Genomic DNA, 144,179 nt, shown 5'->3' with positions numbered 1-144,179 from the left:
GAGACAGTGGGAAAAACTCTGATTTTTTTCCCATGAGCCATAACAAATTGCAATATAGAGTATATTAAGTTAGTGAGGGACTTACTTAAACATATACTGAATGCATTCCATCCCTCACAGACCTTAGCCCCTTGTAACTAAGGAATCTAAATTTAACAGTGGGGTTAGCTGCAGGCCTAGCTACAAAAAGTAACACTTTCTTTTCACATACAATTCCATGTTCCTAGATGAAGAACTGAAGATACAATTCCTGTCCAGAATCTTTATGAACCGTGTAGAAATTAAAAAAAAACCAGCCTCTTAGCACTATATATCAAACTGTCCAGCACTATATATCAAACTACAAAATTTGCTTATTGTAGAAAAGCTAGTAGGAATCATCAGATTTGATTTTGGTTGAAAACGAAATGAAATACTTTATTTGAATGCTCCCCTCATCAGTCTTACATGCCTATAACCATGGAGGCAGAGTCTATGATGGAAAGATGCAAATTTTGCTACTGATTTCATTCAGCATGGCATGATGTCTCTTGCATTATATCTCTCATATGGTAAATTGAAGTAAAAGTTACTTCTTTTGCCTGATGAACAAAGAAAATAGAACAAACCATAAATACAAGAAAAAAGCATGAAGTTATAAAAAACTGTAGCAAAGATCTGGCACAGTCCCAGATCATCCTAAGAATGGAACTAATTGTGTACAAAGCCAACACACATAAAGCAAATGATTCCTAGAATGGCAGAAACTCACTAATCAAAAGATTTGCATAATAATCATCCATCTGTATGATGCACCATATGGCAAACAAGACTGTAATTTCACTAAATATGTTTTTCAGGGGAAACAGGTTGCTTGGGTTTTCAACTAAGTAAAAAAAAAACCCCAACCTAGTCATAAATGGCTGATACACCCAAGTCAGGGAAAACTTTTGATGTAAATATGAGGAAGGCATGGAAAGTATCATGCTGCAAAATCACACACTCTGAAAAATATATTTCATGTGTGTAACAGAATATGTAAAAAAAAACAGTTTCAAGAAGAAAAGCAGTGAGCTACTGGCAATAAATTACATGTTCTAATCTTCATAAGATTTGTTAACATACATAATTTCAAGTTACTAATGTATGAAAAACTGAATTCCAGCTGAGCTTTCCAGAGCTACACCTGTACAAATAAAATGAACACTTCAACATTACTTTCTCATACACATTTGAAATAAAAGAAAATATAACCACGATTACACATGCAAGAGATAAGAGTCAGAACTCCTGTATTTGTTTATGTAAATTCTGAGGATATTAATATTGACAGCTTCTTCAGGAAGGGAATCAAAGTGCAGCATATCTATATGAACCATGTACCAGTCCTTCTATATTTAAATAGCTGTGCTTCACCAGAAACATGAGTTCACTGATTTTATAGTAAACAACAATTTCAGCAAAGCAGTACTTTCAATAAGGATTTTAGGAATGCTGGGGAACTGCACACTTCCTCTTTTTAAACACTGATGAGACAGGTTTTTAGGAAAAAGCATTTAAATAGAGTATTCTAGGCATTATAGTATATAAATCCACTGCTTGTCTTTTACAAATTCAGGTGCTTAGAGAAATGTCCAATCAAGGAAGAAACAGAATGCAGCAATAGCTGAATGGGCCTATTTTGTGGATATATTTTTATAAATGTGGTATGGTGAGTGTGGTGAGGAGCATCTTGCCTTTGAACAGGAGGACAGGCAAATCTACTTTTGTAGGCATATATTCTTAGCTGTTCAGAGCTTCCGAGAGACCACTCACTAAGAAGATACAAGAATAGTTGGGATTAATTTTTAAGGAAACAAACCTGTTAATTCTCAAGATCTATGGGAGTAAGTAAATAAAATTAAATAGAAGAACAGGAAGAGAGTTGCATAAGCTAGACCAAATAATTGCAACTACATAGTAGAAATATGTAGGATTCTTTTATGAATGTAGACTTACATAATGAAATATCTAAGTGGAACTTGCACCAAAAAGAAGTACCTTATGGAACATAATTTTCATTTCTGCTAAAAGGAAGTTCAAAAGGAAGTCCAAAAAAACACCTAAGAACCTAAGAGATTCTGTTGAGAACATGCTCATTTTGCCTCCACTAATCATGATTTCCAGCATGAAAGACCCTCATGTCAGCTGACCTCAAAAGCACTAGAAACTGTCATAGAAATAAAAAGAAATTGGAAAGATCTTCCCAAGTTTATCTAAAGGAATGTTACTGAGAACGCAAGTGATCAAATTATAATTCCATTCCATGTCTTTGGAGGAAATCCTGTCCCACAAATACAATAGGAGTTAATAATAGTGATGGAATTAGCCATGCACATTTCTTCACATGTAACAGCTTTTATGTGTTCCTATTAAAATAGAATCAGTTCCAAAAGCAAAAAATTCTCAAACTGCTGGGTATAATAACACAATTTTGATCAAAGAAACTTTTAAAATGCAACAAAGTACGGAATTCTGCCTTTTTTCCCTACTCTTCATACTAGTAAGTACTTTGAACAACTGTGTATTTGGAGGAACTGGGCTCTGTTCAAAGAGATTTATAATTGGACAGAGGACTCCACCTTCAATTTACCAGATCTTATCTATGATCTTTAAAGTTCTTAAAACCATTAAACCAATTATTACCCAGTTACAGTGTTAATCTAGTTTCTTACAGGTTAATGCCTCTGCCAAAAACCTACCACCTACAACAGCTCCATGTGCAGTCTCAGCAAAGGAACTAGTGGGTAAAAGCTAGGAAAACCCAGGAATCAAGTGATAAAATCAGCACAAAATGGAATGATTTTCTTACTGTTACGATGGGCTCCTCCAGCCAAGGCTTGAAGCAGAAAAAATGGGCCGTGTAAAACAGAACACAGTGGAACTATACCTACAGTAAATAATTCAGTTAAAGAAAAAATGATTTCATCTAATTTAGGTATGATCTCTCTGTATGGCCATATATGTATGGTATCTCTGTATGTTTATGCAAAATCTTGAATATCTAAGAGACAGAAATGCTCTGGTTTGGATAATTTGCGATTATGGAATTACTTTTGAATATTTGATTTGATCACAAAGAAACAAAAGCTGTGAATTATTTTGCCTTGATTTGTATGACACAAGTTGACCATGGGCCAGCAGTGCCCTTGTAGCCAGAAGTGCCAATGATATCCTGAGGTGCATCAGGAAGAGTGTGGCCAGCAGGTGAAGGGAGGTGATCCTCCCCTTCCATTTGGCCCTTGATAGGTCTCATCTGCAGTGCTGGCATCCAGTTCTGGGCTCCTAAGTACAAGAAAGAAAAGGAGCTACTGGAGAGGGTCCAGCAGGGGTCACAAAGATGATGAGGGGTCTGAAGCATCTCTCCTGTGAGGAGAGACTGCAGGAGCTGGGCTGGTTTAGTCTGGAGAAGACAGAGCCCACTCTAATTAATCTCATTAATGCATGTCAATATCTCAAAGGCAGGTGCCAAGAGGATGGTGCCAGACTATTTTCAGTGGTGCCCAGCGACAGGACAAGCCATAAACTAAAACACGAGAAGTTCCACCTCAAGACAGGGAAAAACTTGCTTCCATTGAGGGTGGCAGAGCACTGGAACAGGCTGCCCAAGGAGGCTGTGGAGTCTCCTTCTCTGCAGACATTCAAAGCCCACCTGGATAAGTTCTGGCTCTAGGTGACAGTGCCTTAGATTAGATCTCCAGAGGTCCCTTCCAACCCTAATAATTTTGTGATTCCTATGATAAAATATTACTCAATTTAAACTATTATCCAGTAAGCTTTTATATGTTACTAGTGTCTAAGTAAAAGTATACTTCGAGTATGGTTTTGAAACACCTTCTTGTGACCTTTAATAATACTATGCTTTTAATTTTCAAAACTGGAGCACAGAATTTCAAGTTATCAGGATCTGCAGAGTCCATAAAAGTTCTACAGTTTTAACCACTTAAAGAATTCAATTGTAATGCTTCCGGGGAACCTTAACATCCACGGTACTTATTTCACAGAAAAAAAAAAAAAAGCATAAATACAAGATATTAATGGGCTTATGTGGACAAGAAATTTCACATATTAAACTTAAGATCCTCAGCCATACCCAGTACATGTAAAAGAAACTGCTTCAGGCTCCGTTTTTTTCTTAGGTATCTTGCAGAACTCCTGCTACTGATTATGTGTCTTTATGAAAGAGAAGATGTGGGTAAGATAATTAATATTGTCAAGTAATCATGAAAAAATACACACATAGGGCAGGTAGGGGCTTCTAGTTAAAGAAAGTTTTTTACTGACAGAGTCTTCTGAACTTCTTACATGGTTGCACATATCTATCATGTTCATTTTAATGAGCTCTACAAAAAGGTTACAGTTTTGACCTCCAGAGCTCAAAGATCAAGTTATCACAGTTTTACTTCTTGTTAAAAAAATCTGGAATCTATTTATATCATGGGCATTATATGACCACTTGTTTTAATGAAAATTGGGAAAATTCTGAAATATGAGTCAAAGTAACATGTTGCCTATAGCTTCAGTGTCCATAATTGATTCATCTTTAAATAATTACCATATCACCTATAACCCTGCCAACACGTGTTTTAAGACTCAGGACTCTCTGGAGAGAACTGTGTTTTATTACTAATTGCTGTAGAGAGAAGATGGAAGGAGAAGGCAGCTGGCTTTAGCTCTACTTCTTCTTCAATGTTAGCATAAAAAACCAGGTAATTATTTCCTTTTCTGCTGGTCTCCATTGTTTCTAGGTTTTTTCAGTGCCCACTTTTACGTAACTGTGTAGCAAGACTAACTGCAGGTTAGTACCAGGTCTCCAATTGCAAAACTGCAAACTTTGCCTAATTTTAGCAGCAATGGTACAGTAATTTCAGTTTGTGCTTTACTTTGCTTTCTGAGCAGAGTTAATGAAGGTGAGGCACACACAGAACCTGAGATAAAATACAGACTCCCATGTAGTTATTTCAAAAAGATGGCAGGAGCCATGCAGTAGCTCTAAATTTGTTTCCTTTCGCTATAGGACATAGACCCATGCACACTGAGTAACAGAACTATGATACTGAATGTCTTTGAAAATGGATGTTGTAATGGTTGGTTAAAGGGGGAAAAAATAGTTGTCCAAGGAAAAGAGAATGACTTTGGGGCCCCTATGTCTGTCTATACTCATAAACTCTGTGTTCAGTTTATGTTTCACCTACAGAGTTTGTGTGTTTTCTTCTGTATGTCTCATTTCTGCGACTCAGTTTTTGATCTGTGAAATAAGAATTAAACCCCATACTTACCTCACTTCTCATTTCCCTCAGCTCTGGTATAACTCCATTTGAGAATGTAACAACATAAAGAACCTGGATATACTGTCTGATAGTTCATAATGCCTCTAAATGGTAGCTGTAAAAAGCATGGTCTTTTCTGTAACTTTTAAAAAACACTAATGGCACTTTGTAATGGCCCAGAAAGCTCAGGTTTGAGCCAAAGAAGAATAAGGGGCACTTCAGAAACTTGTTAACCAAACAGCATTATTAAAACTGTAATTAAATGTCATTCCTTTTATCCAAGCTACATGAGATGGGAACTCTCAATGGCACTTATGCTTCATTGTTGGTATGGGACATTGAATTTAAAGCAGATGATTGGTTTTGACCCAGATCTAGAAATTATATATTTGCATCTCACTGGACTGTCTCACTGGCATCATTTACAGTGCTGCTGCTAGGAGAGGTCTGGCTATATCATATATCTACATCATCCTGTGAGCCTGCAACAAGGGCCTGAGGAGTATCCTGAAGATATTCTCTGAGAATGGTGAGACATGCCTATGGATGTGCTTAATAGCTGGGTACACCATTCCACACACTCATACAGGCTGTCTGAGGGTTATCACTGAGATTAATGTGTTAATCTGACCAATGCAAATGTTTCTAAAAGCAGTAAGAACATAATTACTTGCCTTCTGCTCCTGGAACAGCTGGCCACATGAGGAAAGGCTGAGATAACTGGGTTTGCTCAGCCTTGAGAAAAGAAGGCTTAGAGGAGACCTTATTACCATGTTCCAGTATATAGAGGATGGCTGCAAACAAGATGGAGACTCCCTTTTTACAAGGAGTCACATAGAAAAGATGACGGGTGATGGGTACAAATTACTCCTAAGGAGATTCCAACTGGTCCCAAAAGGAAATTCTTGCACAATGAGGAAAATCAGCCCTTGGAATAATCTTCCCAAGGAAGTGGTGGATTTCCCAGTGATGGACACTTAAAAGATCCAGACAGGGTGTTGGAAGATGTTACCTAGACCGTGCTTTTGCCAATAAAGTTTGGACCAGATGATCCTTGAGGTCCCTTGCAGCCTGGTATACCATGTACATGGTAGAATTTTTTAGGATAATACTGTACTGAAATCACCCTCTGGGAGTAATGTAAAATTGGGTTCACATTCAAAACCCAACACTTCACTGGCTACTTTCCTATTCAACAGCAGAAAAATTAGTCATCACATGGGTCCAGGAGTGGACCCTGAAGCATCACAGTTATACTTCTTCTCTCTTTGGTCAGGATTTTTATTAGCTGCAACTACCACAAGATTGATTATTCCCTCTAAGCAAAGCACATGGCTATGTCTGCTTTAACAAACAGATTTTTAAAGAATCTCTTTCTTCTCAGGTTAGAACTTTGTTTCTACAACAAGTAGTTTGTTACTTTTGAAAAGATTTTTACTATTAAAATACATATATATATTACCAAGCAAGTAAAATGAAAGAGAATATGAAGATTTGGAAGGGCTTTAAGTCTAAATTCCTCTTATCAACTCTATAGAACTAATAGTTTACAGAATTTTTACCTTAAATCTAAGCCAAAGGTTTGTATACTTTATTGTGTACCTGTGAAAATGGAATCTTGCCTGTGTTTCTTAATGCCCAGTTTGGAGCAGTATTTGTTAACCAATTGGTTCTTGTGCATATGCTGAAATACCAGTGCAGCTGTTAAAATCCATGGATCTCAGTCAAGAGTGCATCACTGACTTGTCTACACACAGGCCTACAATTGGAATATATATTTGTACAAGATTTAAAGAAAGATTGAAGAGTCAAGATCAAAAGCCAAATCCAAACTAGACAGTCATTATGGTAGAATAGTTTTCTGCTTGCTATTTTCTCTTGGCAACAATAGGAGTGTGAGATGGCCAAGGTTTGGTACCTCGGCCCAAGTAACTAGATACCCATTTACAACTGATGAATTCTGGCACAAATTCAGATAAAGACTGAATTTATACACAAGACTGATAAAGAAAGGCTTGGCTTTCTGACCTCAGTAAAAGCTGTCATGTCTGAAAACCTTCAGTTATTCCAACTGCACCAAGTTTTCTATAAAAAATATTATTTACAACCCTGCCTCATCTATGTCAGTGCTGACATTTGGCCATTCTCTTACTGTATTCAGGAAAGCTGAAAGCTAGCTCCCAACTCAAAGACCTTTTATGATCCTTAAATACAGAGAAATTTTGTTTCAACGTTCATAGCACAACATTCCTATACCTTCCAAAACTGCAAACAAGAGTGAAGAGAAAAAACAAAGCAAAAGAAAACACTTTTTTCATCTAAAGAACACTTAAAACACGACAGATGTTTTACCATGAGATCACCACATTTTACTTCTATGAAATGAAAGAATGACACGCTCTCTTATACAAAGAGCTTTGTGATGTGCTGATGAGAAGTACTATATACTAATAAGGTATTTAAGAATTTTCTACTGATCACACTCTCCAGAACTGTATCTTATTCTACCTTTGATTATAAAATACTCTATCTTCAACTAATGTCTAAAGAGAAGAAAAAAGGCTAATATTCTCTAGATTTTTTATAAAAAATTCTTAACCATATTTGAACACAGTTAAGTGCACAACTGTACTATAAGATATTTTGTCTAAGCATTAGAAAATAAGGCTTTAGAAGAAAAAACATGGACACACTCTTTGGAGAAGCAATTCAAAGATAGCCAAATTGGATTCTTGCTAAAAAAGAATGGTATTATTTCAAATGCTCACTTTCTAAGTAACTGAAGTAATTAAAACTCTGTGATAATTCTATGTTGCCAAATAAACTTTTATTGTATTTTCCATTTATTATTTTGTGGGAGTGTTTTACATTTTTTTATACTCAATTCACATTTTCATATTTAGTTTTCCTTAGAGTAAGCTATATTATAGTGAGGCATTATTACAGAGGAAGTTGCTGCATATTTTTTTCCTAGCTAATGTTACAGGGAAAAAATCTGTCTACAAAGAATAAAAAAAGTTTCAATATTTCTCTCCACATTCTTTAAATCTGTTTTTTTCTCCATCTTTGCTTTTCTCATCTTTTTTGTATTTCTGGTTATTATCCATAACACGCCATGCACATGCCTTTTTCCTTTAATTACTTTTAGTACTCACTTGTTCATCCACACTTTTACTGCCTGTTGCTAAGCAACATGCATAACATTAGGATATATTCATTTATCTTTGAACACATTCTACTTCCTATTTGTGTCATTCTTTTCCAATATTTTATCCCATTCCATCCTGCTGTTATTTCCACATTTTTTCACACCTTGTTCAGAGTAACTTGCCTAAGAATACCCACAGAATTTTAAAAATAATTCCTAAATAGCCAATATAGTTTTAATACTCAGTGTTGATGGTATTTCTTTGATTTTTATCTCAATTTGATTAAAAAAGAAAGATTATATACAAAATATTCTGTATGAAGAAAGGTATCTGTTAACTTGGACACAAAGTCAAGACTACAAAAAAAGAGAAAAACCTTCAAAAATAGACCTGCAGAAAGGGTAGAAGACACCATAAGCTAGTACTCAAGATGGATCTTGTTTCATAAATATAACAGGGACTTGGAGGTAGAGAGGAGAGTAAATCTGATGTAGTTAAGACACAGGAGCAAATGTAGGAGTTAAAATGCAGGATGTTTTGGATGAACCAATTGCTTCATTCATTAGGAAACAGAAGACTTTGGTACTGTATGTTTCTTGTAAGATACACAGAATAGCAAACAGGTTAACTTCAGTAAGCTTTCTCTGGAAGACTGTTAAGACTTCCTATAGAGACATCACAGGTGTCTACTTTCAAGCATTCATATTAACACTAAAAATTGAAAAGAACTTGGCCTAAACTATTACAGAATATGAAAGAAATTCAATCACCTGCCATCCTTCAGTCTCCTGTAACTTTCTTTCAGAGTCATGGAATATTTTAATAAATTCTCTTCAAAAAGCCACTCAGGGTTATAGCAGGGTAGAAAGGGGTTAATAAGGTCCTAAGGAATTAGCCTTGCCAATAACAGATGCTGTCAGCATCAATCCAATTTTCTCTTCTAGAAAAAAAAATACTTAGAGGAGCAGAAACAAGTTGTTTAATGAGTAGAGAAATAATGAATCTAGCCTTCCACAGACTTGCTTCAGCTAGCTACCTCAATAACCTGATTCCTCAGTGACTTCTCACTTTACAATATTTCTGGTTCTCTTTATGCTTCTCACCCTTTTCTTTTTCCTTGTTTGGCTCAGTAAGAGACACTACATGCCATAGTTGATTGAAGCTTTAGGTATGTTTAAAAATTATACATATGCAAGAAATGAGTAAATACAGGCTTAACAGATAATTTGCTTCCATTTCTCAGACTGAACTTCTGCCTCAGCTGGAAAACAATGTATGCTGCTGAATTATAGAAACTTAGGAAGGTTTAGCTTCTATTTGTCTCTAGTTTGGTTGAAACTGGACAACGTGTTAAAAATAATTAAGGCAGGATAGGCAGAAAGTGTGAACACCTTAGAATCACTTCCCTAGAAAACCAGAATTGTATACAGTGAAAGAAAAAATAGAGTTAGTATTGATCAAAAACCACCACATAGAATGAAAAGCCGAGGTGTTTCCCTACTCCAGAGTAGGCAGCATGTTGTAATTCACTCCAGCTACCTGCTCTTAAGTCTTTCTTCTACATGTCAGCACATACACAGTCCCTTCACAAGGCTTTTAACTTTGCCCTTAACTTGGCACTGAATTATACAATAAAGATTGACCTCTTAAATCAATACCATATTCAAGCACTGACAAAAGTACTCTGTACCCCTCTGTGAAAGTATGCCAAACGGCACCATCCACAGGCAATGCACAAGATCTTTAATAAATTGCAGTTATATGATATGTCAATCTTGAATCACTCTTTTGGCACAAAGAAGAAAGCTTTATTCTTTGGCATGGAACTTCATCTCAAATGAGTTTTTCTATTTATTCAAAAAATTTTGTTCCCCTTCACACATGTCTTCCTGGGACTAAGAAACATTAAAACATTAAAAGGCCTTAGGAGGAAGGGAGTAAAAAATTCCATCGGTGCAACAATTTCTCCTAAGATTTTCTCTAATACATGATAACATTCATATGTGAACATGGTTTAGCAGCACCAGCCTCAGCAAACAAGCCAGCCAAGTCAAAGGTCCCACATCCCTCTGGTCACCAAAGGTAAATCACCGCTGGATGTGGCTGGACATCTTCTATCATGCTGGATTTTCCTGAATTTTCAGAAGTTTAAACCTACTTAATCTAAATGAACCTAAAAACTATCAAGAATGCTTCATGATTCCCTGTTAAAGCTGTAATCATAGATAATATTTTCTGTAACATCTAAAAGGCCTTATACTATTGTCCTGGTTTTGGCAGAGATAATTTTTTTCCTAGTATCTGGTACAGGGCTGTGTTTTGGATTCAGTATGAGAATTCTGTTGATATCACACTGATGTTTCAGTTGTTGCTGTGCAGCGCTTGCCCTAAGTCATGGACTTTTCAGTTTCCTGTGCTCTGACATTGAGCAGGTGCACAAGAAGCTGGAAGAGAGCATGGCCAGGACAGGGGTCCTGAACTGGCTAAAGAGATATTCCATACCATAGAGCATCATGCCCTGTACATAAACTGGGGGGATCGGCTGGAAGGGACCAATCGTTGGTGGAGAACGGGCTTGGTGTCACTCAGTGGGTGGTGAGCAGTGGTATGGAGCATCACTTGTTCCTCTCTGGTGTTATGTCTCTCTTTCTCCTTTCTATTATTATTATAATTATTTTAATTTGTTTCAATAATCAAACTGTTCTTATCTCAACCTGATTCACATCCCAGCTGGGGGTGGAGTGGCCAAGCGGCTGTGAGGTACTTAGTTTCCAGCTGGGATTAAACCATGACAGTTATCAAGTCACAAGACTATGAAGGAGATCACATGAGACTAGGAGGCTGTATATGGTATCTCATTACATTGAAAGTTCATGAAGATTTGAAAATGAAATATATGTATTGTATATGTATATATGTATTCACTAAATAAGCAATAAATGTATCTATGTGCCTCTGTAGGCTTCATTATGCACTCAGTTCAGCAAGATAACATCATTTCAATTCATGCCAGTGAAAAAATCCTAATCAAGTTTCATAAAAACCTTTAGATAAAGTTTTAGGGCATTGTCACCATATTCATTGACATTAATTACTGAGTTCTGGACTTAAATTAGCATTTGTCGTTACCAAAAACTAAATTAACAAAAGAATAGGAAGAAGTGATTTTCAGCTTCTGTATAGGTATTCCACTCCTAAAAGTGAAAGTATAAAGCAAGATAAAATACAAAAATGTCCACTATTACAAGCCATTACTATGAAGAGCAGTTAACATGTAAGAACGGCGTTTTCCAAACCCATTAAAGTCTAACTATGGACACTACTCAGGGGAAATCAATGATCTTTGAGCACTGATAATATTAGTCACTTGACTTCAGAAACTAGTCACTAAAATCCATACCCCCACGAGTTAACTGTAGGCATATATGATGTGAAGTATGACTATTGTTTACTCTCTTCTAAATGACGGACATAAGCAAAAGCAAAAGGAAATTCACTATGAGAAAGGGCTGATGGTGAAAATACTGCAGTCCCAAACAGGATTTTAAACACAAGAAACAGAGGAATGAGTCTGTAAAACAGTATGACTGTGCTATGTACGTATTTGAAACAAGCATAACACACATTTACTAAGATAAATCTTTCGAAAAAAGCACGCTAAGGTGAGGGCCAGAGAAGAAGTGAGTTAATTACAGTCTTGCTATTGAAATGCATCTTTGACTCCTTACGGACCATTTTACTAGATGACTCCAGACATGACTCCATTTGAAGTGTTTATGAAGCACAGTTTGTAGGCATGAAAATGTTTGTCTGAAGAATGTAATAACCTTCCAACATAAGAAGCCAGGAGGAAAAGAACAAAGAGTAGATGTTCCCTTTCTTTCAAATAAAACATAACATGCCCTTTAAAATTACACTAAAATGCTACTATTTTTTTCAGAATTATTATTTTTCACTATAAAATTAATATTAAAAAATCTATTAGGTCCTTAAATGGGAATAACACTCATGATCGAAAATTCTAGTCACAGTGTACTACATATATTTATGCTTAAGCAGAAGACAATGACACTATGTAATTACATTCCCTAACTTAGGTAAAGAATTAATATTGCATTTGGCATTGTAGTGCATATACCATATTGATGTTACTCAGGGGAGAAAAACCCAGCAGATAAAAACCAATAGAAAGAAGAAGAGATTTGCTGCCAAGTTTGTGATTTAGATGTGTAAGACAAACAGCTTAGTATTTATTAGATTAAGCAAGACACACAGTTAGTTGCAGTAGACAAGACAAATCAAAGCTATCTGACAAGAAAACAAGGGCTGTTAATTTGCTCATTTCCTAGAATTATTTGATTCCAAAAGAGATTAACAGTACTAGGAGTTTATAATCAGGGGAAAAAGACACACACATAAACACAGTAGACAGACTGACTAAGACTATACTAAAAATAAAAAATAAAAATCCTTAATACAAGGTAGTTACAAAAAAATCATTATTTTGCTTTGGTAAATGTACTTACTAGTTAAATTACAGAGATCATTGATTGCTTTCTCAACAGCAAAACTGCATTCTGAGCATGGGAATTGGATTGCTTTCAGCAAGACTCATAAATAGCTTGGAGAATAAGACTTCAAATCATGAAGAACTTGAAGTAATTTCTTTACCTGTTTCTGCAGGCCATTTGGCAATATGAAATGTTGGGTTGTCTTGATAGTAAGAGCTGAATTTGTCTCCGTACGCATTTTTGAGTGTAAGAAATATGACCTCTGCATGTGTCTGAGCAACCCCAGGATTGTTCTCTACTGCTTGAACAGTGCACACTTATTCTAATGCCTTTTACTTACATAATTCTGACAAGGCTTTCAACAGGCAGTCAATCAAATAATCGACTGAAACATGACAAGTAAAACCTTGGTTTTCTTGAAATTGGTTTAAATTTCCCAAACCAATTACTCTGTAATTCTTATAACCAAATTCTGTAAAGAAAACACTTCAACTGGTATAAGAGACTCCACAATGGATAAAACCCATAACCCTATCTATCAAGGAAGTCTTGGTGAATTCTAGGTAGCAGCAAGTTGGAACTGGAGAAGGAAAAAAAGAGGGGGATCTCTGCATCTAAGCTAACCAACAGTTTGGATATCAGCAATGTGCCTTAAAGGTCTAAGGCTATTAGTACTGGATAATTATCTTATGGGAAAACATCCTGAAAGAGAAAAAAACCAGATCCAAATTGTTGAATGAATTTGTCAACATTCAGAGTTTGTTAAACACAGGTATAGAATGCAGGAATACACCTACAATACTCATACAGTATATACACAGCATATGCCATATCAAGATTAGAAAGATTATGTCAGGCCTAGTAGTCCTGACAGAGGACCTACAGCATTGGTGGTACATCAGATTTTTACAAAAGGCTCATTTTGTCTTGTTAATATGTATCTGGATCCAAATGTAAGTAATGAGACCACATCAGGTTATTCCCATGCCATATCATGTGACAATAGAATTGGAAATGTCAACCTTCAACAGCATTGGCAGGGTCTGAAAATAAATAAAAATAATTGATTTAGAAGGGTCTATGCAGAGAATACCATTTCAGCTGTTGTTCAATTCTAGGATACAGAACCTGAACGGGGACAGTTCCTGATTGAAATGGAATTTTGAAAAACTAGGGAAAAAGAATGTTTTTCAACAGCAACATAGCAATAACAACAGGGTATCTGATGAGTAAGTGATTTCCTCCCCTATTACCCACCTATCACAGTGGGCATCATCAGATGTTCCAAATAAAGAATAATTATGGAGCACTTTACTCTCTAACAAGTTTTTTCCCTATTCCTAGTTAATAGCCAAAATGGACAAATAAATAAATATGGTAAAAAACAGTTGTGAATTCATAGGGAGGGGGTGGGATGGGATGAAGAATTAAAAGATTTTAAGATATTAGAAACAAAAGACCAATAGGGTGAGAAATTGCCATGAAAGATCTTTTTTGCAAAGGAATAGAGAATTTAGTGTGAATCTGTATCTTTCCTACAATGACTGCAGTGTACAAACACACTGAAGAAATCTGAAGACACAATTTCTGGCCCCATCTGAGAGAAGGAAATCTAGAGTGGGGCTATTCTCAACAAAGAAGATTTTTTTTCTCACATTAAGCCAGAATTTTCCCCAACACAATGTGTACACATTGCCTCTTGTCATGGTGCATCATGGTGTACTGACTCCTCTTCTGTAGTATCATCAATGTACCAAAACACAAGATGCAGTATTTGCTCAAGAGTAAATGTAATCTCGTTTTTTCTAGGAATCCATAATTAAAAGGGAACCTTCTCTGGACAATAAGTTTATTTTAAGAGAATTTGCATAAGGTATAAGAGATTTGGAACAAAAAATCAGTGGATACATTTTTAAAATTCAGATGTTGTCCTAAACTTTCAGAATTTATGGCATTATGCTTTTCAAACTTCTGAGGGAAATATTACAAGAAAAGAATATAAAGTTATAGATCATACCAAACAATTCTGGGAATAGTTCAACTAACAATTCCTGATTTCTTGTATATTTGTATGTTATGACTCACTAACTTTAGAGTCTGATGAAATCTTTGTCGGAAGCTTCTCCACAGTCGGTCTTCCGTGCTTCCGTGCAGACTCTGTGCTGCCTTACTTATTAACTCATATGACATCCCTTTCCTCTGTTGAGGCACTTGCAGCATCTCTCTCTCCTTTGTTCACCTACTTTAATAAAACTTGCAGAAGTCAAATTATTTCTTTGATCTCAGATCTCATTGAAACCAGCCTGTAAGCTCCACAGGTATCAGGAAGTGGACACCTAATATTCTATAATCCTTGTAAGAAGACACTTAAAAATCCCACAAGATTCTTTTCTCACAAGATTTCTCACAAGAAATTCTTGTAAAGTTGAAACAGTAATGTTTTAATAAACTTTGTTCAATTCACAAATATGCGGATTACCAAGAGAACATACATCATTTAAATGCATTAATAACATCCTTAATTTAAACAAAATACTAAAGAAGGGACACTGCAGCTGTGCTATAAAGAGTACATGTTGCCACTTAAATTTATTAAATTAAATAATAACATAGTTTGTCTTGTTAAAAAAAGTGCTGTCATCAGGTATTTTTTAAACTACGTCTTAGTTTAAGTTTTGTTAGGATGTAGTGTTACAATATCCCCTTTTAATTGTGTTGTATTTCTGATGCTGATTCGTTTTCTCAAAATGCAGCACAGACTGCAAGAGAAGAGAAAAAATCTAAATCCAAAGAAAATTGCTTAACTATTTGACATGACAGTTCTTTTATCATGCCACAGACTGGCTCATTTTTATTTTTGTCATGTTTTTTTCCTACTATAAAGGGACCCTAGACTTTGCAAAGAAGTTACTTCTATTTCTATTATTCATACTATTTATACTATATTATTCAACTGTATTCTATGTGGGTTTTTGCCTCATTCATTAATAACACAGGTAGACCTTGGGCTGCTCAGACCCTTGAGTCGGACGACCATGAGTGTGGGAACAGTGACTTTCCATCTGCGGACACGAAAATTGTAAGGGATGAGCTGTACCAGCTCAATGTTCACCAGTACATGGGGCCTGATCCCAGAGTTCTAAAGGAACGAGCAGATGTTATGGCAGGATCCCACTCTGTCATCTGCTAAGGGTCTTGGTAGTCTGGGGAGATTCCTGCTGACTGAATGCTAACCAGCGTTATGCCAATCTATAAAAAGGCTGTGAGGAAAGATGCAGGAAACTGCAGTTAGTCTAACCTCAGTTCCTGGAAAAATTATTGAGATCATTATACTGGGTGATACTGAAAAGTATGTAAAGAATACCGCAAACATCAGGCACAGTCAGTGCAAGTCCACAGAGAGACAGTCTTGTTCAAACAATTTGATGTGCCTCTACGATATGGTCACCCACCTAGTGGATGAAGGGGAGGTAGTAAATGTAGTTTTTCCTAGATTTTATTATGGCCTTTTACACTGTCCCTCACAGCTTCCTTCCAGGCGAGTTGTCCAGCTATGGGATGAAAAGTTTCATGGTGTACTGGGTGAAGAAGCAGCTGAAGGGCTGAGCTTGAAGGGTTGTAGTGGATGGGGCTGCATCTGGCTGGTGCCTGGTGACCAGTGGTGTGCCCCAGGTTCAATTCTAGGACCAGGTCTGCTCAACATATTCATCAATGATCTGAATGCAGGAGTTGAATGTACCATTAGCAGGTTTACTGATTATACCAAACTGGGAGGTACTGTTGACTCTCTTGAGGAACAGAAGACAGTGCAGAGGGATCTAGATAGATTGGGACTTTTGACAATGACTAATGGGTGGAAATTTGACACATCAAAATGCCGAATTCTGCACTAGGACAGAGTAGAGCCAGGCACTAGTACAGCCTGGGAGAGGAGTGGCAGGAGATCTGCCCCACAGAGAGGGATCTGGGGGTGCTGGCTGGCAGCAGCTCAGTGTGAGTCAGCTGTGTGCCCAGGCAGCCAGGAGGGTGAACTCGGTCCTGGGGTGCATCAAACCCAGCACAAGCAGCCGGTCAGTAGAGATGGTTATCACACTGTACTCAGCTGTGGTGTGGCCTCACCTCAAGAACTAGGTGCAGCTCTGGGCCTCACAATTTAGAATGATGTGAAGATTCTTGAATGTGTCCAGAGGAGGACAAAAAAGCTGGAAGGAATGTCCTGTAAGGAGCAGCTAAAGACTTTGGGCTTGTCTGATTTGGAGAAAAGGAGGCTAAGGGATGACCTCATTGCTCTCTGAGGAGGGGAAATGGAGAGGGAGGTGCTGACCTCTTCTCCTTGTGATGCAGTGACAGGACATTTGAATGGTTCAAAGCTCCATCAGGGGACAGTTAGACTGGGCATTCTTTACCAAGAGGGTGGTCAAACCCTGCAATGGGCTTCCTAGAGAGGTGATCAATGCATTAAGCATGTCAGTGTCTAAGAAACATTTGGCCAAAGCTCTTAACAACAATGCTTTAAGTTTTGGCCAGCCCTGAACTGGTCAGGCAGTCTGACATAAGAAAACTGTCGGTCCCTTTCAACTGAATTACTCTATCCTATTCTATTGATTACAGCAAAACAAATCCAAACACATCGGATTTTTAGTCTATCAGCATACATCACAAATAGAAAGAAGATGCTGTTTATTTTGAAAATAAATCTTCTGTTCTTAATTCTGGAGAAAAATCTGCTTTTAACAAAATGTATGCTCTGAAAGAGCTTAAGTAATAATTTTCCCTTCAGGGTAAAGGTTCAGCTTTGGATGAAAATGAACATGAATTTTTGTCATCTAATGGCATCTAATGGTTTATTTGAAATAAATTTGGTTGGGTCAGTCTTTTTTTCCAGTTTCTATCATCCCATGCAATTAAAAAATCATCAACATCTGTGTGGGTAGTCCCCTAAAGACATCACCTAACTGAACAAATACAAGCTATTGCTAAAAGAACTGATTCACCTTTGAGGCCTGTTGGCAGGTGTATTGTTATTACCACAGATGTTAACCATAATAAAAAAACCCCTCATCTTTGATGTCTATTTTATAGCTGCCACATCCTAATAGTTTTATTATATGTCACAGTTTTATCCCATCTGAAAGAAAATAGGTTGAAAGAAGTATCCTGAGGATATGACCAGCTAAGCACTTACCATGGCATTAGCATATTTTAGTAAGTTTTATTACCATGAATGTATTATGGCAACTGACCACATGCATATCCCTACTTGCAGCAATACAAAATTTAAGGGATTCATGTTAAATATGAATGGTCTCTGCTAAAACAATTTACTCTGAACCTCAAGGACCAATGAAAGAAGGTCAGTGTGAAAGGCAGGAGTGATAACTAAGAGGTAGGAACCAGTGACTCATTTAAATTTGCTAACATAATTTTAAATACTTGTTTGGACCTACCCTCAAAAACAGAAAAAGCACAAATTTTTAATTTAAATATGAACTTAAATTACTAACTCAAAATATTGAAATATTTATTTCATGTAGTAATTTTGCCCAAATTATAAAATGTATGTTGAACTATTTAGAAGGAATAAATGTGCGTGGCACATTGTATAACACTTGCCTGCTACATTTTGCTTTCAAACCTAAGAAAAACCATACCTGTGCTTATGCAAAATCATCTTCAGAAAAAGCGACAAGCAAAAAAGTTCAGATTTTTAAATTAATTTTCTGTATGGTTGGGATAACAGATAGACTTGAGTTATAGCCACTAAAAATTCTATTTTAAATTTTTGTTAGGATGATTTGGTGTCAGATTTATCTATAGTAAAAGATCCATGCTTTCACTGGGTGTGACATAGGTTTATAAAAGCTTGCTGCTCCATAGGAACAGTATGCCCAGTTCCTGCAGGATTTAAGCTAGTGATGTTTTTTACAAGAAAAATGTTAGAACTAATGAATAATTTGAATTTGCACTAATGTACAGGCCTGGCTGGGATGGACTGAATTTTCTTCATAGTTGTATAAGTGGTTCTGTCTTTTGGATCTGTGACTAGAACAGCATTGATAACATACATGTGTTTTGGATACTGCTGAGCAGTTGCTAGCACACCCTCCAGGTTTTCATTTTTCCCACTCTGACCCCCTAGTGAGTAGGCTGGAGGTGGGTATGGATACGGCTGGGACAGCTTACTCAAACTGACCAAAGGGATGTTCCCTACCATATGAAATTCATTGCTCAGGCTGTAAAGTCACTTATAGTATCATTATTGTTGCAATAAAAAAAAAGGCTGAAAGAGTTGGGGCCATTCAGCCCAGAAAAGGCTCCAGGGAGAACATTTTGCAGCCCTGCAATATATAAAGGGGCCTTACAAGAAAGACAGATATTTTCACCAAGGCCTGTAGTGACAGGATAGGGGCGATAGTTTTAAAATAAGAGAGGGTAGATTTAGATCTGCTGCAAGGAAGAATTTTTACAGTGAGGGTTGTGAGGCACTGGAACAGGTTGCTCAGAGAAGTTGTGGATGTCCCACACCTGGAAATGCTGAAGGCTCTGATCAGCCTGGTCTAGTAGAAGGTGTCCCTGCCTATGGCAGGGGAGTTGGACTAGATGATCCTTAAAGGTTCCTTCCATCCTAAACGATTCTATGATTCTTTGACATCGTACTTAGCACTAAAAGTCTGGGGAACGGACAAGGAAGGAAGGGAAGTTTGTGGTTAAGGAGTTTATCTTCCCAAGTGACTATTAGCTGTGCTGCTTTCCAGGAAGCAGCTAACATCTGTCTGCTGATGAGAAGGAGTGAATAAATTCTGTATTCCGCTTTGCTTGCAAGCGCAGCTTTGCTTCACTTGTTAAAGTGTCCTCATCACAACCCACGAGTTTTCCTGCTCTGGCTCTTCTGATTCTCTCCCCCGCCCCATTGTGGGGGCAGTCAGTGAGTCACTGGCTGGGGTCAACCCACCACAAACAGCAAAGTATGCTGTTAAGTAACTGGATGACAGAATTGGCAACAGAGATAGAGATAGGAAAAGCAAAACAAAACTCATTAGTACTACTACTACCACCCAAAAGACATACCTATCTTTAGGCGTTAGCTCATAATGTTTTCTGGCAAAGTATCAACCCACTTACGCAGAACCTGGGACACATGCACCCTTAATCAATGTGTTGGTTCCCTGTGCAATGAATTACGAAACAGGTACTGCCTTGAAAAAGAACTTGTGTTAGGGTACAGCCTCTCAATATAAAAAACCTTCAACTTGACTCTTGTTCCCCATAACACCCTTAGTATTTTTTTAGATAAAGTATGAGGATCTCCTTTTTCTTCCCCAATTCCTCCCTCACAAGGGTGAGACAGAGTGGGTACTTTATGACAGCTGCTGGATTTTTGTCCACTTCACAAATACCAGCTAAGGACAGATAGGAAAGTCTGATTAATTTTCCTTTCTGTCTTCCTTGGGTGGGATACTGGTTAGAGAAAATCGTTCTTAACTCTAGTCCCTGACAGGAAATGGTAAATAAAGATGCTGAAACGGGCCCCTTACATTCTGATGTGCAATCTGGTTTGCATCTTCTTTTACCAATGTTAGGGCAATGGTATATTATTTGTGGGCATGGGACAAGCTTTTAACCCATGACTGAAAAAAAAAATAAACACTCTGACATGCACAGGTAGACAAAAAATGGATCTTTTCTATTAGATATGGTCCTCAAGAGATAAGAAAAAAGACTAGTATAGGTGATGAAGTGTGATAATATGAAAGGCTGCAAGACAGTTGCTTAAGAAACAAGAGCAACAAAGGGATAAACTACTGCAGGCATCACCAGAGCTGGAATGACATTGTACTGTGTACTACGTTTCCATAGCAACTAGCCATAGGAAGATGAATGTCTCATATTCACTGTGCTCTGCAGTACACGTCCATAAATCAAACTTGCATAAAAGAGCATAAGATTTCTTCCATGGGGTGGCTCTAAAAAACAGGTTATTTTCTCATTACTAGATAATTACATGAAAGAAATATGAGACAATTAGGTCATTTTTCGTATGGAAAGTACCAATACATACAAAAATACTAATATACCTCTACTGTGTGATACTATCAATCTAAAGGCACAGTAGCATAAAAAGCAGATCATGAGTGCCTCCTTTTCTTCCTTAAGATCTGAGTTATGCTTGCTAGCTTTAAAAACTGTATGAGACTTTTCTGTCCACTTTTGGTTTTTAAGACATTTTTCATCGTTTATAGATTCATCCACATACACGTGGTTGGTTTTCTGCTTACTTCTGTCACTACTTCCATTATCATGCTCTGAGGCTTTAGCATAAAAATAAACTATTTTTCTGAGCAAGTGTTACAGCTAGGACAAATATTTTTTCAGCATCTGTAACTAATAATATTGTGTAATTCAAATATGTCATTCATATTCATAACAAAAAAGGAGAACAGTTTTTTTAAATAGTTTTTTAAGAATCTGAATCCCATTTTAAAAGACAACATGTTCACTTACAGACGGCCATTTATCACAAATTATTATTGCAAAGGACTTGACACACTTCATATACATGCAGCTACATGAAGATCAGCAGCACTAGTATAAAGCAATTCTTCTGTGTGCTACCCATTACAGAGAACCTCACCATGAAAGAACATATCATCACACCATTTACCTTAGCAGGCACTTCTGCTACTCCTGTGTCAAGAATGTTGAGTTTTTATGGTACAATGGCATTCTAATTAGATGCACACCAGGTGCATAATAAACCCTTGATCATTTTGTTCAATATGACTGCAATATTAGATCAGAAACGATAAATATTACTCTACTGTTAAGGCAAGATTACAGTCAATTAATACAATCAAACATAAACTGAAAACTTGCCCACATTCTCCGAACTTTAGCAATAGCTGTGTGCAGTACAATACTGACATTTGTAATGAAACAACCCCTGAGGAGAAAGAACATCTACATTAAATATTATTTTATCAGTATGAGATTATATTAGTGTACTAGTTTGAAAACAAACCAGTGGGAGGCACCAAGTCAGAATAACAATTTAATGGAAATTAAAGAAAAAGGGAAAAAAAAAGTAAAAGAAAACACTGTCAAACTGACAGAGTCAAGGTACAACCTGACACCCTGTTAGGCACGGTGGTGGTAGCAGTCTGGTAGAAAGGTGGCTGCAGTCCTCTGAAGCAGTGATCCTGTAGTAAAACAGCCTGCTCTTCCTCAGGAAGTCCAATGGTGGCTGTGTAGCTCCTGTCCTCTGGAAATCCAGTGGGAAGCCGTTCCCTCTGGTGGTCAGAGTCCCAGATTATATCCACGATGGGATGCTTGGTTCCTCCCTCTGGGTGGAGCATCTCACAATGGGGTAATGAGTCATGAGGCCAAGTGTTGATTAGGCTCATTAACAGAAGATAGTCCGGAGGGAGTTATCTCTGAGTCAGGCGGCAGGACAATGATGGGCAATTAACAGAAAGATAGTCTGGGGGGAGGAGGCAAGGAAACACTGCCCCACCTGATTTCAACAGCTGATGGGGATGGTAATAGAATACACTGCAACCCAGGACATTATCCACCCCTTATTCTATTACCATCTACATTATCCCAAATCAATACCTTCTTAAACTCTAAAACACACACACATATATATATATATATATATACACAATGAAACCCTACACACAGTTCTCACCTAAGATTAGGTCTCCTTGTGGTACACAACGGGTTTCCCCATCTTTCTGCATTACCCACCAAGTGCAACCAGGTCCTTGAGCAAATACAATCCCACGGATGGGTTTGTCTTTGCCTGAGGTGGGATTAATCCAAACAGTCTTTCCTAAAATACCTCTCAGGTGTACCACAGGGACTCTATCTCCATCCACTGTGTGCAGGGGTTCAGACTCGGCGGGACCAGCTCGATTGATGGACCCTCGGGTATTGACTATCCAGGTGGCCTTTGCTAAGTTCACTTCCCAATTTTTGAAGGTCCCCCCACCAAGTGCCTTTAGGGTAGTTTTAAGTAGTCCGTTGCAGCGTTTAACTTTTCCAGCAGCTGGTGCATGATAAGGAATATGATATATCCATTCAATACCGTGTTCTCTGGCCCAGGTGTTGATGAGGCTGTTCTTAAAATGAGTCCCGTTGTCTGACTCGATCCTGTCAGGGGTGCCATGTCTCCACAGGACTTGCTTTTCCAGGCCCAGGATGGTGTTCCGGGCTGTAGCATGAGGCACAAGGTAGGTCTCCAGCCATCCAGTGGTTGCTTCAACCATGGTCAACACGTAGTGCTTGCCTTGGCGGGTTTGGGGAAGGGTGATGTAGTCAACTTGCCAGGCTTCACCATACCTGTACTTTGACCATCGTCCACCATACCACAGAGGCTTCACCCGCTTGGCCTGTTTGATTGCAGCACAGGTCTCACAACTGTGGATGACCTGGGAGATGCTGTCCATGGTAAGGTCCACCCCTTGGTCACGGGCCCATCGGTATGTTGCATCTCTCCCCTGATGACCAGAGGCATCATGGGCCCAACGAGCTAGGAATAATTCTCCCTTGTGCTGCCAGTCCAGATCCACCTGTGATACTTTCACCTTGGCAGCTCGGTCCACCTGCTCGTTGTTGCGATGTTCTTCATTAGCCCGACTCTTGGGTACGTGCGCATCCACGTGTCGAACCTTCACGGTCAGCTTCTCTACTCGGGCGGCGATGTCCTGCCAAATCTCAGCAGCCCAGATGGGCTTCCCTCTGCGCTGCCAGTTGGCTTTTCTCCAGCGAGCCAGCCATCCCCACAGAGCGTTAGCTACCATCCACGAGTCGGTGTAGAGATAGAGCCTCGGCCACTTCTCTCGTTCAGCAATATCCAAAGCCAGCTGGACGGCTTTAAGCTCTGCAACCTGACTCGATCCACCTTGTCCCTCGGTAGCTTGTGCAACTCGTCGTGTGGGGCTCCATACTGCAGCTTTCCACTTCCGGTTAGCGCCTACAATTCGGCAGGAACCATCAGTGAAGAGGGCATAACGTCTTTCAGTCTCCGGTAGCTCGTTATATGGTGGGGCTTCCTCAGCACGAGTCACTTGCTCTTCCTCTTCTTCAGAAGATAATCCAAAAGTCTCACCTTCAGGCCAGTTTGTTATAATTTCCAGAATCCCAGGGCGATTTGGGTTTCCAATACGGGCACGCTGTGTGATGAGAGCAATCCATTTGCTCCATGTGGTGTCGGTGGCGTGATGCGTGGAAGGAACCTTTCCCTTGAACATCCAACCCAGCACCGGTAGTCGGGGTGCCAGAAGCAACTGTGCTTCAGTGCCAATTACCTCTGAGGCAGCTTGGACTCCTTCATAGGCTGCCAAGATTTCCTTCTCTGTGGGAGTGTAGTTGGCTTCAGACCCTCTGTAGCTTCGGCTCCAGAATCCCAGTGGTCGGCCACGAGTCTCACCAGGCACCTTCTGCCAGAGGCTCCAGGACAGACCATTGTTCCCGGCTGCAGAGTAGAGCACATTCTTCACCTCTGGTCCTGTCCTGACTGGGCCAAGGGCTACCGCATGAGCGATTTCCTGTTTGATCTGGGCAAAGGCTTGCTGCTGTTCGGGGCCCCAGTGGAAATCATTCTTCTTGCGGGTAACCAGGTAGAGAGGGCTCACGATCTGGCTGTACTCGGGAATGTGCATCCTCCAGAAACCTATGGCGCCTAGGAAAGCTTGTGTTTCCTTCTTGCTGGTCGGTGGAGACATCGCAGTGATCTTATTGATGACCTCGGTGGGAATCTGACGTCGTCCATCTTGCCACTTTACTCCCAGGAACTGGATCTCTTGGGCAGGTCCCTTGACTTTGCTCCTTTTGATGGCAAAGCCAGCTTCCAGGAGAATCTGGATGATTTTCTCTCCTTTCTCAAACACTTCCTTTGCTGTGTTTCCCCACACGATGATGTCATCGATGTATTGCAGATGTTCTGGAGCCTCACCCTTTTCTAATGCAGTCTGGATCAGTCCGTGGCAAATGGTGGGACTGTGCTTCCACCCCTGGGGCAGTCGGTTCCAGGTGTATTGCACACCCTTCCAGGTAAAAGCAAACTGGGGCCTGCATTCTGCTGCCAAAGGAATGGAGAAGAAGGCATTGGCAATGTCAATAGTGGCGTACCACTTCGCTGCTTTGGACTCCAGCTCGTACTGAAGTTCCAACATGTCCGGCACAGCGGCGCTCAATGGTGGCGTGACCTCATTCAGGCCACGGTAGTCCACCGTCAGCCTCCATTCTCCACTGGACTTACGCACTGGCCATATAGGGCTGTTGAAAGGTGAATGGGCCTTGCTGACCACCCCTTGGCTCTCCAGTTTGCGAATCATCTCATGGATGGGAACCACAGAGTCTCTGTCGGTGCGGTATTGCCGGCGGTGCACTGTTGCTGTGGCGATTGGCACCTGTTGTTCTGCAACTCTTAGCAGTCCCACGGCAGAGGGGTCATCTGAGAGGCCAGGCAACGTACTCAGTCGTCTGATATCTTCTGTCTCCACAGCAGCTATCCCAAAAGCCCAACGATGTCCTTTTGGGTCCTTGAAATATCCATTTCTGAGATAGTCTATGCCGAGAATGCATGGGGCCTCCGGGGCAGTCACGATGGGGTGTTTCTGCCACTCGTTCCCAGTTAAACTCACTTCAGCTTCCAGTACAGTCAGCTGCTGGGATCCTCCTGTCACCCCAGAAATAGAAATGGGTTCTGCTCCCACATACCTTGATGGCATCAGAGTACATTGAGCACTGGTGTCAACCAAAGCCGTGTATCTTTGTGGGTCAGATGTGCCAGGCCATCGGACCCACACAGTCCAAAAGACCCGATTCTCCCTTTCCTCTACCTGGCTAGAGGCAGGGCCCCTCTATTCCTGGTCATGTTGCGTGTTGCTCCCTTCCGGTGAATATGTTCCTGAGGTCCCTTCAAGAGGATCGGTCATATTATCATTCCGGTACCGTCTGGAGTTCTGTATGCGAGAGACCGGAGCAATATTGACTCTAGATGCGCTTCTTGTGGTAGTTGTCCCTCTTTTTAGTTCACGTACCCGAGCTGCTAAGGAGGAGGTGGGTTTTCCATCCCACTTACTCATGTGTTCTCCATGTTCCTGAAGGAAAAACCAGAGGTTACCTCGTGGGGTGTATCCTCTCTCCCTGGTTGGGGGTCGCCGGCTCCTAATGGCAGAGACTCTTGTTGGTTCTGGTGAGATCTGGTAAATCTCTTCCTTAAGTTCCTTTTTCAATTTCTGATGGCCTTCTTCAATCAAGCTTCGGACTTGCTCAGCCAAAAGACTTGTTTCCACGGATGAGACATGGGTGCGAAACGGGGCTGTGACGGTGTCCTCGTAAATCCTCAGTTTGTTCACCAAGACGCCCACCCTGTCCTCGCCTTCCCTCCATTGCAGCGTTGCCAGGTAACGGGAGTATATCTCTGGTCCAAGGCGTGCGAACCTCAACCACATCTGTGACGTGCACTGGACACCATCTGGGCTCTTAGGAAATCTCTCATCTTCTGAGAAAATGATCTCCAGCACAGCCAATTCCCTCAGGCACCAGATACCTTGTTCCATTGTGCTCCATTTTCCTTGGTGCACCTGGAGGTCTTCTTTACAAAGGTACCTGTCCCTTACACTTGTAAGCAGTCGCCGCCAGAGGCTGAGGGTTTCTTGGGTTCTCCCGATCCCCTGGTCAATGACCACATCCCGGGACAGAGATCCCAGTTGCCTGGCCTCACTTCCGTCCAGAATGGTGTCATTGGCTGCAGCGTCCCAGATGCGGAGCAGCCAGGTCAGGATAGACTCGTTCGTCTGGTGGGTGAATTCCCTCCGCAGGTCTCGCAGCTCACCCAGGGATAGCGACCGAGTGATGATCTCTGGTTCTGCCTCTTCTGCTGGGTGCGAAGGTCCTGCTGCATCCTCGTCAGTCACTATGCAGACTGATTTGCTTTTTGATTTCTTCTTCTGCACGGGGGCAACTGCAATCGGTTTAGGCTGTTCTGGTTCAGTGATGGTTTGCATGGGGATGCTGACAGTGCTTTTGGTTCCTTTCTCCTCTGAGTCAGTCTGCGTAGACATGGACGCTGTTGTTTTACATTTGGTTCCTTTCTCCTCTGTGACAGTCTGTGTAGAGATGGACACTGTTGCTTTTTGTTTGGTTCCTTTCTCCTCTGTGTTAGTCTGCGTAGAGATGGATGCGGTTGCTTTGCTCTTGGTTCCTTTCTCCTCTGTGACGGTCTGCGTAGAAATGGATGCGGTTGCTTTGCTTTTGGCTCCTTTCTCCTCTGTGACGGTCTGCGTAGAAATGGATGCGGTTGCTTTGCTTTTGGTTCCTTTCTCCTCTGTGACGGTCTGCGTAGAAATGGATGCGGTTGCTTTGCTTTTGGCTCCTTTCTGTGTGACAGTCTGTGTAGACATGGTATTTGCTGCTTTGCTCCTTTTTACCTCCTCCTCAAGCAGACGTTGCACCACACTAAGTAGTGTTTTGTTTCTAAGCATGGTGTACACAATGCAGGCCATAGAGAAAAAAGAGAAGAGAACTGACAAGAAGATTATACCATCCTTAACATCCAGAGGGAACTCAATTTTTTCAAAAACTGCTGTGCCTGGCCTGAAAGGCTGGAAGAAACCACTCTCTACTCCTCCCACCAGGGGCTGGCTGTGATTGTTGAAGAGGTCCCAGACATAGGAGCCCAGACTAGGACAGCCAAACAAAATTGAGTATATATTCCGAATGGTATTCATTGCCTCACAGGTTATTATGCTATAGACATAATAAACCAATAAAGCAATTCTCATACCATTCCCTGGTTTTAACAGGAGTAATACAACAGGCAGGTAGTTCCCCATGTGAGGAAAAATATAGAGAGCAAGATACAGTACCCATGCAGACCAGCTGAGCACCATGGTGAATAGATTTCTGTTTATACAAAATTGTAATTCTGACTTTTTCTCAGAGCAAGCCCCACATTGGGCGCCAAATTATGTACTAGTTTGAAAACAAACCAGTGGGAGGCACCAAGTCAGAATAACAATTTAATGGAAATTAAAGAAAAAGGGAAAAAAAAAGTAAAAGAAAACACTGTCAAACTGACAGAGTCAAGGTACAACCTGACACCCTGTTAGGCACGGTGGTGGTAGCAGTCTGGTAGAAAGGTGGCTGCAGTCCTCTGAAGCAGTGATCCTGTAGTAAAACAGTCTGCTCTTCCTCAGGAAGTCCAATGGTGGCTGTGTAGCTCCTGTCCTCTGGAAATCCAGTGGGAAGCCGGTGTCTCTGGTGTTCAGCCTCAGCTTATATCCACGATGGGATGCTTGGTTCCTCCCTCTGGGTGGAGCATTTCACAATGGGGTAACGAGTCATGAGGCAAAGTGTTGATTAGGCTCATTAACAGAAGATAGTCCGGAGGGAGTTATCTCTGAGTCAGGCGGCAGGACAATGATGGGCAATTAACAGAAAGATAGTCTGGGGGGAGGAGGCAAGGAAAACACTGCCCCACCTGGTTTCAACGGCTCCTGAGGATGGTAATAGAATACACTGCAACCCAGGACAGTTAGATATGGTTCTCAAGAGATTTCAGTAATTTCAGCACAGCCACTGCTAATAACCGGCCACAAACTCTGTAGTGAGTTTGCAAGGACTGAGGCTTATCAGGCTTTGTCTGAATTTGTTTGACCTGCCCTGGAGATTTTACGTGCTTTAACTGTTCTTTCAAGTACCAGGTGGCTATTTGTTCTCCTTAACTTTATACAGGATAAACACAGCTTTACACAGACAGTAGTAACAGGAATTTCTTCTGTGTAGAATGATACATTTATGTAGAGAAATACAGGCCTGGCATGACAGCAGATGTAAAGACATGGCATGGAGTAGAAAAGGCATGGGATGTTAAGATACAGGGCACAGGGTAACACTGAAGGACCAAGACTAAAAACTTACTTATGATCAGTTAAAGATATAAAGACACAGGAGCTGGACAAAAGTATTTTTATAGGTGACAGAGCAAGGAACAAATACCTGAAATATGTGCCATATCCAGTTATTAGGATGCAATGTGGGCTTGCAGACCTAAGAAGAAAGAAGGTGTAAACTGGGTGGGCAAATATATTTAAATGACCCAAAGTAGATGCTAGAGAGAGAAGAAAGCATTAATATTACACTCCTTCTGGTGAAGAAGTTGGGATAACGGTAATTCACTCCACCATGCCTGTCCTGAACCTATCAGCCTCAGGACTGAGAGGGACAGAGGAAGATTGAGAGTAACTACACAGAAAGGGGTACATTATTAGGAGATGCGTAACATAATTAGCTGCATTGAGACATTTTGCTGCATAGTGGTTTTTTCTTTCTTTTTTTTTCAATTATTAAATCTGTACTAAAAATAATTCTCTTATTAAATTAATAATATTTTAGTATATAGTAAAGATAAATATTGGCTTTTAAGTATCACGTGGGTCTCCTTTGTAGCCATATAAAGATTTTGAGCATAACAGCTGTTTACAGGTAGGTTAAAAGAAAAATCTAGAATAATCCATTATTCCTTCTTGCTATATTATCTTGCTCATTTTAAAGTTATTTTTATATTAATAATGCATATATATGAATGATAAATAAAAGAATTCCATTTTCAAGCCTCAAGTTCTTTAAAATTAGTTCAACATGTATGGATGCCCTTTATTAGGAGCATTTTGCATAACTAAAAATCAAGTCTACTTTCTCTGAAAACTAAATGACTCTGGTGGGGCCCTTCATTCTTCATTCCTTCCTTGTGTTCTCCACAGCTTGAATACACTTGTTTTCAATTTTACATCTCAAAATATGTTGAGAATTACACTCCATAGCAGAAAATTCCCTGCTCCGTGTGGTAAGAAGAGAAGAGAAGTACTATGAATGTGCCTTGAACTTTCTTCCTACTTCCCTTCCGTTCCTGCCTTTGTGACACTAGACACAGACTTTGCTTATTCTGCAACATTTTACTTAAAGTATAAGAAAATAATGCATGCAATAATGCATTCCAAATTAAAGGAACCAGTAGCTGACAAGGTTTGAAGACAGCATTTCCACCAAAGAGAAAATTTTATAAATAAACATAGAAATCCCTTTTCATTTAACAATATCAGAGACCTCTGAAATATACAAATTAAGCTTTTCCACCCTTGTCTCAATATTTACATATCTTTTACTTTAGACTTGGAATGCTTTTTTCAGTGGAATTCCCCAGTCTTCATCACTGACTGTACTATGGGGAACATCACAGTGCTCACAGTATACAAACTGCACTTCTTCCAGATGAAATTAAACCGAAGGACATGCTCCCGGCATGCACACAAAGGACTCCAACTTCTAGGGATCATTCAGTCTGTTGGCCAGACTAGAATTAGACCAAGTAACCCCCTCAAAACAAATATTGGGTCCCCATCATAAACTTCTTGCTCTACAGACCTGATCCCTGTGTGCTGTATTGATTGTTAATACACACATAATTTTAGAACTCACATTTAATTAGTCTTCACATTTAAAAATTCTAAAGATCTTATATGTATTGTACATTATTTTACCTAACATAAAAGAAGTATTTTAAAATTAAGTTCAGTCCCAAAATTTAATTTTGATCTCTGTGGTAAAAACAGGGAAGAACAAGAAACACATATACAAATATGAAAAATAAATATGCTTTGTTTCTTACAGAAATCTATCGTAATACAGATTCTGTGCCACAAATACACGAAGCTTCTGACAAATATCTATGTCCAAAATATTTCTTATGGCTTTCTTTTCATACAGTCTTAATCCAATTGTACAGATCAACTTAGGATAAAACTCTTAGCTCTGTTTCCCTAAAAAAGCTCAACATCCATACTTCTGAGCCAATCTCACCTTGCAAGAAATCTCACCACTACTACCTTGTAATATGCACTACCGTTTAACTAAATTTTTTCAAGACAGCTCTTGAATATGGATTTCCTGATTAGAGGAGGAAAATGTGAAAGCAAATAGTTTTAATCTTCTTAAGAAACAGTACAGGCAAAAAATTAGTTTCTGTACCTGTTAATATGTATTATTTAGTTATTATTTTTATAAATCCTATTTACAGAATTTATATTAATTATTACATTATTTACACATTAATTTGTGTATAATCTTTATTAATAAAGGCACTGAAACTGTAATGGTGCTGAAGCTTTTATCTTCAGCTGCATGATAAAATCTAATAATTTCAATTAACTGAAACAACAAAAAGACTGCTATCCAGGAATATGGATCAATTTGTTAATCTTACCTGATGGCTTCAAACACGATTTTTTCAGATAACTTAGGAGAAACAGAATTGAAAGCTCTCTTGCAGTCTTCAAAAGTCAAAAATCCTTTCTCTCTTAGATCAAGATTAGGCAAGAGAAAAATAATATAAATTATGGTATTTTTAAAAACTACTTAATACAATGTTTGCATGTAAGCCAATCAATTCCCCGTTCTGAAATGATGATACACTCTAAGTTACTGCTTTTGCAAAATGTTTTAGAAAGGGTACAATAGAAAGATGAACAGTCTAAAAAAAGATTTTATACTGACTATTCCTTTTTGCCACTGTGAACACTGTTCAAAAGTAATGCACCTACAACATCTACGACTCTCTCATTTTTCATTTTAAAAGTAGGTATTTTGAAAAACTGAACAAACAAATTGAAAATTTCAAATTTGCAAAGCTTTGAAAATATACACTATAAGATATGCAAAATTACTTTTCAAATCTACCCTTTTCATTGACAACTTAGGTACTTTGAACATGGTGTTTCAAATTTTTTTTTCATGAATGTTACAATCCACTTATTCAAATTATTAGCTCAGTTTAATCCTGCTGAATGCATTATATCAGAGGAGTACCAGCTGATCAATCACTTATGTTATGAATTCACTTCCAGATTCATCTGGAAAATAAAGCATCTCAAACAGGGCTACTGTAGATTGTGTGCAGCAGACAGCAAGACAAACAAAAGCACAGTGCTTGAAACAGTTAAGCCCTTTGAAATAACTCACTAAAAATAACACCTCAAAAGCTACTTTTAGTTCATGGCAAAAAGCTGAATGCATGCTTATCAGATCATCCCAACATCTGATCTGCCATATGTTTCACTTTCCCTCTTTTCAAGGACCATAGACCTGTCTGAGATGAGGAAGAAAAAGGCAGAGGATCTGAAAGTCCATCAGCCCAGAAGTTCCTGACAAAGTTTTCCTTTTTTCAGTTTGGTAATGGGACATCCTCTGCTGTTTAACATGAATGAGAAACAATCTCCACACCTATTTCCCAACAAGAATGAGAAAAAAAAACCCTTTTTGCTTTGGTTTCCTTTCCTTGGTCTGTCATGAGAAGTAAAAAAGATCTATAGCCACAACCAAGGAAATTGGTAAAAGCTGTGGCATAAATGAGTGGAGAAATATGAGTCATAGAGACATGATGAGAGGCAGTAACAGCAAATAGGTGGGGTGAATGGCCAGAGATTTCCTTTAACAGCTGGAGGAGCTCCTCCTACTGCAGACAGAGCTACAGTCTAGAACGCCGCAGTCCACTGACCCTGACTTTATTTATAATAACATCATCACTGTCTTTATTAGTCTAGTATGGCTTTATTTGACTTTGCTGCATCCAGGATACCTCATCTTTTTATTTCCTTCAGGTGTTCTGTTTTGCTTAATTGTTTCAGAATTTAAGATTCCAAATATTAAGAAGAAAAAATCCTTACATTGCGTATCAAGAGCTGTAAATATTTACTTGTTCCATTACTGTTTAACTGTGCAACCTTCTTTGCACTCATGAGATTTAAAAACTTTTCAAATAATGGACCTAGAAAAATGTAAAATATAAATAAATCTCCCTGGAAAAAAAAGCCAGTTTCATTTTTCTCCTTAAAAATATGTATGACTAAGGTCTACTAATTATGAATAGTTCTAATTATATAAATAAAAAGAAAACTGAAATATTAATCTTCAAAGTTAGAGCATAATCATGAAAACATTTCAATATGGTTTAATTTTTCTCACAGATTTTCTATACTTGGGCATAATGCTTCTGTTTACCTCTATTTTTTTCTTGTTACCTGCCATCTTACGTTTCTTTACACTGGAGAGAAACCTGGACTTTTCTAAGCCAATAGCATTTGCATGCCATGGATAAAGATCCATACTGCATAAACAATCTATCTGGCATCATTCCCAGAAGCAAAGTCTGAAATAATGTATAACCTCAGCTGTAGATTCCTGTGAAACTCACAATAAAATTGAGTGTAAAACTGAATTGGTTATTCCTTCTGTACGCTATACGAAAGTCTTTACTTGTACATTTATTGTACCTCTCTAATAAAGAGAAAATGGAAGAAATTAAAATGTAAATCTTGTTTGTCAGTTCTTAATTGACCATTTTTTCTAAAATCAAAGTAAAACATAAAAATTAAGAAACAAAAATCTGACCCCCAAAAGTTGAGGCCTCTTCATAAAACATGCAAAATTCCTGATACAAAAATTCTGCAGATGCATGTTTTTTTGGAAAAGGGATCCCACTTCAGCTCAATATTTAAACACAGATGAATACTCCTTTTCCATAATTTCTGATATATGACTTATTTTCATTTTAAACAAATTAGCTTTCTTGAGAAGGCAAGATGACTGTATCTTACAGGAATCTTTCCTCCATCTAATAAAATAACAAATGCTCTGCACTTCTTTTTCTTTTGATTCATTCATACCCTCTTCTTTCTGCAGTGGTTCAAAAGCACAACTCCTTCAGCTCCACCTGCTGTCTCAATTAAAATCTGTGTACAAGTGTACAGATTTCCAGTGCCTATTTGCTTATTCTTCTTGGAAAATCATATATTAAGAACTATTACCCTCTCAGTTTCCAGGATTACACAGTCTTGCTGCTTTCAACTGCTAGGTTCTGTGCATGCACCATTTCTGTAATAACAGAGGTTGCCCAAACATGCTGAACTTGCCTGCATGAGCAGCTTTCCATTCAATTGGATAACTGTGGAAGCGAAATGATAAAAAGCAGTATAAGCTTTCCATCCATTTATTCCTTCTCTTTCAGAGTAACATAAGAGCCCAGAAAATTATAGTACACAATTTTCCTTTTATAGAATGACTCCTATAATAGAGTCCCACCTATTCATTGATCTTGAGAGCTGCCGACTCATGTGCTACTAGAACAGGCTGTAAAGCTATGTCAACACACAAAAAGGACATCTTAAAAATTATAAAAGCCATTAGGCATTAACAAATCCATCATCTATCTTTGTATCTTAGTTCACTATTTTTGGTTCAGATATTCATGTGGTTTTTCTCTTGGAAAAAAAAAACCAAACCAAACAATCTTTATATTGTATCTCTTGCCAAAATTAAAGATTTACAAGTAAGGGTGTGGCTTAACAAGCATGTGTTCTAGCATCAACACTAGAATAAACAGAATCAGCTTCCAAAACGCCTTCCAAATATATTGATACAAATACCTGTGGAGCCATGTAGCAAAAAGGAAGAGGGAATTTATCGATAAAAGCAACCTCAGCTTTTTGCAACTTCATTTTTTGTAAGAATAATTTATCCAATAAGACTTGCCACATGACCCCACAAACAGAAGTTTAGGTGTAGTTGGTAAGGTCAAGGACAACAAAACCCAAGCAGAACTATAGAAATGAGAAGGTTATTTACTGAATTATGGTGTAAGACTCCAGTATTTTCCCAAGTTAATAGTGTATCATTACCACAAAACTCATAGAAATTTTCATCGCTTACCAACTTGAACACTAAAAATTACTAAATACTTTTCTCTGTCATTAATCAGTATAATGTTGCTATTAAGAAATACCACTTTGAGTGGCAAGAATAAGTTCAAGCTAAATGTAACACAGAAGCACTGAAAGTATTACAAAACGAAATGAAATCTCTTTAATAGCCATGATCAGCTCATTTACAGAATCAAAGCATCATTTAGGTTGGAAAAGACTCCTAAGATCATTTAGTCCAACCGTTAACCCAGCACTGCCATGTTCACCACTAAACCATGGCCCTAAGTACCACATCTACCTGTACGTTAAATACCTCCAGGATCATCATCACCTCCCTAGGCAGCCTGTGCCAATGCTTGATAGACCTTCCGGTGAAGGAATTTTTCCTAATATCCCATCTAAACCTCCTCTGGTGCAACTTGAGGCCATTTCCTCTTGGACTCTTGCTTGTTGTTGGGAGAAGAGACTGACTCTCACCTGGCTACAACCTCCTTTCAGGTGGTTGTAGAGAGTGATAAGGTCTTTCCTGAGCTTCCTCTTCTCCAGGCTAAACAACCCCAGTTCCCTCAGATGTTCCTCATATGACTGACTCTCCAGACCCTTCACCAGCTTCGTGATTTGTACATACTATACAACAGTAGCATCTTCGGTATTTAAGTAAGAAAATATTTTATTCTAATTGAAATAAACCCATCTTTTTTATCCAAAAATAGATGTATATATGTAGTCCTAACAGAGTCCTAATCAATATCCAAATCTCAAAATCAGTATGTTTAAACAAATATGCTTAACTTTATACAAATTTGAGTTCTTTATACACAAAGGAACTGTAATATTCAAATCTAACTTCTGGAGCATCAGCACCCACATCTGTTATTTCCTCTAAACAGTGAAAGAAATTTCTGTTCTAATATTCCAATTGGAAACCATATTTACTGAAGACTAGCTGGATCAAAATTAATTTGGTAAATCTGCCTAAAATAAAAACTTCAATAAAAAGAGAATAAAAAAATGAGGAGGAAATGCAAAAAATATTTGCATCATTTATACTTCTACAGTTTTTCTGAAGCCCGTCTTATTTTATGTACAATATATTTCCTTTAGTGTCTTTCAACAGGTTCTTACCTCACAACTTTATCAGACAGGAACACTGGAGTGACACATGTTGATTAGCAGATTTCCAAGAGTCACTAATGTTAGTGTATTACCAAGATTCATTAGTAATACAAAAGCAATAAGCTAAATTACATGATGAAAGCAATTAAAAAAAAGATTTTTCAGAACTGATTTAGGAGGTGACCAAGAGATCCCTGCAAAACATCTTGGAACAATATAAGGAACAGAGTGGGAGTATATAGCAAAGTAAAGCCGAGGGGTCCACTTTGAGCTAAATTTATATAGTTTTTTGACATGACTGAGTGCTTATGAGTCTAAATTCTTACATTTGTGTTATCAGAGTACAAGACTGCACATAACTGCAGCACTGAGACAACCACCTGAGAGGAGACACACATAAGCAGATTCCAGAGCAACCTAAGCTTACTCTATTCTGGAGAAGGGACAAGCCAAACACGGTGCAAGAAGTTAAGCTAAGGCTTTATGTTCCACCTGGCCTGCAGCACTTTCCCCATGACCATGTCAGGTATATAAACAGACCAGGGAGTCCTGTTTAGAAAGCTTTGATAAGATGTGCCAGGAGAGCAGCTGGAAGAAGCCTTGAGCTCAGACTGCCCTCCTCTACTCTGGATGCCAGGGTGTCCTGCTGTTGGCATCTTGTTCAGCAGCAGCTGTCGACCTACTGTTGCTTTCCTGTGAAGGTACAGCATTGGGTCAAGGAAAATGCTGGACATTGGGGGCCTGGCCTCCCAGGAACAGTGCAGAGAGTGCTTTTGGTTAGATCTAAATTTAACAGTACCAGGAAGGAAACTTCAGCTTGGGAAATGACATATTTTCATGACTACAATTCCTGCAGTCCCCTTTTCATTTGAAACATTAAATGCTAGCAGCTAGTTAGCTGAACGGTTGCTGAAATGTAAGGGCATTTTAGATCACTTCAAACAATTTCAGGGAAAAGAGGATCACTGAACCAAACTGTCAAAGAAAGAAAAAATAAGTCACATAGACATGATTCCTACAACGCTGCTAGTTCCCAGAAAAGACAGTATTTATATGCAAATATACATACAGTATCAGTTCAACAATGAGGTTAATCTCTGTTTTCATTTTTTCCAGTTATTTGCCTCAGAAGGCTTAAACATTAACATACAGTAAAGTTCAAAATTTCTATGAATAACCACACTAAAATAATATTTTTAAAATAATATAGCATTGTTATAACAAATTATTTTGAAAAATCAAGTGGACTAGGAACATGATTCAAATTCTCAGGGTTCACCCTTTCCAAGGAAGTGTTCCTTCATGACATCTAGTGGGTGAAGTTAGTATTACTTCTAATTTACAGAATAAATGCAAACACGACCAAAAAAAAAAAGCAGCAACAATTTACTAAAAATTCAGTTGCTTGATTGCAGTTGATGATGCTGAGCAATTGCCATTTCTACTGAAAAAATCTGTTAGTACGTAGTGCAGTTGAAGAAACAGTTTCACCTTAAGAAGTAATGTGTGCACACTATTCCCTACATCTTGCAAAAGCAATTGAAAGGACTCTCCTTGCCAGGGCTGCTCTTAGTAGTTTCCAAAAAAATACAAGGGCTGTTCCTATAGCCTAGGATTTTGAGAATTTTCAATGAATATACACAATAACATGCTCAAGAACGGGATCCTAACAATCAACTCTTAGAATTGCAACATCTGCATTTGGTTCTTCTCTGGTGCACAGAGAAAGCGTGTTTCTCAGAACGAGATTAAAAACCACACACATGTTGAAATGAACATACACAGGACCTCGTCATCAGCAAAAGCAAAACACGTGGCTGTGCCACAAAGCTTACCTAATGCACGCTAGCAAAAGCCACCAAAAAAAGTATCTGTCTTCCCAGGGACCTTGTAGGGGTCTTCACAATGAGCAGTAATTGGCTAAGGGGCAACAGTTGCTGGAACTAGGCTCACTTAAGGAGCTAGCAAAACCAGTAGATGACAGAATCAGCCCTAGAACAAAGGTTTCTTAATTAATTTTTGTGCAGCTGCACAGACAAAATAGTCTAACAGGTGGTCACGGTACTGCCTAAAGCCACGGCAGGTGTGACTTGGCACCTTTTCAAGAAGAAATAACTAAACCTGCACTGCCTGTCTTCCCAGGAGTCCTCTACTTCTACTCTCTTTCCAAGGAGATGCCATCAGTGACTCATGCACAGAACCTGCTCTTGTTTAAATGCCTTAAGCATGTTTTGAGTACTCCTGCTGGAAGAAACATCCAGGGAATTTGACAGAACACTTAATTTTTAAATGGTAAAAATAGCTAGGAGAAGATAAATAAGGAAGAAGCTGAGCATTTTCAGATTCGTAATTGAGCAGTTAGGACTCATGTTAGAAGCCTTAAGCATTTTTAGATCTGGCCATAGTTCATTGAGAAAATGTTTACCCACAGCTGAAATGTATCAGAAATTACCACTTTCATAGTTTACTAAAATATTTTTGTGGGTTTTACTCTAAATTATCATAGACACAATTTTGTTTACGACCTTGTCAAGACAATTTTTGTAAAATATGTACTTAAATGAAAAAAATAATAATAATTAGTCCCAAGTGGTCCTTGGGAAGAAGATTGCACAAGCTGGAGAAGAAATATGATCCATCACTTCTATACTTTATATATACACTTTATAGTAGATTGGTCTCATTTATTGAAATGCCATGAGAAGGACTCACAGACACACTGTGTTTATTCTGAAATCTTTTGTGTTCTTCACACTCTTTTTTAATTCACTTGTACTTACTCGAGTAAAAATATGACTTCCAAAACTACATCAAGCTATACAATTTATTCTGTATTTTCCTGTGAGTGTGGGAACACAGTATTTCTCTTCATCTTTCTTAAGATTTTTGTGAAGCTGTAGATCTACATTTGAGAAGTCATGGCTAAAAATGTCTAATTATTACTTGAAACTAAAACCAGATATATTTTTGATAATACATGTTTATTATTGGGACATGCAGCAGTTTCACATTTACTGAAACCACTGAAATAAAGAAATTGAACTTACCACTAATAAAAACCAGTAACAAGCTCAGTAAGTCATGTACTTCATATGTCTTGTACACATATGAAATACAATACATCCTTCTGCTCATCACAGTCTTCAGCAGAAAAGGCAGGAGTTTGATATTTTTTTAATAAATACCTGCAGATTAGAAAATTACTTTCAGGATCTGTAGGTATTTCTGTTTACCACACCTTCAGCAATTCACTCCAATTAGTGTAGACCAGTCACTACACAGTGTTCTCAATAATGAGACATCTATAAGCCGGATCCTCAGAACATAAATGAAAAAGTATATGCCTTTAAGAGTTTCTAGCAAAAAACCATTACTAGACCAACTGTAGAGTCTTCTGTGCTTAAATAGCCTTTGCTATCTTCACTGCATGCTTCAAAAACCTACAGAAAGAAAGTGATATGCGTTAAAAACCAATAAACCTAACCTAGGATTTTTTACTTTGCTTAACTGTTACAGGAAAAACAAAATAAGCACTTGTGGAATAAACTCTATTCATCTACTCTCTTCCAGTAAAATTAAAAATGGGCCGAGTCCATTCAGTTCCGGATTTTTAGGTTAAATTTTTTCATACTTCTACATTTTATGTGCTTATGATGAAAAAACTTTTTGCAAACTTAGAATACACAGTACAAACTTCTAGAAAACAAATGACATTAAATTTGCTTCTACAAGACTGTAAATATTTTCCTGCAAAACACCAGGTAGCTTTAATTTTCAGTTAAGTCAGTACATTGGCAGGAACTATGAGGATAGAGTGCAATGCCAGCGTAGTCAGAAACCATCAAATTTTCTGAAGTACTTCTAGAAAAGAAGTGTTTCCAGAGCCTATACTTAGAGAAGGAAACTATGCACATAACATACAAAACCATCTAACCTTTCTAAGAGCTTTTCCCACAGAAGACCTTCAGCAAGAGTTGATAACACAGTATCTTAGTGAACGGTATATCCACAGAGCATTTCAGGAAAAAGCATTATACACAACTCTGCGGACAAGCACTAAGAAAATTACACAAACCAGCTAAATTTTCAGTAATGCTTTTCCAATTTTACTGCCTGCCAATTTTATTGCGTGCTGGCACTTACAGAATTTGTTAACTGCAACCATAAGCTTACAATAAATTTAGAGTAACGAGAACCGAGCGCTCAGTTCACTGCAGAAGCCAAACTGTGCTTTGATGCGGGCCGCGCTCCTCCTTTGATTACTTTTACACCTTCTTTCCTCCCACTCCTTCCCGAAGTCCTCACGCAGTTATCTCATTAGCGGGGCACTTCAGGCACAGCAATTAACACCGCGCCGAACGAGCCATTACGCAAATACCGCACCTGCCCATGATAAATATTAAGGTCAAACAAAGGCCCGTTGGAAAAACTCCGCTCACTGAGCGCCTCCTTGGCGGCTGCAGCCCCTGGAGCCGCCTGACCGCCTCACGGCGGCCGCGCGCCACCCGCTCGAGGGGAGGGGCCGCGCGGGAGGAAGGCGGGCCTGAGCCCGGGCCTGGGCCTGCTCTCGCTCCCCATTGCGGGCGCTGCTGTGGCGCTGGACCGACTGCGAGTCACTGAATGAGTGAGCGGTGCTGGCCGCGGAGCGCGGCGGGCAGGGCGGGCGGTGGGGCCGAGCGGCGTGCGGCCCGCCGGGCTGCAGGGCCGGGAGCGGCCGCCGGGGCTCTTGGGTGCCGTGGCCCGCGCGGCGCCTCCCCCGGCCGTGGGTGATGCCTCCTGTGTGGGGCGGCGGCGGGAGCCGCGGTCGCACGGCCCTCGGCGGCGGCGGTGGGGGCGGCAGCGGCCAGGTTCTGCCGCCGCGATTTAGGGGGAGGCGCGGCGGAGGGGCATGGGGGTGACGGGGGGGAGGCCGCGGTCCCGGAGTGTTCCCGCCGAGGCTGCCAGGAAGCGCCGCCCCGGCTCGGCCCTGAGCTCCTGAATCCTCTCAGTAGAGCGCGCTGGATCGCTCAGTCGTAGGGAAATACCTGCATCGCGCAAATCACATTTTTAGAATGCTTTCCCATCGGTGCCCCTAGCCTAGCCCGTTTTCCATGCGCAGGTTTTCACGTTAGCTGCTTCCCATTTGATGGTTGCCCCCATTGCACGTGTTTCTTTGTTTCCTGGGCTCAGAAACGAGCCTTGTACACTATGGAATTTTCCTGGAGATTCTGCCAAATACCAAAGCATGGTTCCTTAGTAATAAAGAAATGGGAGCTAGGAAGGGAGACGGACTTGAGCATAGCAAAAACATACAATTTTTGTTTGATGTTTTGTTTTTTCATCCCTAGGAACATGCTTCAGGAGGGTGCACACGGTAAATGGACAGTATCTAGCAGTGATGAAAGCGCCGAGGAAAATTCTGACAGTGAAAAACCATGTACATCTTCAGTATCGGGTGCTGCATGTGGTACGACAAGTGGACCACAGTACCCGTGCTCTGAAGCTAGAAAAGCTGCTCACAAGAGAAAAGCTTCTCCCCTGAAGCTCACTGATAAAAGTCTTTCTACAGAAACACCTCCAGCAGTAAAACAGAGACTAAGCCAAGAAGGCTCAGGTTGGTGTCTTTCTAGTAGTGATGAAGAGCCTGAAGATGAGCAAAAGCATGCCCACAGAGAAACAGTGAAAGAAGAAAAATACGATGCACCCAAAGAGCATCCTTTGAATCTTTGCAAAAATGATAAACTCTCAGAGAATCTGAAAGAAGAGGAGTATAATGAAACATCCAGTGAAGCCCAAGATATCTGGGATTTGGTGAATGGAGGGAATCCTTTCAGGTTTTTTCTCACTAAAGTCAGTGGAATCGAACAAAGCCATAATTCTGGAGCCCTGCACATAAAAGGTGAACAAGTGGCTTCTACAGAAGTAGGCTTTTGGGAGAAAGCAAGAGAATTTTTTTTTTTTTTTTTTTTTTTTTTAGTTTGTGGGTATTTTTAAATGCATGTAATTCTTGGTTTCGCTGAGGTTTCGTATTCTAAATATACAGGTTTGTAGAAATTGGTTCTGTTATCTGGACCTTTCTCTTTCAGAAGTATAGTGTATAAAGCATTAATTGCTAATATTTTGTTGTAACTTGAGTTAGACTGCAGAAATCTAATGTGTGTTTAGCCAAGGCAAGTCATGCTGCTTCTTATTGCTGCTTTCCCTGTGAGCTAATCTGGAGAAAACTGCTTGTCTTTGTGGCACTTAAAAGGGTGCTATTCTTGGGTGCATAACTGCCTGAGTAGTTATTTGCACTTGCCTTCGTGCTGCTGAGTGGTTTGCATCTAGTAGTTCACTATTACTTGATGCAGTACTTCTGAAGTTCTGTGTCTGGGATTCATGGGTCCGTTTAAATTCAGCTGGGAGAGAGCTGCCCATCAGTCAAGATGGGGTGAAGTCTTCGGTGTGCAATACCGATGCTTCAGGAATGCTCTGTAGTTGTTGTTTGATGTAAGGGGGAAGAGCTTTGTGCAGCTGTAAACTTCCCTGTGGTTAGAAATAAAATCCTACACATTAAAAGACAGAATCAGAAACAAGTATTCATAAGAGAATTGTGTATAGAAATACAATAAAATAAGGCAGAAAAAAATTGTAGTTCTTTGAGGGAGAACAAATTACTCAAGAGCTATACAATTAAGGTGTAACTTTTCCTCCACCTCATGCCTATGAGCACAGCTGGTGTCAGAGACTTCAGTTGCTTTACTGCAGTATGTTTTTATATGCTTTGTGAATTTGTGGCTTTTGGCCTGCCCTCTCTTGGAAGTCCTGCTAGGTAATTAGTTGAGCTGGTGGACAGGCAGTGTTTTTTGTTTGTTTACGTGCTAAACCAGATTTCTGTAGAGCTAAGGTATTAGATACTTTGCGCATCCTAGAAGTTACTTGTTGGGCGTGTTTTCAAGTCGGTGCTGTGCTTCAGTTATTGAGGTTATAAATTCCCAGTTGGCTTAGTTTCCTGTGTCACTATGATTGAACTATGGATTCACATATCCTACAATCAGTCTGCAACAGATAGATAAGCATTAACTATGCCCTTATTGCTGCTACCCTGCCACTGTTCTTCAAGTCCAGTTGCTAGGGGAGAGAGTAGTTTAATGTCCCTTTCTCAATATGATGTTGGACTTTTTCCTAATCAGCTTTTGAAACCTGTTTTTGCTTTGAGAAGATTAATACTTTTTATAAGCATGGGATCCTAAGTGATTCACAGGTGAATCAGTGACTTGAATACCTGGAACAGTAAACTTGTGAAAGCCTCTGTTACACCAAGTCTATGAACAATCTGGCCGTTGTGCTGTGGCAGCTATCAAACTGTTCGAGATGCAAAATGTTTACTTGAACTTTTTTTATTTATTTATGCTTTAATATTTTTAATAGATATTTTGTCTCCTCTTTTTGGAACTCTCGTATCTTCTGCCCAGGTGAGTTTCCTATTTGCTGAACTGATTTCACTTGCTTGTTTCACTTTATTAACCTTAAACTTGATAATCCATGCTTGTGCTACATAGCTGATATTAGCAGGGAACCTTGAATGTTTTCAAGTGTTGAACAATTTACTGAAATACAAAAATCATCCTGTGTTCTGCTGTAGAATTCAGGCAATTATAAGACTACTTTTTCTTGGTTTTGAGGAATGTGCAACTGAAAAGTGTGTATTTATGCTTATATAAATTATGGTTTTTTAAAGAAAAAACACCTTGCAATCTAGGAATGATATCTTTGTTATTGCCTAGAAGCTTTTGCTACCATTCTTGGTATAAACACGTGGCAAAGAGATGATCCTTGAACCTAAGCTTTTACATTATGTGCATGTGATTCTTTTTTTTTTTTTCCTGGATGGTAAATTTTATGAGCACTAATGCACACTTTTAAGAAACTTAAATTCATTCTTGAATTGTTAAGAGAAAAGAAAGGAAGGATGTAAAAGTCAAAAATACACCTGTTTTTAGAATATGCTGTATATGACTGAAGCAGTAAGGTGTGATGACTTTACTTGATGTAGTTCATTGATCTAGCAAATTTTTTTGCTTTTTAATGAGTCTGTTTTCTTTTCTATGCAAGTTTAATTACTGTATTGATGTGGGATGGCTTGTAAGACAGTACCCGCAGGAATTCAGGTATGTTTATTTTACAAAGGTGAAATTATGCAATTTCCAGATAATTTCTGTTCATACAAGGTCCTGTTATAAGTGAATGATAAACACTTGTTTGCAGTAGCAGATGATTGTTACTAATTGGATATGCATAGACTCTTAGTTTTCTTTTACTCTTATTCCACAGTTGTAGTTCTCTGATTTCTTGACTCTTCAAGACTATTAAATGGTCAGAGTTCAGGATAGCTGGTCTCTGATTTTTATTAGTTAACACTGAGGAGGTCCCATTGTGGGCCACAATGACAGGGCAGTAGATGACCTGTAAAGATGAAACAAGAAGCTTTTTGCTATACATTTTACTGAGTCAAGAGCCAGATATTGCAAGAGAAAGGAAGGGCACAAGAAAACTGTATGAAAAGGATCGGGATGATTTCATTGATAGGATGTAGTAAGTTAATGGGTATTGTCATAAAAGCTGTTCTTGTTTGCTTGAAATTCTTTTCTGACAATTGCAAACTCCTGCAGATTAAGTGAGTGTATACTGTGCTGCCTTTTTTTTTTTTTTTCCTTTCATTTGACTGGAAGTGCAGTAGAACCAGAGTTCACAGAATTACAGTGGATAAGGCTGGAAGGGACCACTTTGGGTTGAGCAGCACACCATTCCTTGCGGGATCCTCTACTACATATGTCAGAAAGCTGTCATCAATGCTCTTGAGGAACTTCTTGGACTGTTCATGCTTTGCTATGTTGCTTCTCCAACATGTCAGGGTAGTTAGTCCCCGACAAGAACTGGGACCTGTGGCTCTGAGGCTGCTTGAACTGCTGCTTGTAGAAGTCCTCACCCACTTAGTCCTCCTGATCAGATGGCCTGCAGCAAGCATCCACAACAGTGTCACCCTTACTTGTCTGCTCATTTATCCTTAACTCATAATGTCCTGATTGATATGTTCCAAATGTTGCCTCATGTAGAGGGCAACTCCACTGCTGCACCTTCCTGTCTTTCCTAAACCGCATGTAGCCCTTCATGACAATATTCCAGTTGTGTGAGCTATCCTGCCATGTCTCTGTAACTGCAATGAGATCAAAATCCTGTGACTGCTCACAGATCTCCAGTTCCTCCTGTTTGTTCCCTGTTCTATGGTATACAGGTGCTTTATAGAAGTATTTGAGTGTGCCAATATGCCTTTGAGGGTGCAAAGGGATGCCTCATAGTCCTGTCTTGTGGTTATGTCTTTAGCTGCTTGTACTTGTTGCGTTTATCCCAATCTTCTGCCATCATTCCCTTTAACTGGCAGGAGAGAATATAACTTGTGCTCCAGATGTCTTGACCAGTTGTTCCAAGGCCCTGACATCCCTCTTCTTTGTCTGCAGTCTTACGGGATTTTGTTGCTACTTGCTTGAAAAACCCATAATAATCAGTGTGCTGAGCCAGGTGGGAATTTTCTTGGTGGCGTCTTTTACCTGGACGCCAGGGAGGCAACACACCTTCCTACGGATTGATCTGGTTGGCAGGACCAGAAGTTTAGTTCTAGGAAGTGAACACCAAATTACTGCCAGAATAGACCTAGCTCTCCCCTTTTCCCTATCACATCTTCTCTGTAAGGTAATAATTACTAAATTGTCTTAGATCCACATTGTGTGTATCAATGCTTTTGAGAGCTTACATTTGTCTGTTTCCAGCCATAGGGACAAGTTTCATTCATGATCTTGTATTAGGAGTTTCTATTTTGGTGTCTGCTTTACTACACACTTCCTGTTTTCCAGTGTCTTTACCTTAGAGGTTCTATTGTAGTTACTGCTATTTTGAGTTAGTTAATAAGGCATATTGATTTCAGTGCCATCTTTCTGCTGGGCTATGAGATTTAGGGGCCAGATGTCATAGCTATGTGAAGGAATGGTTTAGACTGGTTGCTGATTTACTTGATGTTTTAATAGTAATCTCCTTTTGTTTAAGGAAGAAGCCATTGCTGATAGTTCATGGTGAGAAGAGAGAATCTAAAGCGGAACTAATGGCACAAGCACGGCCTTATGAGAATATTAGCTTTTGTCAGGTAATTAACATTTGTATCACCTTTTGGTTGAAGTTAAGCTGTCAAAGTCTTCGTACTGATGAAAAGAAACACCTTATGTGGGAAGTTTTTTGTTATATTTTGAAGAATATCCATGCCAGGGCCATAGGAACATGGTAACAGTGATCCTGGTTGGATGTGATTATGGCAGGCTTCACCCACAAAAGTTTGTACAGATCAGCTGCCCTTGAAGATGTCACAGGGCTCATGGAAAAGCTGCTTACCTTCTCCACTAACATGTTACACTCAAGTTCTTACAGTGGCTGAAAAGGAAACATTATTTTTGTGTAAAGCACAGAACTTTCTCCTAGTGTCACTACAATCTTAAGTCTCATCAAAGAATTATTATTTTCCAAATATGTTTTATACAAGAAAACGCTGATACAAATAATCTCAGTAATACTGTTAAAATTGCTGTGAGCACTCTTCCTGGCATGTGCCATTTTATCTCTGATGTTATGTTCATTGTTTTGCTGTCCCTAAGTAGTGAAGTAATTGGCTTCATCCTGGGGGAGGGATGTGGCTATGGCAACTTGCCAGTATATCAAGATTTTGACAGGTGAAGTATATTAATGATCTTGGGGAGTTTGTGCTCTTTGTTAGGAGGAGAATGATCTTGGAATTTTGTTCTCTCTGAAGCAGTCTGGTAATCCTGAGTTTCCTGTTGAATTGGTGGACCCGGTACTGCAGGTGTGATCTCGCTGGTGTTCAGCAGTGGGGAAGGTTCACCTCCCTTGACCTGCTGGCAGCATTCCTTCTAATGCAGGCCAGGACCCTGGTAGTTGTCTTTCATGCAAGGGCACATTGCTGGCTTCTGTTCAGCTTGGTGTCCAGCAGGAGCCTTGCGTTATTTTCTGCTGATTATTTCTGAAAATGCTGCTAGTAAGAGATACAAATTGTGGAACAGTTCCAGCAAGAGTTGCATTACCATTTAAAGTCTAGCTGGTAGAAAGTGGAGAGTGCATTAGAAGTATTGAGAAAGAAGATAATGTATTTTTGTGGTCTGTCCACTAGAGAGCAGCGAAATGAAACAAAATTAAGAAGCAATGCACAATAGCAATTTTTAATGATCAACTTTTGAATTTTGTAGGCTAAACTGGATATTGCATTTGGAACTCACCATACGTAAGTAACACTATGAAGCAGAAAGGTCTGCAGCAAAACTGGATTTCACAGAAATTGTTGAGTCTTAAAGTTTCCATAAACATCTTATATTTAGGGATGACAGGATTGTTCTAATTTAATGAGACAAATTAGCTGTTGAGTAGATACAAGCTGTGCAAGTTAAACAGTTGAACTGGTCTGAGACAGGTGCACTGCAGATCCTGGCTCTTAACTCATGCCTTAATACCAAAACTGTAATGCAGACTTGATCAGACATAGGCAGGGCAGACACAACACTGATTTACTGGTTGTGTTTTTCAGTTTCTGTGGAAGATCTGGAAATTAGCAAATTTGGGGGTCATCTCAAAGAAAAAGCTTGAATTGGATATTATAGAAGTGTCACAGAGTGAATTTTGTAGGTAGAAAGCTACAGATAAGAACAGATTTAATCTTATATTTTAGCAGAGATCTTTTGGGTTCAGTTTGGGCGTCAGATCTCATCCTTTGGGATCACATGGATATGCTGTCTTTACACAGCTAATGAAAACTTGGATAGGGGAATTTGAGCAGTTTTGTTACAAAAAATACAGATATGCATGTTTATCTCAGTTACTAGTTCTAAAATTCCTTTGTGCTGTAGCTTGAGTTAAGAGTTATGAATAAATAGCTTTTTTGCCGTCTCAATGGTTAGCTACATACATACCTTCTTTTAAAGTGAAGTCAGTTTAAGGGGAGGTAACTAGGTTTTAATAAATTCAGCTATAAGTAAAGGCCTTTCAGTGTTCCTTAATTCTTTTTCTAACTACCTGCAAAGAGATAAGTTTATATGAAGATTTGTGCAGATACAGGAAGTGTTCTGCATGCATTCATTTTGCTGTGGGTAATTAGTTGCATAAGATGTTAAGCTGTACTCTGGAATTAAATAAATGGGAATAGTCTAATGACTGCCATATGAGCTTGGCATGCACATGAATTGAAGTATAAATGCTTGCATGATACACAACAGATTTTGAAAATAATTACCTTGGGGCTTTTTAATGAATTGCTTATTTATCTCCTGCTCTCATTGCACTTGAAATAGATGAAGACTTATGTATCTTTTTTTAAAGGAAAATGATGTTGTTGTTATATGAAGAAGGTCTTCGAGTTGTGATACATACATCCAATCTTATTGCTGAAGATTGGCACCAGAAAACTCAGGGGTAAGCAACGATCTCTAGCAGGTGTATGTTTAATACTTTCCATAGGTGTTTGCTACTGCTGGAGATGGGATACTAGGTCAGGTGATCTAGTATTGCAAGCCTTATGCTCCTAAAATAGAGCTTTGCAAAAAAAAAAAAAAAAAATTTTTAAAAATTGAGCTTAGAATGCTGGTAGCTAAGTCTGAGCTCTACTTGCTTTCTCCTGTAAACAAAACTGTGTTCCCAGCTGGCTGATAGCTTAAAATCAGTCTGACTGATACAAAATTTTATTGTGCTGTGCTGTCTCTTTATGAAAAAACTTCTTAGCTATTAAGTACCATATATATAGATCTGAAACAGCTATTTAAAAATTATCTTAAATACTGCAAGAATAATGTGGATGTGCAAATGATCTGGTTTTGTTGTGACTGTATCTAGACTGTAGTCTGATAAGTGTTGGGCACTGTTGGTTCTGTAATATAGTAGATGACCTAGTATTTGCCCAGTATCCTTTCCTGAGAAGGAATTTTTTTCTGTTTTATTTCTTGGAAGAAGTTTTTAAACTTAATGACCACCTTGGGACATAATTTTGTTGGTAGCACAAAAAACAGGATTAAGTGGCGTGTTAATATAAGGGTCCTCAACCTCTTCAGTGTTTTGGCTATTTTTATGGGAGCAATTTTTTAGTTAGATGACCACAATAAATCAGGGTATAAAATTTCTTCAAACTAATGGAAAGTTGCTTCTCAGAAGTTACTGTTACTTTGACATCCATTTTGCTGCCATTAAATATGGCAGAATTTTGAGACTTTGCTTGTCTGAGACAAGCTCTTTGAGTGGCAAAAATAGTCACTGATTTTTTTTTGCCTTTAGATCTTATGAGATCTTATGGCTTTAGTATTTTATGGCAGTTAGCTTTTTAGAAAGCTAAGAAGGCATGAAAATAGCTAGTGGGATACTTAACAAGTTCCCCTACTTGTCAAACATGAGAAATATTTTTCTTTTTTAGCTTTTGCATACTGCAGTGTTATGCAGTATCACAATATGGTGCTTCTGAATTTCAAAGGATAGTATCAACACATTGTAAAGTTAATAATGCAGAATCTTTGGCCCCCATGGCTACAATAATGTGTGACTGAAAAGAAATGCCTAATGTTTTCCCTGCATAGTGCCCATCCCATTTTACTCTGATGGAGGTTCTTGAGAGGTGACATATCATTGTGCACTGCTCTTCAAACTACATAAACCTTTCAGATGCGTTAATTGGTGGTTTTCTATGCAGTTGCACAAAGCAGTAGTTCAGCAGAACACATTGCAGTGTTCTGTTGCTATAGAAAATGTTGATGAAAGGACTGGTGGTTGGTAAGTCTGAACCTGACCAGTTTAGCAGTGGTGAAAGCTGTAAGTGTATGTGTGGATAAATGATGAGAATGCTATTTTCATTTGAAAGTGTTAGTTTTATGATTTCAAGTATGAACCAAGTCTGTAGATGTAAAGACAAGACATCTATAGTTAGTATCACAATGACCTTCAGATGTGCTTTACTCACGTACTAAACCCATGTGTTATTAATGTGTGGAGTCCTTGTTTATATGGCTGATATTTTTTTTTTTTCTTTTTCTTCTTTTAAGAATATGGCTAAGCCCTTTATATCCAAGGCTACCTAAGGGAACATCTGGTTCTGCTGGTGAATCTGCAACTAATTTTAAATCTGACTTAATAAGTTACTTGACAGCTTACAGTTCTCCTGCACTCAAGGAATGGATAAATCTGATTCAAGAACATGATTTATCAGAGACAAGGTATATATAATCTTGTGGTTTTTGTAACTTGCATGTGTGGGTTGTTTTTAATTTTTTCTAAAAATTAAATATCTGTTAGGATCTGTTAGACCTTGTGCTTGTTTTGTAGGCTAATCTTGTTTCAGACTTAAGTGTTCAAACATGACAAACTTTTTGCGGTTTTTAAAAATCTATCTTATGTAGATTGTCAAGTTGGCCAACTTTAGTCCTACAAGCATGCATTTTAAAAGAAGAAAGAAGGGTGCACCAGCAGTAACTTTTCAGAAAGTAGCTGTAAAGTAATAAGGACTTGATTTCATTGATTTCATTTCAGTCTGGCTCGAGTATTTACTCCAGTAAAATTACCAGTGGAAAAAACTGTGTTGTATTGGGTTTGTCATGTAAGAGTGATCATATAAACAAAGCTTACTGGAATGGGGATTTTATTCAAAATAGGCTGTTGTATTCATAAGGCAAAGTTGAATCCACATATCTATATTATTTTTGCCTATAACAGGTATGGATTGGTTTTGGTAGGCAGCGTTGTGTCTAACTGGTCTTGGAATAGTCTTCTCTACTATCACATTGCTGATACTACTTAAAAATAATTCAGGATGCTTAACTTACTTCTAATAAGTAGTTCCACTTACATATGAGCATTTACCTCAGAAATTGTAATTCTCCCTGACAACTTAATTGCTGTTTTATGATCTGACCAAAAGTTGTTGAAAAGAAAATCTGGAAATGGTCATATACTGTGGTGGAAAATAGAGACTGAAATGTTGTCTAGTTTATACATAAAAAGGTGCTTTTAGCTTTACATGGAGTCCTAAAAGATTGGAGAGGGTAAAAAAGGTATGTACTTTATATAATCAGGTGAGCTAACAGCCTGAGCTGCTGCTGTGATTGCATTGATCATCAACATGAGCCTTAACAGATGAGTTGAGCCCTAGCTGATAGGCATTTATGCATGGGCTAGGAAAGAGTCACTTGTTAGCATAAGGATCGGTTCCTGGCCATTTGATGTACTGTAGGGGATGTTCAGTCGTGTATAAAGTTAGCCATAAGATGCATGCAGTAGGGAACAGCTTCTTAAAGTGTCTGTTTGTTGTGACTTTGAGCAGGTCTCTTTCCTGTTTTCAGGGCAAAATCAAATATGTTACTAAACCCGTTATTAGGAGGACTGTTGAAAAAGCTGTACTTTGCATCTGAACTATCAGCTGCCCAAATGGAAACTCATACCTGAATCGGCTGATTTGGTTGTAGCAATAGATTGGCTTTACGCCAAATCACATGGCCAGTTATGTGCCAAATGAGCTATTTGTGTGTATTGCTAACATCATCTGTCTTCTGCATTTTTGTACACTGAAAAAGATGTAGTTCTTGTCTCGGCTGTAGAACAGCCTGATGGTGCATGACAGCCATATAGGATGCTGTTAACTAGATTTTCAGCTGTAAAATTTATTTTCTTTGTATTGTAAACCCATGAGAGAGATTAAATATTTCTGGTTGCACTTGCGTGTTCAATCTTGCTGCTAAGTTTTACTTAAATACCTTGCTACTTTACAAACCAAAGCACTCCAGATCTACAAAATTCTGTTGTTTTTTTTCTTTTTTTAGAGTGTATCTGCTTGGTTCTACCCCTGGACGATATCAAGGCAGTGATAAAGAAAAGTGGGGTCATCTTAGGCTCAGAAAGGTATCAAAACTGTAACCTTTTTTGTTAATATCCTTTCAAATGTAAATAGAATTTTGGAGAGCATTCTTCAGTTCCTTCCGATTTTTCCATCTGTCATCAGTCTTTTAATACATTGTTACAGTTAAAGTTACAATAACATATATAAGCTTGCAACTTAGAACTTACTCTGTCTACTGATTAAAAAGACAGTTTAAAATGTTTCTATAAGTACTTTAGCAACAAAAGGAGACTAATGAGAAGCTCCATCATTTATTGGTTGCAGGGGGAGACATAGTGAGAAAGCTTGAGGCAAAGGCTGAGGTGCTTGATGCCTTCTTTGCCTCTGTCTTTAATAGCAGGACCTGTTCTCCATGTGTCCAGCTCCCCAAGCTGGAAGACAGGGACAGGGAGTGGAATGAAAGCCCCATAACCCAAGGGGAACTGGGCAACGACCTGCTGCAACACTGAAGTGTACACAAGTCCATGGGACCAAATGGGATCCACTGAGGGAGCTGGAAGGTCCCAGTTGACTGGAGGTTGGCAAATCTGACACCCATTTATGAGAAGGGTTGGAAGGAAGATACAGGGAGCTACATGCCTGTAAGTCTGACCTTGGTGCCAGGGAATGTTACGAAGCAGATCATCTTGAATGTACAGGATAACCAGGTCATTAGGCCCAGTCAGCATGAGTATGAAAGGGAGGTCCTGTTTGGCTAACCTGATCTCCTGTGACAGCCTAGTGGGTGAGGGAGAGGCTGTGGATATTGTCTACCTGAACTTTAGTAAAAGCTTGGACACTGTTTCATATAGAATTCTCCTCCTGGCCTAGATGGGTGCACTCATTGATGGGTAGAAAATCAGCTGGATGGCTGATCTCAGAGAGTGGTGGTGAATGGAGTTACATCCTGCTGGCAGACAGTTACAAGTGGGTTCCCCAGGGCTCCTTATTGAGCCCACCAAGCTGGGGGGGAGTATCGATCTGCTGGGGGGTTGGAAGGCTCTACAGAGGGATCTGGACAGGCTGGATCAGTGAGTGAAGACTGAATGAGTGAAGTATGAGGTTCAACAAGACCATGTGCTGGGTGCTGCACTTGAGTCACAGCAACCCCATGCAGCACTACAGCCTGGGGGCAGAGTGGCTGGAAAGCTGCCCAGTGGAAAAGGATCTGGAGGTGCTGGTTGACAACAGCTGGACATGAGCCAGCGTGTGGCCAAGAAGGCCAGTAGCATCCTGGCATTCTGTGTCAGCAGTAATGTGGCCAGCAGGATAAGGGCAGTGATTTTCTCCCTGTACTCAGCACCGGTGAGGCCACACCTCAGGTGTTGTGTCCAGAAGGGCAACAGACCTGGGGAAGGGTCTGAAGCATGGTTCTGATGAGGAGCAGCTCAGGGAGTTGGAGGTGTTAACCCTGGAGGAAAAAAAGGCTCAGGAACACCTTTTACTGCTCTCTACAGCTACTTGAAAGGAGGTTGTAGCTGAGTGGGGATTGGTCTCTTCTCCCAGGTAACAAGTGATAGGACAAGAGGAAATGGCCTCAGGTTGTGCCTGGGGAGGTATAGTTGGGATATTAAGAAAAATTCCTTCAAAGTCTATGAAGCAGTGGAACAAGCTGCCCAGGGAAGTGGTAGAGTCACCTTCCTTGAAGATACTTAACAGATGTGTAGATGTGGGACTTAGGGACATAGTTTAGGGGTGAATATGAAGTGTTACGTTAACGGTTGAACTCTATTGCCTCTAGAGGTCTTAGGTTTGTTTAGGTAAGCCATAATGGTAAATCTTCAAGATTGCATATATTAAGTTTTTAGGGACCCTTCTTGTTTGGGTCTGGTTTTCTGGTTGGGTTTTTTTTTTTTTTTTTTCAGAATTTGATGAGGTATTTCATGTCCTCTATTAAATGCTTCTCGTAATTGGAGAATTTTTGACCTGCACCTCCTGCTGAAGTGGCATTATTTCATATACTGTCATGAATTTTACATGGAGTTCTACTGCTGTCTGTGGCAAACTTCTGTGACATACAGAATATTTATGTATCACATTGCTTTTCAACATTAGGTTACTCTTACAGATATCTCTTTGCTCATTAAGAGCTTGTCCTTTCTGGTACATGTTGTCTGATGTTTTTTGCATAGTTAGACACAGAATGAAAAAAAAAATAAAACAGAAAAAGCCTGTAAGGGAGAAAGATAGTCTTGTGGCAGATATTTCTGTGATTTTAAAAGTTTTTTAGTGACAATGCAGATAGACCTGATGATGCTATATTGATGACTGAAGCCATTAGATTGTGTGTTTGATCTAGAGTGGCATAAAGGTGGCAACTACATGCAATTTAATATCTGTCTATATCCATCTGTTTTTAATGTGGCTTTAAGTTCCATTCACAGCTGAAGAATTCCTCTAAAAGGATCATTTCAGTTTTCTCTTCAATTGTTCTTTTTTCCCCTCTTATTGTAGGCATAAATTGTAGCTGGGTGTCATGGCTTTAGGATACAAGAGGAATTTTATGGCCAAAAACCACCAAATATAAAAAATATGTGGTTGTTTAATTTATTGTGACTTCTGAAGCTAATGTTTCATGTTTTTAGAGCTGCTAACATTCTTTTCACCCATTATTTAATGGTGGGCTTTGGTGCTTTTGGATAAAACTTGATGTTTAATCTTTTCTTGAAGTGAGTTTATTTGGAAAGCCTGATTTTTTTTTTTTTTTTTTTTTAATGACGAAGTTAAATATGTAGTATGAATGTTGATCTTTCATTATCAAAAGTGAATTATAGAGGATTTATTATATCAAAAGTGATATCAAACTAATTAAGGTATGCCTTGCCTGTTGAAGTTTAACAGTGCTTTAATTCCTCTCACTAGCTTTTGAAGGAGCATGCTTTGTCAATACCAGCACAGGAATCCTGGCCGCTTGTTGGACAGTTCTCAAGCATCGGTTCAATGGGAGCTGATGGGTCCAAATGGCTGTGCTCTGAGTTCCAGGAGAGCCTGGTGGCTGCAGGCAGCAGTGTGACAACTTTCCGTAAATGTGATGTCCCAATTCATTTGGTATGTCTTTTAGATGGTAGTGACCTTCATTTAACACTTATTCATTTGTTTTGGAAATCTTAGTCATTGGTTTGCTTTTAACTTTTGGAAGACAGTAGTGGAGTTTTTATCATGATACCATATATATGACACTTGTGTATGATTTGCTATAAAAATATACCATAATTTCCATCTTCATGACAGTAGATTATGTATCATCTCATCAAAATTTATCTTCTCATTCTATAGCTTGTCTTCCATCAGGTTTTGTAGATGCAGCTGTTTTTTCTTCTAAGATGTAACTGAATCCTTAGTCTTTAATACCTTTGGTTATTAGCACAATTAAGGGGAGGAGCAGAAAAGTTTGTGGCAGGAGCTTGTTAAATCAGGGAAAAATGATGGTCAAACGATGCTTTTACCATGTGCTAATTGCCCCTGCATACTCATATCTCATATTTGAGGTGCGAGACTAAAATCTCATAAAGTAAGGTTAAGAACTAGCTTTGGCTACTTGGAAGTTTTACTTGAGACTTGCTAGCTAATTTTGGTTAGCTCTGTAAGAGTGGTAAAAATACTAGACTTTCTTTGTTACTGGCACAAATGTAGTTGTAAGCTGCAGTGTAATTTTATTAATTTTGGAAAATGAAGCCTTTAATACTTATTTTTTTCTCAAGTTTCCTTTAAAGGTGTTTGTTTGAAAATTGACAGCCTATTTAGAGCAGTGTTACTAAAGTTATTTTTCGTTCTACCTCCATGAAGGTTTATCCTACTGTGAACAATGTGAGACAAAGTCTAGAAGGCTATCCTGGTAAGCAGATGAATTCCCATTTATTTGCTTTTTGTGGTCATAATGTCCTGCAAAATCACTTTAGTGGTTGATGTTCATTTAACGTGAAGTTGTCATCTTTCTGAGAATGTGATAGAATGGGTGCCAGTACAATCCTATTACTTTTGCTAGAGCTCTGACCCCAGCTGTCCTATTGTAATTGAATAGAAAGGGCTTTGTGGGCATTGGTATGTAACGTTTGTCTGTCCTAGCCATGTTCATATGTCACTGTATAGAAAAGCAACAGTTCTTGCCCACTGCTCTTACTCCAGCCATCATTTCATTTTGGCAGAAAATTCAGGTTTGAATGTGTCAAGTTCTTCTGTTTTGATTTCAGTGTCATTCTGCACATCAGATACAATGGAGGCTAAGGTTTTATTGGTCTTTTTTTTTTAATATTGTAATATACGACTGTTTGTTCAGTATTCACATGTTTCTTTTCATGAAGTTACTATATTTGTAAAAGCATGGCCTCAACCTGCCTGAAACAGGAATTGGTACTGTAGTATTCTCATACAAGGAAGCTTCTGTTACTCAAAAGCAAGTCTTCAAAAGGTCAAGGCAATTGGAAGAGATTCCAGGAGTATTGAAAGAAGAGAATTCTTTCCTATCTTTAGGAAGGGTAAGAAGGTGGATCTGGGGCCCTATAGGCCTGCCAGCCTCACTTTGATCCCTGGGAAGGTGATGGAACAAGGAATCCTGGAAACAATTTTCAAACATGTGGCAGACAAAGAAGGTGACTCGGAGTAGTCAGCATAGATTTTTAAAGAAGAAATTATGCCTCATTAACCTGATGTCCTTCTATGATAAGTGGCTTGATGCATGAGGAGTGCCCCTAGATGTCGTTTAGCTTAACTTTGTCTTTCAGCTCTGTCTTCTCTAACATCATTACAATGATGTGATGAAGTCCAGGCTGGATTGAGTGGAAAGTGGGGTAGATTGGAAACTGGCTGAGCTGCCAGGCCTCAGAGGCTGTGAGCATTGGCACAAAGGCCTGCAGGAGGTCAGCCACTAGTGGTGGCGTGTGCCAAGCACTGGTACTGGGGTCATGCATTAATGTCTTCATCAGTGACCTGGTGGTAGGGCAGAGTACACCTGTAGGGAGTTTCCAGATAATGCAAGCTGAGGAGGAGTAGTTGATGTATTGGGTGATTGTGCAGCCAGTCAGAGGGACTGTGCAGGCTGGAGAAATGGGCAGACAGCAACCTCATGCAGTGCGACAGAGGGCAGTGCAAAGTACTGTGCTGGGGCAAGAGCAGCCCCAGGCATGAGCGCATGCTGGGGGCTAACCAGGGGTGAACAGCTTTGCAGAAAAAGACCAGGTAGTGCTGATGGTCACTAAGCTGAAGATGAGCCAGCAATGCACCCTTGTAGCAAGCAGGCCAGCTGAATCCTGGGCTGTGTTGGAAGTACATTGCCAGGAAGTGACCTATCCTCTCTGTTTAGCACTGGTAAGACTGCTTCTGGAGTGCTGTGTCTGGTTGTTGACTTCACAGTACAATACAGATATGGACATACTGAACCAAGTACTGCAAAAAGCCACAAAGATGAATAAGGGATTGGACCATGTGTCATACAAGGAGAGGCTGAGAGAGCTGCATAATTCTTGGAACTTGGAGAAGAATGCTTTCCTGGGAAATCTTACCAGTGTGTATAAATGTAAATTATAGGAAGAGGCGAAGTAGAGGCAGATGCTTTGTGTGGTGACCAGGGAAAGAACAAAAGGCATTGGATGTACATGGGAATCTCCTGTATCTCAACTTACCCTTATAGCAAAATTGTTTTCTGATGTTTAAATGGAATAGGTTGCTCATAGGGTGTAGAGTCTCTGTTTTTGAACATACTCAAAACCTGACAGGATACTGTACTGAGCAGTGTTGTACTGTGTGCTCTGTTCAGCCCTGCTTTGAGCACGAAATTGTTCTAGATGATTTCCAGAGGGTTCTTTCAAGAAACTTCAGTGATTCTTTGGCTTTGCTGAATCATTAAAAGTGTTCCTATTCCAAGCTGGATGCCTATGCTCCTATGCAGGAGAGTAGTTTTTGAATTCTAACGCTGGTGGATTTTGAACATGGAGCTAGCATGAATGTTTTCAGCAGTCTTTGTCTTTCTTCTGATTAGTGTTTGGACATATGTAGAAATTGCAGCCAGAGAATTTATAGGTATCTGTGGTTCACAGAATTAAGTTAGCATGTCTTTAAATACTTCTGGTTATGTACAGCCCAGTGACTTCTTACTGTAATTTCTTTCACATTGTGAAATAACTTGGTGAATTACACAATTCTGTGTTTGTGCAAATGAACAGCAGTTAGTGCATTCCTGAGAGCAGTAAAGCTTTTGTAATGGGTTCTTATGGCATCTTCTAGGACATGTTGAATAGAGTAGGCTTTGCATCATGCTTTTACTACACAACACTAATATAATTCAGTATGCCTGGCTGATTCTTCTTTGTTAAATCCATTTCAAGAAATCACAAGGTGCATTAGCCAAAGGCCAAATCAATACAAATACAATTTCATCATAGAAGTACTTGCTTTTTAAAATAACGTTGTTTGGGGTTTGGTACGTTTGTTCTTACTCCTGAAACCTGCTTGTTTTATTTCCTCTTTATAGTTTGTACGGGTAATGATTCCAATCTGTTGATGTCAAATAGTATCATATAAAAAAAACTACCCATAATTCTCCCTGTATAGTTCCTCTTTTTCCTAGTGTAAATATGCTGTGTAGTGTTTAGGAACTTGCTAAATTATAAGAATGGAAAAAACTCCAGCAAGTATATACCATTTTATACTACTGGAGCATTTCATAATTTCCTGAAAGTAACTCATGAAGGTAGCCCACATAGCTTATTCCTCAAGATGCCTGCTGCTTTTAGAATGTCTTTCAAAAAATAAATGTACATGTTCTGTTTTTTTTCTTAAGCTGGTGGCTCACTTCCCTACAGTATACAGACAGCACAGAAACAGCTGTGGTTGCATTCCTATTTTCAGTAAGTAGAACTCAATTCTTTGGGGTTTTTTTCAGACTGTATGTTTAAAGTTACAATGCTGTAATGTTTGAGTGTTAACAGCAAATAAGTTGAAGCGGTTACAAGCATGATATTCTTAAACTCCTTAAAATAAAGGCCTTTAGTTCCTTATCTGCTGCATCTTATGTCCAACAGTAGAACATGCTGTTTATCTATAAAAATTATATGGGATAATGTTGCTACTGGATTTAGGTTTCTGTAAACTTTTGTTTAAGGTTTCTTCTCTGAACTGGAATAATGTTACTCCTTTTTTTTAACTTAGAGTTGTATTTCACTTTCCCTACTTGTGCCTCTTTATTAATAGGATTTCAGCTGAACCACAACAGGATTAGGAAGGCTTTTTTTGGTGGTTGCTTTATTTTTTTCTTCTAAGTGCAGCAGTCCAGCTGCAAAAATTCTTGGTCCCTTATGGCAATATCTTTTGTTAAAGATGCCTGACATTTTCTATTAAGAACTTCTATTTCCACATGCTACTGGTTGTGCCAAATTCTAACAGTCTGACACATTCCATGCCAGATGTTTCCCTCAGGCTGAATCTTTAGAAACTTAGATGTGTTTGGAGAACAATGGGAAGAGTTGTTTTGCGAAGATCAAAAAAAAATTATAAAACTTGTAACCTCTTACAAGACCACAACTTCCCATTCCTTTCATCAGAAACTTTTAACTCTTCCAGGCAGAGGTTGCTCTGGTAAGAATATTTACTAAGTAAGATTGTGTTCAGGTGGGTATGTATTCAGGGGACTGAAATAGAATTGCTAGTTGCAGAGATCATCTCCATTCTGGAGTGAAGGTGATGGCTGTTGTGAGCCTTGCTGGTCAATGTCTAAGGAATGGAGCTCAGGCAGAAAGCATGTGAGACTTTGTCTCCTGCCTTTAAACTGTGTGCTCTGAGCATATTCAGCAAAGGAAGAAAGCTGCAATCAACTTGAAGCTTTCAGGATTGTTCAGTCATGATGCAAAAAGCAAGAAAATCATAAATCTGGGAGTGCTTGTGCAGTCTTAATTCAGTTTCTGTAGTCATATGCCTCGTGAGAATCTTACTAGAAAAAAGATGTAACCTTTTTTCAGTTAGTCTCTTACTTAGTACACAGAATGTTACTTAAGAATGATATAATTCATTGATTTATTCCTTTTCAATGAGAAAATGCCCATGTACCTGTCTCATTGGGCGTACAGGGTCCTGCTCTGGCAGCAAAAGGGCTGTTTCAAGTTCATCTGTTAAATTGGCTGCAGATGGCAGTGGCCCTGCACAATTGCTCTGTAGTAACTACCCAGATGCAGGTCCTTACCCTGCAATAATGCAGGGTAGTAGCCCTTGAGGAGAGCCTGCATGCAAACTCTTACCATAGGGCAGCAGCCAGACAGCAGCTTCTTACCCATGGAACCTGGAACACACAGAAAACAGTAGGTTTCAATAGATGTAAATACAAGATGAGCTGTTTTAAAGACTTGCTATAATGCAAATCTTTGGGCAGTGGAGGGACTAGAGGAATTTAGAAAATTCCTCTTCATACTGGAAAATAGTATGAAACCAGAAGGAAACTAGGGATTCTACCAGAGCTGAAAGGAAAAAACAAAAAACCACAAGGCTTTTATGTTTACAATAAAGGAGAAGGATAATTCCTTTTTGCAAGTAGGGAGAGATTAATGGAGTTGAAAAATGGTGTCCTGTAGCCTCTCCCATGAAGAGGCAGGATGTCTGTCCCAGGTATGTAATTTTCATAGTGTCTGTGGGCTGTTTTTCTCTCTTACGCCAGTTGAGTGTATTTAACCTATAATGCAGCTCTGAACTGTAATTTCTCAAAAGAATAATGTGACTAAACTTAATATTGATTTTACTTTTCTGATTGTAGCAAATGATTACTAGACTGCTGTGTTAGATTAGCTACTGTGTGAACAGTGTAATTTGCAGAGTTTTCTCTCTGGTATTATTGCTGGTTTTTCCTTCAAGTATTACTAATTGACGAGGACAGGTTTGCAATGCTTAATAATTTCTGTTAATTGCTACTTTCAGAATATTTGATCAGCTTTCATAGTAGATAAAGTATTGTGTTTGAACAAGAAGTGCTTTTTAATGCCATGACTGCATACCTTCAGTTACATCCATATATTTACTGCTTGTTTACAGTTTAGTTCTGTAACATTGATGCTGAATTAATCCAGCAATGGCTTATTATTTTAAACAAGTTTTTTATATATGCATAGAATGACCTCTATTCTCTTAAGCTCTCAAGTTTCTCAGTGGCTTAGGGGCACAGAAAGGGGAAGAGGAAGAGTAGCAGCAACAATCTACCAATCTAACAATCTCCCTGCCTCTGTGTCATGGATAATAAATTGTAATAAACTTGGGGAATTCAGTGAGGTTTAGTTTGGTGCCAAATTCAGTTTTAGTCATAACCATTAATAGTCTTCAAAGAAGATATATTGGCCAGAAGTTTAGACTTAGTTTCTTGAGTGCTATCTGGAATGGAGGAATGGAAAAAACTTGTTAGGAGAGCATGACACACTGAGGAGAATATCTCTCTGGATTGGTTGTACAGAAAAAAAAACCCTGCTCTTCTGACTACTAGTAGAATTGAAATTTGGGATTAACAGTTCAGTTAAATGTGGTATTTTAAGATCTTCTCTAGGAGAAATAAGTATTGAGTGTGACTGTATAATAAGTAGTGTTACTGAAATTATGGCAGCGTAGTATGAAGAGTATTTTTCAGAACTCAAAGTAAAACCATATATGAAAATAAGTCCTTTTGTTTTTCTAGCAAATGGTCAGCAGAGGTCACGGGTCGAACTCATGCTATACCTCACATTAAGACATACATGAGACTCTCTCCTGACTTCCAGAAGATTGCATGGTTCTTAGTAACAAGGTAAACAGCTAACCAATACAGCTCTCACTTAAGAACTTTATATATGTGGGGTTTTTGTCAGCTGCAGTTAACAGGTGAATTACTGCCCTAACCCTCATAATACTTCAATTAGCTATATGAATTTTTGTCCATATTTAATGTTTCTCCTTTGCATTGCCTTTTGAGGCTGCAGATTGAAATGGTTATGTCAGGAATTGCTGGTAAACGCACTAAAATCTTGTCTGAGTTGTGACTGCCAGTTTTGGAGTTCAACACCAACTAAGGTGATAAATATTTTTAAATCCTGGGTTAAGTTTCTTTAAGACATGCTGTGGTATGGTATGAATGTGCTGGTTTCTACAAAAATAGGTATGGGTTAAGCCAAAGTTATCCTTGGTCTGCCCTACTGTTACAAAACTTACAGATACCTAGAATTCGGAATCTCATCTTTTGTCAGATTGAGTTGTTTAGCAGTCTGCCTTGAAGTATAAGCTTTATATTTCTCTTGTTTAGTTGTTAAAGAAGCCAAAAGAGGAAGCAAGAAATTTCTTGACTTTAAGGGAGAATGCCTTGTTGTGAATGAAAAATACAGATATGTTTCAGTTTTGATAAAACTGATTTTTATGCAATCGTATATTCTATAGATTATGGTCTTTGTGTCCTTACTCTTAAATGCTCAGTTACTTTAATTTTTTTTTTTCTTTATATTTGGTCTCTTTAAATTTCATCACTCATTGATACTGTTGCCTGCAATAGTGGTAGTGATTAAAGTGCTTTTGAAGGGTTTTAAGTCATTTAAATGTGGTGCTCACTCCACCTAACACAGAAATTCATGGTTGCTTTATTTTCTTCTCATGTTTCTTCTGTTCTACCATTTGCTGTTACCAAACAGCATCTGCTATGTCCATCAATTAAAACATGTGTAAGTTTTGTATTGTGCTGTAGAAGTAGGTTTTGACAACATAATTGCATATTTTTTGACTCCCAAATTCATCTACTTTGTAGCAGATACTGATGAAAGATTAACTACAGCATGGTGCTGAATAGCAAATTGAAACAAAAATACCTCTTTGATAAGTATTTGTTTTCATAAATAGATCAAAGAACAAAATGCCAAGAGCAAAGGATACCATTTAACACTCTGTACTAAAATGTAAAATGCAAACCCACTCTGTACTAAATGTATTGTAACTAGTCATAATTGAGCTAGCCTTTAATCTTCTTAAGTCATCAAATTGAAGCTATTTACCAGCACCAAATTCCTTTCTGAAATGTGCAGAGAAGATTCAAAAGGCTGAATTTGTCTTGTAGATCTATATGACAGAAATAGGCTTGTTTAATTATCCACATGTGTTGTATGAATGCCTTTCTGCATATTGTCTCTGTTGCTCCCACTGTGCTGTTAAAATAGCAATAAGGGAATAACACCCAAGTCACTTTTTGTGAGAAGGCTATTCTGATTGAATTTAAACATTTTCTGTCCTGAAGATTGTGCCTTGCTAGTATGCTTTGTTTCTCTTCTCAGTGCCAATCTATCTAAAGCAGCTTGGGGAGCTCTGGAGAAAAATGGCAGCCAACTGATGATCCGTTCCTATGAACTTGGAGTTCTTTTCTTGCCTTCAGCATTTGTAAGTTCATAGTTCAAGCACAAATCCTGGGATATGATGAAAATCTGCCAATACTTATGAATACATGCATGACTAATAATCCAATCAGTAGGTTCTGTATTTTGAGATTGGAAAGTTAACAGGAAATGGAGTGCATGTGAAGTATTTGTAGAGTCTTGTTTTCCTACACAGGAGGTATGGATTTGGTATTGCTGTGACTTTTGTAAGGCAATAATATTTTAAAATTGTAACGTATACTCTACGTGTTACTGGAAAGGCTGATCAAATCTCTCCTTTTGTGCTTTTTAAAACTAGGCTGTGAGCGTATATTCACATTGAAGTAAGGTGTATGCGTTGTAACTTGAGAAATAATTCATAAGCAATGCTGCACCAATTGCTGTTCTTGCTCATTCTCTGAAATGCGTTTGCAGTCATGTGACTGTCTCAACACATCAAGTTCCCTATTGAACTACACTTGCTGGTTTTTAGCCCTCTACAAAATCCTGTGGTAGAAAGTCCTTAATTGTACATTGTATTTAAGAAAAATCTTCCCTTCTTTGTTTAGGTAGGGTTTTGTCATACTTACATCTGTCACCTGATGGGAGGAGATGTGAGGTTTTTGTTACATGGCTGATTCCTCCTTCTTTCTGGTGAGCCTGATAGTACCAAAATATTCTCAACAGCAGTTAGTCCATGATCACAAACCATTCAGTCTTCTTCCTGTGTGAAATTTCTTCTTTCCAGGGAAGAAATTGCAAGTTTCTCTGAAAAAGTATTTGTATGCTAAAAGTCCTTAGAAATATTTTGCTGATGAAGAATACTTATTTCCTAGACAACGTTCACAGATGATCACATAATGTTGTCATTTATGCTGATTAGTAATGTAGTCCCAAATGAATATTTACTAATATTATGACATTGTAAAAATGACATTGTAAAAATATTTGCCTACCGTAACTGGGTAATTGTAGTCTCCTGAGATTGCATATTAAGATTGATGGTTTCTGACTGCAGCTAAAGAACTCCTGTATCTCGCTCTTGACATTTATGAGTTTGCATAGTAGTGAGGTCTCTGGTATTGTGAACCTTAGAGATGTTATTCTCCAGCATGGTTTATGTGGAAGAAAACATGTTTATCGGAGAGTGAAACAAGAAAAATTCTACAGCTTCTTGTAGTAGGAAGCATTGTTTTTTATATCAATGAGCTCTAAAAAAAAGAAATACCATTTTGTGTAAACAACTATTAAAAACAGAGTAATGAAGCATTGGGCAAACAAAATTGTGCAAAAATTTGACTTTTAACAGCAACTGACCTCAAAGGGATAAATTAATATTCTTGGAAGTTGGCTACTCCAACTTCCAGTTGGTTATCTCCAGGTGTTGCCAAGCAAAGAATTTATGCTACTGGTGTATTTGTACCTAGTAAATGATGGGTTTTGTATAAATATAGCTGATCACCAAATTCCACGGTCATATAATGTAATTTGAATTTTCTTGTTCTAACTCTGGCTTTTCTGTGCATTATTAATTTTGGGAAACATTCTTCAAATGGGTAGAAAATCAGGAATATTTGAGTTAGGTTTTTTTGCCAAGAAGGACCATACCTGTTTTAGATCTTACCAATCTGCAAACTTTTCACTTAAAAAACCCCATCGAAACAAAATCTCTTCCCACCTCCCACTACTACCCCCTCCTCCAAATCCCAGGGAGAAACATTTGGCTTGCATTCTGTCCTGAATCTTGCATTCTACACAGGATTTTCTCTATGCACTTTTTTCTAAACTTCCTGGAAGGCTGAAATGAGGAGCTTTTCCTTTTCCAGGCTGAACAATCCCAACTCTCTCAGCATGTCTTTGTAGGAGAGGTGCTCCAGCTCTGTGATCTTTGTGGCCCTTCTGTGGGCTTGCTCTAACAGGTCCATGGTGAGGACCCCAGAGCTGGATGCAGCACTGCAGGTGAGGTCTCAGCAGAGCAGAGGGGCAGAATCCCCTCCCTCACCCCGCTGTCCGCACTGCTTTGGATGCAGCCCAGGACACAATTGGCTTTCTGGGCTGCAGATGCACATTGCCAGGTCACGTCTGTACCCCCAAGTCCTCCTCCACAGGGGCTGCTCTCAATGATTTCTTGCAGTCTGTGCTCATGTCTGGGATTGTTCTGACCTGGGTACAGCACCTTCCTCTTATTTTGTAGAAGGTTATGAGGTCCTTGTGGGCCTGTTTCTTGTCCAGCTTCTTGTGGATGGCATTGCGTCCTTCAGGTGTGTCAACTGCACCACTCTGCTTGATGTCGTTGATGAGCTTGCTGAGGGAGCCCTCAGTCCTGCTGTCTGTGTCATTGATGAAGGTGCTGAAGAGCACCAGTCCCAAGACAGAGCACTGAGGGACATCACTTGTCACCAGCCTCCACCTGGATATAGAACCCTTGACCACAGCTTCCTGGCTGTGTCTGTCCAGACAGTTGTTATCTTCCTAACAGTCCACTCTTGAAATCCATATGGCTCCAATTTGGGGAAATCATATTGAGGTAGCCTTCTTTTGGCCTGGTTTTGAAACCAGAGTTTATGGAGAATGCTGGTCTGTGAAGTTTTGGATGGAAAATAGGAATAAACGGCTCAGATCTGGGTAAGAAAAACATATTGTGCAGTATGAAGTAGAGCCGAGCTTCCTGTTCTTTCCCTTTTTGTCACACTAGTTACTTTAAAGTAGCCATTGTTGGGGGAGTAGAAGGCTTTATCATATCAAAGGAACATCTCAAAACTCAGTGGTCAAAAGCAGATGCTCATGGAAAAGTGTGATGGCCAGACATTTATGTAGTAGTTTATCCCTGCATATTTCATAACTTACAGGCTTATTATGTGAGTGTCTCTTGTCTTCTCTTAGATGTCTGTAAGCTTTTGGCAGTCACAGTCTGCTCTGGCTGAGTTCCACAACTTAATAATGTCACATGAAGCAGTGTTCTGAAAGTTACTCATTTGAAAGTTTTCTCTTCTTGCACTGAAAGATGCAATAACCATGTGATCTCTAATCATCCTTTTCATACCTCTCTTCCCAGAGACTTTTATCTGTTTCTAGATTTAAGAGTTGTTATCCTGCTCAGTTCTTCCTAGGGTGGAGATTTTTTGATCACTTTTACTTCTTTTCTCAGTTTTTTTTCCTCTGTATCATTTGGGTTGGGAGGGTGGTGAGTGGAGGGACAAAGGTTGTACTTAAAATGCAAAGATGATTCTGGAGAAAGAGGTCCAGGTATAAAACTTTTTACACAATGATGTTCTCAAGGTTCTCCTCACTGAGTCTGTTTGGCCTGCTGTATTTTTTACAAAGTGGTGTGTAACAGGTTAGTTAACCATTGTGTAAATACAATGCTTTCTCTCTACAGCCCGCACCACTCTTATTTTTGTGAATTATAGAAAGCTCCTATGCAGATGGCTGTACTAAAACCTGTCAGTGTGCACAAGATAGTCTTATGTTTGAGTTTCAGACCTCTCAGAACACAACTTAATTGAAACTCATTTAAAACTTGCAAGAATATGTGACAGTATGTATTTTGGAAGAGAATACTTAGCTCTTTTTCTCCCAATTTCCTGCATATTGATAATTAATTGTGAAGACTGGCAACCGGAAGAAAACAAGTCACCTGATTAGTCACATGATACGGTGAAGGTGGGAGCAAAGCAAGGAGAGACACTACAGCTGCTTTTCTTTTGGTAACAAGGAGGTAGTCAGATAAATCTAATACCGATACTGGGTTTATGTACATGCACTCATCTGATATTCAAGTTGCACTGCTGAGTTTATGAATTTCTTACGCATATGCCCTGCAGTTAACTCTGCATAAAAAGTGCTTCTTTGGTAACTTAGTGTGCTTGTCACACTGGTTCATTGTGGTTTTAGAATGCTATGTGGCAAAGTAGTTTTAAGTGAAGGTAACAGGGAACTGGGAACAGACTAAAATTTTTAGAAACAGAAAAGTTGGTTTACAGCTAAAGTTACGCAAAGTATAAACTAGATGAAGTGCTTTGAAACATAACTGAGCTTTCCTAGGCTCTGAGGAACTATGCTCTAGCTATCAGAGTGCTGATTTAATAGTGCCATTTCCTGGTAGTTCTGTTTCCGTAGATTATTTCATGCAGTTTTATCACAAAGTTCATGACACTTATCGTGGTAGAAGTTAAGACTTAGCATCAGAGAATCACAGAATTATTTAGGCTGAAAAAAGACCTTTAAGATCATATAGTCCAACCATTAAAATATCCCTAGCAGTGATGGGAGTCGAACCCATGTCCCAGAAGAGATTGGAGCCTTAATCCAGCATCTTGGACTACTTGGCCACATTACCCTGGTGTACTTGCACAGCACACACTTAATGTCACTTATCTTAAGAACTCCTCTAGCTCTGCAGTTTGTGCCTTCTATTTTCTGCTGAATACAAATTTGGAAGTGGATCGTTCCTCACTTGCTATCAGCTGACTGCCAGTTTTTGTCTTTTTAAAAAAAATGCTTCCAAAATTATGCTTTGAGGTTGGGTCTTGGCCTGGTGTGCTAATACAGACTCTCAGAAATATGTTGAATCGTTGTTCTCAACATAGCAGCAGCTGTTATCATTTACAGTTTTAGTGTTTAGGGAAAAATCAGCTGATGCCGGCATTAGATCACAAGCTTCTATTGAGTAAAAAATAATGTTTATAGGGTAGATTGTCCTGTGTTTGAACTACATTTCCCTTTCCATCTCCATCTCTGTTTCTCACCTCCTACATCTACACTATCTCTTTTTCAACTTGCTCTTTCAGCTGCTGGGGATTCCTTTCCAAAGGCTGAAATAAAGTACATCTTTAGCAGATAAAACATGTAATGAGAACGCAGTGACCAAAAAGCATGGAGTTCTGGGATGCATGTTCCAGTAATTAGTTTGTTTGAAAAATCTTGGAAGTGACTAATGGAAAGCCTTTTAAGTAAATAGTTCTTCCTCACTGCTTCTGTGTCTGATAAGATGCTAAGATAAATTGAGCTTGACCTGTAAAATAGTACAAAAATTTGTGGAATACTTAAAGCTTTTTAAAGGTTCGTTGAATATGGTTCTAGCCCAGTCAGCTTTCAGAAATACAAGCTCAGAGAAATATAACAGATACTATTAAACTGAGAACTTACCCATAATGTCCTACCTAGTGCTGTCAAATCCTACAATTATAACTAGATAATCAAACCCAGACAACTAACAACAGTATTTCAGATTCTGAAGTGCGGTATTTGATGGTGAATACTCACTGCAGTGAAGTACTGTTTCGTAGTTGACTGTGGGGCTGGGTGTATGAACTGAATCTGGATTAGAGAGCAACCAGGCATTATATATGTGATTTTTCAGAACTGAACTGCTTAAATTTTTGCTGTGTTCAAATAACTGAATCAGGCACCTTCAGTCATAGCTCAACTTTGAGCAAAACCAAAATCAAGTCAGTTAAGCTCTTTCACTGTAACATTAACTCCAAGGCAATGTAGTACCACCTTTTTCTTTGGCTTCTCTAGTTTTGGATGAAGTCTTTCATCCCATAGAAATAGAATGGGAGAGGGAAAGCTGATACAATGTAAGTAAACTAAGATTTTATATGTAGACTTCAGGATGTTAAGCCTTGCTTTAAGTGTTCACAGAACTGCCACAAGGTTTTCAAATTCCAGTGTTAAGACAGCCAGACAAATACTTCCCAAACCAAGAAACTTTGGGTTTAGATACCTGAATTTATCACTGTGGGCTTCTTAGCAAAAAAAAAAAAAAAAATCCTCTGGTACAGTTGAATAAAGCTCTCTTTTGAGTAATTGTGCCCAGTGTTGAGGAAGGATTTTGCTGTGTATTCTGCTGGCCGGATGAGCATGGCTGCTGTAAAGTTTGTGTGCATCCTTAATTCTTTGCTGCGCAAACTAGCAGGTTTTTAAATAGTTTTGCCTAAGAGTGGACTATTTTTCTGTTTACTGGCATTGGAAACAATAGTCCTGTAGCATCCAGTGGAACGATCAGTTGTCTCATGTTAGAAGTTACTTCAGTAGGATTAAAATGCTCTAATGATATTAGTCTTAATTCCCACTTCAGTAGGGCTAGCAATTCTTACCTTTATGTTATGTGATCTCTTTTTTTATAGCCTGTGATCTGCTTTGTGTTGGGGGCAAAAAACTCTCAAAAACTGGAAGGCAGTATTTTAAAAGCTGTTAAACTTCCTTTTCCTATTTTTCTTCCCAATGACTGCTTTTTCAATGTATGATGCTAAGGCACTAATAGAACCCCTATTGGCACCTAAAGTTTTATAAGTACAAAAAGAAAATTCTTTCCCCGTTGAGATATGTATCTATTAACATTTCAAAATGTATTGCTGTAAGCAGCAGTCAAAGAGCAAATAAAACTGCAGAGGGAAAAATTCTGCAAGAATAGAATATGGCTGAGGAAAATTTACAAGTCAGACAAAATTATTTTAGGCAAGATCCTGCTGGTTTGTTTTTTTGGAAACAGCAATGAGAGCTGTCAACATTCAGGAAATGCTCAAAACAAAGTGTGTGACTTAACTTCAATTTCTGTGTGAAGATAGACACATGAGTTATTTTTAAAAGCATGTGAATCTCCTCAGAGAGCCTTGTTAAAGAATGTGTTCCACAAACTAGACTCTTACTCCAGGGTGTTTTGAGGAAAACTAAATGTCTTGGCTTAGATGAATATTTCCTGAATGGAAGATCTCTATAGGTTAAATTCTGACAGACAAATAAAACAATTTTGGGATGAACTGGTGGAGCCAAGCAGCATTGGAGGACAGCATCAGAGTGGAAATAAGGCTCTCAGAGGAGAGGAAAATTGCTAAGTACTGAGGAAGAACAAGACAGAGAAAAGCAAAGTTGTAGAATGAGAGAAGGAAGCAAAATACCTGAAAAGAAAGATGCTGAAGTAATACCAGGGCACGGAGTGTAGAAGAAATTAAGCAGAAACAAAAATATTACTAGCTGAAGTAGGTTATGTTCTGCACTGTGCTTTTTGATAGCAAGGGTTTCACAACTGTCCAACTCAGATGGTGCCAGGCAGCAGCTTTGTAATTTGGTGCTGTTGATCAGGCATATGAAGTTTGTTTTAAGAATAAGAACCATCTCACAATACAGCAGAGAAACCTTCTCTGCCCCTTCCACATTTCTTCCCATAGGTTTATGTAGAAGACAAAAGAAGCTCACGGGATGTCTGGGCGATCAAGCCTCATACATGTCACATACATACTGACAATTTAAATGTCATCTTGTGAGTAGTATCTAGGAATACATACCACCCAGACCCTCCCACCAACTGCAGCCTGACTACTGTGAGTTATGAAAAAAAATCTCTTGGCACCACCACCACTTACACAGTTCCTGTTGTTTGTGAGCTATAGAATCCGTGGCATATTTCACGTTCTTTCTACTGCAAACAGAAGTATGGTTATTTGCATTTTAAATGAAATTTCTACCAATCCCTGAGTGATTCAAATTTGTTGGAAGTAAGGCTATACGACTTGATTGTTGTGTTTTGTCTAAGTAATTACGAATTTTTTTCAGTCATCTTCAAACCCTTAGATGTTTATGAGCTTTTAAAAATAATCTTGTATATTTACAGTGATTTGTTTTGAATGTGTTACTTTTTACCTCAAGGCTAAGCTCCATAAAATGCTGTAGCCTGGTTTTAATGAAGACCTATCAAAATATCTGACTTAAATGGTGTAAGAAAGGGAAGTTCAAACTGGATTTTCATTCATGCAATCCTTCAGCATGGAGCTTGTTTGTTTGTTTCCTCTGTTCTTTCATTTAAAAGGCAGTGGCTTTTGCCTAGTCCTTGAAATAATACAGTGTTTCTTACATTATAGCCTGTAGTTTGCTCATACTTTGGGTCATCAGACAAAAGAAACATCTATATTCTAAAGGAGATTCTTGAGCTAACTTGCTAGAACTGCTATCTGACATTCTTTGGCAGCTCTCATTTTTCTAGGTTACTATTCTTCTTGACTATTAAAGAAAAAGGTACAAGGCTGCATTGATTCCCATGCTTTGTGTGGTCATGTGGATGTTGCTATCTCCAACTTAAAATGATAACATTTGATGGTGTAAAACTTCAGTGAAGAAAGACTTGAAATATTGTATATAGATGGGACTCTCAATTTAGACAGTATGTGTGTTTGAATACCACAGGATTTTTAGTGGTAATTAAGATGCTTGCTTGTACTATCACAAAACAGTAATGCAGTAAAACTCAGACTGGTGGACCACAGAGCTTGAACAAAGTATAAGTTAATATTTGGACATGAGCTGGCAGTGTGCGCTCACAGGCCAGGAAGCCAATTGTGTCCTGGGCTGCATCCTAAGCAGTGTGGGCAGCAGGATGAGGGAGGGCATTCTGCCCCTCTGCTCTGGTGAAACCCCACCTGCAGTGCTGCATCCAGCTCTGTGCTGAGGACCCCAGCTCTAGGGTCCTCAGCACAGGAAGGACCTGCTGGACTGAGTTCAGAGAAGAGACACAGAAATGGTCACAGCTGGAGCACCTCTCCTATGAGGAAAGACAGAAAGAGCTGGGGTTGTTCAGCCGGGAGAAGAGAAGGCTCCAAGGAAATTTTATTGCAGCCTTTCAGTACCTAAAGGGGGCTTATAAGAAAGATGGGGACAGACTTTTTAATAGGAACTGTAGGGACAGGATGAGGGGCAATGGTTCTAAACTAGAAGAGGGTAGATTTAGACTCGATCTAAGGAAGAAGTTCTTTACTGTGAGGATAGTGAAACATTGGCATAGGTTGCCCTGAGAGATGGTAGATGCCCCATCCCTGGGAACATTCAGGGTCAGGTTGGATGGGGCTCTGACAGCCTGCTGATAGTGAAAGATGTCCCTGCCCAGTGCACAGGGGTTGAACTAGATGACTTTTGAAGGTTCCTTCCAACCCATACTATTATATGATTTTAAAAGGAGATATAGTTGTCAGTAACGTCTTATAAATAAATAAAAAAACTTGATAGCCTTTAAATTTCTAGCCTGTTCTAATCAAACTGTGATTGATTGACAGTAAGCTATTTGAAATCGCAGAACTAAGATTTTGCTTTTGTGTAACTCGCTACAGTTGGGATCCAATTTCTCTGGAGAAGTGGCTAAGCAATACCGTCTGCCCAAGTTACTTGAATTACTTCAAATCTCTGCCTTTGTACTGTATTGCATTTTTTCTTTTTATAGTCCTTAACCTTGTTTGACAGTAATGCTGTCATTCTAATATAAGTGTAGTCTTTGAAGCTTTTGTGCAAGCAGTTTCAAATCTTCGTTAAATTTTTTTGTGTCTGTGGATAATGTTACCCAAGATGTCTGGGAAGCACAGGTTTGAAGACTTGCTTCTATAACACAAAGGGATTTCTAGTTTAGTTCATGAAACATACTGAGTATCCAATTAATGTGGTCAGGATGAAACTAAGCAGCAAAGAGAAAGCTTTTCACTTTAGTTAAATATTAAACACCAAAGGTGTTTACCTAGTGAACATGCAAATAAGTTGGCATATGTGCAAGGGCCTGAGAAGGCAGAACATAACCAATATGGACCCACATGTGGGGCCAAGCCAATGGATGTAATAAAAAGAGAAGAGCTGAAATAGCAGAAGTAAGAGAAGCTGAGTTTTTAAGACAAAGGTGGCTTCAGGAAGCATCTAATCTCAGTAAAGGAGGCAAAAGGTTTTGTTCATTAAAATAACTCACTGAGAAAACATCTATTGTAGATTAAGTTTGTCTTTTTCCCGAAAAACTAGTAAGTCTTTTCTTCTGTATGTTTCCCTTCTTTCATAGGGATTGGACAGAGGTTACTTTCATGTAGGAAGGAAAAAGCTTCCAGAAGGGAAAGATTCAGCAACGTATTTTCCTGTACCTTATGACCTGCCACCAGAACAGTATGGAAGCAAAGGTAAGGTGTGACTTCAGAAGAAAAGTAGGCTTGTATTCTACATAAAGCAAGCTAGTTGAGTAACTCTGAGTCAGTTGAATACTGCTGTGTTCCAAGGATTTATTTTAACTTTTTTTGTGGTGTGATTATATGCGATGTGATACCAGTTGCACATTCTGCTTGTGACTTCAAAGAAAGCAACTGTAAGGTTCTTTATTTTAATTTTTTTCTTTATTGTTTAAGTTTTGGATCAATAACTTCAATGCTAGTTTTTATTCCTCTTCTGTGATTCTTATATGCATTAGGAAAATAGATATTTGTTATGGAATCAAAATGGTTTTTTGCAGAGCTAATAGGGGAAGGAGTTTTGAAAAGGGAATGTTTGGAAGACAGTAGGCATGAGCTAAAAACAATCCTCTGGAAGTGGAATGTGAAAGAAATACTATCATGCACATGTGAAAGAATTGCTGTAAATGAGAAGAAAGAAGGGTTGCTTTTGATCCATTCTGTATTTCATAACACTTGAAGAGGTGTACAAAATCTCAACTGTCTCGGTTTCTGAGATTATCTCTAGAACATGCAAATAAGGAAAGTGATAAGTAAGTGTGGCTGTGGGGTGGTGATGATGGCTGAAAAATATAAAAATATATTGAGGATAATATTGGTGTGCAGTCTGCAGTATTTGGGAAGAGAAAAGTTTTATATTTTTGTTATTAAAACTAATGTCAGAAGATTGTAACTAGCTTCCTTTTTGAGAAGCCTTGGTCTAAGAAAGACAGCATCTAGCGCAGAGCTTGATATGGGAACACAGATAGTTTATAGAAACTCAGATGTTTGAGTGAATCTTTGAACTAACAAATGATGTGGAGAGAAAGAACATTTAAAAGCTAAGGAGTCAACAGACTTTATAATAGCATCTTACGCAGTAAATAAAAGTGAAGGCACAGGGTGATTGAAGCTCTGCTGCAGGATCGGACTATGAGCTTGATGCTTCTTCCTGTAGTTGAAATAAGATGGCTTCACCAGCATATTCGTCATTAGGTGATCTGTAGTAAATACCAACCATGAGGTTTCCTCTGTTGGCTTGACCTCTGTTTTTCACCTGTACACTTTCACTCATTCACTTTTCACAGCTCTGTGTAGTCAATCCACTTTTCTCTGTAGAGAGGAAAGCCCTCCGTCTTCTTTCCTTCTGGACAGCTTATGGCTATTGTCTGTAGTGTCATGTGATTCAGGCCACTAAGTTTCAGTGATACTGATTAGATCTTTCTAGCTGTACAGTGGTGCCTAGCACCTGTGTGTTATCCATGCTGTGTGCATTCCTGTAGAGCCACATCAGCTGAGCCATTGACCATGTCACTTTTTTAGAGGAGCAAGCCCTAATTGCTTTGCAGCATTTCACAGGTATTTTCCTGTTGGTTCCTAATGCAGCAGCAGCCCTTGGCTCTTACATGTTGCTCAAAACTCCATCCTCTTCCACTACTAAGTCTAGACTGAAGCCTTTGCTTAAAGTTCTGGCCAGCTTGTTGGCAAAGAGGCTCATGCCCCACTTAGGTGAATCCCTTCAGCTTCCAACAAGCCTGGCTTCTCATCAGTAGACCCATGGTCATACAAATCCAAACCTTAAATACATCAACAGCTACACTGTCAGGCATTCACCTCCTCAATATGATGTGTGCTCTGTAGCTTCTGTAACTTGGAAAGATTGTTCTGCACTAAGAGCTTACTACTTATCTAGAAGACCTCTTAAGTGGTTTCAGTTTTCCCAGAGAAAAAATAGTTGTCCAGTGTAGAAATGATAATGCGAACTGTTATGTTGTTTTATTCAGTATAAAACACGCTGTTTGAGTGCTGTTACTGTCATGTCAGGGAGCTGTGGGGAGCTGACATGAAGGGACTGTGCTGGGCTTTTGAGCTAACTACAGGGTAAGAATATACTACAACTGGATCAACTAAGTGTTGTGCTCTGGGATATGTATGCACTCTCTGCTTGTTAAGTACTGCTCAAACTGATGGGTTTAGGAAGGTTTTTCTGAGTGGTCATACTTAAATTTTTGGAAATTTTAAAGCACAGATTAGCAGAATCCATGTATGTGTATTCTCAAAAGTTTCATATCTTCCATGTGCAAAAATGTACTGGTGTAGTTAATGTTGTCCTTGCTGTAATTCCAACATGTAACCTATTGCGTTAGTGAGTTTTATGCCTATTTCAACTAACTGTAAAGACTCTTTTCCAAATAACTTTTTTCACTTTCTGCATGGAAAACTTACTTCTCTAGAGAACTGGTTTGACTGTAGTTCTGGTTTTGGGTCCTAGCTTTCTGCTGGGATATGCACAGATGTCAGAATTCAGGTTTGTCTAGGCTTTGGCAGTGGAAGTGAAGTCAGCTGCTTGTGCCGTTTCATGTCTCTTCCCTGAATATTCTGTTTCAGTTCAGCAGCCTCCTGGTGGAAAAGATGTTTAAAGAAATCCCATGTTGAGGGATGGGCTCATAAAGTAATCTGTCCTTAACAATACAGTTGTCAACTCCCAACTCTCTGGAGAGTGATATAAATAGATGTATTTTAATAGTCTTGAGAAGCAAAAATGCAAGTAATTAGCCTTTCCCCAAAGAAACCATATTGACTGATCCTTATAATTGAAGGAGAAAAGGCTCTGGGGGATTTTCCATGAACTTAGATTCTCTAACCATGGGAAAACAAAGTACATGTCACTTTCATATAATCAGAAAAATCCTACTAGGGGCAGGAGGAAGGAGAAGTGGGTAGAATAGTGAAGAGATGGTCCTGAGCAGGGCCATACATTTGCCGTGCAGAGTTCTACTTAGAAGTTTACAAAATTCAAAAAAATAAATTGTTTTTTCCTGTACTTGTACAAATTCTAATCATAGATCAGATATGCTTATGGAACGCTATTATTATATAACGTAACAAAATGAAAGAAAAGTTTCCTAGTTTGTGGAAATAATTTAATTGCAGAGATTCTTTGTTATTCTGTCACAAAGACTTTGTCATATTAATTGGTGTTTATCACATTGGACAGAAATTCAGCATGGAAACAGTTACAGTGAAATAAATGCATCTTGAAAAGTAACAAAATATATCTCGGGACATACAATGATAAATTTACCAGCAAATGATGTAAATAATTTGTCTGGTTTCAGCCACAATAATTCATGAGGTTGATCCACAATCTTTTAAAGTCCATTAAGTTCAACAGTAATGAAATAATTTGGCCTCTGCCCTACTTTTCTTGCACCAATATAACAGGGAGGAAAAAGATAAAGTCTTGTCCTACTTTGCCTGGTTTGCCTCATTAGTCAGTAGGTTTCATTCTAAAACTTAAGTTTTAGGCAAAACAGAAAAATTGGGTCTCTTGGAGACACAGTCAAGAAGATTTTTCTTCTGGTTGTTCTTCCAAAGATTTCTAAGGAGTGTAAGTTGAGATCATTGTGAGACAGATAACTTCCTGGGTTTGTACTGGTTTTCTCTCCTTGAGAGATGGATTGTCCCTCACTGAAACGTAGTCATAGGCTAAGCTGTATTCACTGAAGGATTCATTGATGTGTTTTAAAATGTCACCTGTAGGGAAATTATAATGTATTATCTGTGTGGCACATATTTAAAATTTTGCCATTGTTTTTGTTTAGTTTTCAGCTGTATTTCAGGGTTGCACGGTGATATGTTGTAAATATATGAACAGATAAACTCTACCTGCTTCTGTTAGCCAGAGTCATTTGATCTCCCTGAGTGAACAAAGAGTAAAATTTAACTGAGTCTCAAACCATAGCTGGTAGTCACTTGAAGTTGCAATGGGGAGTGTGTAAGGTTTCTTCTGAGATGAATCATGCCAGCAATATTTTTAAGCACCTTATTTTGACTACACAGGATGATTAAAAAAAATTCCAAAAAACAACCCAACCACCCAATCAAAGCTACCAGCAAACACAATAATGCTTGAAAAATATGTTTGGATCTAAAAATAGCTAGAAAATAATGGATTATATGATCAATTAGCTCAATGAATAGAGAATCTATGCTTTACATGTATTGTAAAAATATATTGTTGTTGTATTATAGTACACTATTTTGGGCTACTTCATCTGGTGTTTTTCCTAGTGAGTTGCACTTAAACTTTTTAGTTACAGGTAAGTGTGATGAGATTTCTGTTTAATTGGCTCTGTTTTCTGCCTTTTTAGGGAGACCTCAGCAGGTGAAACATTTCTCTGCAGTATTATTCTGCCAGATTTTAGATTTAGGTATCTTGTGTACTTAGTATTCTTAAGCACTATTGAAAAGGGGATGAACTAAAAATAAATCTATCAGCAGCTCTTGAGTTATGACTGGGTTACAAGCAGGAATTTATAAAAGCTTTTTCTGAGCTCTTAGTTCAAAATGCTCTGAAACCTTTTAAACCCTCTGGAAGAGAGCCCTATAAAATAGGGGGGTAAATGCATTTTTAAAAAGTTGTTTCTCATTTAATTTTCTCTTAAGTGTATATATTTAGATCAAAGAAAGAAACTATTAGTTGATTAGTAGTATATAGAAGATGAATGTGTATGCAAGAAAATAAGACAGGTTCCAACTCAGTTGCGATGAATCTAAAGTTAGAGTGAAGCTACATATTAGTCTGTCTACATGCCAGTTCTGTGAATTGCCTTGGTTGTTTTGCCCTTTGTTGAAGATTTTTCCTGAATGATTCTCACAACTTGTAAAAATGTATTAAGATGTATTTCATTCTGTTCCAGTGGGAAGATCTGTTTTACCCTGGGTAACTGGGGGCTAAAGCTGTCAAATCTCGTGCTGGAAGAATGGTGGGGAAATGAGATGAAAATTATCTTTAATACAAGTTCAAGCATTGTGCAGGAATTGGCAGTCCACTTAACAATTCATTGTTCTCTAGCTGAAGTTTTCAACCTCTGACAGCTGTGATTTTGTTAAGGTTCTTTAACATAACTCCCAAGATCAGCTCTCTCCCTTGTGAAGGGCCTTGCTCACTGTTCAGTGTTCCATTGCCACACTTGCATGGAAGAGCAAATTGACCTTTTTCTTGTAACTTCAGATATTCAGTGCTTGATATTTTGTCTGGTTTTCAATGAGTGGGAATTGGGAGTATGGTGAAATTACATTTGGTAAATATTTATAGTGATTTCAGGAAACTATACTAACACTGCATCTCATTTATTACATATAAACTATCGTGCTGGATAAAAGGAAGAAAGACTTCCTGGCATATTTGCTTCCAGATCTGGTAGGTTTAGGTATTTGTGTTTAAACTGTTACCTAAAGAGTTGAAAGAATTTTCATTTATCCTGCTTTGTGCTAGTGACACAGTGCTTAAAAGAAGAGATCGGTGTTTTGTCCAGAAAAGCTATAGGAATTCCTTATTACTCTGGGCTCCCTCACAGGGACCTGCTGTACCTTAGGAGGTCGTATAAGTTCTGGGAAAATGTCACTGTGTGTGGTCTCTACCATTCTCTGACCTTTGTTTCTTGTTCTAAGTTCTAGAATGCTCCACTTTCTCTGTCAAGTAGTTAAAATATTTTTTAGGAAATTAAGAAAGATGACTTCTGGGAAAGTAATTAATATTTTTCAATGACCACCTTTTTTTTCTACTTAATGTTGCAGAGCTGCATGAAACCTGTGTACTTTGTAGGGTTTGAAAGAACTAGACTAGCAGCATCCTCTATGAATTTTTAGAGCAATTTAAGTACTTTCAGTGTGCTTAATATGGTACAAAGTCTTCGAGAATATCCTTTCTTCTTAGTAGATGACAACTAGAAGCTAGTCCTGTTTATAATGATTCTAATAGATTGAACAGAAAATATTTCACTTACTTAACATTCAGAGCAATGGTAAATACAAATCTGAGTATGTTTAGAAGTTTAGTTTGCAATTTTTCAAGCAGCAAGTGTATATTGTCACTGTAATTCATATCCCAGGATGTGGAAGCTGGGGTTGGAACCAATTTCATCTGTGTTGGTATCAGTTTCCTTCCTCAGCCGAACCAAAAGCATTATTATTGACTGGTAAACCTGCAGTTTGAGTTTGAAGCTCTCATAATGCAGCTTGACATCAGACATGTCCTCAGAGAGCCTCCCAGAGTCCGAGTGTAACACTTGAGTACACTTGTTCTCCCAGCTGTTTATAATGATTGTGAAGAAGTGAACACTTCGCATAAGAAGAAACTTGAGTTATAGAGTCACTATTTAGTTTGGCCACTTCTATGTAGTGTTATGATCGGGTTGCAGATTTGAAGACCAGAAGGAGCCACTTGACTGTCTGATCTGATTTGCCACATGTTGCTAGCCAACTTATTTGAGCTCAGAGCTTATGGTTGGCTCAGGGAGATGTGCTTCAGATTATTAGGTAAGAGCACTCTCATGACATGGCAAATTCACCAGATGGTCAGTATTTTGCTTCAATAGTTGGTCAGGTCAAGAATTTTAAAATGTGGTTTCGTTTGGGTATTCTTTTTCAGGGTAGATATATGATGCCCAGTCTGGTTTTGGAACTTCTATGTGATTTGAGCCATCTTGTGCAGAGATTCGTAGTTGAAGTCTGAGGAAATGTAACAGTGTGACATCCTGACAGGTCAGAGTTAAGGTTGCATAGAGGACTTTTACCTGGGCATTTTTCCTTTAGACTATTCTCAAATGCTTTAAATTACCAGCACAAAAGAGTTGTATTATGCAGTATATACATATCTTGCATGTTTCCTTGCTGTGGGGAATAACATGCATATTTTACATCTGGCAGTTTTAAAATAAAGAATAAGATCACTCCTATTCTGACATGACAAAGGCCCTCATTAATTTTTAGCAGATAACATTTGTTGTGTGCAACATGTACATTACTGACTCCTTTCATATTGCTGTTTTGAGCAATTGCAGTTGATCACCTCCGACAGCTGAACAGCAGAAGGCCATTTGTGGACAGAGATGTATCTTTAGGGCAAAACATTTAAAGAATAAAAAAAAATTATCTGGTAGCCAACAGTACTACTTAATATCTAGATAAATAAACTGTATAGATACATCAGTCTCCTGAAGGCCTCTGTAGTTAACCAACAGATTCAGGCTGTCATAACAGAAAAGACTATTACAAAGCTAAGATACTAAGGTAAATGAAACTTGCAGTCCCAATGCCTTAGGTTTTAACTTTTGTATTTTTCAAATTCTGTACTGCTTAGTGTCTAACTCTGAAGCTTCTTGTAGCCTGTTAATTTCTGCTCTCTCATGCTAGGTAGACATAACAAAGCCTCCCCAGGCCTGCTCTCCAAGGATACTCAGACCATCCTAGGCCCAAAAAGTATAAACCAAAAGCCTTTGAGAGGGGGGCAAGCTTGGGGAAATTACATCATTAACTGATGCTTTAATTGGAGAATTAACCCTGATATGCAAATGAACCAGACTTATAAAAGTGTGGAGAACTCATGACTTGTCTTCCCTCTTGGGGTCCATTTTGGCAGTAGCCTCTGGGCACCCCAGGGGGGTACCTCTGAAGGCCTTTCAAATAAATACCTACCTTTATTCCCTTATTCTTATCTAGCCTCTGTTTTTAGGTGGCCACTTCAGGAATCAGACCAGCAATATAATTTGAGAGTTCCTTGGAAGGGAAGCTGAAAATTACCCACTCTGGTGTATGGGAAACATGCACACAACAGCCTATCTTACTTAGCAACATATCTTTATATATATAAAATTGCTTTGTGCCTTTGATAGTACTCAAATTTTTATCTTCTTGTAGAATCTTTTAGATGAGTACTGCGATTTTGTTGTATAACATTTTTGTTGTATAACATTATCTTCTCATTGAGCTCCCATCATCACATCTCAGTTGCAATATTGCTATTACCTCTCTTACCAATACAGGTTGTTTGCTGTAGTTGAGGAATTTGACTTAATTTGTCATTTAGATATTGCACAGTTTACTGACTGAGGAAATCATCTGTTCTGTGGAGGGAACTTGAAACTCAGTTCATAAGTATATCAAGGGGTTTTTTTATAACAGTTTGGGGGAGGGCTCAAGTATCCTAAGTGCAAAATACTTCCTTTTTTTTTTTTTTTTTTTTTTTTTTCCTCCTCATCACACCAGCACTTTGAGAAACAAAGCAAATCCTGTGTTTAAAACTGCAGTACTGGGTTGTGCTTCTCTTTTATTTCCCAAATAAGTGGTCATTGTCCTGGCCTTCAGAAATCATTGCCTTGTTTGTGACTATTAATATAGATCCCACATCTATTCCCCATCTGCCTTTCCTCCTTCTTGAGATCTTTAAGTAAAATCTTTAAGATTTTTGCATTGAGAGGAGCAAGATTAGTTCCTTTTCAAATGCCGTGCTCATCCAGAGGGAGGGGACAAGAGAGACTGAAGTGTAGTGTGCACCTTTTGCAAATGCTTAAGGAAGAGCTTTCCAGATTGGTGCAGCGGGGAGTGAGTTTGCCATGTTAGAATGTGTATGTAGAATGACTTGAAGAATGCTGGTTACTGGTAACCTTTCTATATATGTGAATACTTGTTGCTTTGAAGCTACCTTTTTCAATTAAGTTTGAGGTAAGAATCCAGTCTCTGGATTTAGAAATCAACCAGGAATGCTGTCATCCAGATCTCCACTTAGAGTGCAAAAGACACTGTAGGAAGTGGATCACAAAGATGCTTTTCATTGTGGTTTATACTTTACTATTCAATTGCATGTTCCTGGTTTTGACTGTACTGTCGTCTGTCATATTTGAGAACATGAAGGTTTGGGGTGGCCTGTCAGCATGGATTCTTTAAATGATTATCAGGTGTTAACTCAAAAAGAACTTGTCTTGTTCTCCAGAGCCTCTCTGCCTTTAAGTAAAATGTGGTAGTCTATTCAGTTGTGAGAGAATGTTCAAAATCTGAGTATAACAGAAATAGTGCCCCACCTGAGCTTTCAGATAATGTTTAAGTAGCAGTGGTACTGGAATGGCCCCGTTTATTTTACTGAGTCCTGACTCTAGTGCTGGAGTTTTGCTGCTTGTACATGAGGCAAGAGCAAAGCTGTGGTGCCAGCTTAGTAGATAACACTAACTCCAGTGAGGTGCAGTCAAGACAAAGTTGGGGTATCAGAAATGAAGCACTAATCTTGAAATGTGTGGAAGGTAAGCATGTTAAGGACACTTACAAAAATTATTTAATGGGGCTTTTATTTCCTCCTCCCAAGAAGATCAAAGGAATTAACTTTGAGAAGTTTGGCAGTCACTTTTGTGTGCGACAGTAAGCAGCTACTGTCATACAGTATTTGTACAGAGCCATTGTCTTTCTCTTGCTGGTAGTGATGAATAACCTTAAATTGGACCTGACATTTTAAAAAGAATTGAGTTATAATTTACATCAGCAAGAGTTCTACACATGACTTATTAAAATACTATCAGGTGTTTTATAAAATCAACAGCATCCCATCAACGGAACAAAGTTCCAAGTACATTAATAGCTACCTTGAGACACCTTTATTTAGATAGCCACAACTAGAAAAAACTAAATTAGGTATTGAGGCCTCTCAGCATGCTTTAAGGAGATGACTGAAGTTATTTCTGTACATCTTGAGTTTTCCTCTGCCGGCATGGTTTGCTGAATTAAGCAGAGTAACTGCCAGATGGTAGGGAAGTAGGGAAAATGAATAGGTCGAATTTGCATAATGTACTCTTGAGTGACAGATTCCAGTGCTTGAGTGGGACTGGATTTATTCTGATGTCATAGATAGAGGTCAGTATCTGAATGTACGTTTGAAATCCTCAGTGCTTTCCCCAACATTTGCTTTATTCTGTACCCATTTTTTTAACTGTTAATGTTTACTATCTGGTAAGGTACTCACCTAAAATACGAAAGGTACACATGACTTTCCAGCAGGAGACTGGTAAAAGAAGCTTAGGGAAGTAGTGGTGCTGTATGTTTTTTCTTTTTAAGAGATCACTCAAAGTCTAGATATCCTGCAGTTGAGCCAGAAAACTAGAGAGCTTTCTTGGCAGTGCACTCTGAGTTAAGTGCTATAGTTTCTTCTGGTTTCTGATGCCTTTTATTTTTTATATGCTTTGAAATCACCTGTCCACTGTAACAAAAAAACAACCAACTACCCTATTGCCTGCTTCCTGCTGTAAACAGACACTTCTTAAAACATTTGCATAGGTGGGATATGTTTCACTGCAACATATGGAACCTACAGTACCTGCATTGTACAGATTAATGTCACTGTATTCCTTCAGCGCTCTTTTTGTACATGGAGAGAAGAAGCAGGCTGGATTTATATAAATTTCTTAATTGAGAAAACTCAATGAAAAAAGGTTTGAAGGGTTTTTTCTCTATTGCAGTAGGAGTAGCCTGAGAGAAGTAGAATAATAACTTGGATTCCTAGAACAGCTGCATTTCTGCCACACGTATGGTAGGAGGAAGAGCATAGAGCAGGTTGCAGAGCTAGCAGTTAACTCCTGGTGTGTTGCCTTTTTTTTTCCAAGAGTGGGAAGAGCTTCTGTATTCTCAGAAGTGGAAGGGAGGGAACTGTGTGGTGCAAACCTGTTGCTCATCTGAAGATTTAATGTTTGAAGAAGTGAGGGGTAAATTTGAACTTTTCAGAGGTCAGGCAGTGTCATTCTTAGGTACTGAATTCTTACTGTCCCTGTGAAAAATATTAATATGTTACAGTGCTTATTTATAATTCCATTGGATTAAGAGAGATGCAGCACAAAACTTGCTGGCACTAGGCCAGACCAAATTTGTCTGCATTACTGTACTTGTATATTGTCTGAAGTACAATTCTTATACAGCTGGAGAGGAGCATGTTGGGTTATAACTATATTTAAAATAATATTTGGGGGGAAAGCAAAGCCTTCTGAACACTCTGTATCTTACAGTTAAAAAAAAACTGAACAAAAATTTCCACGAAACTGAAATTGCACATGATTTTATATGAAAACCAGTGGGAATTTTGACCTTCCTCTTCCTCCAAAGGGAAAAGAGGAAGAGAACCAAATTTTGCATTTGATAAATGAATTTGTCATTACTATGTTTTTGTTTTGGTTTACAGATCAACCATGGATTTGGAATATTCCTTACACAGATGCCCCTGATACACATGGAAATATGTGGGTTCCATCATAAATGTTTCTAGTACTCTGTGACATTCCACTTGCTGACACTGAGCCTGCCATGCTACTTGAAAAACTAATTTCTGTTCTGTAAGCTATAATGTCTTCTATAATGGCTGATTTATAGTTGAAAGAAACATTAAAATATTCATAAGGGAGAGATTCTTGGAGAATCTATAACTGTATTATTACACGTGAACCTGCATTTTTGAATACCTTTTTATATGCTTTTTCTTTACTGTGGTTTGTAATACGGTTTTCAAGATAAGAACTGTTCTCAGAGTGTCTCTCCGCATTTTTAGCTGTAATTAATTTAAAAATTACTGGGTTTTGAGACTGTCAGTTGACTCCAGTAGCTGGAATAAAAGTTGTTATATGTAAAATTTAAGTAAAAATAAAGGCAATCTTGTTAATACCTTTTGTTCTGTCTTCTAAATGTGTACACTTCAGATTGGGTTGGAACTTGTATCTTGCAAGTGTTCTACCAAGTGTTTTATAAAATCAATAGCATCCCATTAATGGAACACATTGCTTATATCAAAAATAGTGTGGCCAGCAGGACCAGGGCAGTGATTATCCCCACATGCTTGGCACCGGTGAGGCCACACCTCAAGTGCTGTGTCCAGTTTTGGGCCCCTCATGACAAGAAAGACATTGAGGAGCTGGAACATGTCCAGAGAAAGGCAGTGGACCTGGTGAAGGGTCTGGAGCACAAGTCTTCTGAGGAGTAACTGAAGGAGCTAGGTATGTTTAGCCTGGAGAAAAGGAGTCTCAGTGGAGATCTTGCTGCTCTCTACAACTACCTGCAAGGAGGTCATAGCCAGGTGGGGATCAGCCTCTTCCCCCAGGTAACAAGCAAGGGGACAAGAGGAGCCTTAAGTTTTGCCAGGGAAGGTTTAAATTGGATATTAGGGAAAAATTCTTCACTGAGGATTGTCAGGCATTGGAACAGACTGCGCAGGGAAGTGGTGCAGTCACCATCCCTGGAGGCATTAAAAGATGTGTGTGGATATAACACTTAGTGATATGGGTTAGTGGTAGATTTGGTACTATTATGTTAATGTTTGGACTAAATGATGTTAAATACTTCTATGATTCCCTACTTCACATTCAGAAGGAATCTTCCAAAGATGCAATTTCTTTGAAACTCCTAGCAAAGCAATTGGAATATTGAAAAGTTTAGCCTACTCTAGATGCCCAGTTTCTCATGTTCCTGAAGTTTTGTATTTTTTTTTTTTTTCAAATTAGTTTGATAGCGTCAAGGTTATTATGTTCCAGAAGAATTTTTGTTCAGTATGAAAGGTAATGGAAGGCTGTTTTATTTGGTTCTCTATCAGGATGTTTCATTATGTATAAAGTTGGCTCAGGAGTACATTGCAGCCATTCCGTAGCTTCACCAAAGAAAAACAGGGAGTTTTGGTTAAGTATACCAGCTAATCATGTCCAAATGAGATTTCTAATTAAAAAGTACTGACACTGTCAATGAGAGTAACTAAACCTCTGCATGAGTCTTCTAAGTAATTTGATGATGCATTAATGATAATTCCACTCTGACCAGACACTAGTAATCATCATTGGGGTACTCAGTGATGTAGCTTTCTTAATTACAGGTTTGTCAGTCAATATTATCAACAGAACTGGTAAATACATTGATTTGTTTCTTTCCTATTATTTTACGATTGTGCTAAGCCTCACCACCACCAATTTGTTGTCCCTAAATGCCTGCACACACAGACATTAGGGAGCTATGTGCTCATGGTGCTGCAGGGTAGGGAAAACTGTGTTTCCTGATAATTATGTGCAAGTGACTGTACTGAGGGTAATGGCATTGCATTTGGGGCTCAAGCTCACAAGATGTTAACTTTGGTGTGTGGTTGATTTAAATGTCAGCAATGTGTTTAACCTTTTTTTTTTTTTTTGCTTATGCCAGTGAACACATTGCGTTTCTTTATTCCACCTTGTTTAAATGTTCTGGGTGTGTGACTGATTACACTGCTCGTACTCTCTGCACACTTCAGTTTTTCTAGCTATCCACCCAAGAGCAGTGGGAATGGTCGCCTGTTTTACACGAAAATATTCTTTAGAATAAGCCATATTTTCATTTTCTTTTTCAAGATTCCAGTCAATATCAACTTGCTCTTGTTCTATCCTTTACTAGGGAGCACATCCTTAAAAAGCTGCTTTCTCAAGAGACAGTTAAATCACTGCCAAGATCAAAGCTGACAAATAAGGGAATTTGCAATTTTTGATGATCAGTGACAGTAGTACACGTCTTTCAAAACTGCCAGATGATCTTAACCTGCATTAATGCAATAACTATCTCTATGCCCAAGACAAACACAAAAATGACTATTCCACACTAACAAAACAATATGTAAATAAAGAGGAACTCGATAACCTTAAATAATTTGCTGTGGATAGTCCTTCGGGTAGTGTTATTGTTATTCATGTTATTCATGATGTCATGGGTGCAAGCAGCTAAAGGCTCTTTTTCCCGCTGTGGTAATCCAAGCCACCCTTGAACAGGTTTGGTGGAGGGAGCCATTGGTGTGGACAGTGGAGGCTCACTTAATTCTGCTGCCTTTGCTGGCTAAGAGTGCACTAATTGAGTTCTGTCTTCTTTCTGACTGGCAAAGCAGGTAAGTATAGGTTGGTTTGGTTTTTTTTCCTCTGATAGGAACTGCCAATAATTTTAAAGGTACACCAGCATTTTTTTATTGGAAGCGTGTGGGTTACCTTTAGCACTTGGCACAGTCTGCTTAGTTTGGCTGGCATCTCATCTTCTTATTTTTGGCTATTTAACGTCTTCCAGTATTGCTGCTAATTTTAATTTCCTTGCTGAAGTCTGTGCTAAAGACTAATTAAGAGGGAATAAAAACCTGCAACGTGATGTATCACCTATGAATAACAACAAATAGGAAAAAATGAAGCATGACTCCCATCCATCCCTGGCTGCTGCTTTACTGTACAACGTGGAAAAAAGACTTATCTTTTCCCTGTGCCTGTTGCCACACAGGTGGTGATCCTCTCTCAAACACTGGCCCTGCCCACAATGCACCCTTGGGGCTCAGACCAATACCCAAATATACCTCAGGCTTGCGAGACAATCAATGGCTATTACACTGACTGTACAATTATCTGCCATTAAGGGAGATTTCTAAGATGTTAATGTTCATTCTCATTTCATTTTGACTGCAACACAGTTATTAGAAAATTGGGGGAGAGGGGAAGTAGATGTTATAGCTCATTAACCTGCTTTCTAGAAACATATATGTAGGTTGTTTTTCACTGGAAAGAATGTGCTTGTACACTAATATGTTTAGCAGAGCTGAATTCCAGCCCCCAGTTATTTAAAAGTAGAATTCAGCACTGTAGCAATGACCAGATATTGCCGAGTTTAGCTTTTCCTTCTTAGAGTGGTATTTCCAGAAGATTTGGATCGAGAGCTCTGCTCTTTGAACCTGCAAATAACGCATTTTAAAACCACATTGCAGCTGGAGAGCTGCTTCTGTCTTCCCTACACAATTTCCCTTTTCCCAATTGCCAAGCGCTGGAGGACAGAGATGTAACACCTTGTCGGGAAGGCAGTGGATAACCAGACCTGTGGAGAAGGAGGTGCCCTCTTTTGGCAAAGGGCGGTAATTTTTATGGCTTTGATAGTGGGGGCATATCATCGACTGACGGGTTTCACGCCCGGTGACTCTAAGAGGCCCCGTTGCCTCGGGCGCTCCTCGGCCCCACAGCCCGGGGCCGGGTACCTGAGGGCGGGAAGGGGGGACAGCCCCCGTCCCTCTGAGGGCTGGAGGCGCCGGGGCAGCCGTCCCCCGCCAGCCCGCCCTGCCCGCTGCTGGCGCTGAGCTTCGGTGGCGGCGGCCGCGCCTCTGCTGGGGGGAGCTGCCCTCGGGGGCGCGGCCCGGCCCGGCCCGGCCTGGCCCGCGGCTCCCCGGAGGCCATGGTGCGGGCGGCCCGGGGCACCGGGCGGCGGGGGAGGGCGGGGGGCGAGCTGCCGCCGGTCCCGCCTCGCCCCCCCCGGCAGGCAGGAGGCGCCTGGCGGTGCCTGTCCCTGCGCCCCGCTCCGACGTGCTCGGGGCGGGGGCAGGAAGGGGATATGAAACTGGCGGGGACGGGAGCCCCGCGCGGCGGGCGGTGGGGCTGAGGGGCTCTGCGAGCCGGGACGGGACGGGCGGTTCCCTCGCCCGCAGGATGCTCCGCAGCCCGAAGCGCGTCCGCTGCGGGGCCGTGCAGGGCACGGCGGGGCCGCGCCCTGCCCCCGGGGCGAGGGTGCCGGCCGGCTCCCGGGAGCGCCGCTCGCCGCCGCCGGGCTCCGCGGCGCCCTGAGCCCCGCGGCCCCGCGTACGGCTGGCGGGAGGCGCCGTGATGCCCGGCGGCGGCAGCAGGGCCCCGACGTAGCGTGGCGGCGCGGCAGCCCGGTCCCGCGGGCGGAGGATGGCGTGTCGCGGCGGCTGCTGCTGCTCCAGCGCGGGTCGCCTGAACGCGGACAACGCGCGGTTCCTCCTGCTGGCGGTGCTGATCGTGCTGTATATGCTGTGCGGCGCCGCCGTCTTCTCGGCCATCGAGCTGCCCACGGAGCGGGAGGCTAAGGAGCTCTGGGAGGAACGGCTCGAGAACTTCACCCGGCGCCACAACCTCAGCCGTGCCGAGCTCCGGCACTTCCTTCGGGAATACGAGGAGGCGAGCGTAGCCGGCATCCGCGTCGATGACATCCGGCCCCGATGGGATTTCACCGGCGCTTTCTACTTCGTGGGCACCGTCGTTTCTACTATCGGTGAGCGGCGGGACGGGCGGGGCCCGGGGCGGCGGCGGGGCCAGGGCTGCTGGGGGGTCGGGGATGCGCTGTTCCTCTCCTCGCTGGCTCCCGGGCTCATAGCGGGCTTGTGCCGGTGCCGGGCATGGTCCTGTCTCTTCGCTGCTCCTTTTTTTCCCTTCTTTCTGCCAAAGAGGCGCTGCCGCGGGCGCACCACTCGCGGGAAGCGCTCAGCTCTGGGAGCGCCCCAGAAGCACCGGGCAGCCGGGCCGAGCTCCGGGCGGGCAGGGCAGCGGATACAAGGATGCTCTTCGCGGGTGTCATTGTCCTCAGTATACGGTGGCAGACTTTGTGAGAGACCAGTCTCATCCAAAGCCAAAAGCTTTAAACAGTCGCTGTGCGTCTTTAAGTTCTGGGAAATCTTATAGCAAATCTTGGATCTGGAGGTTTCATAGGCTATACGCTCAGAAGGGCTCTTTTCTGAGGATCGTCTGGTCTTAACAAGAACCATTTAATAGATTTTGTGGTGGCCAGCTGCAAAGTGTACAACTTGGAAAGACTGGGTTTCAAACCACTCGGCTTTTTGCTCTTCAGGCTTTTCGCTCTTCAGGCTTTTCAAGGCAGAACCGTCAAGTCGGTGGGCGCAGCTTATTTCACTTCTGAATAAACCTAAGTTTATTCCGGCTGAAGGAGCCTTCGGGGAAGGTGATACTGAATAGAAATTCCGAGCAGTCTGACAGATGTACATTAAGATGAAAAGGGATAGCACCAGGAACTGACATAAGCACCCGAGGGAGCCCATGGGTGTCAGCAGAAAGTCTTCATTCAGGCATCTGCAGACAGCTAAAAGCCTCGGGGGAAGGGAGCTTGCTTTAGTTAAAGACAGGCAATCTGTGTGCAATTATCACTGTGACAAATGGGATCACTAAATCTTAGTAATGGTATATCCAATTCACATCAGTCTGCCTTCACAAATGAAATGTACATTGATGTATGATTGTTAATTTTTCAGGAAATCTCCATTAACAGTTTTTTCCTGAAGAGGAGATTAGAGATGCCTTGGTTTATGTGGGATGTATAAGAGTTTGCCCTGTCCTGCAGCACACCCCTTCCCTACTACTGAGGTTTTTTAGGTCTGTGGTTATTCTGTTGTTAAAGGTGTCATTGGGCTGGTTTTGTATTTCCTCAGGGCTTCAAGATTTGGGTGGTTTGTGTCCTTAGACCTAAAGTCTGTAAGAGCCAAGAACTGTGCTTCAGTGTTCTTCTGAACTGGTAATTTGAAGTAATTTATAACATTGTTAAGCCCATTTTTGTGGATTGCTGTAGTTTGTTTGCCATTGTAACATCTCCCTTGAAGTGTCCTTCTTGTATGATCAAAATAAATAAACACTGTTTATGCTAACATTTGCTACAGCCATGAAATTGTAGTAAAAATATCAGACCAGACCACACCAGATCTCAAAAGTCCAGCTGCTTTGCCTTTATTCCTAGAGGAGGTCAGTTATATGTGACTTCTTTTCATGATAAATGTTTGCCCAGGCTGCCATTTCAAATCTGCACTGTTGGAGATTCCGCAGCTTCCACAAGGAATCCAGCCTTGTGAATTATTACCCTGAGGTTTTCCTGGTGTCTGCCTTACTGCAGTTCAGTGACTTGCATTATTTTTGTCTTGCCATCCTTTGTACTCAGAGAATGGCCTCTTAGGTACTCAAAGACCATTGGCAATGTGTCCCTTCAGTCTTCTCTCAAAAACCACTGTGTTGTAACCCTTTTTGCAGTGATACAGTTACTTCTCACAGGTATTACTGATGCCAGTAGTTCTACATTAACATACATCTTATATAAATAAGATTGTTAAGGAGAGAAGCGTATCTGTCATCCTGTGAACTGTAGATGCTCACAAACACAAATACCCACTTATCCACTCACACTTTTTGGTAATTTCTGTAACTTGCTGATTTCCATTCCCCACATTTTACAGCTCCCTCAATGTTTCTGCAGAAATATCCTCAAGACTCCCTTTTCCTTCAGACTGTGTATGGTCTGTAGACTTTGGCAGTTTACATCCTGTCCCTTCTTTTGACCTGACATTGCTTTTCTCAGTCTTATGAATGATGGCACTTTCTCAGTGTGTTTTATGAATTGCATCATTCTTTCTTTATCTAGTCAGTGGCATTGCACTCTTTAATCATATCAATGGCATATCTCTTTTTTAATCTTCTCGGTAGAATTTCTGCTTTGTGGGACTGACTGTGCATTTCAGTGCTTTAACTTAGCTTGTGCTTCAGGCTGGACCCTCCGGGCATTCTCAGGACTGTGCTCCAGCCAGGTCTCCTGAGATGTGCTACTCAGAAGTGTTCTCCTGCAGGCTCTGCAACCACACGCTCATTTGTATCAACCATGTTGGCATCCTAACAATGGATTTTGTTTTACGCATCTAAAATGAATATTTTGTCTCTCTTCTCAGCCCTTTCCAAATGGTCCACATCTTCTTTCATGCCCCCGTACAGTGCCCCAAAATTAATGTATTACTCTAGCTGCAGCCTTGCTAGTTCTGAGCAAAGTAGAAGGCTTCTTTCATGTGTTTTTCCGTCTATACTTCTGGTGGTTGTATACATTCCTACAGCTAAACAAAATTTGGTGCCTTCAGTTAAAAGTGGTTTTTTAGGAATAGGTGCTTATGACATATTTTTAATATCAGCTCACCTTCTACACTCAGTACTATGTGCTGGTGTAGAAGCTTTATATTTAGCAGGTAAGTTGCTGGGTTTTGTAAACTTTATATGATTTTTTTTCTCTTTTACATAACAGGAATTATTTTGCTACTCCATCAGAATAAATTTATTTCTTCCTCAGTAAATAAGGTGAACCTAGCCATTTTGATATACTGCTAAAGCATCACTCAAACATTACTTGTAGCATCAACTGCTTCCTGTACTTTAGCTAGAAAGAAATACCATCACATTTTTCAGAGGAAAGTAGAGAGTTTTGCGGTAACTAAGGGAATAATCCTGTCTTTTAAATTAAGATTTGCATAAAATGTTTGTCACATGGATTTTGGAACATTGTATCAGTGCATCAAGTCAAGAGGTCAAAGTTAAATATAAACAGCCTATTTTCATTTGTCAAGAAAATACAAAGCTAAACAGAGCTGAACTAGTAAAAAATAATTAAGTTCTCACTTTAGTAATTTAAGAGTTTGTTCCATAAAAGTGTTTATGCCTTTTGCGCAGTGATGTGTCCAGTGTGACCCAGTACTGAGGTTTCCTTTGCAGTAAGTGGAAACATTAGGAATGAAAGAACATAACCACAAATACCTGCCCAAATAGGAGGCTACCTAGACTATCCAGGAAGTGATCTCAAGGAATTAGCTGGTGTCAAAGCCTCTCAAGGCAGGTGCCTAACTAATCCATACATGGGCAGTGGCCTCCTCCAAAAGCCCACTTTGCTTTCGATCAGCCCTTTGTCACATAATGTAGTGTCCCTTTTGCCTAGAAATCAAGTAGTAGTAGTAATGTCTCAGGATGTGAGAGATCAAAGCAACTTCTCTCTAAATCAGGACTTCAAGCAATTCCTGTGTCTCATCCAAGTGCCCTGCCCACTGGCCTGGGGAATAATTTTAAATTGGGACTCTCAGTATTTTCTGTTGAAATTGTTCCGCTTTGCATAGCCTAATAAAATACCTGCAGACCAGAAAATAAAAGAAGATCTAAGTCCCAATTTGCACTTCAGTGAATGTTTATGTGTTTTATACAGAGACATACAGCATTAAGTAGGCTCTGTGTGTTCAGCAGCATTAGACTGTAGGGTCACAATCATCATCAGATGCTCTGATGTCTAAGGACCTCTGGCACAGTAGTGCCTCCAAGAAGTAGGGAGCTACTGCCCAGGTGTTTGAACATCTATGCATTGAATCTTCATGCTTATCTTTTGTGACAGACACCTGGGCATCCTCAGTTCCACTGGAATTCCAATAGAAATAGGTGGACATTACTATCCCTGAGTAATACAGAGACCTGGCGCACTGGGGTATTTGCAGCAACTAGTTCCTCCTCTGTTCCTTGAAACCATTGGATATAAACTGGTATTGACTTCAATTGCATCAAGTGAGGAATTTATCAGTGCATCAAGACACCCTCATCTCATGTACAGCTGTTTTTCATTCCATAACTTTAGAAAACTGAAAGAACTTTATTTCCTTTTTATTAAAAGAAAACAAACAAACAAACTAAAACAACAAAAAAACCCAAACAAACACCACAAAACACCTGTGTCCAGCCCAGCCCATATTATGATCTTGGTTAGAACCTGTTCATTTTAACTTAAGTGGAATAAAATGTATCTTGTTAAAAAGGCATAACCTGAAGCAACTTCTCAACCTGACTTACGACATTCCTGCCCTTTTCACAGGCTGCTGGAAGTTGGAGGGGATCTCTGGAGATTGTCTGGTCCAACCCCCACACTCCAAGCAGGATCAGTGACAGCCAGCTGCTCAGGGCTGCATCCTGTTGGAGTTTGGGTATCTCTGTTGGTGGAGACTCCACAGTCTCTCAGGACAACCTGTGCCAGTGTTTGACCAACCTCACGTTAAAAGAGTGTCTTTTTCTCCCATTCAAATGGAATTTCCTGTATTTCAATTTGCACCTGTTGCTTCTTGTCTTCTCTGTGTGAACTGTGTGAGCAGTGAGGGAAAGGAGGAAATTATATCATCTTCACAAAATGAGATACATTTTCTGGAGAAATTGTCAAAATTTGCATCCTTCCTGTCTGCAAAAAGCGGCAGCAAATTGAGCTGGAAGTGTAAAGTCTTGGTACAAGGTGAGAAAAGAGATATGTTAACTGATGCATTACCTGAGGCCCAAAAGGTAATATTGCCTGGAGTGAAGGCTGAGATTTTTACCATAGAGAGTGATGAGCAACCACATGGTGTATTGTATGGAAGGGATAGAAGGAGTCACAGCATCTTCTTTAAGCAGCCTCTTAGAAAGGGTTCCTCATGGAAGTGGTGTTTGCTAATGGGAAAGTCTGCATGGGGTGAAACAACTGCACTGCTCATATTGCAGCCATGTCACGGAGTGAAGGAAGGAGTTCTGGAAAGTGTCAGAAAGTGCCTGTTTCCTCATTTTCACCTGTCAGTGCAGTTCCTGCTAATTGGAGTTACAGGTGTGCAAAAGAAAAGTGTGTGATAATGCCCAGCAAACCACCAAGGTCGTTAAACCCAGAGAGCTGTTCATAGCCTTGAGACCACCCTCTCTTTCCTGTATACAGACTGAGCAAAGAGTGGCAGCTGCAGCAAATTCTCCACCTGGGACCATGGCCAAGCTTGTATCATGCCAAGCTTGGCCATGGTGTCACAGAGACCAAATGATCTGCCATTACCTAACAGTACCATGTCTGAAGTATTTAGAATCATAGAATTGTGGAATGTCCTGAGTTGAAAGGGATCCACAAGGATCATTGAGTCCAACTCGTGACGCTGCACAGGACACCCCAAGAGTCACACCATGTCCCTGAGAGCATTGTCCAAACACTTCTTGAACTCTGGCAGGCTTGGGGCTGTGATGACCTCCCTGGGGAGCCTGTTCCAGGCCCAGCCATGCTCTGGGTGAAGAACCTTTTTCTAATATCCAGCCTAAATCTCCCCTGACACAACTTCAGGCCATTCCCTTGGGTCCTGCCACTGGTCATGAGAGTGAAGAGATCCTCTTCATTCTGACCCTCCCCTTCCCTTATCGAGGAAGTTGTAGACTTCAGTGTGGTCTCCTCTCAGTCTCCTTCAGGCTGAATAGACCAAGTGACCTCAGCTGCTCCTCACATAGTTCCCCTCGAGGCCCTTGATGATATTCATGGTACTCCTTTAGATGCTCTCTAACAGTTTAATGTCTTTTTTATATTGTGGTGCGCAAAACTGCACACAAGCTGCAAACAGCTCTAACAATTCAAAATAACCTGCTTTAGCCATTGAGCCATAAGCAGAGCAGGAAAGGCATCTCTAGAACAAAAGGCTTTTTAGGGAAGTTGCAGGCTAACTGAGGCCAATCACTTGCCTTACAGAGGCATGTAGCTGTCAACTCACTGAAGTTGTAATTGCCACCAGCCTTCGACTGCATCTGTTAATAAACTAGAACATTGCCCACCTTTGAAAGACACGCTCAAGTGAACGGTTACTCTAACTGTACCAAAAGCTTTCTATAATATATGATAGATCTGTATAAAGCAAAGACATAGGAAAAATGTGAAAAGGAGAACATTGGTTATAATGATAGGATTGTCACCAGTCTCTGCTATATGCAGAACAATGTAGAAATCTTAAAGCAAACCATGTAATAGAAGGGAAGTATAAAATTAAATCAACCTGGAAATCTTACTTTTATAAGCAAGGTCTAAAAAAGGTACCGGTGTGATAGCCTAGCATCTTCTCTCTTGGACACTGGTTAAAATAAAAGTTAAGCCACATAGTTATAACCCACGAGGTTAGGGGAAAGGCCAAGTTCATTCTCACAAGTAAATTTTCTTCCTTCTGTTAGTGCCAGTCATCCAATTTTACAGAAGATATCTAAAATAAATTGCATGAATTAATATGTCCTAATGTGCCTGTTCTCTGACTGGAATAAAATAGCTGATGTGCCAAGTGCAAAGGTTGATACTTCTACTATTAATGTTGAAATTTTGGTGAAATAAAATCCCACTCTAGCAATCTACAGATGGACACCCAGGCAGTGGCTGAACCAGATCAGCACACCGCTGTTGGCAATACTGACTGTAACTTCTCTGCCACAAGTTCTCTCTCTCTCTCTTAAATGAGACCAGTAAGTAGTTAAAAGTGTTCTGAACTCTGTAAAGGAAATCATGTTATCGGTTACACTCTCTCAAGAAGATTGGGATTAGGTTTTGTGTGAGGAGTTGGCATTTTCCAGGGCATGACTTTATCATATTATGGGGATTTCTTTATTTGCAGGTGAATATGCTGGGACCTGAGCACAAGTTCCCTAGTAAGTTTTTGAAACGTATAAGCAATGTGAGAAAAAACCTTTCTGGATTTGATTTTAACCTAATAAGTGTAGAAGGCAACTTCTATGACCCCAGAGTGGCAGAGTTCATTATTCTTTAGAGGGAAAGGAAGAAGTACAGAAAATCAGGGGATTTTGAGAGCAGAACTTTAAATACAGATGTGCAGTTTGGAATCTCAGAGGAACTAAAACTAAAGAAAAATTATTTAAGGCAGGCTATCAGTTTCCTGGACAGAAGATATGAATGATCCTGGCTCAAGGGATCCAAATGTGAAGTGTGGAAGGAGGACAGGAACTGTAAAGTTAAATTTTAAGTTAATGTCTGTTACAAGAAGGACGCATATAGAAAATGGATAGAAAATTAGATCCATGAAGACAAATAAAAGGAATAAAATGGAAATATGGGATCAGATACAAAACTATGCTATTAGCAAGGAGTGTCAAGGGTGATATGAAGTGCTTCATCAGCACAATACTGATGAGAAAGACTAAGAAAAACATTGGTCTGCTGTATAGAAAAGAGGAAGAGCTCTCAAAAATTGATTCCAAGAAGGCTGAAATGTGTAATGGCTTTTTCTGTATCAGTCTTCTGAAAAGGTCAACTCTGAACTGATGTGTGGTGCAATTAACACTTGTAAGAAAGGGGAAAGTAAAAGAATGGGCTAGAATCCCTAAATCTGTCAGATATTTTTAAATAATTTAAGCTAACTCAGCTGCATTCTAGAATATTCAAAGAAATTGCTAAAGCAATAAGGAGCACTCTGGCAACTCATAGAAGGATTTGAAATTCCAGGCAACTTAAAATGACAAACATTTTGCCAGTCTTTAAAAAAGGAGTGATGACAGGAAGAAATTAAAAAAGAATGTGTTTAAATTGCAACAAAGAAGTTTCAGGTTCTATATGAGAAAAAGTTTTCTAAATGAAATTAGAAAAAAATTGTGCAGTCTCCCTAGGAATGACATTGAGACTTCATCACCAGAGTCCTTTACACTGAAGTTATCCAGATACCCCACAAGAATTATGTCAGAATCCTTAATTCCCTCATTTTGCAGTAAATGGATGAGATGACCTTTTTCTGCCTCTGCCAGGGCTTTTTTCCCCAGATTCTGTGATAGTATGTATTTATTATTCCTGTTATCCTGGAAAAAAAAAAAAAAAAGGCAAGGTGTTTATCATGCTGCATATAGAGTCTTGTTCTTTGGTAATTTTTAACTTGTATTTTTAGGGTGCAAATAAAAAGAATTTTTTGACAAATTTACGCCAAACTTCTTAGATTTTTTTTTTTTAAACCTTCAGGAAAAAACCAACATTTTAATATTAAGATTAAGCAGGCTTTGAGATGTGCAATTATGCTACCCTGCTTGGTATACATCTCAAATTAAATAAACTTTAAACCAGCCCAAAATAGAACTGATCATGGACTGAGAAGCACTTACTTAATTAAAGCAGTGAAATCAGATATAACAATATCTTTGCTGCTGGAATGAAAAAAACAAAGCTGGATGGAAAAATAGTCATCAAGAAAACCAGCTAAAAATAAACAGAACATTCTTTTGAAGATCTTGGTCCTGCATGGAGTTAAGTACTTTGCTGGAAGTCTCTGTTTTGGCAGCTGTACCTCCTTCTGCTTGTGTTTGACATTCTGGTATGACTTGGAGACAAAGAGCGCGAGGAAAGTACTGTTACTGTCCATGTTTTGCACAAAACACTGCTGAAAATGGAATGTGGTCCTTCAGGTGACATGCAGAAGGGACCACGTAGGAGCCCTGTGTGTCTGAATGAAATGTTGCCGGTTCTCTGGGTGGACATGGGAAGGAGCCTCCATTCCCAGGCTATTGCACTGCAGCCCTTTGCAGAACTGTGAGGAGATCAGGGCCTTTGCAGCTCCTTGGGAGACTGGGCATACAAACATGGGGCCAAGGAAAGCTCCAGGAGGTATTGCCTTCCTCCGGATGGGCCAGCTGGAGGATGCATCCATTCCCCAGGCGAGTCCAGCCTACTCACCTCGTGAACTGATAGCCCTGCTATTATCCCGATACTTCTGCCTAATACTTACTTCTAAGGCGTCTCTAATTTTCCAAGCCAGAAATTTCCTGAGGAGCCTGCTGCAGGCTGAACGGGAGATCAGTTCTATGGACTGTAGCACTCACCACGTTTTCTGGTTTTGGACTAGAGGGGTGACACAAGTTTTCCTATTTCCTGGAGGAAAAATTCCTTTTTTTCCTATTTCCTAGAGGAAAAATTACTTTTTAAATTGAAAGCAGAAGCCTAATCAGGGCTGAGAAGATTAGACATGCCATAAAGTGGGATAAGTTGGATGGAGAAAAGAAAAACACTTATTTAAACAAATTACTTGCTGGTTACAGGAGCAGCCTTAATTTGTCCCATGGATGAATTCTAGGATAAAGAGGGTCTGGGTATGCTGAATGGTGAGGCTGTTAAAGAGAAAAAAGAGACTGTATTGACTTAAGTGATTAATAACTAGTCAGTTTAAATAATGATGTATATTATAGTTATTAATATAAAATAATTATTTTGACTTGGATTAACCCACATATACAGAGAGGGAAAAATTTTTTCTTAATTGTATCATAAATGCTGGGGGAACGCTTGCAAACTTAAATCCCAGTATTAGCTGACTGTCTTAAATGAGTTTTAGAATAGTTTGGTCAAGATATAAAATACTGAAAGGCTTTGTTACTATTTATGTTTACTCATGGATAGTACTGTTTGTCCTGTGGAATTATTTCTGCTGTTAGTTTCAGATGACTGTTTTACCAACAGTTAATATATTAAAGTTTTTTCAGCACATTAAAAATACTTAAAACCAGAATTGTTTCAATATTAAAAATGAAAAAAAAGAACTTTTTTAGCTAAATAGTGAAATATTATTCTGTAATTTAAATTGCCAGGAAAAATACTTAGTACTGTAACATGGAAAATTTTATCGCATTCATGAGTCTTCAGTGTTCCATTGATTTCACACTGCCATCCCTGAAGGCAGAATATGGCTCATGGAAGTGTTTCAGACTTCTTGACAAGTGAAAATTCAATATATCAGTAGGTGCTGTTGATTGCAAATATAGCCCAGGCTTTTTGCAACCTTAACCAGTTTTGAGTTTGAGGTGGTTATGTTCTCACAGTGAGAATATTAATAAGACTCTAAATGTGATTTTATGCACACAGAACTAATCATGCCTATTTTAAGTGTAACTGGTTTTAATAGAAAGCAGTTCTGCTGAAAATCTGATAGTTTCAGTTACTGGAAAACTAAAGAAGTGGAAAGTATATATTCCTTCAGTGTAAATATGTAACATTGTAAAAAAACCCCAAACCAAGAAGCAAAACATTGAATTTAAAAGTACTAAAGGTAGGTGCAGACCAAAAAAAACCAGTTTCCTCTTTTAAGCATGTATTTGCATCCATTTTGTACTTTTCCACAAGACTCTTTGTGGTCATTAGTCAGAGCTTACAGCAACAGCTGTCCAGCCTTCTTGCTAAAATAGACTGTTCCTCATGTACATCTGTGCTAGTGATTCTCTCATTCATACCTGCCTGTAGGGACAGCTGAGCTTTGTTGATTCTCTCTGGTAGAGGATAATGCTTACCAAATAGGCATGATACTGAGTTCCGTGTTCTTATGCGCACACATGAAGTTATTTATATCGTCAAGCTCAAAAATCTTGAAAAACTTAGTTAGAGCAAAACCAGCATGTTCCATGAATGGCATGGAAAATAAGGAAATATAGTCCAGTTAGAGGCAGAAATATTTTTCTGAAGTTATTTCCATAAAGATATAAATAGGATAGTGCTGTTAGAGTAAAATCTTCTCTATATATGTAACTTTTCTTTCATATTGCAGAATAATTCCTTTTCATAATAGATCTTCCTTTTGTAGTCTTCTTACATCACATCTCTTTTCCATTCCCTGTATGCTATGCACTGGCAGTGTTTTGCTGTTTGTTCTAAGAAAAATATTTTGTAATGGCCAATTTCTATTATTTTTCTAAGTAGGAGTTAATTTTGTTATACAGGCTGCTCTTCTTCCTTTCATTTTTCATGCATAATGCTTTAAATAGTAATTCTCATCTGCTCAAAGAGCTAGAGTCTGCCTTGTCCCTCTCATGCTGCAGTATTCGTAGTTCATCAAGTCAGCAGGTCCATGTTTGGACTGTGGTTTAATGAGAAAGTTCTTAAGACTGTCTGCGTTCTCCAGGGAGCAGTTCTGGCCATTCCTTCCTCTTTTGCCACAAATCTAAACATCCTCTGCTGAAGGAGATGCTGCCTTTCAGACAAGCTGTAAACCAAAACCCTGCGGCATTAGAATGGTCCTGGCACCCTCTGTAAAACTTCAGCCTTGCCCATATTTTAATTTTGATGCTCCTGGTAAAGGTACATAAAAGGAATTTTCACCATGTTTTCAGTTGGACACTATATTCTGGCTGTTCTCTGACACCCCACAGGGATATAAGTTTCAGAAGTTATAGTATTGAAGTATTGCAAAAAGACATAAAACGTAAATAAATAATAAAATACTCACAGATGTCCTTAGTTATAACTTTCTTGAGGACCATCAGTGACAGTTTCAACATTCCTACATTTTTTCCTTCTAATTTCTTTGTCTGGAATCCAAAAGAGCAAAGCAATAGAAGGTAGCAGGTAACAGGCTTGTCAAAGTACTAAATATTTTGTAATTTATACAGCTAAAGCTGCATTAGAAAAAGCTTTGCAAATTGTCCTTTTATAAGGAGAAATGTTGCTACTGCACTTGCTCCGCTACAATGAGTTATCTCCTACCTCAAGAACTGATTCAGGAGAGTACTGGAAAAAGAAATTAACTGGATGAGGTTTTATTGTAGAAACTTTTGAACTGTTTTCCTGATGTGTTTAAAACTGAGCATGTGAATAACAAGGTGAGTGAATTTTCAATCACTTTAAAAGCCATCTTTTGCACTGTACTTCTATACAGATTGTAAAGTTTTTCACTATTCAACTCAAGGACAAAATACTGAGTTTGGAAGTATGGTTTTATTTAGTCTTCAAGTCTATGTCTTATCTTGGAACACTGTTGCACTAAAGTTATTGCATATAATTTTAAGACTTAAAAAAAATCTTACCAGCATTCAAAGGGATAAATAAAGTGTTTCATACAACCTGTCTGAAGAGCCTTCTCACCCTAAAGAAAGCATTAGTATGACTCAAAATACACACAGATCTGCTTTGTTTACTAGGTGATTTTACAGTCATGTTTTATAACAAACTTGAACTTTTAATTTTGTTCCCATTAAATAAAAAACATCCAATATCATCCATTAGTATCAGTTTGTGTATTTGCTCTTCCTAAAGTTCTTTCCTGCTATTGCTGAGGCTCATCAACCTAAATATCCCATCGAAAAAGAATATGTAAATCCTACTTCGAATCTTCTGTCTGTGTTAAAGGCAGAGCTTCATTCACCTGAATATCACCACTCTTTTTAAGCAGATGCCTGGGCAGCAAGCTGGCAGAAGTGAGGAGGGAAGGGCCAGTAGAAGTGATCAAGGCAACTGCAGACAAAAAGGACCTCCCTGTAATGGGCAGGTGGGTGTTAAGGATGAGGATCACAAGCTTAGAGTCACCTGCTGAACTACAGCAACAGCACAGGTACTCACTACCCCTTGCTCAAACTAAAGCAATCTAGCTCTCTTTTAGTGTCACTGATATTATCCAGGCTAAATGTCTTTGTGCCTCATTCATAGGTGCTTTGAAGGCATAGGCCTGGATGAAGAGCATGTTCAATGTCGGCATTTGCTTTTCGACAAAGAAGCTATGCTCCAAAACATTTTGCCTTGTGTATTCCTGGACTACTTGCTTTAATGGTTTAGTGGTGCACTTGGCAGTGTTTGATTAACAATTAGTCTCAATGATCTTAAAGGTCTTTTCCAACCAAAATGATTCTGTGAGTCTATAATCCATCCTAAGATTTTGTCCTTTATACATGACAATTAGGGCATCGCACAGGTGCTTGCTCCTACAACATTTAATTTCTTTATTAATGACTTTGAGCTTGAAGCTTTGTTGATAACTTCCTAAAGAGGAAAACACCTTTAACATAATGAAGGGATCCATTCATTAATGATGTCTGTCCATTTATTTTACACAGAAAATGCCTGTTTTTCTTCTCACCATTTCAGTGGGAAGTGTTTTAATCCCTTAGAGCATTTGCAGAAAATATCATCACTTGGAGTGGGTGCAGTTCGTGTTTTCTTTGACTGTGGCAAAGGCTTAAAATTGGCATAATCTCATCATAAACAAGAGTTCTGAATTTAAAACTTCACCTATGTGTATGGATAGGGGAGGGACCCATCCTATAGCTGTTGTAAGAATTTCTTGAACAAGGAACTAATGCGATCCAGGAACGTATTTGGGATAAAAATAATCTCTCTATATATATAGCTTCCCTCTTGTCTCAGCTTCAGCCTGGCATCTCCTGTGCTGTCCTAAACATGCTGGGAACCTTCCTAAGGATGTAGAAAATTATGCAGATTTCTGCACAATCCTGTTTGCAGAGATTCAGCTCACATTGCTACAGCTACACCATGAGTGCCATTGACAGGACGTATCTGGATGGCAGAAAATTCTCTTCCAGGCTAAGGAGTCACTTTGCTCCGAGACAGCCAGATTGGTATTTAAGCAGTCACCAAAGCTGATGAAGAAAGGGCACAAGTGTGTTAACTGTCACTGATTCTGCATACTTTTGGGGCATCCTTTGTCAGTCTCTTGTGCAATCCTAGCTGGATTTCAAAACTGCTCTGATTCAGTGGGGTGCCTGGGGTGATCCTGCTGTCATTGACACACACCCACACATACCCATACACACACATACCCACACGCCACTCAGCTGCTCAGGAGAAAATTCCCTTGCAGTAGAGCAATCTCTCTGACCATCTGAGGTGTAACTGTCCATACTAGGGTAAGTAAAGTGCTGGTTAGAATATGTGACTTCAAGTAGTGGTTTTTTCATATTTTTTTTTCTTTTCCTGGAGCTATATCAGCAGCACTTTCACTTGCAAACAGATAATTTTTTCCATCACAGAACATATTTCACAAGGACAAAGTAATAGGGAGCAGTCCAAATCGAGCATGAAAATGGCCATCTTAAAAACATACAAAAACACCAGCTCATTTTTCTCTGTGTTTATTTGCTTCTAGAGCTGTGAGCTACAACAGTCTCATACCTAGAATTACCTCCCCAGCAGATTAAAAGGGGAGCATTGGCAAGTGTTTGCAATCCTGACAAAATCATGTCAACTCCTGACATAATGAGTAATAATAAAAAAAAAAGTGTGAAACACATTTAAGTATTAGTTTGAGATATTTTTAAGTTGACAGAGAATTAGCACCTTATCAGCAAAAAGATAAATGAAAGCAAGAAATATGGGTGAGCAGAAGTGCTGCTCTGACTTCCATAAGCACTTCTCGGGATGTGCTCCAAGTGCAGGCCACTGGTCTGAGGTGCAGCTCTCTGCAGTGAGGAGGCTCTGAGAGTCAGAAGCCAGATTTTGCCTGGCTATGATATTAGAAAGGTTGAGTGACAAAGCTGTAAGTTAAAATAGCTGTGGAAGAAAGGAATAAATGTAAAGGGCTATGAATTTACAGGAAAACAATGAGTATCCACAGCAGGGATTGGTCTTCTCTGATTGGTCTGAAGTATTAAAATCACATCATTTATTTACCTTTCATGTTAAATAGCATCTTGATTGCAAATACAGTCACCTTTCTCTCTCCTCACCCTCTGCTGTTTTGTCCTATCTACTGACTGGAGCTGTGCACAAACTGTATAGCTGGAAAAACTGGACCCATGTGCCTTGATTGATGCCTGGGATTTGTGAGAGGGAAGCTGCTCTCAGCAAAGCAGTATGTACAAGCATTTATCTAATACTGTCTCTGTAAGAGTCTTCTGTAACCAGGGATATGGAATCTGTCTTACTGGTTCTCAGTATCCAGCCCCCTATTCCCCCACTGCCTCGGGATTATGCCTCCTGTAGCTGAAGAAGGACTTGGTTTTGGCAAAAATATTTTCTTCCTCATTCTTCAGTTCTGTTTTGCAAGTGTTATTTTCCATGTAATGCCTAGTGGGCCCTGGCCCTGTATTCCACTATAATGCAAAAATCACGGATGCAGGTAACCAATTACAAAGATGTGGGTGTTATGGGGTAATTTCCTCCTGACACCAGCTGAATTTAATGTTCTGACCTGGAATAAAGAGAGAAAAAATTTCTCTCTTGTAAATCCAAACATTTTGTCGTAATTTTGTTTATCCTTTAGTGGTAAATTAGGCTGCAGAATATCTGTGTCTTCATTTCTGAAGTGCTACTGCATAATACAGACCAAGGTATCAAATGGAGGTGTGTTTCTTAGCAGAGCTGTTTACAAAGCAGACACTGAGTTTTCTGAGGAAGAAGCTGGCTGGTAGTTGGTAACCAGCCCAGTAAAGCCCTCAACTCTGCAACTGTTCCAGGGCACAGTTTTGGTGCTCAGAGTGCAAGAGGAGAGTTTGCAATAGTGCTGTCATCAAAGGAGTTACGGGAAGCAGGTGACCTCATGGAGCTAGTTCAGGCTCAAGATACCATTTACACAGAGACTCCAAAAGTCTCTACAGATCACACACAAAAAGTTACCTGCAGGAATATTTGTTTTCTTCTCATTTCTCAGAGCAGCATGGAGCAGGGAGATACGTAATGCCAGGGGTTCTGCACACTGCCAAGTGCTCCAAGGACTCCACTTGCTGAATCTAAAAAAGAGAGTGGTTTCTAGAATCTTTCTGGTATTGGGACAGTTGGGGACCTTTTACTGGAATAAGGATAATTTTTCCCCATGCCAAAGGGAGCCTGAGAAGTGCTGTGTGTCTGAGAACTGCCAGCACAGCTGGGCTGTCATGAACCTTTGGCTCTGTGACAAACTCGTGTTGGGGTAATGAGTTACTTGTGACTGCACAAGCCACAGAGGGGGCTGTCCCTGAGCCACACACAAGGAAACCAGAGCTCTTTAGCAGACCACTAAGGACGATGGCTGCTCAGTTGTCAGAATCCTGTTTCTGTTTTGGGAAAAATATGTCAAAACCAAAATGTTTCTTTGAATTGCTTGGGTTTGATACTTTGTTATATCCCATGAAAAAATGTTTTGTTAGAAATTCCTAGTTAATTCTACTACACAGAAACAATTAGCATATAAGTAATTTTCTTTCTTTGTCCCTTACTGTTTTTCATCTTTCAAAGATGCTCTATTTTTAAAATTAGAAATGAATCAAGCCACTGGCAACACGGTATTTTCTTCACATCAAGTGACTATTATGGGACTTGGTAAGAAGTCAGTTTATTCTGCCTGGTGAAGTTCATCTATGGTGGCCAACAGAATCCTACTTAAATCCAGAGAAAGAAAACAAACTTTTTTGTTCCATGAAGGATGTCAGAAACCTATGCCTTAAATACAGAACCAAATTCAAATTCTCCTTGGCAAAAAACCCAACTGTGCTGATCAACATAAATATAAGAAAGTGAAGTCAGCTTTCACCACAGTTTCTGAGGCTTGTGCTCTTGCAGAGCTCTAACTCAGAGACTAGATAATTCAAACCAGTGATAAAACATGGATGTAGACCTGCAGAGAGGTGTGTAGCTCCCTTTTATGGCTTTAATGAAGCTTTGTCCAGAGCAAAACAATAGGATCCCAATGCATTTTAAGTATTTTGTAAACTTGTCTTGAAAGAAGCATCTTGAGAGTCATAAGTTATGCAGACATTCCATCTCTTCATATATAATTGCCAGTTAATAAAAATGTTAAAATGGAATAAATAACTTTACTGATTAATGCTCCCAGCAGCAGTGAGGCAGAAAATTTTAAGGTTACAACATGGTGTTAGCATGCAAGAAAGGAAAGTGGCAATGACAAACTTTAACAATATGCTTTGTGTTAGATGTAAATGTAATTGGTTGTCATTACTTCATTAATTAGGAGGTGATCAAAAGACCTATAGATAGAGAGAAGCAAAAGCCTCAATTGCATCAAAGACAACTTTTAAGTACTTGGAATAACAGTCTTATCAAAAGAATGACAAATACTTTTGAAGCATATGACTACTGATTTTATATCCATGTACTGTCTTTAGCACTTGCCCTTTCAGAGGAAATCCAAAAAGGTAAATCTGTGCAAGATACCACAAAACTAAGCAATGTAGAACAAAAAGATACTCAGCAGAGTAGATGCATAATCAAACCCTGGATCAGGCTAAGAAATAACATGAACTGGTTAGGTTTTGTTTTCTAAAATCATTAATTCAGTTCTGTGTCAAATAGAAGCAATAACAGTAGGGTTTTTAATTTCAGAAGTTTGTTTCTAAAATGGAGAATGTCATGTTTGCCATTAGTTTGGTCAAAGAAACATATCCCTCTCAGAGCCTTCCTGGGTCTTGTTTTTTGTTTCAGGACTCAGTGAAGCTGTGGGGTCTCAAGTCAGGAGAAGTTCAACAGACACTGCTATGAATGGTTTTTCTACTTTATATAAAATTGCTTTCAACAACCACAGACTTTGTACCCAATCTTCCTTTTTTGTCCCTCATTATTTACTTGTTCATTTTTTCGTGACCATTACCTTGCCGCTGATGACAATGCAGGCATGACTGAGGGTTTCAGGCTGTGTTGGACTGGATCTTGGCTTCTCTGAAGAGTGCTTTTCTAGGACAGAGGTCTGGAGAATCTCCTTCAGGCTTTTACCTGAGCCAGCTGTCTTGTGGGACAAGCTAGGGGGCTGACAGGAGTGGTTTTTCCAGAAGCAGATTCATGTGGAGAACCTAATAACCCTGAAGTATCAGAACTACTTGTTTTCTTCCTTGGGGCAAGTAAAACATATAAACAGGTCTCTGCAGAAATTAGTTGTAATTTTTCCTTCTGAAATTACACACAAAATGTAAATGTAGTCAAAATTTCTTTTTTGCCCTTTTTCTCCATTAATTTCTTCACAGGACAATGAAGTATAGTTTGTTTTCTTCATCCTGGCATTTCTTACAGTGAGGTGAAGCAAAAGACAAAGTGAAGTGCTCTGTAAAACCTCAATCTCAGGAGAAAAAAGTAGCTACTATTTAGATTTATTAGATTTCAAGTCTTTAGTGTCCATTCAATTTTACATATAAAATTTTCAAAGTATTGTGACAAAAATATATAGGCTTGAAGTTCTGAAACGAATAAACCCAATATGTGCTCTTGAGTAAATCCTCCTACTGTTGATCTGAGGACTGCAGAATCTGCCAAACCTTCTCATAGCAGCACCATGGGAACCTCTGGGACCATCACAGGGTTCTGTGATTACTGTCAGAACATGCACAAATTAGCAATTAAAACAACAACCCTGCAGCATTGTAGAGATTATTATGTCCTTTGAACCTTTCGGTACTGCAACTGATACCAGTTTAGTTTCATTAAATTAAGAGCATTTTGTTGAAAAAACCATCATTGTCCCCTTTGACACAACATAATGAATCATGGCAATATCAGTTTCATGGTCATGAGTCAAACTCTGTGCCTGAAGTGTGAAGCCTAAACTGGGGGCCTTTCTGCCCTTATGTCACAAGGTGCCACACTGCCAAGGGTGGCCTGGACATGTCACCAGGAGCCAAAGTGACAGAGCCACCATGCCTGCAGACTGTGCCTCTCTGCAGGTGCAGGGCTGTGATATTGGCTTAGTCTTGGGCAGAAAGCACTTTTTTCAGTGCATCAGCATTTAGAAATGAAGATTTCTAATCTCACAGATAGCTTTCTTGCTGAAGTTACAGAGAGGGGCTGCCCAGGCTCTTATGACACCTCGCTGTGAATGTGTATTTGACACATGCCATGCTGTAGAAAACCTGTATTCATTTACAGACCTACACAAAAAAGTGAAATGAACATAAAAATGAACCAAACCTGCAAAATTCCCCTCAAATTTATCAGTATTTTATATGGGGTTTTCCTGGTTTCAGATAGGATGTTTTCATGTAGAAACCGTATCTATCATGTAGCTGACTTCTGTGTTTGTTAGGCAATCGAAGTGCAGGAGTAATACCTCTGTATTGAACATCAAAAGGTGTGTACTTGATCAAAGTCACAGGGAGACTAGTGATGACTGTCAAGTCCATGTAGAGGAATTGAATTTAGGGGTGATTTTGGTCCTATCTGTACCTGATGCACTCACATATCTGGTAATAACCTCAAGAAAGCAGGGTTATAACTTAGGTTTCAACTGGACTGCGAATGTGTTAACGTCCCAAACGTCCTGTTGTTTGTGAGGATCTACTGAAACTTGATTAAGATTGTATCCATTTGATCAGATTTCTTTTTACATTTAATTTTTACTTGAACTGGGTTTCCTTTAATTTATTCCTTTCATTTCTTCAGCCAACCCCCTCTACAGAAACTGTTAAGTATCTTCTGATACCCTACATTTCACAAAAGTCAGCACATACTGTGTCTTATGAAGTTACATTGCTAAATGCTGGGCAATGTGAATATGCTGATCTCTGTCAAACATAATATATAGAAGTTTAATCAGACTGCTCTTGTTTTAGAATGACATGAATTAGCATCTCTGTCTGTCACCCAAACTCATATTGTCAGAAAATGTGTAGGAGCATAATTATCTTGGAGATTTCTAGCCCCTTTTCAGATTTGACAGAGACTGATCAACAACTCCAAAAATTACTGAAGCAGAGTATGACTGACAGATAATCAGAGAGATGGGGGCAAGTGGGCATCTAAGCTCCATTTTATTGTAAAGCTCAATTAATACTACAGATATGCCTCTTTTTTTTTTTTTTTTAAATGCCATCAGTACTGGATTTTGCTATGCCAAACTTTTCTTTAGATTTCTGAAAGCTTTGAGCTTCACAACATATTTGTGGGTGCAATTACTTGGTGCTAATACCAAGCTAGGCATGAAAAGAATAGTTTTGCATTCACATGTTGTATGTAAATATACACACATAGGTTCAACAGAATTGTAGAGGACTTCTCATGACAGAATTAGGCAGGGAAACCATGATCTTTGTCTAAAAATGTTTTTGCTTTGTAAATAATATTCATCTAAATACACTAGAATATGAAGGATAAGAAGCAAGGATATAGACTGGGTATTCACACATATTTGGATTAAAACTTGAGCAACTTCTGAGCTGGAAATGAAAATGGATAAGATAAAACTGAAATCTTTCATGAAAATGATTGAGATGAAACTTTTCTTTTATTTTTAGAAACTAGTATATGGCATCCTTGTTACCTTCATTGTTTTTTCTGCTGAAATAATCCATTTCTCCTCATTGTTATGGGACTATGAAAAAACTTGCTGTGTAAAAATGGAACAGCTGTGTTTCTCTCCCCCATAAAATCTGTCATGGAATCATCTTTCACTCTTACACATTGCTCATGATCACATATAATGAAAATCAAGAGCACAATGGAACTTCCTCAGCAGTTGTAAGAAAAAAGTTACTGGAGAAAGCAGCCTTTGAGTCAGTTAAAGGAAATTCTGTGGGGGAGATTTTTCACTCTTCCATCCCCCAGTATAAACCTGGGGCTCATAAATTATCAGAGCTTTCAGTACCTAGTAGGAAAAATCCAGGACAAATAATAAACCCTGAAATGTAAAGAATGAAAAAAGTACACCGATTCACCATATGGAACCACCATTTAGAACCAACAAAAAATATCAGCTAGAAAGAACAGTGTCACGGGCACAGGCAAAAAGGCCTGCTGTCCTTGTAATTTTGTCAGTTGCTAGGAAAAGATCACTGCTAATGCAGTGCTAATAATATGAGTGTATGAAGCTGAGTTTGCAGCTCTCGGGTTCTTGTTTCCATGTTGAAATGCAAATCATCCTAAGACTTCTGTCCACTTCAGGAGCCATATTGCAATGAAATTAGTTGCTCTGCCATTAGGGAAAAAATGGTGATTTCACCTTTTACAATGGTAATGTTTTTGCTTAGCACATTGGGATATGAAATTGGCTGTTAATGATGATTTTAGTTCCTCTGTTATAGAGGCAGTGCCAGTGATTGCTGCTGGCAACTGAGTGTCTTTCGAGTCACAAGTCTATTTTCTTAGATTAGAGCCTGATGGTAATTACCTAAACCTAGAAAGTCCTGAATTTGAGAACTCAGCAACACTTATTTCTTGGTAGTCAGTTTATAATAGGGAAGAAAAAAAGGAAATATCTCAGTTTCTTGCCTACATGAGTTTGGATTATGTATTTTTTCTTTATTCCAAACTCTGTATTACTGGATATATTCCTTGAGAAGTGATGCTTTGTTCTTAAAAATAAACATGTATCTGGAAGGTAAGGAATGTATTTAAGGAATGGGTAATTTAATATTTTCATGCTGATGCATCCAGTTATGTTAGTTGTGGTGATTTGTATTTAGTCTTGAAATATCTTTAAGATTGGCTCAGTGCTTTGGAATGGGAAGTATGCCAAGAAATCAGCAAGCTACACTAGCCAGATATTGCTCAAAGGTGTGACTTGATTGAGGTCTTTACAATACTGCAAACAGTGTCATCTTGCAAAGATGCCTCCCTTAACAAGGTATTTTAAGTAGAAAATCAGAATAAAATTGCTCTTTTGGACTATATGGACTTGATTATCTTAGTGCAAGAGACTAGACCCTAAAATTAATTCTCACACTTAAGCCAGCCAAGATGTTGCTGTCAATTTGTTGCAGATGGTTTTGAACATGAAAATTTAAGTGGACTATGCTATCATCTGAGTTTCAGTCACCTTAGAATTCCCATTTTTATAAGTCAGGGATGATTTGCCAGCTACTGAAAATTAGTGTTTAGTTATCTCTGAAGTGATGTTTTCCTGCAGATCTTCCTGTATTTCCAAATTTGATCTCATGCTACAGCACTATCTGGGGCCCTTCTCAGAGTGAAAGCGATGAGTGCCTTGGCAGACAGGAAGGTGGGGATATGGGTAGGACTGCAGGACTTCCCCACACCTTTTAAATGCTGTGGGATCTTTACATCCCACCTCCACCACAACCATGCATGAATGGAAGAAACACTGGCTTAATGTCTCAGCATGAGGAGAAGCACTTACTGCCTTCTGGCCTTATAGAAATGTACCAGGAGTAAAATGCTTGTATGATTTTAAGGAATAGTATATGAGAGATACATGAGATAGTATACATATGTCTGTGTATACAGTGTTTATGATGTATTTGTGAGGGGTGAACACGTAGGTGTTATACACACATTCTTCATGTTTTGCAACATGCATAAACGCTGTTGATTTGGGCCCCCGGCCTTTACCGTGGTAGGATTAATGGTCTGCTGGTGTTACCTTTCCCTGCTTTCCTAAGAAGCTCTCTAACCAAATAGAAATCATTTGTGATATTCTGCCAAGGTAAAAAGAAATCAGGAGAAAAGTGCTAGTCCTCATGAGGTTGTCGTCCCACATCTTCCCATGCAAGGATGAACCATTTTGTTTCAAGTATGCCCTTAAACAACAGGTAGGAAGACAAATTGGAGCATTCGGAGGTTTGCTCCTTACCTGTTGTGACGGCTTTGCTGCTTGCTTTGTACGGATTAACCACTTATTCACTTGGAAACTAAAGGCAATAGAAAGACAAAAAGAGTGTGAAGTTATCCATTGAAAATGAGCAGGCAGAAGTTTAGAGGCACAGCAGAAAATTAGGGAGAAAGTATTTTGTAATTGTTCTCCTGGAAGATGAAGCATGGAGTTTGACTTAAATTCTCAGGGAACAGCTGGGCATGGTTTGATGAAGAAATCATTCACTAGTTAAGAGACATACATACACTAATGCATTAAAGTAGTTTTTTATTATAGTTTATGCTGCTTCTTCTGTATTTATTTTCCTTTTTTTCCCCACAGTCTGATGATTTTTGTTTCTTAGGGAGACTTTACTGAACTATTCCCTTGGCAAAATTCAAGGTCCAATTGTGGTCTCCCTGGCCGAGGATAAAATCAGGAGGAGAGCCAGTTCATTTATGCAGTTTTAGACAGAATCAGATCCAAATGCTGTGTTGAAACTGTCTTGAAAGCTGCAACTGATGTGTGAGACCATGGGCTGACAACATTTTTTCACAAGGGAAAAGTCAAGGATGTTTAGTAGAAGTAATTTGTATATGAAAAAAGGGTTTAAGTATCTCTGAGATGAGGACTTGTAGCACTGCAAAATCCTGCCTTAAATAATGGGAATACTTTCACACTTGCCATAGTAACAGCAAAATTGCTAGTGATAAAATTAACTCAGCCTCTCTATACTTTGTATTATTGCCATTTTAGCACTTGGTATGCCTTTTAATTTTGCCCATGGCCAGAATATATAATGAAATCAGAAAGGCTACAGTCTAAGTAGCCCTTGATAGTCATCGTAGCACGTAAATATGAATGGTGGTTTGAAATCGATGCTTAGAAATAAAGTTTTAATCCAGTCTGTCTTCATCAGAAAAAAAACCCTGAAAAAAATCAATTTAATCTATGACACAGGCTACTTGGAGGGATAAAATTACTGTTAACTGTTTACCACTGAAACTCTGGATTTTGGAGAGTCACCACAAGCTTTAACAGGGACCTACATACAGACTTTTCTCCTAAGTCCTCATTAGAGCTGCCCTGAGTTAACTCTAATAGATCATTGTTCAGAACATGAAGGTCAATGGAAATTGAGTTTTAGAGCAAATAACATTATTAGGCTGCAGACAGCATGAGTTTCCTAACAAATATCTTCATGTGATTGTTGTAGGTATGAATACATCACACATTCCAGTAATTTTGAAAGAACTCTGAGGAATCAAAGTGACTTTTACAGACTTTTTAAAATAAACCCACACTTTTCTAAGAAAGTATTTTCTTTAGAATGGAACCCAGCAGTTTCCTTCCCCCTCTGAGTCACAAGCACTAAAAGCTCTAATGGCATGTCTTCACGATACATGCTTTAGGGGCAAGGAAAATACAATTGTTTTTTGCAAGTCAGGTTATGTATTTCCACTGTACTTCTAGAAACCAGAAAACTCAGTTATTGCTTAGTCAGTTCACTGAGTTTTGCGAAGGTGACAAGGAACTAGAGGAAAGCTGTCCTTGTCCTTGCTCTGCAGACGTCTGCAGTCGGGAGCTCTGCCTCCCTCGTTTAGGTGGCAGGGTAGTGCCAGCTCTTGTACTGCCTCTGTAGCACAGACCCTCTCTAGAAAACCCTCAGGCTGATGCTTCTTGAAGCCTCCTAGAAGCTCATTTGGATCCCAGAGGGCTGCACAGGGTTTGGAAGTGGAGCAAACAGATCATCTGCCACCATCCCTGTCCACAGCCAGGCAGAGGAGTGACAAATGGTAGCAGAGGGTGGGCAATGAGCTGGGGCAGCTCCCCACCTCAACCAGTCCCAATCAGTCCCTCACACAACTGGCCAAAGTGGAGGAGGCTTTTGGGGCCCTGAAGTGCTTTCTCAAGACTTCATCTGGGTAAACACACAGAGATTTTTGACTATTTTTTTTCTATTGTAAAAAAACCTGTTACCAAATAAAGAGAGCTAAAGGAAGAGCTACACGTATTTCCAGCAGGTTGAGGTGTGAATAAATGCCAGAGGATTAAAAAAAGGCAAATACTAATTGCATGGTAAGAGTTAGTTATGAAACAGCCTGTAAATATTTGATATTGTAGGAGAAACTGGTGACAATCTGAAGGTATTTGAAAATGTAACATTATGGGAGGAGTGGATTTACTTAACATGAAAAAACCATGATTAATAGTAAGGGGCTAACATTAAGCAAGAAAAAGTGTAAGATAAATATCAGGGGGAAAAAATGGAAATTTTATAATCATTAGCTATCAGATTGTGGGTTTGAATCAGCAGTGGTCTACAAATTGCTTACTGTTAAGTGTTCTAGCTACATGGATTGTCTGTTATCTTTAAGTCAATTAAAATTTTTGTGAATATTTTCTTATTATTTCCTTCCATCCAAGATTTTAATTGTGTCAAGCAGAGTGTGAGATGGACTACAGTTGGAGATGCTGAGGGAACTGACATGCTCAGTCATAAGCAGAAGAGGGATCTATGTAACACCTCTTCTGGTAAGATGTGGTTCTTGCACAGAAAAAGATTTTTGATTATGTTATGAGTCAATGAGTGTATTTTGCTAGGAGTTATGCAGATCGTACTGCATGATATATTTTACCCAATTTAATAATTATTCAGTGAATTAGAAATCTTGATATAATAAGAATCCTCCTTAAAATTCAGGAATACCATGTAACTTTATTTTAACAGAAAAGCTATGTCCAACATGTAGCTTTCAGAATATTTTCATATTTTTTTCTGTGTAATATAAAAGTAATGTAGCTGAAGTATTATGTAGCTTATTACTCAACTAAGCTATTGAAATGATTTGGAGATTTTGGTGTTTTCCCCTAATTTTTTTCAACCTTATGAATTAGTATTTATTCTGTTTTCTAGATAGTGCATTTTTCTAGATTTGTGCAAAGTTTTACATCTGTCGTTGACAGCACATTTATAAGTCACTGAATTTTCTATCTTGGTGTCTGACTCATCGTTGTGTTTCCCCAGTGTAAACAGATTTTTTGTAGTGGAGTTACAAAGGCATAAGAAAGAAGTGATGTAACATAGACCAAACCCTTTGGCTAGTGTAAAATTTTCCTCTCCGAACATCCGTGCATGGCAGATGAGAATATACACTAATAGAGTTAATTATTTTATAAGCTGTGTAAATAATTATGCTTTGGGGACTAAAGTCCTGTCTAATTGATATAGACGTATTTTCTTGTAGGAAGTTGGCAGCAGTCCTTCCCTTTACAAAGACTAGTTACCTGGTTATTTTCAGAGATGGGAAACACCATGTTGGGCAGGCAAACACCATAATGCCATACCTATATTCCCTGGGAAACCAAACAGTAGCACAGGAGTGGTGAAGTGAATGTAATTCTAAAAGCATGCTTTTGCCTTTATTTCGTGCCATTTACAATCTTTTCCACCTTGTGACATGGGGCTCCCATGCTGAGCATATTGCCTTGTACTGTGTAGCAGGCAGTGTCTGACTGTCAGTGCCTGGCTCTCTTAGAAGTGCTGAAGTACTTAGGTGGTGCTAACATGGGCAACAGCACACAACGGTGGGGGCAGCCACTGAAACCAGCCAGCAAACCCAGACTAGGCTGCAGGGTTAACATGCTGCCTTGTTAGGGAGGCTGGAAATGTGGGAAAGGCCAGGAATGTAAGGCCATTGCTGTTCATGGTCTTTTGCAGTACATCCTTTCTGCCCCCGCAGCAACAGCGTACGGCAGCTTTAGCTGTGGAAGTGTACATGCAGTCAAATGTAGAGTAACTTGTGCATGGGAAGTCAGTCAGAGGTCAGCCGTGCAGATGCCTTTTGCCAATGGGATTAATTTGTTAGATGCTATGAGTTCCAGTGTGTTTTTGCTGCATTTACTACTTTAATATGCTTTCTTGATAAGCACTTGTTTTATACTCGTGGTACGTCTGCTTAGCCAAGGAATTAGTGCTGTAAGTTGTTAAAAGAAAAGGGAGTCAAAGATTTGCCACTAGCTGATAGACTTTGCTTCTCCTATGTCTTGGTTTTAAATATCTGCCAAATTAGGCAAAATGCTTAATTATCTAATACAACTCCAGCGAGATTCAGTTTAATCACAGTAGAATGTACATTCTATTTCCATTCCAATGGAATACATAATGGAATATAATATTTGAGTTTATGAGTTATGAAAAGTACAAGCAAATACCAGTGTGAAAGCCTTGTGAATCATCATTTCATTAGCTTCTGCAGTTTTCAGAGTGATTCTTTGCCACTGAGTTCAGCCAAGCCAAGATTTTACTCCAAATGCACGGGATTTTGTATACTTCACCCAATGGAATGGGTTTTTTTAGTTACCCCATACAGGTTTAAAATTATTAGGAAATATTTTGTAAATTTTGTGCCTCACCTGGTTTGAAAGTAAGTAATGTGGGGGGACCGAATCATTTGTTCTGACAGTCTGTCTTTAATATCCTGCTTCATTGCTTGTTTTTTTTCACTTTGTCTTTTTTTTTCTTTAATAGAACACCTGAAATATATTAAAAAGACCAGGTTTCTCTCCCTTGATCAAGTTTATGCTTTGTCTTTCTTGCTTCAAGCTACATACAAAGAGTAGAGAAAGAAGATAGAGCTTTTAGGAAAAAGTCATGAAAATAATAGGGTATCATGAGATTTTTTTTTCTAAGAAAAGTCTAGAGATCATTCTAATTTAGGAAAAAGGAGGGGTCTGTGATGCTTTTGTGACTGCATGAGAAACAGAAAAGTGATTTTAGATACAGCCAGTCTAGCAGTTGGGTTTGTATCATTTGACCGGCTTAGACTTTCAGTGTTTCTTTCATTTTAGCTGTTGCAGTTAGGGCAGAATTTGTCCATCAGCACTGACAGAGATTCATTCCTTTAGAATTTAGGAAGAAGGGGTTTTTTTTCCTGCTGAGAATTTCATTACTTTCCCATGTCAATAAGTATTGACAGCAAGAATATTGATATAATTCCAAGTAAACAACTATTTCTTTTCTTAATCTAAACAGTTTTGTTGCTTTAAACATAATCTCCTATCTTACATAATGTGCTCCCTTTCAGACACGAACAGTTTTTGCTGTTTTTATGTGTCAGGTTTTCTGAACTTCATGTGCTACATAGGGGGAAAAGTGACTCCTTCCATATTTCTCTGCATTCTAGGCATCAAACTACATGAGAAGATGCTCTGTGGAAGATATTTGTCTCCAGCTTCTAAAATAGAACTCTAAATAATAGAAAGAATGTTAGTCTAATGTTTTACTCTAGCCTTTTATTACCACTCCATATGCTGATAAACACATTATTGTAGCAGACATGGTGATTATTTAATGGAAATATTTTTAAATCATCACTTTTCTGTAGTGTTTGCAGCCAAAATATTATGGCATTGTATATTGCTGCCCAGGAATCTGCCCAGATGTAAAAGCAGAACTCACTTGTTTTCACTAACTGCAAACTAACTAAAAAAACCCTCTGAAGACCCACAGATGAAATGCTTTCTTGTTGTTCTTCTCACTTTCAGTAGTCTATGACTGTGTAATTAACAATGAAGAAGAAAAATAAATGCTTGAGTTGGTTTCGATTTGTATTGTAGACTGAGAGAACCAGTTATATCAGGATCAGTTTAGACCATTAAAAGTATAAAAAATATAAAATATATTGAAAAAATAAAAAGCACAGAAGGTCAGGCTTCTGTATCACTGAAAGAAAATTTCAGATCCAGACATTGCAATTGAAAGTGCAATGAAGAATCATCAGTGGGATTGAATGGCCATCCATACGTTTATTCATTTCTCGAAGTAAAGACATGCACTGCAATTTGTCATAGCTTCAAGCCCACAATTTCTCACCATAGGATAAACTAAGCAAATATGCCAGTTTTTGGAAGTAGTGACAGTATTTTCAGTCATTCACATTTTGGTCAGAAGCTCAAGGGGAAGTCTTTGAGACTCAGCCTTACTGCACACATTGCACACTCGCTTCTTATCTGCACATGCCGTCAACAACTGCATTTCTTTCTAAAAGAGTTGAAGTTCATGTTTCCTGTCTTCACTTCACTTTTTTCAAGGCATAAGCCACACACCATCTGTGCATATTCCCTTGAAAGGCTCTAATTTCTATCTGTCAAGCTCAAACGAAGCATCCCTTCATAGCAGTACAATATTGCTCGTTGACACTCAGTGGGATTCATCCTGGAAGGCAGGAGAAAGTTTTGTCAGAAAAGGAGAAATTTTAGAGTGTGTGAAAAGAACTCAAAAGTATCCATCACCCATGAAGAGACAGTTAACTTTCTGTGAAGAGTAAATGTGGCAATTTCCTGCATCTTGTTACTTTAAATTGGCAAAACCAAGCTTGTATTGATGGAACTGTTCACTTGTTCTACAGTGGGAAATGTTAGCAACTACTTCTTAATTCTTGGTGTCAATATTGCATTTTATCCAGTGTGCTAAAACACAGTGTTCCATCTGTGGATGCACATGTGCTGTGCATCTGCTTTGAAGTGGAATCTTGTTCTCTTCTGTGTTTTGTGTACAAAGCTGTAATTCTCCCTTGCAATGTTCCAGTTAGTTTACCTGCACATAAATAGTAGGGGGGAGAATCTTAAAATGTGAAGAATGTAAGATTGTTCATTTCTAGCAAATTATGCCTGTATCAAGTGAGAGAAGAGAAAAAACAGGAGGAGGAGAGCTGAATTAACAATGAAGAAAAATAAATGCTTGAGTTGGTTTCGATTTGTATTGAGAGAAGAGAAAAACCAGGAGCAGGAGAGCTGAATGTTGTCTTTAGGTAGAATCACATCTACTTAGAAGCCATCTCAGGTTTCTATGAGCTGCTAGTAGACTTTTACTGTATCTGTTTAAAGATGATGGGAAATATTTGGAGACCTGAAAATGTGACAGTTCTGATGTGATTTAGTTCAACTTACTGAAGTTTGGCTTGGATAAAGTTATCCTTTACTGAAAAAATGAAATATAAACTGTCAATGACTGTTTACTATGACTTCTTCAGAGAGCTTTCTTCTATCCTCTGGCAAATAGAAGAATAAATTAAATGGTATGATATGATAAGTTATTAAAGCCCTCCTTGCAAATTTTGGGACAAATTCTTGTTTATTTTTGCAGTCAATTTCTTGCCTTAGAAATAAATAAATAAAGCACGAAACTCAAAGCTGCACATAAATAATGTTTGGCTGAATAAGATCCCAGGAGACTTTAGTCTTACTTGGATTTGTGAGTAATTTGCCGTACTTGAAAAAAAGATTGATTTAGCTGAATTGCCGTCATATAAAACAGAGGTGGATGGAGTCTAATCTGAACAAGTGTGTTGCAAAGGAGACTATTTGTGTAATGTCCTAGTTCCTCCCCCTCCTCCTGAACTGCCTGGACTTCTGTCAGCAAAGTGCCTAAGGAAAAATAAAACAGGCAAGCAAGCTAATGTGGTATCTTGGATCTGGGAAAAGAAAGGAAACAGCAATGGGATGGAGTATTAAAGTAAGAAAAATCAATTATTTGATTTACCAGGTGGCCTTTGAGAGGGAAGCAGCAGTATTGTCTTCCTGGTTCCCCTGCATCAGTATCCACAGGAGAGACCAGGACAGCAGGAAAAGGCAAACTGGAGGACACAGGAAAAACACTGCCACAGGTTGCCAGCAGTAGCATTGGCATACATACCTGTTATCTTACTTTTACAGTGCTTTCTGGCTCATTGCTATAGTCATGGAAAGGTTACAAAGCTGAGGCCTGGTGGCATGCATGGAGCTGTCCATCTTACATTTCTCAATACAGTTGCAAAAGAACGGGAGGTAAAAGTCAGCTTTTAAACTCAGATGTATAATAGCTATTTCTGCTACTTTTTGTGGTAATGGAAAGAATGAAAATTTTTCTTCAATGAAGGGTCACACAGAAGGGTAACCTGCTCTTTTCCTGGAGAGCTGAACTGCTCAGGTTAAACTTGCTTGTACAAATTCCTGTCACATGCTCTGCAAGAGAAACTAAATTTCTCTAAAAGAACCTAAATGTGAATTCCCCTGATGGGTACAAAATAACAACAACAGCAAAAACAAAGGTGCCCTGTTAGATGTGAGGAAGGTAGTAAATTGATCATGATGAAGAAATCTCCCTCTGCAGATGCCAGCTCCTCCTTATCTTTCACGAGAGGAGAGAAGACAGCAGAGGAAGGTGCAGAGCTGACTGCTTTGCTGTGCTTCTGTATCTCTCTGTCTGCTCCCCATCCTCAGCACCTTCATTTTATGAAGGGTGAAAACTCACATGTACTTCTGGGAGCAATAAAATAACTTTTAGACCGTTGACACATTGGCTGTAGTTTTTTGTTTTATCAGCATTTACAACCTGCTCTGAGAGCCATTCCTGCTGGGCTGTTGTTTCTTCTCTGCTCCATCCCTCTGGGTTTTTCAGCCTCTGCCTGTGTTCTCCTATACAGAGTTGCCCGTAGCAACACCCATTTGAAAAGGCCCCTGGTGCCAGCAGCAGCACTGGCAGAGCTCAGCTCTCTGAGCCTCCCCTAGTGAGCAGGACTGAAGGAAACATACCTCCAGAAAACAGCAGTTTCCAGGAATGAGAGGGCAGCATATCCAACACCAAAAGCATCTGATTAATCACTTACCTACTAGGAGCTGGTCTGGTGGAAACCCCATCCCTGATGTTCTTTAGAGTCAGTGCTGCACCCCATTTTCCCAAACCCCTTTCACACCCAGAACCACCTCCTCTCTCACACCTGCCTGCTTCTTGTGGGATTGTGCAATTTGCTGGATCAAGACTGAACTGGTTAAAAATACTCTGACAAAAGGTTCATTTTTAAATTGAAAGAGAGTAGGTTTAGATTAGGTATTAGGGAGAAATCCTTTACTGTGAGGATGGTGAGGCACTGGAACAGGTTGCCCAGACGTTGTGGATGGCCCATCCCAGGAAGTGCTGAAGGCCAGGTTGGATGAGGCTCTGACTAACCCAGTCTAGTGAAAGGTGTCCCTGCCCATGGCAGGGGGATTGGAATGAGATGGTCTCTAAGGTCCCTTCCAGCCCAAGTCATTTTATGATTTTATGATTTTTAACCTCTCCTTTGGATCACTGTGAGGCTACAGACAGCTGCACTGGCACAAGAAAGACAGTGCCAGGGTCAAGTGGGCAAGAGCTGCCTCTGCTGCCATTACCACTGAGATAAATTCTTATCAAATATCAGTGTAAATTGAGAAAGCTACATTTTTTAATCAGTGTAGCTGACAAATTCTATATTTATGTGGCGATGCTGGCATAACTGCAGCAACCAGGCTCAAGCAGAACTTGGTAGGTGGGATCCACTTACAGTGATCCACTGGAGTCCTGCACTCAAATTTGCTATCACGTGAAAGTATAAAGGATTTGATATAAAGTGCCCATTGCGGATACAGAGCCAGCATCTGTCAAGTCTGTTCCTGGAGATTCAAGTCCTAGTGTCTTTCAACTATTGGGATGTTTCGACTCAGATCTGCACTCTACATCAGGTCATTTATCCTCACTCCAAGCTCCTTCTGCATTCTCTTTCTTTTCTTCCTTCATCCCCAGCATATGCCAGTTCTTGTGAAACCATAGTTCTGTAGTTTTTGACCCACCAGATTACACAAATTCCATTTGACCAAATAGCAGAACTGCAACAGCAATTAACAAGGCTGGACGTGGCAAGGTCTCTGATCAAGAACAGCTGAAGTTGGCATGTTGTTACTCACAATAGTGGTGCAGCTCAAAACGGGGGATTGAGGCTTCAAAATCCTCAAGCCTGCCCCCCATCAATGGTAATAATGCCTTCATTTTCTTATTTGGTGTTCATTGCCCTTAAATTTATCTTAATAGGTGGGAATTATATTATCACTGTTCTTACAGCTATTGCTGTTCTCAAGTTCAAACACAAATTAGAAAAGAAGTGTGTTTGGCAGATCTCTAATAAACATGGTAAAATAGAAGTATATTATAGCTTCTCAAACTGAAAGTGAATTTCTATTGGTCATGTAGAACATGGGGTTTAGAGAGACTTGGAAAATACACAGCAGGTGTCTAAATCATGGAAGAGAAGCTTATGGAAACAGTAGTGGGAACCCAGATTTTCCTTAGCCAGTGCAGTGGTTAGAAAAGTTTACTCAGAAGATACCTTCCTACTCAAAGCAGTCAAGCCAAGGTTTTAAATTTTTTCAGCCTGTCAAATTGTTTGTGTGCCTGACCCAGCTCTCGGGGATCAGTACAGGCAGCACTGTATGCTTTGGCTCACTCCAAAGAGAGCACTGCTGCAACAAAAGGTTGTGTAAAATGGGGGATGCAGAAGTTTTAAAATTATGTGTTAGCATTTTACAAGCCAAAGCAGTAAAGCATGTTTCATTTTTAAAGAAATCTATGCTCTATCAGTTGGTATCACTGTGTTGTGGAAGACCTGATCCTTGGGCAGACTATGTTGACATGTGCTTACTCCTACAGCACTGGAATAAATCTGTCATTTCCTCACACCTGCTCGCATCCCTAAGTTGTAACTATGCTGAATTGCCTGCCCTCACACTGCTGAGTTTAAAAACAGTCACTTCAGCCTATTTAAAAGAAAATTAATTGGAGGATACCGTAATAAAACCTCAGAATTTACTAACCGAGTAGAACAAATAAAGCAATATTAAATTGTACTATAAGAAGCATAACTGTACAGTCTCCTTAAAAGGATGCTTTTTATGGTGATATATAAAAGGTGGAAGTTTGGGGTTTTTTGAAGTTGCATTTTCAAATGTACCAAAAGTAATATTCCATAAGCATTGATGTTTTCAGTAAATCTGAGGTGAGCAACGTCCCTGAAAAAAACCATCCCATGTGCTGAATGGGCTGCAAAGCAAATGGTGTCTTTGCCTGAAGCTTCAGAGGTGTCCTCAGACACAATTGTTCCAAGGTAAAAATGGCAAAGTCTTCAACTGAAATTGTGAATGTTTTGTAGAAAGACAAGAGTGGAAGAACTGCACATCCTCTTCCCCACAAGCTCCAAGGCCTCAGCTGTGGCAAGACATGTAGGAGGTAATCTACAGAGCACTGCGTGTTTTCATAATTGAGTTGTGAGCAAAAACTAAAATACGTGTAGTCATGATTATTCTGTGTTGAAGGGAAACATGTACCCTAATAATGTATGGAGACATTACAGTAATTTGCCATTCAAACTATGTATTTTTAGCCACAGAATCTTGTTCTCAAATTTAAATTGACATCCAGTAAAGTAAATCTGGTTTGCTAATATCCCTTAATAATTTTATGAGAATACATTGGTTCTCACATCAAAATTTGTTTGGTAGGAGGTATCCAAAATTCAATCATGTGCATGACGTCAGTTAGCCCAGCCTCCCTCATCTCTGTTTTTTATAGTGTCAGTAAGTATGTCATGTTTAATCTCAATGAAATGCTGGAAGCTGATTAATTAGAGGCTTCTAAGATGTTTCATAGTAGCTATTTTCTAATATACATGCTTTATTAAGTAATGAAGCAGGGTTAAAAGGATTTTCTGAGCTTGAATTAATTTTTTGCTAAGAAACACAAAAAAAGTATAACATCTAACCAAAAATGAAAGGAGAAGATGGAAGGCAGGAAGGATAGAATGTGCAGCAGAGTTGCAATAACATGCAAATCCTGACTGAGCAAGCAGGGAAGCAGAGCTCCTATAAAAACAAGAAAAATTCCCAGCAAAGCCAGATCAATAGTCCCCTTAGTCCTGTGTCATTCCAAAAGCAGCAGGAGATGATGCCATTTGGGAATGCACACCAGGTCAAAGTCATCAGTCCATTCCCCTTGTACTCCCTCAGCATACACAATCATTGGATGTGGATGTTAGAAGCTATCTTCTCTGCTTGTGGACCCTCTGTCCAACAGCAGATCTTTTTCAAGACAAGTTTACTAGACATGGAAATGGAAATTAATATGACTTTCAATAAGCTCACCTGCTCAGTGAAGATCTAAGCAAACATGGTAATCTACAGGCTGCACCCATACCAGGTTTTGGGAAGGACGTGAAGGTATTGCTAGGCCTTTTGCACTGCCAAATACTGCGTGGGGTGTGTGGTAATGACTCACAGATGGTCAAGCAGCTGGACCAATTACTGGCAGTACAATTCCTGAGGTACTTCTTGAAGCAAGGTGTCAGGGTTTTTGTTAGTGATGTCTTCAGTAGAAGGTCTGCTAAGATATCTTCCACTTTAATCATTATGTTGTCAGTTGTGGGTCTTGTAAATGAATGTTGAAAAGGTCCTGATATTGAAAACTGCTGTTCAGAGGATAGAAGGAAGAGAACATGAATTGGCTAAAACATGCATATGAAACAGCTGCCGTTGGTAGCCAAAGGTTGTTCAAGTATTCAGATCTTCTGTCTTGTGACACCTTAACATCAGTGTTACATGGGCAATAACAGATCTTACACAAAAGAAAACTTTTTGGGGTGGCAGGGTGTCTTAATGTCTTTGGGCTCATCTGTCAGTGCACATTCACAGAGATCAATGGGATTTAATTTGCTATTCACTCAGCAAGACATCTTCATTCCTCTTTCCCTGAACCATGCATGCGCTTCCAGAATATTTATTAAATGTTGAAATAAGGATAGATTTTATGTTTGATTTTGCACTAGGTACTTTCAATGCTTTTTAGCATGGACAGCACTGGAAGCTTTATTTCTTAACTAGAAGGATTTATCATTTCATAGAATCACTGAATGGTTTGTGTTGGAAATGACCTTAAAGATCATCTAGTTCCAACCCCCCAGACATGGGCAGGGACAGTTTTCACTAGACCAGGTTGCTCAAAGCTCCATCCAGACTGGCCCTGAACACTTCCAGGAATGGGGAGTCCACAACTCTGGGCAACTTGTCCAGTGTCTCACCACTCTTAGAGTAAAGCATTTCTTCCTAGTATCTAATATACACCTGCCCTCCTTCACTTTAAGGCCATTCCCCCGTGTCCTATCCCTATATTCCCTTTTCAAAAGTCTCTTTCCATCTTTCTTGTAAGCCCCCTTTAGGTACTGGGAGGTATTGTAAGGTCTCCTCAGAACCTTCTCTTCTCCAGGCTGAACCACCCCAACATTCTCAGCCTGTCTTCCCAGGAGAGGTGCTCCAGCCCTGTGATCAACTTAACGGCTCTCCTCTAGGCTCGTTCCATCAGGTCCATCTTTCTTGTGTGGGGGCCACAATGCTGGACACAGCACTCCATATGGGGTCTCACAAGAGCAGAGAGGCAAAAGCACCTCCCTCAATCTGCTGGTCACGCATCTTTTGATGCAGCCCAGGATGTGGTTGCCTTTCTGGACTGCAAGCATGCATTGCCAGGCCATGTCGAGCTTTTCATCCACAAACACCACCAGGTCTTTCTCCCCAGGCTAATCTCGATCCATTCTCTGCCGAGCCTGTATTTGTGCTTGGGATCCCCTTGACCTGTGTGCAGGACCTTGCGCTGGGCCTTGCTGAACTTCATGAAGTTTGCACAGACCCACCTCTGAAGTGGTCTTTTGAATTACCTAAAGCTTGTCATTCCAGTTCTTCTGTTAGGAGAACTATTAGCAGTGCATTTTGAAAAAGATAAATCATAAAGCCAAAAACATGTCAAGATTATAGAAAAACATGTTTTAGCAAGCCCAGACATAATCTGGTAAAGAATGCTATTGTCATGTTGGTAAGCAAAACATCACTCTTGGGACTGCAAGACAGCTGGTGGCTGGTTTTATTTTTTTTGCTAGATTTTCTTTAACCATTTCTTAGAAAACATCCATTGTGGCACTTAAAAAGCAAAACGTTATTCAAAGTCAAACTTTAAAATCACATATTTAAATATGTATTTAAAAATATGTATATATATACACATATATATACACACACTTATAAATATACTGAACAAAAAGTACTTTAGCCAATTTTCATTTTATAGGAGGCCAGAAAGGAAAGGACAGTGGTGAGTTTTGTCAAATCCAGTATGTGTGATACAGATTTTCACATGTTCCCAAAGATCCTGGAAGGCAGCAACATTTAGCACACAGCAAAATGTGGCATCACCAGGTCAACAACAGTTTTCATTAAAGTATCAGCACCCCATGAGCTCTAATTGCCTTGATGAAGCCGAGTTCTTTGGAATAATTACTAGCCAGTTCTTTGGTCCTTTTGTTATTTCAAAAAATATTTTTGCACTGGACCAGCTAATATGGTCATTCAACATTCTAATGTTAATATATATTTAAGTCATATTATACTCCTGACAACACACAGCACAGTCTGGTGTGTTTTTGTTTTGAGGGCTTTTTTCTATATTTTGCACTTGTGGGAGTTTGGCAGCTGTGGTCTGCCTATGCTGCTGAAACCGGGTTAATTTTTCTCTGTCTACATCATTCTTTATCATACGTGTTGAGAATTTTTTGAAAACACTCCGTAAAAGCATAATCTTTTCCTCTTCATTTGAAACTCCTTTGGAGAATGTGACTTACTTTTCTACTTGTTAAAGAAGTTGCTGTGACTTTGAAAGCATTAATTTGTTCAGCTCCTGGCTGGGTGATTTTTTTCTGTGTAGTTCAAAAACCTTTCTTTCACAAGTCTGATAGACTCAGTCTCTTCAAGTACTTCACTAACAGGCTTTTTATTTTAGAAAAGAGTCCTTTGTGGCACAGGATTTTGTACCTATTTTTCAGCATGTACGTGGTATGCTGTATCAAAGCACTATTGCCTTTTCATATATGGCAAACTGTTTTGGACTTGGCTTCTAGGAAGCCATTATAGAGAGACAAAAGATGGCACAGAGTCCTTTTAGTGCACATAGGACTTGATAAACGGCCTCAAAACTTTCAGATTTCTTTTCACACAGTTAGCCACTGAACACTTAGAGTCCTAAGAAATCCTATTATTTAATTATGTGTGTCTTTTCCAAAGCAAAATGTGCTGTTCAGTGCTGTGAATGATGAGGTTAGAAGCCCTTAAACCTTAAACCTATTACTAGTACAGGTGGCATCTTCAAAACTTCTAGAAAGACCCAGGACTTTACTTTGTCATTTTTTCAAGGGTTTTGAAATTTACAAGTAGATTGTATTTGGAGTAAATTGGGCATTTTTTCTTCCTCTGGAAGAATATTTAATGAATTAAATAGACAATACTACTGTGGTTTTGGATAAACATATTTAGTTTATTGAAGCTTTCTCAGCTTCACCATTTTCATAAGCAGATAGGAAAAAAAAATTTAATTAAATGTAGTTATTTAACTGATCATCATTAACAGTAGCAAGTAAAACATGCCACATCTGTGAAAAAGGTATTTGCAAAGCTGAGTGTTGTACATAAGCTGCCAATTGCTGAACCTTCCTTCTTCCAGGCTTAACAGCTTCCACAAGACTGGGAAAAGCTATCTTCCAAAATAATCTGTAATCTCTAGGATGAATCTTGTGATAAATTTCTCTTTCTGCTTTTTAAAATGTGTTTCCTTCTCTAAACACTAATGTTTGAAAAGATGGGCCTTTCTGAAATCCCTGTTCCTTAGCATGAAGGCCGGGACATGACCTTCAGGCTTCAAGAAAATGAGTAGCATGCTATATTGCCCTCCAGAGTTCATGTAACCTCTTCAAAGTTCAGCCAGGCATTTCACCCACAAAGTTTTTACTCTTGTATTTTTCAGCCTTATCATTTCCATTCAGGAATTGTCATCAGAGAAGATGAAGTCTTCTCAAAAGCTCTGTTGGAAATCTCCCTTTTTGGGTCAGGTAGCGCAGATACCTCTGGGTGGATAGGAGAGCTCCTCTAGAATGGCTGACGCTTCCAACAGCAGTGCAGTAATTGCTCACAAACAAAAGCTGTTAATTCAGTTAACCCACTTGCAGAGAAAAAGCTCATAAAGCAGAGAGAAAGTAAGTAAAGACTTATTAAAATAAATGAATAATTTTAATAAAGATCTTTAAATAAAGATGTCAAAAGCTACTATGGGCCATTTAACCTTTAATCGTAAGTGTTTCAGAAACAGTTTCACAATTTTGCCTCTGAAAGGATTCACTGCAGTTTTATCTTTGTATATATGAACATCTCAGTTTCCAGACATCACTGAAGTATGATTTTATTTCCACAAATCTATAAATATCTGACTGGAAAGCCAGAGATGCCTTTTATCCTCTAGATGAATTCCCATCCAACTGGGCACCTACCAGGTGCAAAGGAGGCCCTGCTGAGCAAGGGGGCTGGACTGGCCAGTCTCCAGAGGTCCCTTCCAACCTTAGCCACTCTCTGATTTTGGAATGCCCTTACTACATCACTTGTTCAGTTATATCAGAAAATGCCTAGCTCTGTAGCTTTTAACTACTCCTTAACATCTTGCTATAATCTCATTCAGTTCTCCCTGCCTCTGCATGCCTGTCTTGTCCTTGTTTAACTGTTTGCGTGGGTAAGGAAATGCTGAGATCTTGAATATGTCTGATGCACAGAGAGCAGGACTGATCATCACCCAGATAGATGAGAAGAGATTCAGCCCTTGAAATAGGTATTGTGTTGTGGGTGTTTTTACATTTGCAATGGCACAACACTTTGACAGCAAACCAGAGTTGCTTAGGAGGATTTGGAGTAGCACAGTGTTGAACCTCCCTGTCATACTTTACATGTAGGTCCCGTTTTACATAAATGTTTGGACCCATTAAAATCATGTGAGTAGACTTGGTCACTGAATTTATGTTTGTCTTACAGACATTTGCCACTAGAGCTGTCACTAAAAGAGCGTCTCTGGGTTCACAGGAAGGGATATATGCATTACATTTAGGACATCCATGAGCCAGGGACTTAGCAAGTGCTTTTATGTTTTGAAAATGCCAGACATTTCAAAAACGAAGGTACACGCCTTGCTGTTGTGTGGATAGAAGCCAGCACAAGGTTTCAGCAATGACTTACTCTTTTCTCTGAGCCAAAATTCACTGTGCTTTCTACTGTTGTTACATTTCTTTGATTTTTTCTTCGTTATGTTATCTTAAGTTTGTCTTGACATTTTTGTACCTGGTGCCAAAAATGCTTTTTTTGTAGGTGGTATAGTCTTTGGAGAAGCCTGACATTATTCAGGTTGAGCAACCTGATCTAGCAGAAGATGTCCCTGCCCATAACAGGGAGATTGGATGAGATGATCTTTGAAGGCCCCTTCCAACCCAGACCATTCTGTAATTCTATGATTACTTGACAAACTCAGATTTTTTCCCCAAGTGTCCATCTATCACCCCCCACCCCAGAATAAGTTTTTTGCTTTCAAAGTGTCAAAAAAGTGAGAAATAGCCTTTGCCCCCTTCATAAGTCCTAGCTTTTGAGACACAGATTAATGGATAAGGAATTCAGAGTTAATAAAACCAAAGTTGAAGTTTATCATCATATGCTCATTGCAACCACTCTCAGATTTGTCATTTCTCCATCACCAGCTCTCCAGTGATGAATATTCACTGAAATCTCTGATAATGTTGTCTGTCATCCTCTGCCAGTTTTTAAAATTGTAATTACAATATTAATATCTGCTTCTGCTTTTATATGGAATATTTAAAAATCCTTACTACACACAATACCAACAGCCTTTCCTATATGGTGTGAGCTCATGGGCTTTGCTTTATATTTGTAGGCCCTGAAGCACCTGCATGGGTACTATGATTTTTTTTCCTTTATTCTTAGTTATTTGGGGCTCTCTGTCAGTCTCAGAGAAACTAAAGCAGTATCTGTACTGTCTTTTATGCTATGCTCCTTTGATCTGTCTTTTAGTTTGATGTATGCAAGCATCAGGCCAACCTAATTTTCTGGGTGAGGTTTTTGTTTCCTGGGAGGTAGCGATGCTGAAGTCCTTGGCACGTGGTGGTTCTGGTAGCGGTGGCTACCAAACTTCCTCTCTGACATCAAGATAAGGCTTGAAATTGGTTAGGAAAATGTAATCACACACAAACACACCTGCACATACACTGTTTTTTCAGCTTACCAAAAGTAAGTTCTTATCTGTGTCCAGCTTCCTTACAGCCTGTAATACTGCAGACTTTTTTATTTTCTTTACTTTTTTAATACTCACAGCTGAAATATTTTTACTTTAGTTGAATCACAAGTGACATTGTTGCTTAAAATTGTTGGTATTTAAAGCCAGAGAAGAGCTTTAATTTTACAAAATCGCCTCCACTAACAGTATGTCCCCAAGCTCAGGTCACCAAGAGGATTCAAGTAGGCACCACTTGGTTTTTTCCCCTGAGGGGAGCCAAAAAGCCTGCCTTAGTTCCCGTAGTTTTACCCCTAAATGAGAAGACATGCTAAAGATTTACTCCAGAGAAAAGCTGTACATGCCAACAATAAAAGTAATAGTAAGAAAATTTAAACTAACCTTTGAAAATTCTTGAAATATGGGCAGCTTTGTGTGATTTAAAAAGGAAAATTTTAGAGTAGGCATACCCATAGCTTAATGAACCCACAGCATTATGCTCCTATTCCATGGTAGTTGGGGTTATCATGTTTACACAGACTAAATGACTGCAAACAAACCCTTGAAACAGTGTTCATTACATTCACGATTCAGATAAACTATTATCCTGCCAAGGTGAATTATGGCTTGAAGTTACTGCTATTTGTTAGTAAGGCAGACTATTCAATAGAAAAGAAATGTTTATATTCAACAAAAAAAACGGTTTCTATGTATGTATATATATCTGACTCAGATGTAATTTTGTATATTTTTCCGTTTTGCATATATATATGCGAATCTTGTCCACAGAACTAACACTTGTCAGTATTACTGTACCCATACCAAGGCAGAAGCTGTTAAGTACATTTGAGCAAGGATTTCAGGTTGTCTTGGGGCCAGGCACATACAGGCACAAGTGCCTTTTCATACATCATATTAAAACAAAAATGTGATTGAATATTAAATACAAATACTAATTTAATACATGTTATTAAATTAGATAAATGTTTATATGTTTTAAGGCTAAATAAAAACCTTTAAATGACTGTTCAACAAGTTACAAAGTTTGAAAATAGTAGTAAGGTATTTCAGAACTGAGCCCTGTTCTATCCCTATAGTAACACAAAAGCTGTACACAGGTATGAATCTATCTAGGGATGATGGAAAGGCACTAGACCTAGCACCTCCAGCATCAAAAACTACATAAAAATTATAAACAGAAACCTGAAGGTAGGCATAAAGCATTTATACATTGAATTTATGATCACACAGCAGCTGTAACAAGGCTGTGTACATTTCTTACAGAAGACCTGGAGTGAACCTTAAATTAAAAATATAACCTTAATTATATAAAACAGAATGGCAAGGTTTCCATAAATTATCTTTTGTGAAAATCTTGCAATAATGAAAATTACAGTCATGTATTCTTTAAGGACTACATAGACATGATAACAGAGGTGTCAATAGACCCCTCAAGGTGTCTATTAAAACTGATTTTTTGATGACATTGTTCATTTAATGTTGTCCCTTTAGTATTCCTTCTTCTTATGTCTTTTAGATTCCTTAACATTGGAAGCTTTTCTTAAGGTAGGTTTCTGCTGAAGGCAGAACATGCAGTTTCTATAAGTGAAATGAGAGAAGGGTAGTAAAACGCATCCAGCTCTCCAGACAGAGTTTAACAGTGGCTCTCAGTGAGCTGAACTTTTTTGTATTAAACAGAGACGCTGCCTCACACACTAACACAAAACAAGTTTTTCTTATGCCTTCCAGAACAAATCAGTGAAAGCCCAAGGTTTTGGCATTTCTAACCTTGAAGTCCCATTCACACACTTGGTGTGACACTAAGCTACATCTGTGTTACAGGGTTGCATTTACAGATGCCTTTTCTCAGAGGGCAACAAATGTTATGCCCAGTCTCTTACACAAGTCTTCTGTCCCCATGGTGGCACAGACAGAGCACAGCATCCATGTAGTCCTCAAAGTATTATCTCCAACCAGCTCTTCAGCCTCATTGAAACAGTGTCAAGAGGGCTGTCTGTCACGTGTGACAAGTCTCCAAACAAGTTAGAGAAGGAAAAAATCTCATATATATATTTTTTCATCAAGACATCTTACACCATGAGTTCCAGCATCAGTGTTTGTCCCTTTGGAAGGGACTGAACCCTGCCAGGAGGTCTGCAGAAGGTTACATCTCTCTCAGCCTGCCTGTGCATGACATAGCAGGTACAGCAGTAGCACTCAGGGCAGGTCCCAGGTCACCAAGCAGCTGAGCACTCATCATAGCAGTCTGTCTGCAGTTATGACTCAGCTCAAATAGCCCTGGAGACATTTTTCCAGGTTTTACGGCTCTGGAGTGCAGGAGGTGCAGAGGTTGCTTGGGCAGACAAATCTGGAAACAGAAGAGCATAGAGCACACAGGAATGTTGTTATAGCCATGTATCTCTGCCTCCCTGGGCAGGCTGAGCCTTTCCCCACCACATAGCCATCCACACAAGAAAATAGCATTGGCAATTAAATAAATGATGCCACACCCCAGGCTGTCCCGGTGAAATATTCTTCTGTCAAATAATTGTTTCATTAAAAGAAAGCTTCATGGCTAGCTCATTCTCCCTTCCTCATAAGAGAGAAGATCAAGATGTTGAAATTAATGTTTTAGACAACATGCATGGATGTATGTCTAACCAGCCAGTTCAGATACTGCTCTTCCACTGATGGGAAATCAGAGGTGTCTGCGTGCATGTGTGTGTGGGTGTGTGTTTCTATTTCTTCATATCAGAAATTGGACCTAAGTGCCGGTTTGTTGCTGTCAGGTAGCTGTGACAGCCCCATGCCTGCTTCCATGGACATCTCCTCTCATACAGTGGAAGAAATTAGTCTTTTTCTTCTCTTTCTGGAAAGAAGGACTTAATGTCCTCCTTCCTTTCTGGAACAGGACAATTTTACAAGCTTGCAGTGATGTTACAAGATTTGAGAGTCCTTTAGCTGTTCCTACAAGAGTCCCTACAGGTAAGAATTACTCCAGCAGAAGTAGTTTTATTAGGACTACTTATCCTGCTCAGAGAGCACCAGAGTAGGTTATCAGGGCAGAAGTGAATTTTGCCAAATTATTGGTGTCTGCACAGTGTTGGAAAAGTGCAAAGTACAGGACATTTTCTCAATGAAGTCTTTGAAATACAGCTTCTGTTAGAGTTTCTTCTGTCTCTTTTAGAAGCACAAAACATCCTTATGTAGATAGTTCAGTACAGAATGTGTTTGAGAAAAGAAGGGTCATCTCTGCAGGTATCCAAGACTTCCTCTATTTCTCTTTACTAATTACTATTTTCTTGATTTTTTTCATTGTGGTTGAAATTGTTTGTCCTATTTAGCTTGATTCACACCTATCATGAACTTCAATTATTATCCAGTGTCTATTTCACTGAAAATTCATCATTTCCCCAGTGAGTGTCTAAACAGAACTGACAGAGAAAAAGAAATAAACCTAAAATACATTAGGAATACAGACACAACATCACAAAGAGCTCTGACTGTAGGCTAAACTGGAACGCTGTTTTGTGTTAATATCTATATTTCTAACATCACAATGACTCATCACTGTTGCTATAGTGTTGCCCCCTCTTTCTACCTACTTCCTCTTTGTGGGAAGGGCAGGAAGAGTGAACTGCACACATTCAAAAAGGAAATGAGACCTCTCAGAAAAGAGAGATGTTTTGCAGAACAATAGGAAGACCCAATCTAAAATTAACTGTGAAATCAATATGTCTGTCCCAGTCTCCCTACACACACGCTATATGGGGCACCCCAGGCTTCATTCATGAGGCATTAGGACTGATGAACTATTTCTCATTCTTTTTCATGGCACCAGGTGCACCTGGAAATGTAAACTGAAGTCTTAATTAATGTAACCTGTGAATGTCAGGACATCCAGAATTAAAACATAAAATGCCAAACCATGTGTCACCAGGCAGAGGGAGATGAGTGTGGGTAATGATCCAGGAGAAACACTTACAGAAGTTGGTAGCACTGGAGCAGTTCACAACAGAAGAGATGAAATGACCTAATATTGGCCTGGAATAAGCAGTTGATGCCTGTTTCCTCTTGTTAGATTTCAAGATAATCTTTTTACTGTTAGATTGAGATTAATATTTGTTTGATGTTATTCACTGTTTGCTGTCTGTTGGATGATTCTGCTTTAGGAGAACTTCCTGTTGGACCTCAGTCCTTCTTATCAAACTGCCTATTGATAAGAATTGCAGCTGCTTGCTTTTTTCCGTTAATACCCAGTACTTACTTCAAGAAAAAATGAAGCATGATTATATTATGCTGTCAATGTGATTTCACTTTTTAGTTTTTTTTTTACATAGCTGTATCCTTTTGGAATATCTACACAATATAACCGAAACACACAGGTGAATTTTAGAGTGCTTTGCAGTAACAGACTTCATAATAGAAATTTTGCTGCCAAAACAAAACCTAAAATTTTTTTTTCCCATAGGAGATGTGCAGTGTGTAGAAAACTTTTACTGACTCTACTTGGAGTTTAAATTTCCTCCAACCTCTGAAAAAGTACATCTGCTACAGAGAAATTCAGAACTAATAAGAATATTAATCCAAAAAAAAACAAACCCACAATATTTGGAGGAAAATTGAAGTTATAAGGAATGTTCTTGACCAGTTCAGCTGAATATTAGGAAAGATCACACTAGTTTATAGTAGTCAATGGATCATGGGACACAGGCAAATCAGTATTATACTGATTTCAAAATAGGATCCTGAAATTTTTACTAAGAATGCTGCCTTCATTGCTGGGCTGGTGAAGCTAGGATTTGTCATGCATTTGTATCAGTGGTGATAATCCAATGCTGTATCTGCAGACATGTCTAACAAATTGATTGAAACACCTTTTAGTACCTTAAAAACATTCTATTTTCCCAACTCAGAATGATCTGATTTCCACTTGATTAACTATAATCTCAATTGCTACGTGAAACAGTGCTTTCAAGAAATGTCACCCAACTTGTAAAATAATCTTCACTAAACTTAATCAGCATTCTCTCATACCATAAAATCATCTGCCTTTTTTTCCCTGCAGTTGTGTCCTGTTTTTTTTCTTCATCACAAGAAGCAATTTTGTATTCTCAAATATTCTCCAAGTGTCAGCCACTGCTTTTACTTCCTCTTTTATATGATTTCATCATTTCATTCCGTATTTGCTTCCCAGTCTGCAGTGTAACTTCTTGCTCTGTCGCTGTTGTGCTCTATGAGTCACATTGGTGCCCTAATTGCTCGCTAAGTCATTTACTCATGGTTCACCATAATTCCCTGGAATGCCTATTGAGCACCTTTGTAAAGCCTTTGCTAGTGGGTTACAGAACAGACCTAGCAACAAAATCCAGTCAACTAAAAAAACGAGCCTGAGGACTTCAGGCTCTGGCCATGATGCCAGTGGTAGGATCCTGAGAGGGATCTGTGGGAAGCAACGCAAAGGCATAAAATCACCCTGGGAGTGTGAGCCTTAACTGCATTTCTCTTCCCATAGAATTTGCTTTATGCTGTGCGAGATGGCTGCCAGTCCCTAATGCTGTTCACCCTGGGCCAGGGACTCCCCACCTTTCCATCTCTGCCCAGCCTGCAGCTGCTTCTCTTCTTCAAGGGACGTAGCGGCCCAGAGACACAGCAGCCCCTCACTTCCCTCCCCACAGCTGCTTTGGGCAGATCTCACCAGCTGCTGAGAGATTCCTCTTGTCCCTTGATTTTTATGTGTCTGTCCACAGGGTGGAGGTCATGACTTGCATATAAGCCAGCCTGCACAGAAAATAAGCATTAAATCTAGAATTATAGGGGGATCAGGTCATGGACCAGAAAAGGAGGGTGGAAAGCGAGAGAAAATATTTGTGTGCCAAAGGCAACAGCAGGAAAAAGTTCTTGTCACAAAGAAGGTTTTGTCTGTGTGGTTTTTCACTTGTGTTGTTTGGCACACCACAGAGCCGCAGTCCAGCTCCCTCTAGCACAGAAATTTAAGGAGGAGGCTGGAGCCTCCTGTAGGACCACTTGGTGTCTGATTGTGGATGCAGACAAAAGTGCCGTGACCTTGGAGAGCCCACGCTTGGAGCTGTTAGTGGGGGTTGAGCTGGAAGGGTGAGGGTGAGGGCTGTCACTTCACAGTGTGAGGCAGGACCAGTGCTAGAGAGGAATCTGTGCTGGAAGCAGGTTGCCAGTGAAGGGAAGAGGGGTGCAGTTCAGCACTGTTGGAAACATGGTCTTTTCACACTGCTCTTGTCTTGTCTTTGAAGTACAAGTGTATCATACTGACTACATTTTCCTTTACTTCTCAGAGCCCAACATTTTTATTTCATAATTGGCATGTCATAGTTACAAAGCGTAAGAAAAAAACCCCCAGTGTTTCTTGTGATTTTTCTGTCTCCTCAAAAAAAACCTGTTTTTGCTCAGTTGGTCAGTTATGTAATCATTTAATAATCCTAATAAAACAACAGCAAAGTTTTGTCATGAGTGTTACTCCAATTTTCTCAACGATGTTCTGGACATCTTTTTATTCTTTAGTAATATCTTATTAAAGCAAGATTGTCTTATCAACAGCTTTAACCAAAACAAAATTACTATTTTCAGGCTTTAGGATGGGAAATATTTGAGACTAGACTGAAGCACCTCTGGCCTGAGAAATCCCATAACAGGGAATCAGACCAGAGAGGACTTTTGATAAGATCCATGTGCAGACTTGAACTGTGGAGTGGGACAGAGAGAAATAGAAAAACTTCAGCAATGCTGATTTAAAAAGGAGTTGACAGTGGGTGACAGACAGCAGGGTCAGATGCAGGGCATATTTAACTCCTACTGGGACTCTCATGAGGGGCTGTTGGTCCTGTCAGGGGCTACATCATCTGGTGTGTGCTCCCAGCCTGGGCTTCCATGGTCAGGCTACAGTGAGGGGTGAGTGCTGGGTGATATGCAACCTACACTAACAGCAGGAGTCAAGTGAGCCTCAGAGAAATTTCACCTTGTGTTCCAAAGGCTGGGTGCAGATGGATCTCTGGAAGGCAAGAGCCACCCCTGGGACAGATCCATGGTGCAGAACAGCATCAGAGAGAACAAAGCAGCTGTGATAACCCCAAAGCCTGGAAGTGGTCCAAAGCACAAAGAGGGAAAGTGTGAACCTAGCAACCAGACCAAAATTCAGACCTCCTCTAAACTCTTTTCCTTCCTGTGTGTTTTATTCTGCTTTTTGTTTCATTCTGATTCTGGAGGAAATGCTGGCCTGCTTTCCTTCCCCTTACAGCTCAGACATAGTCAAGCACAAGTCGGTAACAGCTGGGGAGAATGTTTTTTTCTCAAAAAACCACGTTTTTGAGCTGTACCACAGGGATTTGCTACCAGTTCATCAGTCTTGCATGTGATGAAAGTCCTAACATGGTACCTACAGGTTTATTTTTTCAACTGTTCTGTTTTGTCTTCCAGGGTTTGGTATGACCACCCCCGCCACCGTTGGAGGCAAAATTTTTCTGATATTTTACGGCCTTATAGGATGTGCAGGGACCATTTTGTTCTTTAACCTGTTCCTGGAGCGCTTGATCACTGTCATAGCTTACGTCATGAAGTCCTGCCACGAAAGACAGCTGAGGAGGAAAGGGGTTCTCCCTCACAACGGCCGGAGGGGCTCAGGGACCTCTGAGGTGGACAGCCTGGCGGGCTGGAAGCCCTCCGTGTACTATGTTATGCTGATTTTATGTGTAGCATCCCTCATCATTTCCTGCTGTGCCTCTGCAATGTACACACCGATTGAAGGGTGGAGTTACTTTGACTCACTTTACTTCTGCTTTGTGGCCTTCAGCACCATTGGTTTTGGTGATCTGGTCAGTAGCCAGAACATCAGGTATGAGAGCCAAGGTCTTTACCGCTTTGGCAACTTTGTCTTCATACTCATGGGGGTATGCTGCATCTATTCCTTATTTAATGTGATCTCTATTGTCATCAAGCAGTCCATAAACTGGATATTAAAGAAGTTGGCCTGCAAGTGCTGCCACAGATGCCAAAGAAGATTATTTCATTCACGGAGGAATGTAGTAATGCCAGGAAATGTGCGCAGCCGGAGAAACATCTCCATCGAGACTGACGTTGTCAATGAGAGTGACACGGACGGACGCCGTCTGTCAGGAGAGATGATCTCCATGAAAGACTTCCTGGCCTCCAATAAAGTCTCACTGGCCATCATGCAGAAACAGCTGTCAGAAACTGCTAATGGGTATCCAAGGCAAATGAGCTCTAATTCAAAGCAAAATGGATTCTCTGGTGGGGTTGGAGCTCTAGCAATTATGAATAACAGACTGGCAGAGACAAGTGTGGATAGGTAAAATAATAACAGTAATAACAGTGAAACAGTACGAACCATTTCAACACATATTGAAACAACATGATTCAAGTGAAATAGCTAGGGAGAGAGTGCCACCAGAGGGTGGGATCATGTGAAGAGCATACCTCCTGATGGAAGACCTCTTGACTTTTTTGGGGGCTGTCACTTAATGCTTTTGCGTTGCACCAGTCCCAGCCTTTCTTCTTCCCCATCATTCTGCTCCTCACGCAGGTTACTGCAGGAGGATTTTAATTTAGTCTTCAGATAAAATTTCCATGTCCTGTTCTTTTCTTCTCCGTTTATGTGAAATACAGATGTCAGGATAAGAAATCTGTGGGATGGGAAGAAACCAAGTGTGTCTACTGAAAATATTCTTAATTCAGAGAGTGTTTGGAGCTTTCTGTCTTACTCTCATCATGCCTGTTTCCTGGAAGTAACTTATCTGAGTCCAAAAGATGAATCAGCCTTTGTGATATTGCAGATCTAATTTGATAGAAAATAGTATGAAAGGTGGTAGGTATATTCTGGAGCTATTATATTGTGAATGAGGAGAGAATTTTGCCTTTAGAATTTATTTAGTCTTTCCTATAAGAGGATACTGTCAAAAGTGATAGAATAAAAGTTTATCCTACTTTTGTTTTATTTTCTTCATTTGCAAAACATGATTTTTTTCAAGGACACTTCTTCTTCTAGAATTGAATCACTGTGTCTTTCTGTTTCAAAAAAGTCAAATTAAATTGAAAATTGACATACTGATGAGTGGTATGAGTTTTTCCACAATAGCAATCAAAGACTTTCAAAATTTCTGTTTGTATTCGCCTCAATTGTGACTGAAGCATCAGCATTGTGAAATGCAACTAGTAACTGAGTTTACACAACAGGCTTTAGTATGCAATTAGATTGCCATACCAGCATCCAGAGTGTTATTGTAAATGACTGTGACCACCGAATCACTTTGGCAGTGTCCTTTTTCTCTTTCATGTAACTCTGTCATTCTTCACTTGTTTCTCTGGCTTTCAGTGATAATAATGACAGAGTCTTGATTAGGGAAAGAGAGAATGCTTTAACTGCCCGTTTTTCTCAATGAAATGCTCTGAGTGTTCATTATGACTAGAAAGGAAATTTCAATGAGAAGAATAACAACAAGTTAGAAGAATATGAAAACAGGAAAAGAAGTGCTCTTTAATAACAGTGAAATCATCCTTTGTATTAGGTAGCTGGAGAAATAAAGGATTAAATTAATATAAAGTCTAGCAAGAATTTAAGGAAGACTGGACTGAATTCCTGATTCTTCTTTAAATATGCAATGCATTAAAGCTAAACAATATATGAGAGTGTAAATAAGCAAAATTGGTCACCAAGGACCTGATCCCCTGAAAAGAATAGTGTATGCATCAGGACTAAATGTTTTCTCACAGTCGGAAAGCCTTTCAGAATACTGCAATTTTAAGGAATTATGTAGTTCTCTCATACAGAACAAGGCAGATAGCCTCTTCAGTTTAATTTGTATTAGGAATTAATATCATAGCCTTTTTCTTCATTCTGGCCAAAAATTCTTTTACCTAGGTTTATAATACTGTAGAATAACACTTTGATACTCATTTTATCAATATTTGAATTTGAAAACACAAGCTTGGAATCTTTTCATATAATAAGCTAACCCCAGATATTCAACAAATGTACTTAACTAGAGAAAAAATTACAATCTCTTTTGACATTATTAGGGGTAAAAATCCTGATTTAAAGTCAAATCCTGCTGTCCTTAGTTACAAGAAAAGCTTCAAGCTGAAGTCATTAGTCCAAATTTTGATATCCATCAACTCAGCTGTGCAGCAGTGGAATAGTCTTAACAGCATCCCTTCATATTTGCATCCATGTAAAATCTGAATCAGCTTCCAAACCCCAGCATCCGAGAGAAAAGTGGTCTTATTTGGTTTTTTGGGGGGGTTGTGTATTAGCAAAAATTGCCACTGAGTTATTTTAGATGAAATTATAATACCCAAGATCCATTACATTGTTACACTTCTTCTTTTTTTTTTTTTTTTTATCCCAAGGCCTTCTTTGTCTCAATCTCACTGAATAAAAATACTTGGCTATAAAAAGAGGAAAGTACTGTTCTGAAGCCTTCTTTCCAAATTCATTCAGAAACACCTCAGTTCACTGCCTGTAAGACCTCATTAAGATCCCCTAAGATCTCATTGTTACCCATGCATTCCTCTGCCCACTAGCAGAAATACTATAGGACTTAACCCATTGCTTCAGCAATCATTAGGAGGGTTTTCAGACGGTTTGAAGACATGATACAGTGGTGTTGCTCTGTTCCATTCTTTCTGGTAACCAGCCTTGGTTTCTCATCACCATGGAGGAATCTTTGTCAGCTATTTTCAGTAGATCTGAAAACATCTATGGTTATGAAAGCAAGGGACTAATAAATAGTCTTTTTAAAAGAGACTTGACAAGGCTGTGAGGGATCTTCAGTGCACATTAGCTCTGTTTTCACTGATCGGCCCTGACCTTCTGCTCGCTCAAGCACTGCCTTCCTCATGAGCCAAGCCTGCCAGGTGCAAGATCTCTGCACTTGTGGTTGGATTTCATGTCCACTGAAGATAATGAGGAAATAGCTGCACTAATCATCTCTATTCAGATGTCAATTGCCAGAGATGAAGGACGGGCATATTCTGTCCCTGTGCCATCTTGTACCATGATGTCATCCTGTCCCTAAGAGACCTCTGACTTTGTCACTGAGTTCCCCTTATGGCAGCCATGCTCAACACTGAATGAGGTAGCTTTGCCAAGGAGACCAGTAGAATAGTTAGAGAATATCTGTGGATAAATAAATAAGACTTTTAAGATCAGAGAGAAATTTCTGACTACAGTCCCATAGTACTACTACAGTTGTTTTTTCTAAAGGCATTGAAGAGAGAAATCCCCAAAAGCTCTGTTCATAATGTAGTATCAAGTTATTAAATTCTCAAAACAAGTGGAGATACAAACTTACACGTACCAAAAAAAGAGGAGAATTTAACATAGGAGTGACAAATGCCCACCCTGTGTGAAAAGTAAGTTGCAATAAAAGTACAGATGATATCACATTTCTTGCATTGCTTTTTTAAGCAGCAATGAAGAATTAAATAAGATAGTCAAAGATCTATTTTCAAAGCTGTGTAAATTTTTATGTTATATTGCTTAACACTATAATCTCAGTCAACAAGACAGAAACCTCTTTTCAAAAGTACTGAGCTTCTCTATTGCCTGCCATGAATTTTTATGGTGGCTGTTGAGATATGGGGGTGGGGTTTTTAAGGCAAAAATGCTTGGGGGAAAACCTTGGATGCATTGAGATTCTGAATCTGCACTTTAAAAGGTCACTTTAAAATTAGTGGGTTAAACTGCAGGTTGCAGCCTGGTAGGCTGAAACTGAAAGCCCTTAATGGAGTAATCTGCTGAAATTTAGTCTTGTAGTTATGCCACATCTTAATAATATCATTATTGGACAGTATAATCATTGCACATTGAAAGAAAATATCTGGTGCTAATCAAAATACAATCAAATAAGTAGAGGTAGGTCTTAGGGTTTTCTTGATAGTTTAGGTTTTGTGAAATGTGTCCATCAGATGCTTTGCTGGTATGTAGGTGTGAAAGTAGTTACACTCATTTATCTCCATGAAGGACATGGGCATCTTTTTGCAAGGACATGAACAGATTCTTCAAAGGCATTTAATTCCTGCTGGAAGTCAATTAACTTCCACCACAGACTGACTTATGATAGAAGTCAGGTACCTAATTCCCTTAGGCAGTTTGAGAACCCCAGCCATGTATTAAGTTTTGAATCTAAGCTGACCTGACAGTGTCCCTGAAAAGTTCAAACAGTTGGAGCAAAGTTTCAGTGCTGCAGCACTCTAATAGCCAAATTCATTTATCTAAAAGCCTTTTATGGTAAAAGCTTTGCATCAACCAAATAACACAAACAATGTTTAGATTTTGTTTGATTTAACCTTGGCCTCTGTCAGTTTTAATTATATTTGACACATTTACAAATTGAAGAACAAAGGGAAGTTGGACTAGGCATGAAAGACAAACCAGCTCCATTTCTCTGACTGAATTAATCTAGAGGAAAAGGTCAGCTTGGGAAAAGAGCTTCTTGATTAACATTATATTTGAATAAAGTTTCTCTGGAGGTGAAGGGTATTAAATTTTTTGGATGACTCCTCTCCAACAGCTGTGGAAGTGGAACTGTTTGTGTGACCCGCCGATGTCCCCACGCTGGGAACAGAAGCTCAGAGAGCCTTAGCTGAGAGAAGGGTCAGCATTTCCAAGCAATACAGTTGGCATCTTCTGTTGTTTTGATCTAGGTTACTAACACTGTGCTAATACAGTCATTTCCTAGATTCTTCAAGAAGTAGTAGTTATTTCGTCCAATTTCATGTACAAGCTGTGGAGAATCACCAAATGTTTTATTTCCCCTGGGCAGAAAATACTGCCAAATACACAAGTACAATGTGTCTGTTTGAGAATGTTCACAGTAGTTTTTTGCTTAATCCAGGAAATAAGAATACAATCCCTTCCCTACTCCTTATCTTCCAAACATCTATTGGCAACAATCTCTACAAAATACTCTACTTATTGCTTAAAAGGTCACGTTTCACCAGGAAAATTAAAGCCATTGCTCATCAAGGTGGACCAACACAGTCTTTTATTTTTTTATTAGATTAAAAAGAAACTGTAAACACAAAGAATGACACTTCAGGTCCAAGTAGGCAGAAGCTTTTTGATATAGCCTGTGTTTATAGACCTGTTTTATGTCAAACCAGACAAAAACCACATCACTGCAGACTTTTAAGAGCATACGTTAGTCTAAGAACAACCTTGTGGAATAGATACACTATGTTATATTTTGTTTTTCTATAGTTTAACTCTAATATATGCCTTCCGTTTTCAATGTTTGAAATTATTTGTGATAATAGAATAAATATAAATTTGCAAAGATTTTGAGAGGCATAATAATGAGATAAGTTTTAAATTAAATATTATTTTCCACAGGCTGCCTAGCTTTCTATAAAGGGGGAGTTTGATGAAAGGCAGAATCAACTGTTCCCAAGCAAGGGTGCAGTTTCTGGACTCAAATGGGTTTCCTGTTAGGTACATGCAGAAGCTCCCAAAGAGACAAGATGGCTTAGTTTTCACATGTTATCTTTTGAAATGTTTTTCAAAGCTATTCCCTCTTTTAAGGCCATAGAACACTGTCAGTGTTTTCTGATTGTCTTATCTGAGAAAACTTAACCTTGCTTTTTGATATCTTTAAAAAAAAAGATGCATATGAGAAAAAATGAAAATGACCTTACATAACCTTGACATGTACTGCTTGGAGCTGCTGAAATTCTCCTCTTTATCCTAACTCAAGTTTACATCGAGTAATTTCTCCAGCTCATCAAAGAGGTTTGGTCTTATTAGTGAGTAGCCACAGTTCAAATAAAGAATGAGCTGAGGTCTGAGCAGTGGGTGCTGTGCTAAGTTTGTTAGCATTCAAAAGGCTGCAATCACCATTGTCTCGTTTCTGCAATGGTCAGGGAGACTGAGTAGTGCCCAGAAGAGTCCTTAGTCCTGCAGTAGCAGCAATTGCTGGCTATTAACCTCTGGGTGTCCTGTGGTCTGCATTTAGTGCCCAGGGCCAGAAGTAGACAGAGAGAATGCTGTTCAGAGATTCAAAGAATAATTTTCTATGGAAGATGCCTCTGGATGCCATTCCAAATCAGGCCTTACTAGTTTCTGGCCCATCTCAGTGAATATATCTGTAATTTGCTGGGTGAAGGTTCTTCAGCTCTCTGTTCACAGTACAATGACAGTGCCCTTCTTGCATGAAATAACGAATTCAACACCTCTACCAAGAGAAAGTGACAGCCCTTCCTCTGAACTATTGCATTTGGGCAAATACTTAGCTATAAATTAAACACATTTCTTTGTAAATAGCATCCAGACAGCTGCTTTTCTCACCCTCATACAAAGCAGATGAGTATTTTGATCTCTGGGTATCATTATTGTTGGCAGTCTTATTTGAGATGGCAAGGACTGAAAAGGTCAGTCAGTCTGTCTGCCCTAGGCTCCTAGGCAGGGGTATTACTCTTTCGGCAGGCAACCCATTGCACTTTGGCTCTACACATTGGATTTGGCTGGGTTCTCGCTCAGGAATGGATTCTGCTCTACTGAAATCAATGGAGACTTTGCTTCTGGATTCTTTATCTAACATTTTTCCACAAGAATTAATTTCACTTTACAAAATAATCCATAGAAATGTGACTAGCTTTTTGCTTTGTCTTTACCACCAACTGTGCAAATGCTAATTCTATTCATGCAGTGCTGTGCTCTGCACTAAGTTATTGCCCAGGAACCATTTTTTGGTCTACAAAATAGTATCTACTTCTAAGGAAGACCAATTTAAAATTGAAGGTACCCAGATTATTATCGGTAAGAATTG

General features: G+C 39.3%; 2 protein-coding genes across 3 annotated transcripts; both read left to right on the top strand.

Annotated features, from left to right (window-relative positions):
• The first annotated feature begins 40,345 nt into the window (after positions 1-40,345).
• On the top strand, positions 40,346-84,501 carry TDP1 (tyrosyl-DNA phosphodiesterase 1). Its single transcript, XM_048307445.1, has 16 exons — positions 40,346-40,452; positions 41,156-41,706; positions 43,218-43,261; positions 43,902-43,957; positions 45,888-45,984; positions 47,093-47,127; positions 48,216-48,308; positions 49,919-50,089; positions 51,689-51,767; positions 54,607-54,792; positions 55,531-55,579; positions 58,520-58,586; positions 61,385-61,492; positions 62,997-63,099; positions 72,883-72,997; positions 84,021-84,501. The coding sequence occupies exons 2-16, from the start codon at positions 41,160-41,162 to the stop codon at positions 84,092-84,094; spliced, it is 1,824 nt and encodes a 607-aa protein (XP_048163402.1). The 5' UTR covers positions 40,346-40,452; positions 41,156-41,159; the 3' UTR covers positions 84,095-84,501.
• A 3,960-nt stretch (positions 84,502-88,461) lies between these two features.
• KCNK13 (potassium two pore domain channel subfamily K member 13) lies at positions 88,462-138,459 on the top strand. 2 transcript variants are annotated; one of them, XM_048308233.1, is made up of 3 exons: positions 88,717-88,867; positions 122,387-122,463; positions 136,816-138,459. In XM_048308233.1, exons 1-3 carry the CDS (start codon positions 88,815-88,817, stop codon positions 137,706-137,708), a joined length of 1,023 nt encoding a protein of 340 aa, XP_048164190.1. In that variant the 5' UTR covers positions 88,717-88,814; the 3' UTR covers positions 137,709-138,459. The 2 variants fall into 2 exon arrangements, with proteins under 2 accessions (XP_048164189.1, XP_048164190.1); XM_048308232.1 differs by lacking the exon at positions 122,387-122,463 and having other exon boundaries at positions 88,462-88,867.
• Positions 138,460-144,179: the final 5,720 nt, after the last annotated feature.

This window comes from Corvus hawaiiensis, chromosome 6 (genome assembly GCF_020740725.1).
Source record: "Corvus hawaiiensis isolate bCorHaw1 chromosome 6, bCorHaw1.pri.cur, whole genome shotgun sequence".
Taxonomy (NCBI): Eukaryota; Metazoa; Chordata; class Aves; order Passeriformes; family Corvidae; genus Corvus; species Corvus hawaiiensis.
This window is presented reverse-complemented; position numbering and strand designations above follow the sequence as displayed.

Coding starts and splice junctions, on each gene's coding strand:
- TDP1 (XM_048307445.1), top strand. CDS start 41,160: ATGCTTCAGGAGGGTGCACACGGTAAATGGACAGTATCTAGCAGTGAT. Junction 41,707..43,217: donor TGGAGCCCTGCACATAAAAG/GTGAACAAGTGG, acceptor TATTTTTAATAG/ATATTTTGTCTCCTCTTTTT. Junction 47,128..48,215: donor GCATTTGGAACTCACCATAC/GTAAGTAACACT, acceptor CTTTTTTTAAAG/GAAAATGATGTTGTTGTTAT.
- KCNK13 (XM_048308232.1), top strand. CDS start 88,528: ATGGCGTGTCGCGGCGGCTGCTGCTGCTCCAGCGCGGGTCGCCTGAAC. Junction 88,868..136,815: donor CACCGTCGTTTCTACTATCG/GTGAGCGGCGGG, acceptor TTTGTCTTCCAG/GGTTTGGTATGACCACCCCC.